Below are 144,179 nucleotides of genomic sequence, written 5' to 3' on the forward strand. Positions count from 1 at the left end.
GACCGTAGTCAAACGGTTTGAATTCAAAAACAGTCGATTTTTTCCTCGTTTCATCCAGTGAAAATGGCAACAAGAAACGCCATAACATGACTAAACGAGAAGGGAGGGGCTGTGTTCATCTTGTTATGACACCGTTATGCCCCTCCACGTATCGAGAAGCAAATGCCCCACACCGCATGCTTTAAATAAAAGTTAAAGTATTCAGTTTAGATTTAGTAACCATCTATTTTAACTTTCAACTACCTCAGTAGTTTTCCAAAAAGATACTCATATACAGATATAGATTTCCAAAAAGACTCATATACAAATAGGCAAAAATGGTTTTCTATGTGTAATTTGTGTCTTTTGAAGATAAATATTTAATATGATATTTATAAATTTATAATACAAAGCTTTCTAATATATAATGAGTAGTTGATATCAAGGGTCCTTTCTAACAACATTTTCATAAGTTTAATATAATCTTATATTACATCATCCGTTATACTCATCACTAACTATCATAGTAGTGGTTGTCACATCATCACCACACTCCCTACCACTAACCATAATATACCTACCACTAAATACACAATTTCACTTTATTTTTTTTTATTTAAATTTAATTCAAAAATACATTAAAACACATAAAAAATATTTTTTATTTAAATTTAACTCACAAACACAATAAAACATAATTTTTTAAAATTAGTTTTTAATTCAATGAAACAAAGATTACATTAATTTAAAACATACAACATAAAATAAAAAAGATAATAATAAAAAAAAACATAAAAATAAAACCACCAACAACTTAAACTAGTTTTTAACTCTTATTTTTTATGACTAAATTTTGGGGACTTTCTTAATTTTCGCCAAGCTTTGACGTGTTTAAACGGTGTGTGTTTCGTGTCTTCATATTGGTGCATGACCACAACAAACGGGTTGTCTTCGTGTACGTTGTTTATAACAAAATTATAAATCTCATTGAGTTCAAAACATTTAACCCTCATGTCGCGAAACTTCGAACATATTTCATCAAGATTACGACTTTGGCAACCCATTAAATCATGGAAAACATTTCCAACTTTTACCCAAAATTAGGAGGTATTTATGGGTCTTCTGAAATAGTTACTCATGCTAATGCTAAGTTCTCTTTTTCATTTTCTGACAAATTCATCATTTTAGAAGCCATTAGTTTTAAATCTACCAAGCAAAAGAAGTGTATGATTGTGAGAAGAAGAGAAAAGAATTGTGTAAGTAAAATGAATGAATATGTATTGTATTTATAAAAGAGGTTTAATGTTGCTTGAAAGGTAAAATTTAAAAAAAAAGATTTTAAACCCTAAATATGGCCGTTACTCAACAACCAATCAAATTGGTCGTTTCCATTCGTTGTCCCGAGCACGAATGCCCACGACTAGACACCACCACGAGCCACCGGGATGGTGTGCACGGTTGTGGTTCATGGCCACCTAGACCACAAATTTGTCCGTTGTGACCGTACCGGACGACCTTATAGTTTTTAAGACTTGCCGGTCAGTGGATTTTAAATTACATTATATATATATATATATATATATATATATATATATATATATATATATATATATATAGAGGTTCAGGTTCATTTGAGAACATACTAATTTTGTGAGACCGTGAGACGCAATCTAAAAAGAATCTTAAATATATATATATATATATATATATATATATATATATATATATATATATATATATATATATATATATATATAGGTTCAGGTTCATTTGAGAACATACTAATTTTGTGAGACCGTGAGACGCAATCTAAAAAGAATCTTAAAATACAAAATAAAATGAAAAATCTGAAAATTATTTTTTTAATTATTATTTTTGTCACTTTTCTTACCTAAAAAAGAATAAAAGTAATAAAAAAAATGAAAAAAAAATTACTGTTTTTTTAAAAAATACGTGAAATATTATAATAGAATATTATACTGTGAATATTTTAATGTGATTTTTAGAATGTTAGAATATTATACTAGATTTGAAATATGTAAAATATTCTAATATTCTACTAGAATATGTAAAAAAATGATATTTTTTTAATATTTTTTTTTGGTATTTTTTAATTTTTTTTTTGGAAAATATAAATGATGAAAATAATATTTGAAAAAAAATTCAAAAATTTTCAATTATTTTGCATTTTAAAAATATATTTTTTTATGTACAAAATAAGTGACTATGATTGCAACTCACGGTCTAACAAAATAAGGTCGTTTCACATGAACCTAACCTTATATATATATATATATATATATATATATATATATATATATATATATATATATATATATGGGTAAAGTGAATATACCTAACAACCTTATATAAGCTTATGTATCTAACCTCATCAAACTACGTCATTTTGCATTAAATTTTCATTGCAATCATCCAATGTTCTTAAACTTCATCCCTAAACTTGATTTACTTCAAAAAAATTTGGAAATTCATCATTATATTTCTCCTACATCCTTTCATTTGTAGCGATAGGATATGAAGTCCATCAAGTGGTATTCGATAAAAAGACGTGATGTAAAAGAAAGATATTGGTGAATGTCCAAAGATTTTGGAAGTAATCAAGTTATGGGGTTGAAATTTAAGAACCTTTGGCAATTACAATGTAAATATGATACAAACCGATGTAGTATTATGAAGTTAGGTACCTAAGCTTATATAAGGTTGTTAGGTATATTCACTTTACCCTATATATATATATATATATATATATATATATATATATATATATATATATATATATATATATATATATATATATATATATTAACCAACAAATTATTATCATTTTTTTTTTGTTGTGACTATGCATTTTCATTAAAATACATATTATAGTAATTAACTAAGTAATACAATTGTAGCAATCACGTGTTACAGCGAAATACATTCAATATTTAGATTTGACTTCTATCGGCTTACAAAACAAGATATCATGTTAAATTATGTTGAGTGTTATTGGTTCCATCAAATTGCATGTAACACAAACTCAAGTAAGTTGAGTAAATAGAATTACAAGATGTTTGATTGTGTAATGAATATTGTGACAAAATCTTTTTATTGTTTGTATAACATATCAAGATTCATCGCTATAAATTTCTACGTAGAATGGTACCATAAAATGATTTATATACTCTTGGTTACATCGTATATGTTACCTCTTTGAAAATTCATCAACTATAGTCTATATGTATAATAGATATGAAACTATCAATAGCGATTATCAACTTGAAGCAACAAATTTTAAATTTATACAATATGTATTAGATCTTGTTTTATTACAAATGATTATCAATTTAGTTTATAAAAAACAAAATAAGAAAGATGTTTTTAACATTATCTTTAAACTGATAACAAATAATATTGATAATTGCATGCATGTACATGGCCGTGTTAGACTCTAGTCAATTGATTTAATTTATAGATATTTTTTGCAAACTAACTTATAGTTGGAAGTTGTATATGTATTTTTGACAAATTGTTTTTTTTGGAAAAATAAATGTAAAGTTTTTAAATATATTGAATCACATAAAACATAGTTATTTTAGGATAGTACGGTTATTTTAGGTTTGATAAGGACGAAACAAAACGAAACCATAAAAACCGTATGAATTAAAAAAAAATGACAAAACATACGTACTACCCAAACCATATGACAATTTATGTAATTTATTCTATAAAATACTTTTTAAACCAATATTCGTATAATTATATAATATGCTTTATAGATGCAATTTGTTAATATAAAAAACAACTTAGTCGAGGTTTGATTGATGTTGACCGGGACCATCGTTTTCTCCGCTAACCTTATCTACGACTATATCTACATATCTAACAAAATGAAGAAGAAAACAAACCAAGAATAATATTTATGTTATCAATATTATTTAATTTTTGGATTATGAAAATCTGAAAATGTTAAATATATATGTGCATTGGAAGTAACGTGACCTTAAAAATTAAAATAATATCGATGGCAAATTATAATATACAAAGCATTCATTTGTCATCATTTATATTTTCAGTTAAATTTTCTTATAAAAAGAAAGCGGAGACATGAATCTACAAAATAAAACAACCTAAAATGTAACTGAATTATCCAAAAACAAGTCTCCAAATGGATATTTTGTAGAGTCAGTATTGTGAATATGAATCTGAACTCACACCAACATCCATAAACTTGAGTGAATGATCAAATATACCATTTTGAATTAACGATCACACAACAACTACATATAAAAACTAAACCAGTGAAATTAGAATATAGAATTAAAAATATAAAAACTAAACCAGTGAAATTAGAATATAGAATTAAAAATACATGATATTTTTTTGAATCTTTATTATATTTGTTTTTAAGGGACATTTTTTTCTTTTCGCCTCGGGCCCCATTTATGTTTGGACCGGCTAACATGTCAATATATGGCTGTCAAGAATATGGGTCATGCTATTATAAGGGTTGTAAAGAACATAAGTCCAAGGGATGTAAAGAACTTAATGTCAAAGAATCATGGTTCTTTGCTATTATTTTTATATCCATCACTAACCATTATAGTGATAGATGTCATATCATCATCACATTCCCTACCACTAACCATGTGATACCTACCACTAAACACACAACCCCATCTCATTTTTTTAATTAAATTTAAATACAAAATACATAAAAATCATATAATTTTTTTAATACTAGTTTTTCATTAATTTAAAATACCAAATTACATTAAATTAAAACTACATTAATTAAAATAAAAAAATAAAAATAACATTAAAAATAAAAATTACATTAATTAAAATAAAAAAAATAAAAGTAACATTAAGAATTAAAAATCTAAAAATACCAAGCTTTTTATTTGTGTTTTAAGCAAGGTTATTCCATTTTGGGGAATTCTTCAACTTTTGTCAAGCTTTGACATGTCCAAAACGTTTATGATTTATGTTTGCATATTGCTCCATGACCACATTAACCGGATCGATATCGGCTTCGTGTACGTTGTTTATAACAAAGTTGTAAATCCCATTGAACTCAGAACATTTGGCCCTCATATCGCGCCACTTCGAGCATATTTCATCAACATTTCGAATTCCACAACCCATTAAACCATGGAAAACACTTTCAACATTTCTCCAAAAAGAACCAGAAGTTTGACCAACGCCTTCTTTCGAAACTGTCACCCATGCTTGTGCTAATTTCTCTTCTTCCTCTTCTGACCATTTCTTACATTTAGGAGGCATGGTTTTTAAAGGATCAAACAACAAAAATATATGATGACTAAAGGGAGAAGACGTGTGTGAAAATTAAGAAGATGAGTGGTAATATTTATAGGGAAATATTGAAGGAAGAAAAATAAATTGAAAGTAGCCATTAGGAAGGAGGTTAAACGAGATTTAAAGCAAGAAACGAATTTATTGACCGTTTGAAATCATTGTCCGGAGCACGAAGGGCCATGACCACGACCCACCACGAACCAACGGGATGGTGTGTACAGTCGTGATTCGTCGCCACCAAGACCACGACCTCGTTCGTGGCCACCATACCGGATAGTCTAAAGAGCATTATAATAGCAAACATATATTCTTTCATAAACCATATTGACATATGTTTGTTTATGAAAGAAGACATTTATGTTATTATAAGGGTTGTCAAGAAACATGTCAAATTAAGAACTATATTTATTTGTACGGAAATAAATGGTGGAATTTATACATAATACATGAACAAATGAAATCGATGTATACCACAAATAGATGAGATCAATGTTATTATAAGGGATGTCAATTGTCATAAACCACTTCTAGTCTCTATTTATATATAAACCATAAACATATGAATAATATATACCATAAACATATGAAATCAATGTTATTATAAGATTGTCATAAACCACTTTTAGTCTTAATTTATATATAAACTAAACAAAGAAAATCAACTTATAAATCAACTATATTAAATAATTATGAAAAGTTTGGAAGGGTGTTTAACAAATGTGTTTTTCTTGGGGTATTATAGTTTAAAAAAAAGTATAAACTCTAGACTCTTGATAATTGTTCTATTTTTAAACCAGTGATTTCAAGTATTATGAGGAAATTTTCCTTTCAAAAATGGTTAATCGAAGAAGATAATGTTCCTGATTTTAACTGTCTAAATTCTTTGATGTCTCTGATGGTCTTGATGATGTTGTTACTCTAAATGATGAAATCCATGAATTAAATGTCTTGAGAGTCAACCAATGGAGTAGTGCGGGTGATCGAACCCTAGATGTTAACAATAACGGTGTTGAGTTTGTACCTGACAGTCATGGTTCATATGTCTATTTTCCTATTCGGGATCACTCTCTCGGTCAAACTTACTGTTTTAGTCAAAACACTTTGCTTGAGGAACAAATATATGATTTGCATATCATCAATGAGGGTCCTAGGAGATATGTTATAGAGTCAAAGTTTCCTAATCATTTTAGTGATTATACAGTCAAAGGAAACATAAAGATGGTGTTGAAAAAATTATTAACTATTTAAATTTATATAATGGCATTGTTTGTTTTAGTCCTAATTTTGATAAATCTATTAAGTCTAAATCTTATTACAAATTATGTTTTGATCAAAACTGGGTCAATGTTATAAATGAGAAAATGGAGGCATTGCTCAAAAATTATAGACATAGGTCATAATATATTTACCTAATAGGAAAAACATATTAGGTGTAAATGGGTATAAAGATACTAGTGAAATAGAAAAATACAAATCAAGCTTCGTTTCTAAGGGATCAATTCAAAGAGATGAAATATTATAATGAAACTTTTTCTCTATTTGTAAAATTGGTGATTGTGAGATGTGTTATTAGTCTTGTTAACTCGGTTTTGAAATTATATCAACTTGATGTTAATAATGCATTCGTGTATGATGAATACGATGAAGAGTTTTATTAAACCTTTCCTTTAAGGTATTTTTGTAAAGAATGAAAAACAAGTATGTAAGCTTCTCATTTGTTTGGGCTTAAACAAGCTTAACACAAATGGAAAAGGAAACTTTCTAAGGCCCCGTTTGATAGTTGCTGATCGAGAAAGTGCTGACTGAGAAAAGTCTGTCTCAGTAAGAAATTCTGACTGAGTAAGAAATCATGCTGTTTGATTAAAGATAATAATAATAATAATAATAATAATAATAATAATATGTTGATGTTTTATTGACCGGTACTTGTGTAAATGAGATTGGAAGTCTAAAATAGTTTCTTAAAACAATTTTTCTTATTAAAGATTTTGGGGTTTTGATTATTTTCTAGGTATTGAAATCTTGAAAACTAAAATTGGACTTTATTTATTATAGTTTAATATTATCTGAATTTATTGCATGAGTTTGGAATATTGAGTTGCAAACCTATAAAAACTCTTATGGAATTGAATTTAGTGGTTAGTAGTCAAGGAATTGAATCTAGTGATGATGTTTTGACAAATATCATCGAATATCAAAAACTCATTGGAAAGCTAAGATATCTTATAATTACCAAGCCCAATATCTCTTTTACGATAACGACTCTAAGTCAATTCATATGTTCACCTCGGGTATAACCTTTTCTTAAATATGACTTGAGCATTTGGAGCATTTACACGAAACATTTACGTTCAGTGGAACACTTAGAAGTCAATGGAGCACTTAGGGTTCATAGAGCATGTGATAAAGGAACATATATATGAGGAAGGAATGGATCAAGTGACAAATGAAATGATCTTCTAAAAAGGGGTATGGATCATCTGGGATTGGAATGGAACACCTTGGTGCATGGATATGCCATCCTTGTAACTTCCCAAAAATCATGATAAAATTTTTTCATTTTTGTAAAACATTTCCACAAACCAAAATATATCAACGACTGTTTCAAGACAATACCATAAAATCAGAGTATTAAGAATCTCTTAAAACATATATCCCGACCCACAACTCATGACTGGCTTGCTCCCACGCCCACACCATAAGACTGGATTGCCCTCCCGACCCTCGACTTATGACTAGATTTCTCCCCGGTTTGTTGACTTACAACACAAAGTAGTATTGTCTCAACCCAACCACACTATGTCGATATATGCAATAGATAAATTATTGGATTAATGTGTCTAAGCTCATAACTAAATTGGTATAAAATTGTAAATAGAAGCAAAGTCCTTTTTGGGTTTTCCTCATAACCAGAAATAGGTAGAAATGATATTAGAGAGAGAAATAGCGAGAGAGAGAGATAGATAGATAGATAGATAGATAGAGAGAGAGAGAGAGGGAAAGAGAGATAAATGATTTGTTAATATATTATGTGATTAATATATTAATTGGAATATATAATTTATCTGTTAATTTGTTATGTGATTAATAAAATAACATGAGATCAATAGTTAAATAATTTAATTGTTAATGTATATCGTTAACAAATTAATAAGAAATCAATTAGAATTAATTAATTATTAATCAAAATTAATCATGAATTAATCTAAGATTAATTGGAATTAACTAAAGGTGCAAGGGATGAATTGTTATTGTTCAATAGTTCAACAAAAGAAGGAAATTCTAGAACCATCAAAGGGTGGATGGTATTGGAGGCTCTTATAGGGTTTCTAAAATCCTCTTGGATGCAGATAAGGGAAGGATTTGAATTGAGATTAAATATATTATTTTATTAATTCAAATCTTGTTTTGCCTGCATGTTACCTAAACTATAAATAGGACCCCAAAACCAACTAATTTCGTTCATACCTTTATCATAAGGCTTAGGAACGAAAATTCCTTCTCCTCCCACTCTCTCCTCATCATTCTAGGGTTTCTAGGGTTTTGGGTAAAAATCATTAAAGGCACTAAACTTTTGGTGCTTGCTTGCCAAGGTTTTCAAGAAGGATATTGGTGTGATTATATATATATATATATATATATATATATATATATATATATATATATATATATATATATATATATATATATATATCAATTATAATAGGTTACCATTAGGGTTCTTGATGCTCACAGTTTATTGGTATCAGTAGAGAAAACTTAAATCCAAAGTAGGTTGCATGTGAACTTAAGAGTTAAGTTATTTCACCTCATGTATTGAATTATAACTTTCAAAACCCATCAGTGGTATCAGAGCCATAATTTTTTGTAACGCTTGGTTCTTGGTACGCATTTATTTATAAATTATTCATTTTGATAGAGCTACTTGACGAGTTGGAAGCCCCAGACTTGTCGAGTTGAAATGAGTCTTAGACGTTGGTTTTAAGTTATTTACTCGACGAGTCGATAGCCCCTGACTCGCGAGTAGGTCTGCTAGATTGAAACCCTAATTTCGGGATTTTGCACCCTATTTAAGCATCTTAATCCCCACCTTTTGGCCTCATTTCCAGCCTCCAAGTCCCAAACCCTAATCTACGAAACCCTAGAGCATGGTGTGAGTGTGTGAGCCATTTTTGAGTGTTCTTGTGTGTTTTGAAGCTTGTAAAAGAAGAAGAATCTTGAGGACTCCAAGAGAAGATTGTAGATCAAGAAGCAGCATCTCATTCCTTTTACTTTTTGGTAATCAAGTCTCTAACTTGATCATTTATTCATTAGATCTACTTATTTTACACTTTTTGAGGGTTTTGGTTCAAGAAGCTTGACCCTTAGGGTCTGGACGTCCCAAGCAAGGATCCTTTTAGATATGGGATCATTAACGGTTGTTAAGGCATAAATATGCAAACTTTATGCCATTGAAGCCCCCACGCAAACTCTAAGGTATTGTTATGGCCTTTTGTGCCCCAAAAGGCCATGTATGGAAGGAAAGTCTGAGGCTTTACGTGTTCTTCTGGTATCTAGGACCTAGATCTAGGTTTTCATGCATTGGTTTGGAGTAATAAGATTGTTGGACAAATATCTATGTCCTGAGGAACTAGGGTTTTAACTAAACCCATTAGGATGGGTTATTAGCGGGTAAAGTTGGAAACTTTACCCCTAAAAGGGGCATTTCCACTGTATAGACGAAGTTTGGACTTTGGATTTGAGAGTAGAGGCTTAATCTATTAAGATGGCCAAACAGACAGAGGAACTTGTCGAGTCCATAAAGGAACTCAACGAGTTGGGTCGTGTTATCCCATTTTAGCTTAAGATAGAACTCGATGAGTCTGTGAAGGGACTCGACAAGTTGATTCACTAAATCGCAACCATGAGAAGCTCGATAGAACTCAATGAGTCGAGGGGACGACTCGGCGAGTTGGGTCGTGATTTTAGGACTGTTGAGTTAAGGAACTCGACGAGTTGATAGGTCGACTCAGCGAGTTGGTCAACCCATAATGTTGAATTTGATCAGAACGTTGACTTTGACCAGGGGGTACAGTGGTCATTTTACCCTTAGAAGAATTATCAGTTTCGTAACTAAGTGCTTATTGTGATGGTGATAGTCGGGGAGTCGATTGGAGCAGCCATCAAAGATTCCTCACACGAGATTTCAACAGTTAGCTTGAGAGGTGAGTTTTCCTCCAGTAGGAATGGGTCTAAGGCACCAATGTCGGCCCGTTTATGTATGTTAATGTATGTCGGACTTAGGTCTGATGCTGGTGCTAGCCCAATGGAGATTATATGTTTCCGGACTTCGGTCCGATGTCAGGGCAAGCCCGAGGAAGGATTTGTATGCTTGATGTCTTCGTGATTCTTGGATGTGTTTGTTTATATGTTCCGGAGTTTGGTCCGATGTCGGGGCAAGCCTAAGGAAGGATTTAGCTTATATGTTTATGTTATGTGTTTATGATTATATGCTTGTTCGTATGTGATATGTATACCATACTTTGGTCCAATGTCGGCCGGGGCCCGATTTCGGACTTTGGTTCGATGCCAGATTTGGTCTGATGCCGGGCGGGGTCCGATGTAGTGGGAAAGGCCCAATGTATGGCATTATGTGATTATGTGTATGGTATGTGGTAGTTTGGGGAGACTCACTAAGCTTCGTGGTTACAATTTTCAATTTTGGTTTCAGGTATTTCCGGTAGCAAGGGGAAGAGCTCGGGATGATTGCAGTGCACACACCATTGATTTAGCCTGGGATGTTTAGACTCTGATATTTGGCACATGATTTTGATACAGTATTTTATTATGCTGATTTGAGATACATTACTTATGTTTTTATGAGATGAAAAATGGTGTTTATAGCTTTTATAAATAATCAAAATGAAATTTTTGGACTGTACTTTTGGGATGTTACATTTTCTAGTTGATTGTGCATAATAGTGAATAGATCAAAATTAGGGTTTATAGAACATAAACTGTAACTTCCCGTTTCCTGCCATTTTTGGGCCATGGTCCGGATGTTTATTGTGTAAGGCTTTAGGCCTTAAAGAGGCAAAGTTTAGTCCTTGTGGAAGGAGGTAATTATAGTTAAGAGATTTAACCCCTTAATTGTGTTTTGGGTCGAAGGATAAAAAGGGAAAAGTCATAGACAGAGTTCTTGAATGAAATATGGATTTTTGTCTGAGAAGTTTTTAGTCCATGATATTTAGATAATATTGTGGGGCTCCTCAACACCTTTCTGTGGATATAAAGATCATTGTAATCGGAGTTGAAACGAAAAAGTTATGATTGTTTTAAGTTAGGACGGTTTTGGGTTAAGCCGCGTACGCTGGGCGTACTAGGCCATCCCTGAGTACGCTGGGCGTACACGATTAGTTCCCAAACCTTATTTTCGTGGTTTGAATTGTATTTAAGCTGCTTAACTTCCCCAAACCCATTCCATTCTTAGCCTCCACCTCTCCAACACTCTCCCTTGAAAACCCTAACCCTAGTTTGAGTCTTTTAAGCAAAAGAAGGTGTATTTGAGTGCTTTGGAGTGTTCATGGTGCATCTTGGAAAAGAAGGAGGTTTTTGGAGAAATGTTGATTGCATTGGATCTTGTAGATCCAGACTTTGTTCACCTTGATATATCTTCTAGAGGTATAAAGTTTGAATCTCGGTGATGCATTTGATAGATCTAGCTAGTCTTGGGTGTTATGAGCTTTTGGTCACTTTAGTGCATAAACTTTAGATCTTGAAAGTTTGTGACCTTGTTATGGATAAATTTGGAAACTTTATCCATCTAAACATCATATTGATTCAAATATAAAGGCTTGAGACTTGCACTTAATGGATTAAGTTGGAAAAGATGCACTTTTGGTCCCTTTGAGACTTAAAGAATAGATCTTGGTTGGTTGGACCATTCTAATAGATAAAGTTGGAAACTTTATTCGTTATGAAGTTATTAGTAACCATAAAAATGTAATCGTGGACCTTATTTTCCTTCCATGCATGAGCTAGGATGTCTTAAAGAGTTAAGAAGTTAGATTTTTGGGTATTGAGCATTTAATGTCGATGCAAGACCATAAAGTTGGAAATTTTATGGTTAAGGACATCGGTGGAGGACTAGATTTGGAATTTGGATGAAAGATTTTAATGGATTAAGCTCTTAATAGAAGGAAATGATGGACGCGTGTACGTTGGGTGTACGTTATGGTACACAAAGCGTACAAGGTCAACACCCCATTTCTGGTCAAGGCTTGTGTACGCTAAATGTACAAGCTGAGTATTCTGGGTGTACTCAGCTGAGTTGACTCGGTTGAAATTTTTTTGAATTTTTGACATTGACATGTTTTTGAACAAGTTGACTTAAGGGTGTTTTAGGTATTTTGATTACAAGTTAAGTTTGGCCATGTTCCAATGAATAGGTGATCGGTAGAGCTGATATTCGGAGCAATATCCTGTTCAACGATCTATTCAGACTGAGAGGTGAGTTTTCCTCACTATAATGTGGTTTGAAGGCACCAATGCCGACCCAATTGGTTATGTATCCTAGTATATAAGATTTTGTTATGTTGTAGTGATCCGCTATATCTGTATACTGTTATATAGGATGTTGCTATGCGGTAATGATCTGTAGATCTACCTGTTTGTCTGCTGACTGGTTATATGTTTATCCGATGCATATGTTGACATAGTGTGGTTGGGTTAAGATTGTATTGCTTTGTGTTGCCAGTCAACAAACCCGGGGCAATCCAAATGGGAGGTTGTGGGCCAAAGTAATCCAACCGCGAGGTTGTGGACCCAATATGTGATATGTATGGCAATCCAACTAGGAGGTTGTGGGATAGGGTAATCCAACTGGGAGGTTGTGGACCCAATATACGATATGTAGGGCAATCCAACAAGGAGGTTGTGGGCCATGGCAATTGAACCCGAAGGTTGTGGTCCAAGGAAATACAACCGGGAGGTTGTGGACCCAACATGCCTTATTGTATATATTATCTGTTTGTGTAATGGTACTTTGGGGGAACTCACTAATCTTCATGTGCTTACAATTCCAGTTTTATGTTTCAGGTACTTTAGATGATGGACAAGGCGAACGCGTGATTTTGCACATGTTAGGGACACTCTGATATATGATTTCTACTTTTAAAAACAATGTTTTGTAAATGAATGGTTTTGATTGTTATGATATCTAAAAACAATGATTATAATTGATTTAAAATGAAATTTTTTGCGTTGATTCTTTGGATGTTACAAGTCGGTATCAGAGCCCTAGTTTGAGAGAATTAGATGAACATTTGTGTGAATCCAGACTCAAACTAAGGATTTGTGAAAGTTTTCAAATTATTTTTAAATTAAATTCAATTTATTTTCAAAAGTAACCAAGGAAGGATGAGATGTGTATGATCAAGCAGAGCAATAGAGTTTACCCCAAGATACCCACAATGTTATTTGCTTATTATGCTTATGATAGAACTGCATGCTAGTTGTAAGCTAGGAATCTTCAGGAATTGCATGATAGAATTGTCTGATGAATAATGCCTGATAGCCTACGAGAATCTCTTATATGCTAGATGAAATAGACATCATTACTGTAGTTGCTTAGTGTATGCATCATAGTTGTACATAACTAAGATTTTATAGCCTGAGAATGTTTGATTTAGCCTTATTTCATGTTCTTTTCTGATAAAGGGTTTTGGGTAGAATAAAGTATTCGAATTTCTATGGGATCCAACATTATGTATGATTAGCATGCACAAGTGGGTACAAGGTTGGTGGAAGTTTCATGAGTGAGTACAGTTCATAGCAGGCTGGCATAAGGAATGATCAATCACTCTTGAGAGAGTAGATGCAACATGAATTTGTATCCTAGATGCTTGGGCCTAGTGGTCGGGAATTTCGTATGAGTATCTGCCTGATTTTATTGTGTCTTAGTGACAGTCGACTCCACTGCTCGAATGTTGCTTGCTTTGTACTTTGTAGGACTCATATTGATGTGAGTTAACTATCAAATGGATATGTTAAATTACATGCTATGAAGGTTAAATAATCTTAGAGTGAAGGATTTGGTCCTATTGCACAGCTCTCGTCCGAGTCTAACCGTTGTAGGGTTAAGTCTTTTAGTCAAAAAATTATTTGAGTTTTGTTGCATGTAATTGTATTCATAACGTGGTTAGCTGACATTAACAAGGGTTCTTCAACAACTGGTGGCATGGGAGGTGGGAATCCAAGGAGAGCCTAGGAAGTGCTTTAGTGTGGTTGCTACGCTATTTAGCGGGTGTTGGAAGTACTATTATGAGTAGGTGACTTAGAGGACTCGGGATGATTCTTGAGGAAAGTATAAATAGGTGTGGAAGGTAGTATTGGGCCCGTACTACTGGAATCACAGGATCCTTACTCGAATCAAGGGAAATTTCAGGAACTCTAAGGAGTTGGTTGAGAGTGAACAACATGGTTGGATACCATCGTTCGTGGCAGTATTACTGTATCTATCGATGCTTTGGTTATGGTTGTTCAGGCTGAGGATGTGCATGGTGATTTCTTGGGCCTTAGTGGCAATGTTAGTTTGGTTTTGAATGATGAAGACCTAAATGGTTTAACTGATTTTAAGGTATTGAGGGCCTTGCTCGGGGTAGTGCCAGTTGAGTCGCGGGACTAAAAAAGGAAGCGATTGTGATGACCGGCTTGAGGATTGCAGCTGGAGGCTGAGGGATTGAAAATGGATTAGGAGGTCACTATCCATGTTGGGGATTATATTATCCTAAGATTTTCCATGTCCAGAGGAAGGAAAGGGAAGACATGTGATTTTCGGAGTTGTGATGTAAACCCAACATGGGGATGGATGGCTGCGGTCTTTGACGACAGAAGGGCAGTATGGGAATGCACAAGAGGATTTTGTGGTATGGATGTCTTGAGATGATACCAAGGGTTTGCTTCTTGGGATATAGGCAGGTCAGGTGATAGATGATGATTTCAAGCAAATCAGGAGTGACCACTTTTGTTGTCTTTGATGTATCTTGACTATGAGGATAATTCCTTTTGTATTTGCGAATGATTTTCACGATGATATGACGGTTGGGGGTTTGTAGACGAGGAGTGTGGTAGTCAGCTTGTTCTAGATAGGGAGTTGGTGTTATGAATGAACTGTCAGAAATATTATTGTGCATCTGCATGGGATTATTGATATTAGATGTAGTTGTGATTAGGGAAGTTCCCAAGGTCTCCATTTGAGATTCACAATTTCTTTGGGCTTACTTGGTCTTTATCTGGAAGATAATCTTGCGTTATCAGGGATGTTATGTGCCTAGTTGAGCCGATTTGATATATGGTTTGTTTGTAATGCCAGTTGGTGGTAGTTTGAACCCTAAGTGGGGGAGAACTAGATATTCTTCTTGGAGGAACATCGGTTTGTTTAATTTAAGGTACCAGAAGAAGGGTTCGTATGGATCTGCCGTTTGGGTATGCGAGGCTTTGTTTGAGGATTGGGTCAAGACGGGGGTGCAAAGCAAGTTGCCATCAGTGGTATGTGTTCAGTAATGCAAGAGGCGTCTTCGCGACAAGAAGCTGTTGGACAAGGAACTCAATGTAGCCAGTGGTTCCTTTCGGAAACATCGAGGAATAGGTCAAGAGGCGTTCCAGCCGCTCTGGTTGGGTATCAAGTGTTGAGGGATTTCGTCAGCTTGCTATATAGATTTATACCTATAGCCTAGGATGGGCACTTGCTGATCGGTCAATCAGTTTCAAAGTTGGTATGTTTAGTCCCTCATGGGCTTTGTGCAGTAGTGTATTGGATCAATAGAAAGGTTGTCAATGCACTCTCGATCGTTGGACTTTTCATTATTTGTCAATAGCAGTGGTTCTTTGAAAGTTGGGCCCCGACCTTCCCTAACCGGAGGGCGGAAGATCATGAAAGGGAGACAGAGTCCTAACTAAATCATAAAACAAGCTACCATTCCATCTATCATATCATTCGAGTTGATCCGATTCGTTCTTATCTATAGATAACGTACGAGAGGATGTTGGGAAAAAGTTGTTGGATTTTTAGCGACTTTAGATCTACGCATAATCTAATTTTGGCATGTCGCGTTGGTAGGGTTGGTAGCTGGACTGACTGACCAAGGTTTTTGACAACATTTTTGATGGCTATGGAGGTTTTATCAACCTATTTGTGTATTGACGGGATCTGTTCAGTTACAATCAAGGCGTGGAATCTTAGTCTTTGTCCATTCATGAGGATTTTTTGTTAACGGTTGAGGTTCATCATTTCGGTTAGATCTACTGGTACCATACCCAATGGGTAAGGGTTATGAGGGACAAAGAGTGCAGTAGAGCTACGGTTGGTCATGTGTTTCCCTTGTGGACATGTGTAGTTTAAATAAGGTAGCATGAGATAACTTGGTTCGAGTTATTGGCATGGTTTTTAATTTTTTTTTTGTAGTCCTTAAATTGGAACAAGAGTGAAATTGCCTATCTCTAATGTCTGGCTGTCTGCGACCATGTTTTCACCTAAATTTTTCTTTGGTTTCCGCTTGTACTGTGAAAGGAGGTGTGCGTGATAGAAGTGTATGACCAAGATTGGGCTTGGGTTATGGAATATCGAGTCATGAAGTTCACTATGAAGGTCTTGAGTGGTTTGTCAGGTGGAGTTACTGTTGGGTTATGAGCAATACATTAATCCTATGGTGTACATGCAAACCCTAATGCTTGGATCTAGGTTTTCTAGTTGTACATGCAATAATTATCCAATGCCTACAAACCCTAATCTAGCATATAAAAACCCTAAATCAATAACTAAAACAATTTTAGATGATTACCTTTCAATTGCAGCAAGAATCTTCAACCTTTGAAAGCTTTAGTATCACAAGTGTAATACCTCTAATCGATCACAAACATCAATGCAATTGGAGAATGATGGAGAGAGGGGAATGGATGCTCAAAATCAGCTAGAACTCTTCTAGGGTTTCAAGTGGCCGATTTCACTATCCCAAGGGGCCCTTATATAGCTGCATAATTAGGGTTTTAGTCAAATCCCTAACCTGGATGCTTAAGCCCTAAGCAACACATAAGAATCTTCCAGAATCAAGCCCTTGGACAAAATCCTTATGGGCTCCCATAAGATTGCGTCCATACCTTACTTAAGGGATCCACAACTCAAATTCCAATTATCTTATAATTACAATTCCAGTCCCCTTAGTTCAATTACTATCTTTTTGACCACAAAATTAATTCTTAATTAATTATTGATCAATATTAATTAAACAATATGATTTCTCTTTTAATATATTATTCATATAATATATTAATAAACCATAATAACCTCTTTCTCCATTATTCATCCAGTCAAGTTGCTTCGGTGAAGGCAGCCCAAAAGGACCATGCTACAACCGGGTCAAGTACATACCAAATTTAGTTATGGGCTTAGATACTAATCCAACAGTCTCCCACTTGGATAAGTCTAATAACTATAAATGCAAGTACGACTTCAAGATCTGATTAGAAATCGTAGCTCTCAAAAGCCATTGTCGAACTCTGACACGTCCTTTAGATAATGGATCGTATAGTCCTCCGTCCTCAAGATATCGTGTGGACTATTACATGGAACATAGTCATACTTATTGTCCAGCAGTTTGTTTCTCGATCTCTGATTCGTCTGACATAGAAATTAATTGAACACATGAATTCAGTCCTGACTGGGCCCAGCTCATAAGTCAAACCAAATCATCGAGGGGCCCAAGATATCGCTTTTATCCTCATAGGGTTAAAAGGAACAGATAAAATTTGATTTATATGCTTGTACTATTTACTCATCAAATCGTACACAACAATACGTTTTATAACATCAAGTTACTGATGCGTTTACGCATTATCAATGCTCAACCAACTCGTAAACAACAAACAACTCATATATCTAGGTTTAAAGACTATATGATATTATCATCTCACAATCACTCGTGATTAAATTCCATGAAGTGATTCATGTGAGTGCGAGTTTAATCCAATACTCAAATCATATTTCAGGAGCACTCATGAACGTTGCAGCAAACTTTTGCTATGTCTAAACACTTAGACAATCTACAAGTCAATTCATGACAGTCTTCTTTCATACCTACTTCCAACGTATGATTGACTGTGGATCGTTTAAATAATCTTATTATTTAGGAAGTCAAAACATGCAAAGTGAAATAATAGTAAATAATTGACACAAGACAATAACATTACTTATAAATAAAACACCTTTATTTAATCATCAAAATATCAATTACAATTTATCTATTACAAGTTTCTAATTAAGGATATCTAATTACTAAAACTAATATCGTCCTTCAGCCCAGTGCTCCTAGCGTGCTGCAAGTGCTTAACCCTACTCAGTCCCGTCGTAAGGGGATTTGTTGGGTTCTCTTCTTACGATACCCTCTTTACTATGAGGAGTCCCTCTTCTACCCGTTGTCTAATGAAATGATATTTCCTGTCGATATGCATGGATCTACCATGATCCATCGATTCCTTGGTTAAGGCAACCGTACCTTCGTTATCACAGAAAATCACCATAGGCTCCTTTATGGCCGGTACAACTCCAAGGTCTCCAATGAAGTTCTTTAGCCATATTGCCTCTTTTGACGCTTCGCTTGCTGCTATGTACTCTGATTCGCACGTTGAATCAACTATGATCTCCTGCTTGGAACTTTTCCATGTCACTACTCCTCTATTTAGGGTAAGGGCCCAGCCCGACTGCGAGCGGAAATTATCCCGGTCAGTCTGAAAACTAGCGTCACTATTCCCTCGCACTCTCAAGTCATCACTCCCACTGAGGATAAGAAGCCATTCCTTAGTCCTCAGAAGGTACTTAAGAATATTCTTCACTGTGGTCCAATGTGCTCTACCAGGGTTCCCTTGATATCTGCTGACCATGCTCAAAGCGAAGGCCACATCAGGGCGAGTACATGTCATAACATACATGATTGAGCCAACTGCGGAAGCATAAGGTACTCTGCTCATCTCTGCTATCTCGGCATCGGTACTCGGGCTTTGAGTCTTACTCAACTTGGTATTGCTTTGGATTGGTAACTCCCATTTCTTGGAATTTTCCATGCTGAAACGTTTCAACACTTTGTCCAAGTAAGTACTTTGACTAAGTCCTATTAGTCTTTTACTCCTATTTCTCAAAATCCTTATCCCAAGAATATAAGTAGCTTCTCCGAGGTCCTTCATAGCGAAGCACTTCCCAAGCCATGACTTAACCTCCTGCAAGGTTGGGACGTCGTTTGCTATGAGCAGTATGTTGTTCACATACAAAAAGAGAAAGCTAACTATACTCCCATTGGCTTTGACATATACACAGGAGTCATCCTCGCTTCTCGAAAGACCAAAATCTTTGACTTTCTCATCGAAACAAAGATTCCATCTACGAGACGCTTGTTTCAATCCATAAATGGATTTCTCAAGCTTACACACTCTATTAGGGTGCTCTGCATTGATAAAACCCTCTGGATGACTCATGTAAACATCTTCATCCAACTTCCCATCAAGGAAAGCGGTTTTAACATCCATCTGCAATATTTTATAATCATGAAATGCAACTATGGCTAACATAACCCTCATAGATTTAATCCTCGCAACTAGTGAGAAGGTCTCATCATAGTCAACTCCGGGAGTTTGAGTAAAGCCCTTCACAACCAATCACGCCTTATACGTGTGTAATTTACCATCCATGTCGGTATTCTTCTTGAAGATCCATCTACATCCCTACTTCTTCTTAGACCATGCAAATCAGAACAAATGTGAAAACCATATCCTGTATCGAGGACCCAAGACATAGCATGTGATGACTTATTAGATTGAATAGTATAAATACATACGAAGGTGGGCTTTATCTTCCCATCCTTGATGTCTTGCAGGTACTTCGGGCAGCTTCGTTTCCATTGCCCTTTGTCATGGCAGTGGCAGCACTCTGCATCCTTCGGGTTGGAAGAGGGAGCAGTAGGACCAGATTTGGTTCCACTAGAAGAGTTACCATCATGAGACTTTCCCTTGTGGCTCTTAGAAGGAGCCTTCCTCTTCTTTCCTTTTCCTTGCCCAATAGCCAAAACAGGGGCAACAATAGTGGGAGTAAATTCAAGAGAGTTGCCTTTTAGACTACTCTCAGTAGTCCTTAGCAGGCCTTGAAGCTTGCTTAGAGTGACCTCCTCCTTGTTCATGTGGTAGGTCATACGAAACTGGTCGTAGCAAGGAAGTAAGGAGTGTAGAATAATATCTATGGCCAACTCCTCATCGAAGTTAACATTTAACTTCAGCAAGCGGTCCACATATCTCTGCATTTTCTGCAGGTGGGTTGTGATGAACTCTCCATCCTTCATTTTAGTAGTGATCATCGCAACGATGATCTCATACCGTTCCTTCCTAGCACTTTGATGGTACATTTTCATCAAATCTTGGTGCATCTCGTAGGGATAGTAGTCCTCGTGATGCAATGAACCTTCGTAGCATCTCGCTCATGAGTTTCGTAAGCAATGATTTCTTCGGGAGTGACAGTGTTCACATTGACCCCTTTCAGCTCCTTGGCGAGAACATACTCTTTTTCCTCGTAATGGGTGACCATGCGAATGTTGCAGATCCAATCATTGAAGTTGGACCCATCGAATATCACCCTCCCACACAAGTTCATGAGTGAGAATGAGCCAGAAGGGGTTCGAGCCAAAAGCGTTGTTGTTGTTTGAATTAGACATATGAAATATAAAAGGAACAAAGTTTAGATTAGATAAGAATCCCTAATTAAACACCCAAGTGAGAAATTTGGGCTAGGACCCAACACAATTATTTACAATTCAGAAAAGGGATGCCGTAATCTTATTGCAAATAATTTGTAGGTAGGTAATTGACGATTTACCAATTTCCACCATGAAAAACAAAAAAGACAATTTGGTTTTAAATGTTTAAAATTCCTAGATCTTTTGAGATTCATTGAGCTTTTCAATTGCATGTTTAAATCTCGATATGCCCTTCAAGTTTGTGATTGGGATACCGAGGATTACAAACAAGGTGTGAATAAGCATGCAAATGTACTTGGTACTCTCGATGTCATTTACCACCTAATCAATGTGTCAGTTAACCACACACGCTTCATTAACCTATGATAAATATCAAGTTACCCTTCGCCACCCTTGCTAGTCCCAAATTAGTGTGCCGGTTATCCGCGCACGCTCCACTAACGACTTGGCAGGGTGCAAAGTGTAATTTTATGGAATAGCATCATTTCATATTTTTCCTAAAGTAACTAAGATTGAGAATTTTTTATAAAAACATTTAGTTACGTCATTAATCATTATACTTTTAATGAGGAATTAGTTGCCCTATCCTACTCGTTCGACTAACGAACCTCCACCAATCAAGGAAGCGGTGGGTGAGAGTGGACACCCATTAAACCACCATTTTATAGGCAACAACCTTATTGATGGGTTTTGGTCCTAAGAACATCCTATGTGCTCATACAAACCCTAATGCTTGGATCTAGGTTCTCTATTGTACATGCAAGTTATCCAAGACTATAAACCCTAATTCTAGCATATGGAAATCGATATTAACATATAATTAGGTTTAAGATATTACCTTGATTGTTATGTAGTAATAACAATCCCAATTCCTCCTTGAATTGACTTTGGAAGGCTTAGAGTCACAAGTGTCACTCCTCTAATGGCTCACAAACACCATAAGCAAGAGGATGAGGAGGAGAGAGGTTAGAGGCTGCCCAAAAACGTGTGAAACCCTAGCAAGAAGCTTAGCCACGTTTTTGGTCCTTAAGGTATCTATATATAGTGAGGCAATTAGGGTTATCTAACAAGGAAACCCTAATTTAGTTGCTTAAGCCCTAAGCAACCCATGGAGCCCTTTCCATAAGGCCTTGGACGATTTCCTTATGGGCTTCCCCCATAGAATTCGTCCACCTTATGATATAAGGCAAGCCATGACCCAAATTGCAATTATCTTATAATTACAATTCCAGTCCCTTAAGTTTAATTAATCTCTTTCAGTCACAAAAACTAATTACCAATTAATTATTGACTAATATTAATTAAACAATATGATTTCTCCTTTAATATATTATTCTCATAATATATTAATAAATCATATTTAATCCTTTCTCTCCATAATTCATCCTATCAAGTTGCTTTGGTGAAGGCAACCCAAAAGGACCATGCACCATCGGGTCAAGTACATACCAAAATAGTTATGGACTTAGACACTAATCCAACAGTCTCGCACTTGGATAAGTCTAATAACTATTCTGCGTATGACTTCAGATCCTGATCTGCAATCGTAGCTTTCCAAAGCCACTGTCAACTATGATCCTATCAGATACGCGTGTCCTTAGATAAGGGATCATATATTCCTCCATTCTAGATATCATATGAGATATGATTTCAAATCATTCTCTTTGTACTATATCTCGATTCCCGATTTATGACGACTGACTAATTGAACAAATCAAATTAGCCCTAGCCCGACCGAGCATTTACGTTTGTCATCACTAAACCATCGAGGGGCCCAAAGATATCGCTCTTATCCTACTTTGGATAAAAGGAACGGATAAACTTTGATACAATGTTTTCTTGCACTCACTCACCAAATTACACACAACAATATGTTTTATAACACCAAGTTACTAGTGCGTTTACATATTATCAATGTGCAACCGATTTGCAAGATACAACTCACACATCTCGGTTTCAAGAATATAAGATGTTATCGTCTCACCAATCACTCGTGATACAATTCATGGAGTGATCCAAGTGAGCGTGGGTTTAATCCAATGCTCAAATTCATATTCATAAGCACTCATCAACGTTGCAGCAAACATTTACTTATGTCTAATTCTCTTTTAGACAATCCACACACCAATTCACGACAGTCTTCATTCATATCTACTTTCAACATATGAACGACTGTGGCCCGTTCGAATAATTCGATTATTCTTAATAAATTCAATTATTCTGGAAGTCAAAACATGCAAATGTGAAACACAAGAATAATACTAATCCCATATGGCCTCAAACCTTTGAGTATAAAAAAACGCCTTTTATTTATCACCATATTGATTACTCTTTATTTGTCGTTTCGGGTAATCAACTTCTTACTTGAATTACAACACTAGTCCCATGCTCCTAGCATGCACACAATGTTTACCTATGGTTCTTACTTTGTGAAATAGATCATATTGAACACATTTCCAATCATTCTCATTTCACAATTCCTAATCCTTTTCCATAAATCAAATTATTGCCACTTATAGAGTATGCTAGATTCTAACATTTTATGCAACAATCCTTTCGTAATGTCACTGCACCAAAGTCACAAAGACTATTGCCAATGATATTACAAAGTCCTCTATCGGAGATTGTTACAAGACAATTCCTTAGATATGATGTCTCTCACTCAAAGTACATTCCTTTGAACATCCTTTTGCATAAAAGTTTCGAATCTAGTCATAGATTTTTTTTCAATATTCAATTCCCAATATGGACACACTTCCATATTTTCCATATGACAACTCATTCTTAATAGAATCTTATCTATTCGCAATGATGTCGATATGGTCCATCCAATATGGAAACATTTCCACATTTTCCATATGACCACTCATTCTTAATAGAATCTTTTCTATTCATAATAATGTCCATATGGTCCATTCAATACCATGCTTCCAACTACTCACAAGCAACCAATCCTCGTCGAACTTTGGATTGTCCTTTGATAGTTGTTTAATTATTTTAGTCAAAACCGATTCTAGTCCCTTTTCCCTCTAAATGCGCTTGACATTTGGAAAATTTTAGAATGGTCAAACATTAAAGCATTTTGCAATCGATCCTATACCCGAAGCGTATGGGACACGACACATAATGTTTTATTTGCTATGTTCTCAAAATTCGAATTGTGAAGAGGAATGGCGTAATCATAATCGAAATTTTAAGAACACACTATGTACCCTTGACTAAATTTATTAACATTTCTCAACCTAAGCCTTTATATTTGAAATGAAGCATAATATTCTCTCCCTTAATTATAGCAAAACAACTATTCCTTCCTTACAACTTTGCAAGGAATGACTCTTGTTTTCTATAATTAATATTGCCAACTTGCCTTAATAATCATACAATCATAACTTTTATGCTCCCACTATCATGATGATTACTATAAAACATAACACTTATGCTCCCACTAGCTTTGACATGTATTCAAAAACATCTTAACTTTCAGAAAAACAATACTTATTGAATTTCTTAAGTTCATGTTTCTAATACTTAGTGCTTTGATAATCTTTTATCAAGGCTTCTTATACACTTTTGCTTTAGATAGTTCATATGTGTGTATAAACAATTAAGACTAATTGCCAAACCTCACAATTCAAATTATGGAAAGAGATACCGTAACCATAATCGAATTCGAGAATGCAATTTTACAATCACTATCTTCTTAAAATCTTTCTTAGTGAAAGCATTTCCTCACAATCATTTTCATGAAGGAGGAAATCTTATGACACTTAGATTTAAACGGTGTATGTGTTCCTATCCATGTGAATTTGTTAAAACCAAAGTTTATGACAAATTCAAACTCATATGGACCGAACTTTCTTAATCTTGATTTCTTGCCTTGTGGTAGCACAGCTGCCCACCATGTCTTCCAAGTAGTTAAGCAGCTCACCCTTTCCTATCAATGTACCTTTCATTGATTAAGGTGCCTTGCCTTTTATGCTTTCAAAATGAGAACTCATAGAACTCACATGCATAATTAACTCAATTGGAACAACACAGAAATAATGTCAACACGATAGGTTGTAAACCTCAACTCGTGTGCTAGTGATGATCGATAAGGTTTATTTGATTTGTTCTTGAAACCTTTCAAGACCATTAAGACTCCCACTGACTCCTTGACATATAAGATTCTCTTTTCAATAATCATTTCTTGACAAACAATTATTCAAGAGTTAGTGTAGCTTTTATCAAAACACTTCATAAATTGGTCCTATTTGGTCTTTGTCTTATCCAAGACATCACAACTTTCCACATTTGATGAACCTTTCTAATTCTTGTCACTCAATGCCACAATCTTAACTCTAAGACTTGTTTTGGAACTAAGTATGATTGACTTCTTGATTTAACCATTTCTTCAATTCTTGATTCCTCTTCTTAAACATACAATTGTACTAAGACTTACTTAGAGGATCAATTGAGATATGGTTCTTAATCACTAAGACCTATCATAAAGCGTAAAAGCTACTCTCCCTTCTTCTTAGAATGGAGAAACTTTTATCTTTCTGCCTACTTGATTCTTCTTATTCGTTTTGCTATTGATTTAAACTTTTTCAATCAATTCAGAATTACACTTAATCTTGTAAGTATAATCATATTTACTAAACCTTTAGTAAATCATGAAAAATATCTTTGTTACTCTTATGGTGGACTTGATCAACACGCAACTTTGTGTATTCGATCTCCATGTCCTTCACTTGACACTTTGTCAATGAATTTGTCTAATTTCCAAATATGAAATTTCTCATTCATCATGCAACAAAGTTGCATGATTCCAAGTTTCTGTCCAATTAAAACTTGGGCGATGAGAAACTCTCCCTATTTGGTAAATTTTCGACTTTCCATAAATAACATAATAAGAACCAAATCCATTATTGCTAATAATAGAAACATTCAAACATCAATTTTTCATACACGCCATTGCAAGGATAAATGATATAAAATCAAAATTTATTTTATTGTGGAAAAATTTTTGTCCTTACAATGCAATTCATTGAAAAACTATGCTAATACATCTTTCTTAGCAAACTAATTCTAACTCTAAGTAGTAGCTTAAGAATCTAATCTTCGAGAAATGCGATCGAAATCCATTCATTCACGGTTAGATTTTGCTCACTTCTTCCCTTAAGCTTCCTTTCTTTTCTTCGATCTTACAAAACATCAATTGTAATCTTATCACATTATGTATTAAGAATCTAGAATAGAAGCTTAAAAGAGTTAGTTAATGGATTTTACCTATATTAGAGCCATACGTGTCGACTCTCCCATCTCTTAGATCTCTTAGGTAAATAGGGCAGCTTCGTCTCCAATGCCCTTTCTCTTGGCAATAAAAGCAAATTGACTCTTTTGGAGCATGACATGGAACTACTTTAGACATTGCCTTTCTCTTATGATCAAACTTTTCGATCATAGCATGTCTTTCGTTGCCATTGTCTATATCCATAGAGGTCTTGAAGGCAGATTCACCAATCAACTTTGCTTTTCCATTGCGCCAAACCATTGCTGATTCAGCAGCAATAAGCATATAGGTGAGATCTATAAGGGTCACGTCACAGTTCATCATATAGTACTCTCTTACGAACTCACTATATGATTTAGGAAGTGACTGAAGAACCCAATCAACAACCATCTCTTCACAGACAACGGATCCCAACATTCTTAACCTATCAATGTGTGACTTCATCCCTAGGACGTGTGTACACACCGACTTTCCTTCTTTATGTTTACTTGCTAAAAGGGCTTGAGTGATCTTGAACTTTTCAAGCTTTTGAACTTGCGGGTTTAGGGAGAATAATTGGAGGAGGTGGAGGAAGTGAAGCATGATTTCTAGTTCCTCGATCGAATCGTGGAATACCATCTTCATATGGAAAGCTTGTTCCACGAGATTTGGGAAGACCATAGTTGTCGAACTTTGACATCTACAAAACGGGAGAAAACAAATTCAAGTTAGTTGATAGATTGAGTCCTTAGTAAATCACCCAAATGAGATACTAAGGCTAGGACCCAACACAATATTCTACAACTCGGGAGAGGGATGCCGTAACCCAATTTGCGGAATATTTGAAGGTAAGTGAATGACGATTCACTAATTTCCACCACGAAAAACGAAAAGGAAATTTAAGTTTTAAATCTATGAAAACTCCTAGATCCTTTGAGATTCATTGAACTTTCAATGGCATGTTTAAATCTCGATATGCCCCTCTTGTTTGTGACTGGGATGCCGAGGATCACAAAGCGGGTGTGAATAACCATGCAAACTTACATGGTGCCCTCACATGTTACAGTCACCTATTCGATGTGTCGGTAAACCACACACGCTCCACCGAACTATGACAAACATTGAGTCACCCTTTGCTACCTTTGCTTAGAACCATTTAGTGTGCCGGTAAACCACACACGCTCCACTAATGTCTTCGCAAGGGCACAAAGTGTAATTTCATGGAATTGCATCAATTCACTTTTGCCTAAGTAACTAAGATTGGGAATTTTATGAAAACATTTAGTTACTTTTATACTTCATTATACTTATAATGGAAGGTTTCGTCCTATCCTACCCGTTCGGCTAACGACCCTCCACTAGTCAAGAGTGCAGTAGGTAAGAGTGGATACCCATTCAATCGCCATTTTATAGGCAATTTCCTTAAACACCCCTTATAGACTAGCTTCGTGAATGAGGCCTACTAACGGTAAGATTGGCTTTTACTCATACATATATATAATGTTAGACTTTTAATGTTATATATATAGTATAGGGTGTATTTTACACTTTCAAAATACTAGGTGGTCTAATTTAACAATTATACTTTTAATTCAATTAAATTGTAAACCTAAACTTTTATGGATTTATTAAACCTCTTTTAATTATACACCTTAATTAATTAATAAAACCATAGGGGTGTGATTTGAACTTTTTCAAAACAATACTAGAGTTTTAGAATTTAACATTCCTAATTAAACTTTTAATCAACTTTTAAATTCCAAAACTTGAGGGCAAGTTTTGAAACATTTCAACACATTAGGGTTTAGAATTTAAATATACATCAAAATTAAACCATTTAATCAAAATTTAAATTCCAAAACTTGAGGGCAAGTTTTGAAACCTTTTTCAAAACATTAGGGTTTCAACTATTTAAATTTCAAAACAACAAAACTTTTGGGTTCAAATTTAAACTATAAAACCTAAGGGAAAATATAAAACTTTTCATAACAACAAGGATCAAATAAAAAATAATCTAAATTAACATTTAATTACATAATTATCCATATTTGATTTATTTAATGATTTCTTGCAAAACAATTTACCAATTAAGTCAAAATAATTAATTAATTATCACATAAGGAAACAATTATCTTATTAATTGATAAATATCTTCAATTAGATCAAGAATATAGTCAAATATATCATAAAATCGGATTAATATTGATCTAATATGATAAGGTAACTATCCATAATCAAAAACAACAAGAAATCGCGGATATACCTCTGTCTGACGAGTTGACTCGTCGAGTCAAGCATGGACTCGTCGAGTCTGCATGGACTCGGCGAGTCCAGCCTCCAGAACATCAAAAATCGAATTTTTTGAACATGTAATGCATCAATACAATTGAAACCAACCAGGCTCTGATACCACTGATGGGTTTTGGTCCTAAGAACATCCTATGTGCTCATACAAACCCTAATGCTTGGATCTAGGTTTCTCTATTGTACATGCAAGTTATCCAAGACTATAAACCCTAATTCTAGCATATGGAAATCGATATTAACATATAATTAGGTTTAAGATATTACCTTGATTGTTATGTAGTAATAACAATCCGAATTCCTCCTTGAATTGACTTTGGAAGGCTTAGAGTCACAAGTGTCACTCCTCTAATGGCTCACAAACACCATAAGCAAGAGGATGAGGAGGAGAGAGGTTAAAGGCTGCCCAAAAACGTGTGAAACCCTAGCAAGAAGCTTAGCCACGTTTTTGGTCCTTAAGGGATCTATATATAGTGAGGCAATTAGGGTTATCTAAAAGGAAACCCTAATTTAGTTGCTTAAGCCCTAAGCAACCCATGGAGCCCTTTCCATAAGGCCTTGGACGATTTCCTTATGGGCTTCCCCGATAGAATTCGTCCACCTTATGATATAAGGCAATCCATGGCCCAAATTGCAATTATCTTATAATTACAATTCCAGTCCCTTAAGTTTAATTAATCTCTTTTAGTCACAAAAACTAATTACCAATTAATTATTGACTAATATTAATTAAACAATATGATTTCTCCTTTAATATATTATTCTCATAATATATTAATAAATCATATTTAATCCTTTCTCTCCATAATTCATCCTATCAAGTTGCTTTGGTGAAGGCAACCCAAAAGGACCATGCACCATCGGGTCAAGTACATACCAAAATAGTTATGGACTTAGACACTAATCCAACACTTATACCCCCCGTATAGATTGACTTCGTGAATGAGGCCTACTAACGGTAAGACTACCTTAATCTTATACATATAATTATTAATCTTATAATATTATAATAGTATAAGGGTTGAATTTTAAACTTGTAAAACTCTAGGGTTTGGAATTTAAATATTTCAAAATTAAAACTTTTAATTAAAAATTTAAATCCCAAAACTTGAGGGAAAATTTTTGAAACTTTTCAAAACATCTTTTAGATCAAATTTGAAAAATAATTAATTAATCATATTATTAATATTTATCACATAATTTGCCCTAATCTATTTACTTGACAAGATAATTCAAATCAAAATACAAATAATTAAGATTTATCATAAAAAACAAGTAATTATCTTATTTATGACAATTATCTTTGAATTGCATTAGGATAATCCATACCATATTGTAAAAATTGGATTTTAATAGCCAAAAATGTTTTTGGTAATTATCCTAATTCAGTTTCAGTCAAAATCCCGAAAAATCAGCCACCAACTGCCTGGCTCGTTGAGTTCATTAGGTGACTCAATGAGTTCATCAGGCAGAAGCTGGATTTTTTTTGATTTTCATCCTTTGAACAATTAAAAAATGCATCAAATACAAAAGCAAAACGATCTAGGCTCTGATACCACTGTTGGGTTATGAGCAATACATCAATCGTATGGTGTACATGCAAACCCTAATGCTTGGATCTAGATTTTCTAGTTGTACATTCAATAATTATCCAAGGCTTACAAACCCTAATCTAGCATACAAAAACCCTAAATCAATAACTAAAACAAGTTTAGATGATTACCTTTCAATTGCAGTAAGAATCTTCAGCCTTTGAGAGCTTTAGTATCATAAGTGTAATACCTCTAATCGATAACAAACACCAAGGCAATTGGAGAATGATGGAGAGAGGGGAATGGATGCTCAAAATTGGCTAGAACTCTTCTAAGGTTTCAAGTGGCCGATTTCACTATCCCAAGGGGTCCTTATATAGCTGCAAAATTAGGGTTTCAGTCAAATCCTTAACTTGGTTGCTTAAGCCCTAAGCAGCCCATAGGAATCTTCCAGAATCAAGCCCTTGGACAAAATCCTTATGGGCTCCCATAAGATTTCATCCATCCCTTGCTTAAGGGATCCACAACCCAAATTCCAATTATCTTATAATTACAATTCCAGTCCCCTTAGTTCAATTAATATCTTTTTGACCACAAAATTAATTCTTAATTAATTCTTGATCAATATTTATTAAAAAAAATGATTTCTCTTTTAATATATTATTCATATAATATCTTAATAAACCATAATAACCTCTTTCTCCATTATTCATCCAGTCATGTTGCTTCGGTGAAGGCAACCTAAAAGGACCATGTTACAACCGGGTCAAGTACATACCAAATATAGTTATGGGCTTAGACACTAATCCAACAGTTACTTCTAAGCTTATATGGGATTTGGATGCAACATGAAACTTTTGGATGGACCATCATTATGCTCGTGGGAGCAGTGAGCTGATTTATGTTTCAAAGTTCAGTTGTAATCTTGGATGATCAGTTGAATGGAATTGTCCAATTTATTTTTGTTCTAATTTATTTCAAATTATGAATGGAGTAATTATATTTGCTCTTAATTGCATGCGTGATGGAGTTTGTGGATGTTGTGTGGAATTAGAGCTTCATGGGTATCTGGTTATTAGTGGTTGGGATCAAGTAATAAAGTGCAAGTTGGTTTGAGTATTAAGGATTGTGTTGTTGTCGGTTAGTGGATCGGGGGTAAGCCCAAGTATTGTTGTTGGTTATTGTATTGGAGGTAAGCCTGAGTGTTATTAGTAGATAGCTAAGCAGGGCTGTCGGAGCCAAGAAGGAGCGTTCCCTAGTTTGGTATATGACCAATTGGTTTTCGTCACGATGGTGCACTTATGTGCAGGATTAGCATGACAAAGATTGGTTGAGGAGGTTTCGATCTGATCAAATCTACAAGTTTTCGGTTAGTTTGGTTGATGTGAGGGGTTGCATCACGAAGTGGAAGTGAGATCTGATTTCAAGTACGAAACCTAATTTAAGTGGGGTAGAGTTTTAACATCCTATTTCCTGTTATTTCTAGGCCGTAGGCCGGAAATCGATTGTGTAGGGCTTTGGGCCTTAAAGAGGCACATTTTAGTCCTTATGGAAGGAAGTAATGATAGTTAAGAGATTTAACCCTTAAATTGTGTTTTGTGCCGAAGGGTAAAATGGAAAAAGTCATAGGCCGGGTTCTTGCATGAAATATGGATTTTTTGAGAATTTTTTAGTCCAAGATATTTAGACAATATTTTGAGGCTCGTCAACACCTTTCCGTGGATATAAAGATTGTCGAAATTAGAGTTGAAACAAAGAAGTTATGACCGCTTGAAGTTAGGACGGTTTTGGGTTATGCTGCATGCGTTGGGCGTACGGGGAAGTACGATGGGCGTACTAGTGCATCCATGAGTACGTTGTGCGTACAAGGAGTACGTTGGGCGTACGCGATCAATACCCAAACCCTATTTTCATGGTTTGATCCCTATTTAAGCTCCTTAACTTCCCCAAACCCATTCCATTCTCAGCCTCTACCTCTCCAACACCCTCCCTTGAAAACCCTAATCCTAGTTTGATTCTTTTTAGCAAAAGAAGGTGTGCTTGAGTGCTTTGGTGTGTTCTTGGTGCATCTTGGAGAAGAAAGAATGAGCTCTTTGGAGAAGTTTTGGTTGGATTGGAGCTTGTAGATCCAAACTTTGTTCACCTTGATCTTTTCTTCTAGAGGTATAAAGTTTGAATCTTGATGATGCATTTGATAGATCTAGCTAGTCTTGGGTGTTATGAGCTTTTGGTCACTTTAGTGCATAAAGTTTAGATCCTGAAATTTTGTGACCTTGTTATGGATAAAGTTGGAAACTTTATCCATCTAAACATCATATTGATTTAGATCTAAAGGCTTGAGACTTGCAACTAATGAATTAAGTTGGAAAAGATGCACTTTTGGTCCCTTTGAGACTTAAAGACTAGATCTTGGTTGGCTGGACCATTTTAATGGATAAAGTTGGAAACTTTATCCGTTATTGGACCCTTCGGTCCTAACTCAATAAGGCACAAAATGGTATACAACATAAATTACAAAGACAAAATGCATGATATCACATAACTCAATGTAAGAAAATAAGACCCTTTGGTCAATAACTCAGGCAAGACTCTCCAGTCATACATTATTACCACTCAGGTAAGTATAGTGAGAATATTCACCTCGCAAGTAAGCAAGTAGGTCTCGTACTTAATGATCGATCTAGACTCCGCCTACATATCATAATCATCTCTAATTAACAATTTATAACAACAACTCCAAAGATGTTAAGCTGGCCCTTTTACTAACTCTTGGAAAGGGTGAAAGACCATTTTTCCCCTCTATGGTCTCCAAAGTCCACAATTTGACCAAACCCTAATAGTCAATGGAAGTTAACGCTTAAGTCAACAGTCCGTGTTGACCTAACTCATCGAGTGCATCTATGCGACTCGTCGAGTTCCTTCATTTCTCTGAAATATTGGGAAAATCCAACTCAACTCATCGAGTTGTCTCATCAACTCATCGAGTTTGTAACACGTCCATACTCTCGGGGGAAAACCCCAACCAACTCGTTGAGTTGGCTCACCAACTCGTCGAGTTCTGTCAATCCATTCTCTCATTTAGACATCTTTAAGCAAGACTCGGACCTAAGAATCTAGATCTATCCTCCTAAGGCTGAAATACCACGTAAAGCTGCAAGCTTTACGTCCATGCATGACATCTAGGGCTAAGTTTGCCAAACCAAAGCTCAACAAAGGTTTATGGTACAGAAGTTGGCCAAAACTGGATAAAGATCGAGTCTTTAGGCCTAAAGGGCCTAATAATGACTAGATTTGAAGTCTTAGCTTCAAGGTAGGCTCAAGTCCAACAAGGACCCAAGGGAAATGCTAAAAATGGCAATAACTCTCTAATGGAGAGATCTAACAAACTAGTAGTCAAGGTTCTGCCTTTTTACCTCCAAATGGCTGCTACTACTGAATAAATGTCAGATCTAAGGAATCTTTCTTGTTCCAAGAGTTTTGCTCCTCAATCTCCTTCAAAGAATGCACCAAAACACACACTCTTAGCCTCTCTCTCTCTCTCTCACACACACACACAAATGATAATAGCTCGATTAGGGTTTCTCTTAGGGTGTTAAGGTGATGAGGGAGGCATGATAAAGGACTTAAGGTCCTTTAAATAGGGTGCAAACACTGAAAATTAGGGTTTTCTCGCTCAACTCCTACTCATTGAGTTGGGTCCTCCAAGTCATCGAGTTGACTCTTAAACCCGCATGGCTATCTCAATTTCTACTCGATGAGTTGGGGCCTCCAACTCATCGGGTTGCCTTGTCAAAATGAATATAAATTAGTTCAATTTTATACTTGGGAGTCGGGATGTTACAATTCTCCCCCACTAGAATCCGACTTCGCCCTCGAAGTCATTCTCCGGAAACAGCTCTGGGTACTGCTCATGCATCTCGGACTCCGGCTCCCAAGTCCACTAGGATCCCTTTCGATGATGCCACTGAACCTGAACCAAGGGCACCTATTTATTCCTCAATACCTTCACCTTCTTATTTAAAATAGCCACCGGCTTCTCAATCTAGTTCAGACGATCATCAACCTGAATGTCCTCTAGAGGGACCACTGTCGTCTCGTCGGTTACATACTTCCTCAGTTGGGACACATGGAAGGTGTTATGCATCTGGATCAACTCTACATGCAGCTCTAACCGATAAGCCACCTTACCTACTCGAGCAGTCACTCTGAAAGGACCAATGTATCTAGGGACCAGCTTGCACGGTTTCCCAAATCGGATCACCCCTTTCCATGGGGATACCTTCAGGAGAACAAAATCGCTGACCTGGAAATCTAGCTCGGAACCTCTCCGGTCTGCGTAACTCTTTTGACGACTTTGGGCCGTCAGTAACCTCTTTCTGACCTGCTGGATTTGCTCTGTCGTCTTAAGCACTATCTCAGTGCTCCCCATCTCTCTCTCTGACCGACCTCTCCCCTACAGATGGGAGTCCGACACCTCCTTCTGTACAAAAGCTCAAAGGGAGGCATCCCAGTACTGGAGTGATGGCTGTTGTTGAATGAAAACTCATCCCAGGGCAGGTAGGTGTCCCAACTCCCATCGAAGTCCATAACACATTCATGTAGCATGTCCTTGAGCGTCTGAATCGTCCGCTCGCTCTGCCCGTCTGTCTGTGGGTGGTATGCGGTGCTGAAATGCAGCCGAGTGCCCAAATCCTCATGAAATTTCTTCCAGAACCTGGAAGTAAAACACACATCATGATCTGACACTATCGATGTTGGCACCCCATGTCGTGCCACCACCTCTCGAATGTAGATCTCGACCAATTTCTCCGCAGAAGAGCTCTCACTTATAGCCAGGAATTGAGCACTCTTCATCAACCGATCTACAATCACCCATATCGCATCGACACCTCGTGCAGTCCTCGGTAACTTGGTAATAAAATCCATGGAGATCTGTTACCACTTCCATAGGGGAATATCTAAAGGCTACAACTGACCATGAGGACGCTGGTGCTCTGCCTTGACCTGACGATAGGTCAAGCATCTCTCGACTACCCATGCCACATCTCTCTTCATATAGGTCCACCAATAATCCTTTTTTAAGTCCAAATACATCTTGGTGGCCCCAGGATGGATCGAGAATCTCGACCTATGGGCCTCTTCCATCAAAATCCGTCGAGCTCCACCCAAATATGGCACCCATATCCGCCGACGGAAGGTCATAAGCCCCCGACTATCAGTCTCAAACTCAAAAATCTGCCCAATCACCCTCTCTCTCTTATGGTTCTCTGGTCTCATGGCCACCGCTTGGACCTCTCGGATGGTATCTAAGAATGGAGTCATCACTGTCATCCTCATACACACATCTCAGATCAGAGAACTCGTTGCCCTATAACTCAGTGCATCGGCTACCACATTATCCTTGCCAGGGTGATACAAAATCTCACATTCATAGTCTTTCACTACATCCAGCCACCTCCTCTATCTCATATTCAGGTTGGGCTGATCCATAAGGTATTTCAGGCTCTTATGGTCCATGTATATGGTACATCGGACGGCGTAAATATAGTGGCGCCAAATCTTGAGGGCGAATACCACCGCCCCCAACTCCAAATCTGTTGGGTTTTGAGCATTCTAACACTCCTAAGTGTACATGCAACCCTAAATACCTTGGATCTATGTTTTCTCTATTATACATGCAAATATGAACTTTCCAAGGTATTCATACTAACTAGCATAATAACAATGATTCATGTGAATATCTCAAGTTAGAATTACATACCTCTTTGATGTAGAAAGTCTTCATGAAGCTTGAGTGCCTAGTGCCCCAAGTATGACACCTCAAATGGTTCACACAACACCAAATACACATGGAATGACTTGAGAGAAATTGGAACACTTCATAAAATCGGCTAGCCCTTTCTATCACACATAGTGGCCAATTTTTCCCAATAATATGATCTTTATATAGTGTCACAATTAGGGTAAACCCTAATTGTCATGGCTTTCCATTTCCTTGGATCCATGGGTTTAAATACACCATGGAGCATCCATGGAGCACCCTATAGGTTTTAGCCCAACTTGATAATCCATGGAGTCTTAGCCCACTATACAAGTATGGATAATTTACACAATCAACCCATATATTTAATTAGTCTTCTTTTGATCACTTAATTAATCCTAGATTAATTCTTGATCAATACTAATTAAATAATCTTATTAATATATTAGAACTTATAATATATTAACAAACCTTAAGTGTTATTTCTCTCATTATAGTCAATCGGTCAATCCAAATGCATGATGCCATGCAACCCAAATGAACCATGTCGGGTCGGGTCAAGTCTTACCAATTATAGTTATGGACTTAGACATTAATCCAAAAAAATCATGGGTGGGATACCTCGTCTCGTGAGGCTTCAGCTTCCTCGACGCATATGCTATCACGTGCCCCCTCTGCATCAACACGACACCCATCCCAGATATGGATGCATTACAGTAGATTACAAAGTCCTCTATTCCCTCCGGAAGAGCTAACATTGGAGCTTCGCACAATCTCTAGTGAAGGGTCTCGAATAATGCTTGCTGCTCATGCCCCCAAGTAAAGAAGGTTGATAAACCTCATAACATGTGGAGTAATAATGTTATATTACTCTAGCACATTTAAGAATTCGAGTTTTGATGTTTTTCATTGATCAAGAAACACAAGTTAATCTGAGAACAATTGTATGAAGTGTTTTCTTATTGGGAATCCACATGAACTTTTGAATATTTGTTTTAGCTCGTCAAAGCAATGTTTTTTTGAGAGAAAACTCATATGTCAAGAAGTCAGTGGGAGTTGTAATGATATTGAGAGTTTTAAGAGCCAACCGACAATAAACCTTTTAGTTATCACTAGCATGCGACCTGAGGTTGATAACTTATCGTATTTGGTTGAAAAATTCTTATTTCTGTGCACTTCTAGTTGAGTTGACAATGCTTATGAGTTCTATGTTTTTCATTGAACTACAAAGCAAAGCGCATTGGTCAGTGAAAGTGCATTGATCAATATGGGTGGCTTGCTAACAACATGGAAGCACTGGTAGTCCCTTGAGCTACCAGAGGGATAGAAATTTAGAATAACGAAGTTCAGTCTATGAAGGAAAGCTAAATATAAATTTGGTTTTGTCCTAAACCTTATCTTATGATTGTAGGTTAGAAATGATAAATTCACATGGATGAGAATGTGTGCACCTCAAAATCTAGGTAGCAATGGTTTTGCTCTAATTCATAAGATTGATTATGAGGAAATACTTTTGCTGACAGATTTGAAAAGATCTGATTAATATGGATATTGGTTGTGTTAATTGCATTCTCAAATTCGTAATATAATTACACCATCCCTCTTCATATTTCAAATTATGAGGAATGACAAGGAATTGTTTGAACTTTCGAGAGATATATCTATCCGTCTTAAAAGGTTTAAACACACGCACACACACACACACGTGCTATTAAATTAAGGTGTATAGGCTTAAGAAGTCTAGTTAGAGACTTATCGATGCATCGCGTAACAGAAATTTGTACTTCTATAAGAATGTCAAGAGTATAGATTTCTAGCAGTCCAATTGATTTTCGGGTACATGTCAAAGCTAGTGGGAGCATAATTGTTATGCTAGTATTACATGTTAACAATACTGTTCATAGGGAACAATGTTTCCAATTTGCAAATTGCAGTGTTTGGGAATTGTTTCACTATAGTAGACTTAAGGGAGAGAGCACTGATGCTTTGTTTCGAATCTAAAGGTTTAGATCGCATAGTTTAATAGAACTTAGTCATAAACGTATATGAATTCGTGTTGAAATGGTTCAACATAAGAAATTCCATATTTGGAAATATTATAGCAAGATATTGAATAAATATCATATCCTTATAAAATATATAATGACCCGAGTCCTATATGCTTCGGATATAAGATCAATTACATATGCCATAATATTCAATTATTCTAATTTTTCAAATGCTCAGAGCATTGTGAGAAAAATCACTAGAATTTTGTGTGACTAAATTTGTTAAACAACTATCAAGAACATTCTAAGGTTATACCAAAAGACTAGTTGCTTGTGGACAATTGGAAGCATGATATTAATTTGGATGGACCATAGTGACATGATTCTAGATTGAGATGATTCTTGATCAGAATTGATGGTCATATGGGAATATGGAAATGTTTCATAATGGGAGATGGTTGAAAATTCTATATGTGAGTTAGAAACTTTAATGCAAGAGAAGTATTCAAGGAGTGTACCTTGAATTACCACCTTCATTACCATGTAATTGTTTCTAGTAACAAAGTTCCAATGGAATATTGTGTAATATCAAAGACTCAGTCTTTGAGACTTTAGAATCTTGATATCATAGGAGATTAATGCATGTTGAGTTGGAATTCCATCACATCTTGGATAGTGATAAGAATTTGGAATTATGAAATGAGCATCATTGTAATAATGTCTAGTTGATCTGTTCACAAAGGAAGGTCCATAGAGAGGCATAATATGCATGTTCATAACATGGCATGACTGATGTTTAATTAAAGTGGTTAGTTAGTTACTCTAAACATTATACAATGAATAAAGTCGTAATTATTATGGTGATTAAATAATATAGATTATTCAATAATTTTGAGACCATAGTTAATTAGTTTATTATTGTGTTTCACTTTGCATGTTTTAGTTCCCGAATGATTTGATTATTCGAATTCCATAGTCGCTCATACTTTAGGAAGTAAGTAGTGAATTAAGACTGTCATGAATTGAATTTTTGATTGTCTATGGGGATTAAACATTGCAATAAGATTGCTACAATGTTCATGAATACTTAGAATAATGGGGATTTTGAGTATTCGATAAACCCACGCTCAGAGAATTACTTCATGGATTCTATCACGAGTAATTGTGAGACGATAATATCTTTTATTCTTAAAACAGAGATATATGAGTTGTAATTTACAAATTGGTTGTGCATTGGTATTGCGAAAACGCATCAGTAATGTGATGTCATAAAACGTAGTGTCATGCATGATTTAGTGAGTAAAAGATAAAAACATATATGTCGAAGTTTATTCACTCCTTTTTCCATAACAGGAAAAAGGATATATTTGGGCCCCTCGACGATTTGTTGTCGACATATGAAGTGCATGGCTGAGCCTAGACTGAATTGATGTGTTCAATTAGTAGTCTGAATTCAGTTGTCATAAATCAGGAAATCGAGAAACAGAATCTTGGACTATGAGATTGAGTCTGATCCATGTCTCATGTCGATATGATATCTTGTAGAACAGAGGAATATTTGATCACTTATCTTAAGGAAAATGTATGATTAAATAAGAGTTTGGCAGTGGCTTTACAAATCACTCTTTGCTGTGTGGTTATACTGGTAATTGTAATTATAGACTTATCAAAGTGGGAGACTGTTGGATTAAGACGTCTAAGCTCATAACTAAATTGGTATAAAATTGCAATCAGACACAAAGTCCTTTTGGGGTTGCCCTCATAACCAGAAATAACTGGAAATGATATTAAGAGAGAGAGAGAGAGAGAGAGAGAGAGAGAGAGAGAGAGAAATGATTTGTTATTATATTATGTGATTAATATATTAGTTGGAATTAGATAATTGGTATGTTAATTTGTTATGCGATTAATAAAGTAACATGCGATCAATAGTTAAATAATTGATTTGTTTTATATGGTTAATAATTTAATAAGAAATTAATTAATTAATAATCAGAATTAGTCAGGGTTCTTGACGTTCATAATTTATTGTTATCAATAGAGAAAACTTGGTGTTAAATTATTTCGTCTCATGCATTGAATTATAACCTTCAAAACCCATCATAAACAATATCTAACAGATACAGATAATCATACAGATATACCAATCTAATATATCACTACATCATATCAACGTTCTATACACAAGGGTACATAGTACAATCTAGTTGGTTGACATTGGTGTCTTTGACCTACGAGTACAGCGAGGAAAACTCACCTCGAAGCCTAGAAGATAGCTGAACTGATCACTGATCTAAATACCAACTCTACAGGTCACCTATATAATAGATAGGGACCAAGTCTTATTCTACATCTCAAAATATTCCAATTAACCTAAACTTGGTCAAAGTCAACGGTCAGGTTAACAACCCAGAAGTCCAAATCAGAGAGTCACCACATCATGGCCATCCTTTGGTCATGCCATAGCAGCGTAAGGAAAAAAGAATTAGATCCTTACCCAATCGCCACTCCATAGCAGCCTAAGGCCACACCATGGGGACTGGTCTGAACAACTTAACGTGATAAGTTGTTACCCAACCATTCCAAGAGCTCCAAAGCTCAAATCTAGTCCTTCCCACGGTCTTGATGGATAAAGTTTCCAACTTTATCCATTAATACATCACAATAAATCAAGATCTTAAACCCTAAGTCCTTAAAGGTAATTCAAGGCATGTAAACACCCATTAAACACTTAATCACTAAAGTTACTCTTCCAAAGTTTCTAGAAGGGTTTCATACACCTAATGGACCATAAAAATCATAGCTTTAAGGACATTCATGTCCAATGCAATTCTCTTCCATTTTAGGTAAAAAAACATGACAATTAAGGCTTGTTCAAGGGACCAAAACTCCAAGGATCCTTAAAGTTGGAACATATAACACTAAGATGACTAGAAGGATCCATAAAGTTGCCAACTTTATGGAATCCAACCTTCCAAACTCCCTCACCATAAAGATTAAGGGACAAAAGGGCTAGATCTAAAAGCAAGTAGCATAAAAATCGGATCTTGAGGACTTACAAAAGTCTAGAAACATGCATAAGGAGGATGGAGATAGTTGCTTGCTAAAACAAAGCTCAAGAGGCACATTCTTCTTCTTCTTCTTCTTCTTCTTCTTCAAAACACTACCAAACACCATAAAAGCTCAAGAGTTAGCAATAGAGGCTACGGTTTGCTTTAAGAGGCTGAGAGAGAGTGTGTTTGAGGCTGAGAGTAGGCAACCCTAGCCCTCACATCCCTTAAATAGGGGAATAAACCCCAAAATTAATTAGGTTTTGTCATTAAACATCGGTCATGCCGTGGTGAATAGATTGCCACACCATGGAACTTACTTAGCCTCCACGCATTTACCAGCCATGGCCACGTCATGAGACTTATTCACCACGCCGTAGCCACAATAAATTCAAAACTTGAAAAATTAATACTTTTTAAGAGAGACATACCCGAAACTAGGCGTTACAATCCATGAATAAGATGCACAATTGATAAGCATGGACGTGCCATCTAGGTCGAAGGTGTGCCATCTAGTGTCTAGATGTGCCACCTAGGAAACAAGTGTGACACTGATGAAGCTTGATGTGCCACTATGGTGAGAGTGTGCCACTTTGGAGTCTAGATGTATCATTTGCGAATGAGGTGTGCCAACTAGAAGGAAGATGTGCCAACTTGAAGGAATGTGTGCTATTTGTGAAGAAGGAGTTCTATCTTGGAGGAAGTTGTACGATCCTTAGAGAAGGTATGTCATTCCTTGTATAAGATGTGCCATCTTGGTGCAAGGTGTGACACTTGTGTTCCTTGATGTGTCATTGTATCCCTACTGTGCCACTTATGTTGTGATGTTCACTATGATTCTCAATATTATCCAAGGGTGCTCATAGTTGAAGATGCTCAAGGATTACTGCATGATGTGCCACCATGATGCCTGATGTGCCATGGTGATCTTGATGTGCCACTCTTGCATCATGATGTGCCACCGGGGATCATGATGTATAATTATGATATGCCACCAGGATGAATATTCCAGAAGCTATAACATGATAGATTGTGATTGGTTGACACCATTCATAGGCCTAAGGGATGATAGGATTGGCCCATTTGGGTTTTACGTCTGATCCCTTCGGTATAAATAAGGATGCATGCTAAGTCAATTGGAGTTTCTTTTGTATCCTTAATGAGTAGATTAACTCTATGTTGGTTGTACTTCTAATCTCTGTTTGATAACTCTGTGAATAAATTTTACTCCCCTCCTGCTCGTAGACGTAGATCGCCTTGACCGAACCACGTAAATACTGTTTTTTTGTATGCTTTTGGTTTTGCTTGTTATCCACATTACTTTCTAACAATGGTCATCAAACTTGGCAAGTGACATCAGATCTATTCTGAGCCTTGACATGCATTGTTTGGTTTTCCTAACATCTTTAAAATTGGATTTTATAACTTTAAGATATCTCAAACTTTGTCAAAGAAAAGGTGTTAGCATATGTAAATCGTATTCATTGGGTCTTACTACATATGTTGACCTTGAACAGGGAATGTATACAAATTCCAAAAGATTTGTGACTGGGATTTCCTTTATTCTAGGGAATTCCTTAATTTTTTGGAAAACCACAAACAGACAAAAGTTTCGATGTCATCAACAAATTCTTAATATAAAGGTCTTGCATCAAATACATGCAAAATTCTATAGGTCTTGAAAATTTTATTTACTATAGGAATTGATAGTTTGAGATATACTAATATTCAATAAGTCAACCATTTTTCTTGAAATGGTGTTAAAATTGTTAAAACTGATTCATCATCTTAAACAACATATATTTAATAAAATATTTAACTTCATTTTGTCATGAATTCTTTCAACAAAAACTAAATTTAGTTAATCCCTTCCATTGTTAATATTGAGGGAGGATGTTAAGAAAGGTAAATGTATCATATCGTCTTAACACCATTTGAGGACTTATTGTATTAAGATTGTTTGACTTGGTATTTTTGGTGTAGTTGACCAATGTTAAAGATAGCTTGTTTTAAGGAATAAAAGCTTAAGGGCTGATTGGATAAATTGAAGAAGTTGGAGGGTTGAGTTGTTGATTGAAGGAGTGCAAGTGTTCATGATGGACACGTGGAAAGAAGAAAATTATAAATACCATAATTTACAAACTCAAAATAAGTGAAAATTTCTATTAGGATACATACAAAACAATCAATACCATATAAAATATGAACCAATAATCAAATAAAATATCTTTTTATTTTTATCAAACTATTTCAACTTCAAAATTGAAAACCTCGTTTGATCATTTATCATTACCATAGTTTTGTTCCTTCCATGATACTAGCGATTTAAGGAAGTCTTTGACTTCCAAAGTGTCACGAAGTGACAAAAAAGCTTTGCTTTCTTTGGGTACCGAAGATACCAAAATCCCGTAACCACGTTTTCCTTCTCTTAAAACCTAACAAAAAAAACTTAATCAACAACTTAATAACACACTATTTAAAAAAATAATAAATAAATAAAATTGAGTTATACCTTAAACGCATCTTCATCTGTTCTATCGTCTCCAATATAAATTGCAAGCACTTCGTCACTATTGCTTAGCCCTATTAATTCCATAATAAAATACAAAAGAAATAATAATAACAAATAAATATCATCTTACTTCACATTTCTTAATTTATTTTATAAAAAGTAGCGTATTTTTATGGTTTGTTTTATAAAAAAAAATTGAAGGACTTACCAAGTGATTGAAGTAGAAACTCGACTGCTTTCCCTTTGTCCCAATCAATAATGGGACGGACCTCTAAAACCTACGTATAATTTATAAATAAAGTTTTTATTTTTTATAAAAGCATAGAGTAAAAATAATCACATGACCATTATTGAAATTTGAAAATGTGTTATATTTATATAAAAAAATTGGTTTTATTACTTACCTTCCGACCATGAGTTAATCTCAAACGAGGATAATCTTTCAAGACATCATGCACACGTTGTGCAATCATCGCCCAACTCTGCAACACCATAAAAGTATAATCTTTCAATTCTGTTGCTAAAAGGTGTCTATATAGAAAAATATAGAAAAATATAGAAAAATAGGTGTCTTTTTAGCCAATCCCAATTTTATAAAGTTCCATCACTAAATTCGAGAAAAAAAGCAAACGATTTCAGTTCTTTTGGTAATTGTTTTATAAAGAATTGGTGGTTGATTTTATAAAAAAATTTGGAGGGATTTCAATTCATACACTAGCTTTTAAAATATAGCAACGGATTTCAGTTCCTCTTGTAATTGTTTTATAAAAAAAATGTTGTTAATTTGAATAAATTTCAGATGGATTCCAATTCGGTTGCTAATTTTGAAAAATAGCGACGGATTTTAATTCCATTGCTAATTATTAAAAAAAATCCGCTGCTAAATCCACTCGTTTGTTAAAACTTAAAAGTAAAGTGTTAATTTCTTACCTTCTCATCTACATTACGGTAATGTACAGAAGTACAAAATTTGTGATTTTCCACAAATGCCCCTCGGATATCGTTTGTCACGTTAACAAGGATCCTAAAAACCTCATTGATCATTGGTATAAACTCTCTAGCAGGCTGGAATAAATTTACTTCCTTATCCTTCACAAGAAAACATAAGGATATTGATCTCCTCAAGAGCAATTAAAATAAAATATCCTAAGGGTATTTTTGTCAATACAATACCTGTTTGTCAGTAGATCGAATATAGTTTGTATGGTTGATAGACATTGGGAACATGATGTCCATACCATGACTACCAGCATAAAAGAGTTCTGTTAGTCCTACTAACTCATAAACCTGAACAAAACATGTTTAACATTAAAAAATTTAATTATTTTAATGACATTTTATTATGTTAAACTTTTTTTTTCAGTGAAATGAACAATTCCATTATACCGAACACTACTATAGACTTATGATACCTTATTTCGGCTTCTTCCGCTAATAATCGCTGTTGGAAAGTACTTTGCAATGCCCTTTAAAGCAGCACGCATCTAAAAAAAGAAAGTGTGTTAGACATTTGTACAAGGTATATAAAAGAAAAGAATTGGAGAATTTGAAGTTACTACTTACATCGATTGACATAAAAGCACGATTGGGATCATCTACAATTGGTGAGAGTGTCCCATCATAATCTAAGAAGATTACTATCTTTTTGTTATTTGCACGATTTATAATATGATCAAAAGATTTGAGAGCCGATGGATACTTGAGCTTCGAGTAACAAAAAGAACAACGATAACATATTAATAAAGGGGTACATATAGAAATAGCGTTACTACTTACTATTATCAAATATAATTTTTTCTTTACTACAAACAAACCATCATTCTTATTGAAATGCAAGATAAAAAATCAAGGATTTTGTATAAAATGAATCGTTACGTACATTCGTTGGGTTTTGGCATTTCGACAAGAATATAATAATTAATGACAAGTTTTCTAACCAAAAATTTCGTGTATACCTTCCAAGAATAATAGATAAGATCATTCTCATCAGAAGCAAGCTCATCTTCAACATCCTTCACCATCCTTTTACAAGGAGGTGAAGATGATCGCATGGCATCAAGCCAACCGTTGGATCGAACATCATCAACTTTCCCAGGCTTTTTCTTTGGAATTAAAAGCGGGAAAACACTGGAATGGAATCCTAATCTAGTCTGATTCATAGGGAGTAGAGGATCGGCAAGAACAGGAGAAGCATTTACTGAGCTTAAATCCATTTTATGATCTCACAAGACAATAATTTTTGAGATTTATGATAGAAAGTTCGAGGGTTTGATATGAAAAAACTGTGAATATATCACTCTTTTTACCCGACCCTTTTGTCAATAAAAAACCACCTTTTTAATGTTTTCTTGTCACTGGTGCTGAGTGAGTAGACCATTGTAAACACGCTAGTTTCTGAAATGATCTGAAATACAACATCCATGGAGTTAATGATGACTAAATCTTTCTGCTTAGTTTCTTGAAATATGATTACCAAAAATGACATACCTCATTCTCAAAGCTATGCATTTACAGAATGTGCTCAAACACCATATTCAAGATCTCAAGTTTTGACTGCATATTACTAAAAAAGGAAAAAAAATGTTGTTTAGATGATTACTCACCACTTTACGAAATAGATGCAAATCTTTTTTACCTCAAGAAAGTCTCAAGAACTAAACACAAAGTCAAGGATTCCAAAAAACATGCATCAGAAGAAACAAGATTTTAACTGTTTCTATAATAAACCACTCAATGGTTATCTGATACATTGACACTAGTCACATGGACATGCATGCCCCCCATAAAGTAAGTAAAGGTGTAGTTTCTTTCATGGATCTACTGTTTTACCATATAATAAAACAATGGTAGGGGTAGGGGTCACTTACAATTTTTTCTTTATATTACTTTGCATAATGTGAGTAGTATATAAGTTGAAAGTAATATATATACTTAATTAATTGGTCACAGAAGCTCTATAATTCATAAAGCAAACACTTTTAAGAAACACATTTAAAAAATATCCAATAATGACTCATCTACACTGTGTTCTTATGCTTCATGATGTGACTTCTCAACCAAAACAAACCCCACTATTGCTCAGGTGCACTGAGAGAGATATGAAACGTCAATAAAAGTGATACAATTTTGTCATTCTGATATCGCATTTGCAAAATTTCCTTATTTTGCAATGTTTCAATTCAAATATAAGTATTTTTTTAATTCATATCTTTTTTTTAATGGTTTGAGAGTGTACATGTTGCAAATATTTGAGTAAGAAAGACCACTTGAATTTGTTTTTAGGCAAATAGGAATACTTTATTTGCATAATCAGTTAAACGATTACATCGTGTAGAGCATAAAATAATAATAATGGAATAAAAGACAGCTGTACCTTAACTAACTCAAAATAAAATAAAATAAAATAAAAATTAAGAAAACACATGTGGGTCATATTCAATTTGCATAAACCATTTGAGTAACAACTAACAAACAACCAAAGTACGCGAATACAGATTTCTTGTCCCTAAATAAGACAAAATGCAACTGGTGGAAACAATGAACATATATGGAAATTTTATTCATGCATCAAGAAACTCATTCATATTCCTTCATTTTTATTTTCCAAATTGGGATAACGCAATAGAGTACGAACTCTGCATGTATGGAAAGGATTCTTTAGAACATTGATCTCTTCGATTTCAATGTGTTAGCAACACACAACAACACTGTACTTTTTACAATACAATAAGATGAGAGCATATAAATAAGATTATTCTGTCAAAAGCAAGTACAAACATACAGAAGGCTGTACGATCTATGAATCAGATCTTCATCGAATTTCTATACATGAACTAATATCAACAAAGACAAACACATAAATATGAAGAATCTTACAAATGCGCATCACATGCCATACATGTAACACCGTAAATTTCAAGACAAAATTTTCTTTTTAAATAATCATTTTATTCTTAGAACACTTGTTAAAAATCTCATTCATAATCAAATTACAAAACATGGCTCCATTTTCACTTGCATAGAAAACCAGGATCCTCCAAAATATGACTCTTGCTCTGGTGTGTACAATCAAGCCGGTGCCGTACCGTGATACTGAAAGAAACCTGAAAACAACATAACACAAAACACTGTAAGCACGAAGCTTAGTGAGTTCCCCAAAATACCACACGCATAACACATATAAGCCACTCGAGGCTGTAACTCTATGGGTCCGTGCACCCAAACTCTGTGAACCCTCAGGTTCTAACTCTGTGAACCTTCCGGTTCTAACTCTAGGAACCCTTCGGTTCCAACTCTGCAAACATGCACAGCATAAATCACATAGAAATAATGCAGTACAACACATAACATACATAGCATAGAAATACTCTGTCACATAACCCTGGTTACCTACTCAAGGTAAAGTATAGTGAGAAGACTCACCTGGCAAGCAAAAGCAGATATCTCCATACTCGGACCTCGAACTCGCCACCGCCTAACACGTAAGGCAAAACTCTCATGACTATAACTCTCGAGACTAGAATCAATCCTCTCAATGCACCCTCTTAAGGGTAAAAGACTATTTTACCCCTCTCTTGGCCCAAAGGCCACATCGCTGACCAAACCCTAAAAGTCAACGGTCAACCCTTGGCCAAAATCAAAGTCCTCAGTCAAAGTCAACCCCTGACTGACCCTACTCGCCGAGTCAACTCTATGACTCGCCGAGTTTCTATAATCAGAACTTCACTTAATCCGCGACCTAACTCGCCGAGTCACTCCGAGACTCGCCGAGTCCAACAACTCTGAGTCCACTCGCACACAACTCACCGAGTCATCCCTTGACTCACCGATTCTCGACTCAACCAGGGAATATCGGGACTCTTCGACAAGACTCGCCGAGTCCAAGAACAGACTCGCCGAGTCCAAGGCTATCATCATCCGACTCGCCGAGTTGTTCTTCCAACTCGTCGAGTCCCAGCTCATCTTCAAGCAACTCGTCGAGTCCACCCATGTGACTCGCCGAGTACCACCATTCTGAATCCATTCAGAAGCATTCCAGGCCATGCAAATGATCCAAAACATAGATCCAACCTCCTACAACTCAACCATCACGTAAAGTGGCAATCTTTACGTGAATCCAAAGAGATCTAGGCCTTAATCACTTATAACTAGGGTTTGGGACTTGCAAGCCTCACTAAACACTCCAACACAGGGACTTTCATGCTCTCTGATTCTCCTCCCTTCCAGATCTGAGGTAGCAACCTCAGATCTACCCTCTAGACATCCATTTACATCCTTAAACATGATCCCACAAACCCCAAAATGAAGAAACAACATACAATCAGGCCAAGAACGAGATATTACCTCCAATGGACGCCCCCAACTGAAATGAAGCTGATTCCAAGCAAAGCCCCTTGCCCCAAGCCTTCAATTCCCACAAATTCCTTCAAAGATTACTTCTCCAAGCTTCAATCCATTCAACAATGGATCTCCTCTGCGATTTAGGGTTTCTAGCACTCAAGGAGGGAGTAAAGAGGCTGGGGAAGGAACATAATGTTCCTTATATAGGGCTCAATCCCGAGAATTAGGGTTTTCTCCAATCAGCGCCTACTCGCCGAGTCCTCCTCACTGACTCGCCGAGTTGGCTACTTAGCATGCGACCCAGTCGCGACTCTACTCGCCGAGTCCATCCACGGACTCGCCGAGTCACTCTTTCACAACTTACTCTTTTAGCCCTTCAACTCTACTCTTGATATTTCGGGATGTTACAATTCTCCCCCACTTAAATTAGGCTTCGTCCTCGAAGCCTATGGCAACTCAACTCCAAATACTCCCACGACGCGCCACCTGGCCCTAACTGGACCAGGCTCCTCAAAGCATAACCATCAAACCCGAACTCACTTCCTCTTTCCTTGCGGTGTCCTGACCACCGTCTCAACCGGGCACCGGTTGTACCCTCTGATAATCACACTCAACAATCGAGAAGTACTCGAGATGTATCACTGCTCCAAATCTTTAACAGCCGCTCGACCCATAAGGGCTAGAAAGCCATGAACCATCGGATCCCCAATCCGAATCCCACTTAATCCATTCCGTGCTGACAGAAAGACCCACTCTTCAATCTCAGAACAACTCCCACGAGTTCTCCTCTTGCAATCACAAACGCATGCTGAACTTGCCCAGTACCCTCGGGTTGGGAAAAACCCGATACACTGATGATATCCCCCAACATCCCCCCAGGATGAACCACTAGTACATATCCAATACCCTGATCAGAATCAAGCTGGGAGTCCCCGACTCCCTCCCTGCATTCATCCTGAGACTCTTGGCCCTACTCTCACGGAACCCCTTCCGCGTCCTCAGCAGACATCCCAACATGATGTCATTCCATACCACTGTCACAGACACAATGTTCAACCACCATACTCCAAATCATCCACTCTTACTACTACTTTCACTTCCATGAACCAACACTTCCCCCCCCGGGGTTACATATCTTTCCCTTCCCTTACCCAGGGAAACCACTAGCCAACCTTGCCACTACTCCATGTATCACTCATGCTCTGGATCTGCTCGCAAGGGCCCTCGGGTCCATGCGCTACCTCTCCCCAAGAAATGAGGGTCCGACACCTCCTCCCATACAACAGCTCAAAGGGTGGCATACAAATGCACTAATGATGGCTGTTGATATAGGATAACTCAACTAAAGATAAATACGTGCCGCAACTCCCTCCGAGATCTAATACACATGCCCGAAGCATGTCTTCGAGCGTCTGAATCGCTCGTTCGCTCTGAAGTGTCCTCAGACATCATCATGATCCAAATAACCCACTAATTTCCTCCCCGTGACCACTATCCCGGCCCAGGGACGCGCAAGTCACAAAATTCTCTTTTCCTCATGCGAGAAAATACAATCCAACCGAGGATCGCCTAAACTCTAATCTCTGGTTTCTGCTGCGCATATCCCTTGCGCATCTCACCGCATCTCCCGACAGAGACGGTGGGCCCAGTCTCGCCCCCGGTTCAACACCCAGGCTCCAGAACTCAATACTAGGGACACTCAAGCCCAAAACCCTTCCACATCATACACTGATCGGAGATCATTCCATCATCACATTCTCTTGCCATCTAGTGAGTACTACGGCTCCCCGCAGTATCACAACACCCTCTAACTAGTGAGTACTACGGTTTCCCGCAGTATCACAACACTCTCTGACTAGTGAGTACTACGGCTCCCCGCAGTATCACAACACCCTCTGACTAGTGAGTACTACGGCTCCCCGCAGTATCACAACACTCTCTGACTAGTGAGTACTACGGCTCCCCGCAGTATCACAACACTCTCTGACTAGTGAGTACTACGGCTCCCCGCAGTATCACAACACCCTCTGACTAGTGAGTACTACGGCTCCCCGCAGTATCACAACACTCTCTGACTAGTGAGTACTACGGCTCCCCGCAGTATCACAACACCCTCTGACTCCACTAGTTCATGCTCCGCAGACTATCACAGGTAGCTACCCATACTCGGCTCGAATACACACTCCAGACTCTGGAAGCAATCGACATATCAAAATGCCCACCCTAGCGAAGTTCCATTCTCTTAATAATCTCCCTGGATGCCCATACTCGAAGGGCCCCCACTAGATCCGTAGATACGTGATACACCACAAATCGTTTCAACTCAAGATTTACGAGTAACTCCGAAATAAAGGTATCATACCCGGATACCTTAGAATATCCCAACAGAACATCACAAGATCCTGCCACAACCACTGATTTCCTTACTCCCAATACCTCACGACAATACATTTCCTTTGAATCCCATAATAATTTCTGATATCACACGATGCGCCACTCCAGTGCATCCAAACACTCAATTGGAATACAAGGAAGGCGCTAACCCTTCAGAACACACTGATGATCCTTCGAAACCCTTTCCACTACCACTCAAAATTCAAGCAAGAATACACATCCTAGCCCGGGAAATGGGCTACTCGATAATCGGCTACCCATATCTCAACCCAGAAGTTCTCAACTGCCCATACCATCATTACGAGCCTTCCACTTGAGACGACTCTGACCACCATCAGATTCCTGATCGTTGACCACCCGCCGAGGAGTCACCCATCCTTCTCTTAGACATATATCACATGCATTATCTCGCCCTGCACCTTCCTTAATCACCCATGACCCTGATCTCATGAATTCAAGCCGCGGGTTCTGCATCCAACCCCTAACCGCTCTTGCACCAATCTCTGGTTCTCTCAATAAACCACCCAGTTCTCCCCCACTTAGGGTTCGAACCATCACTATCTGACACATCAACAACCTCACGAACTATTTCCACCAGCAATAACGCACCTGCCCCTGAAAAGTGCTACGCAACACCCGATAATCCACTTTAAGGAAATTAATCGATCTCATAACTCTGATCCTCAGATGAACTCCTCAAGAACTTTTCGCCACGACTGCCTCTAGTCGTTCCAAATCTCGTACCAATCAAGTACCAAACAACTCAACTGCTCAATAACATCCCTGGCTCATAGACCGAACCACAAAATCATTGCTCCAACACCGGGATCATCCCAAGAACAGGGACCCACTCCCATATTCAGCACCCAACATAGATAGAAAACTCTCTGCACTGTTAAACTCGACTGAACTCCCCACCGATACCACTATAATACATCCTACTATACTCAATTAGGTGTAGTGTGGTCCTCGACTATCTCAGTCCCAACTGTCTATCTGCTCATGACAAATCACTGCCTCGCGGCACACATGCTACCTGATACTCTGGAAGAAATCATCATCAATAACGACCTGCAGGGTTTACCCCCAAACCCCAAAACTAAACACCAGGCCTTTCATGTTCCGCACACGAACATAAATAGCACCACTCACATAGAAGGTGACCCCTCCTTTATCGACTGATTGCTCAACTCAGACCGAAATTCTCCTCTCCCTCTAACTCCTTACCAAAATACTCTGATAGGCTCTCGCCTTCCCCCTCGAGGGACGCCTCTCCAAATTCAATCATGGCCTACAGGCCTAAAACCCATAGCGTCCAATCTCTACCTCATCAATCATGATCGGATAACCAGAGAATCACAAGCATCATTCACTACGAACCATGGTACTCATCCCATGACATCTCTTCTCAATATGCTCCGGTGTATGGTACCCGAACCATAGCATCACTCCTCCATCTACTCCGATGTATGATACTCGAACCATAACATCACTCCTCAATCTGCTCCGATGTATGGTACTCAACCATACATCACTCCTTAATGCGCTCATTAGAATCTTCAGAATACTCCCTGTATCAAGTATGGGTCCTCTGCTTTCAGTAGTACGGGCCCATACTACCTTCCACATCTACCCATACTTTTCCACACGGACTATCCCGGAGCTCCTAAGTAGCTGCTTGACCTTCTCGTTCACCCATTCCATCGCGCGCTCGCTCCCCAGCGAAATTCTCTACCCTGCCAGTGCACTCATCTGGCTAAGGTTACTCCCTAGGCTCTTCTCAGATTCCCACACTTCTCTGCCATCAGCTGCTGAAGAGCTCCTAATGATGCCAGCCATCTACCTCCTGAATATCGTCATATTCGCTTGGTAGCTGACTCCCATCATCGAGAGTTCCACAAAGCACGAAGCAAGCAGCATTCGAGCATCGAAGAATATATATAACTCTCTCTGGGTGATAACTCCGCTTGCTCTGCTCATCCTCGGAAGTACCACCGAACTCTGCAACTCTTCCCCTCGCGGGCTCTAACTATTCTTTCTCCAAGTACTACAGTACTCATCTAGGTATCTTCCCTAGATTACTCCACTACTCAAATCCCCTAAAGGATTCCAATCAAATATTCTCACTCATCACATACTCAAAAGCACAACGCATATCACAGCAATTCCTAGGCTAAGGCATCACAAATCAGGCCACTCTACTCCTAATATATGGAATACCTAGCCTGTCTCTCGCATGCAATAATATCTCATAAAGTGCATCATAAATATCTCATAACACAAAAGTAAGGGTATTTTGGGAAATCACCGTTCGGGCTCTGGCTGATTGTACACACTGTTCTTTCTCGTTTTCTCTTTGAACTCTTATTCGCTTTAGAAAATTATTTCTTTGAAAACTTTTCTTACTTCCTCAGTTTGAGTCCAGAATTACCCGAAGGCGCATCCGAATCCCTCAAACCAAGGCTCTGATACCAACTTGTAACACCGTAAATTTCAAGACAAAATTTTCTTTTTAAATAATCATTTTATTCTTAGAACACTTGTTAAAAATCTCATTCATAATCAAATTACAAAACATGGCTCCATTTTCACTTGCATAGAAAACCAGGATCCTCCAAAATATGACTCTTGCTCTGGTGTGTACAATCAAGCCGGTGCCGTACCGTGATACTGAAAGAAACCTGAAAACAACATAACACAAAACACTGTAAGCACGAAGCTTAGTGAGTTCCCCAAAATACCACACGCATAACACATATAAGCCACTCGAGGCTGTAACTCTATGGGTCCGTGCACCCAAACTCTGTGAACCCTCAGGTTCTAACTCTGTGAACCTTCCGGTTCTAACTCTAGGAACCCTTCGGTTCCAACTCTGCAAACATGCACAGCATAAATCACATAGAAATAATGCAGTACAACACATAACATACATAGCATAGAAATACTCTGTCACATAACCCTGGTTACCTACTCAAGGTAAAGTATAGTGAGAAGACTCACCTGGCAAGCAAAAGCAGATATCTCCATACTCGGACCTCGAACTCGCCACCGCCTAACACGTAAGGCAAAACTCTCATGACTATAACTCTCGAGACTAGAATCAATCCTCTCAATGCACCCTCTTAAGGGTAAAAGACTATTTTACCCCTCTCTTGGCCCAAAGGCCACATCGCTGACCAAACCCTAAAAGTCAACGGTCAACCCTTGGCCAAAATCAAAGTCCTCAGTCAAAGTCAACCCCTGACTGACCCTACTCGCCGAGTCAACTCTATGACTCGCCGAGTTTCTATAATCAGAACTTCACTTAATCCGCGACCTAACTCGCCGAGTCACTCCGAGACTCGCCGAGTCCAACAACTCTGAGTCCACTCGCACACAACTCACCGAGTCATCCCTTGACTCACCGATTCTCGACTCAACCAGGGAATATCGGGACTCTTCGACAAGACTCGCCGAGTCCAAGAACAGACTCGCCGAGTCCAAGGCTATCATCATCCGACTCGCCGAGTTGTTCTTCCAACTCGTCGAGTCCCAGCTCATCTTCAAGCAACTCGTCGAGTCCACCCATGTGACTCGCCGAGTACCACCATTCTGAATCCATTCAGAAGCATTCCAGGCCATGCAAATGATCCAAAACATAGATCCAACCTCCTACAACTCAACCATCACGTAAAGTGGCAATCTTTACGTGAATCCAAAGAGATCTAGGCCTTAATCACTTATAACTAGGGTTTGGGACTTGCAAGCCTCACTAAACACTCCAACACAGGGACTTTCATGCTCTCTGATTCTCCTCCCTTCCAGATCTGAGGTAGCAACCTCAGATCTACCCTCTAGACATCCATTTACATCCTTAAACATGATCCCACAAACCCCAAAATGAAGAAACAACATACAATCAGGCCAAGAACGAGATATTACCTCCAATGGACGCCCCCAACTGAAATGAAGCTGATTCCAAGCAAAGCCCCTTGCCCCAAGCCTTCAATTCCCACAAATTCCTTCAAAGATTACTTCTCCAAGCTTCAATCCATTCAACAATGGATCTCCTCTGCGATTTAGGGTTTCTAGCACTCAAGGAGGGAGTAAAGAGGCTGGGGAAGGAACATAATGTTCCTTATATAGGGCTCAATCCCGAGAATTAGGGTTTTCTCCAATCAGCGCCTACTCGCCGAGTCCTCCTCACTGACTCGCCGAGTTGGCTACTTAGCATGCGACCCAGTCGCGACTCTACTCGCCGAGTCCATCCACGGACTCGCCGAGTCACTCTTTCACAACTTACTCTTTTAGCCCTTCAACTCTACTCTTGATATTTCGGGATGTTACAATACAAAATAATGGGAATTGAGGGGCAGCTACCATACCTGATTGGGAGGGAGGTAGCCGGTTGAAGAGCGATGAATTAGAGTAGGAAATGAATTGAGAATGAACGAAATGAAGCCCTAGAAATAGTGAGAGAGAGGGAGAAGGGAAGAGAGATAGAGAGATTGGTGAAGAGTGGTGATGGTATTTATAGAGATTGATTGGTGCAAAATAGACGTGCCAATGAAGCAAAAGTAACACTCTATTGCTTCAAATTACCTAAATTATCCTTTATTTGGTTTGGGGTGAATTTCAATTTTCTAGATATTGTTTTTTATTTCATTGGGTGTGGACAATTAGGTGCTGTTTATTTTTTTGAAAAACCAAAATGTCTGCACTCTGCAGACCATATCTGCAAGCCTCTACAGCAGAAGAGGTGGACCAAATGTCTGCATTCTGCAATAAAAAGACTGTTTGTTTTTAATATCTGCAGCTATTGAAATAAACTGATTTTTCAAACTTAATTTAATGTCATAAACTTTAAAAATGCATTTACAACAAAAAAAGAAAGAAAAAAAAACTGGTGGCCTACGTTTTTTTTTTTTTTTTTAATATTATTATTTAGGTTAAAATGAGCTTTGAAGACATTTGAAGACAGTGGCCCATGTTTGCGCCAGAAAGACTTCGCGCAAACGTTTTTTTGATCTGCGCACTTCCAAAAAACAAACTCTGCGAGAGCATATGTCTGCGCGTTGTCTATGCGACGCAGACAAAAGTGGTTGCACAGATCTTCACAAAAAAACAAACAACCTTTTAGTCATAACACCGTTTTGGTGCCACGTCACCAATGATATTATAACACCAAGTGGGGAAATGATCACCATGTTATATCTTGTTATAACAAAAACTTTTTTCCACTTTATAATTTTTTTTTAATTTCTTTGCGATTTTTTTTTAAATTTAAACAAATATATTTTAAATATAACATAATAAATAAAACATAGTGTTTAAAAATTAAAATAACATAGAAATTAAATTAAACATAAAATCCAAATTCCAAAAAAAAAAAAAAATACAACGCTATTCGTTAAAAAAATAACATTTTCTTAAAAAACTAAACGCTATTCGTTATCGTTATCATGGGAGATATAATCCGCCAAGTTCTCTCAAAGTTGTCTGTGTTTATTTGCGTTATGAATGTCAACGATTCTATGCAAATACTCTGCTGTTGCTGGTTGAAAAATTGAACGTGTCTGGGCTCCGTTGGGATATAGTGTGCAATATTTCGTACTTTATCTTCTACTACCATGTTTTGCATTATGATACATGCATACATGATATATCGTAGAGCTTCTAAATCTAATGGTTGTGCTACATGCGCAACTATATGCCACTTCGCCTTCAACACTCCAAAAGTACGTTCCACATCCGCATGTGTTCCTTCTTGTCTTCACTTAAATAAATTGTCTCTTTCTTCAACCGGGTGTCGGAATGCCTTCACGAATGTGGATACTGAGGATATATTCCATCTATAATGTAATATTCATATTTGTATTTGTTTCCATTCACCATGAAAGGAGCATCCGGGGTCTTTCCATTCAAAAGATCGTCGAATATTGGCGTCTGATCAAGAACGTTGACGTCATTGTTGGAACCCGCAACCCCAAAAAATGCATGCCAAATCCATAAATCTTGAGAAACAACAACCTCTAAAACCAACAAAGGCGATTCGTGATAACTACTTGCGTATTGCCCTTTCCATGCTACCGGACAATTTTTCCATTTCCAATGTGTGCAATCAATGCTTCCGATCATTCCGGGAAACCCATGACGTTCTTCATGCACCGCATATAATTCTTGCAAATAATGTAACGAAGGTTTCCGCAAATACACGTCTCCAAATGTTGCAACGATACCCCTTGACAATGTATACAAACTCTCCCTTATGGTTCTTTCGGACATTCTCATATAGTCGTCCATGGTGTCGGGTGACTCCCCCATAACCATCAAACGAATGACTGTAACACATTTCTGCAACGTTGTAAACCCTCGTCTACCTCTAGCATCATATCTTAATTGAAAAAATTCATACCTAAACATAAATTAACCACATTTTAAAAATATAGTACATTTGTTATAAAATTAAAGAAACATGTAGTACATTTGTATTTATTTTGTCTAAAAGTATAGTAAAGAAGCGATATTGGCTTTCCAAGGTGTTGTCGATCCGTAGGAACACATTTCTACTCAAACAAAATATTCTTTTGAAGTTCTTCGACCGGTATACACAATTATCCGCAAAGTAATCGCGATATAGATGTTCTTGTCCTTCCTCGCGATTTATGATTAACATTGCACGTCTTGTTAGTAGCAGGGCTGAGTCTAGTTGTAGCAGGTGGTTAGTGTAATAATGATACATCATCCTGAAGAAAATATCGTCATCGGAATTATCGGACGAGTCGAAAGGGTCCTTTTTTTTTTTGAAGATAATTGAAATTATGTATAGAGAATGAGAGAAATTGTGTGAAATTTTTTATAAACGTTAGATATTTTATAGGATAAATGAAATTTTTTTAATAGTTATTTTAAAAAAAAATACCTATTGGCAATGGTTAGTTAATGGGAAAAGTTTGAAATTTGCTCATTTCTTCCGGCTGTGACGCCAACGAGATACGCTCTTAACGGGCAAAAATGAGGGGTGGGTGTGTTCCCCCCGTTACCATGCCGTTATGGCGTTCCACGTCACCATAACGAGCACGAGATGTGTCAACACCGTCTCGTCTTATTTTGTTTTGATTTTTGATCCTGAATCAAGTTGAAATATATTTTTTTTTCTAGTGTGGCTTCCTTTTACTTTATTTTTATTTTTTATTTATATTTTTATAAAAACTAGAGATTGTATAGCCCCCACTCCGTCGGGGGTAGAGGTGAGCAAAAACCGCACCGCAACCAAAATTAACCATAAAAACCGCATAAACTACAAACAATAAACCACAACTGCAATAAAAACCGATAGTGAGGTTTTCAGTTTTTTTGAAAACTGCAAATTTACGGTGCGGTGCGGTTATTAGTTTTCAAAAACTACAAAAAAAACCGCACCACGTCATATATATTATATACAATGTTTTTATTAAATATTAAAAATAAAACAAGTTTCATAGATGAAAAAACGATATAATTCTAGAGGACAAAAATATTGGTTTTTTGTTATGTTTAACTTTGGAAAATGGTGAAATTTCACAATTTTAAGATGTTTATTGTTAATTACTAGTGATTTCACGTTTTTAAGAGATTAGTTGTTTGTAATTTAAGTTAATTGTCTTATATATATATATATATATATATATATATATATATATATATATATTACAAGTAATATGTTTGGACTTTTAAACCGTTTGAACTCTAAACTACAGTTAAAAATCATACAAAATAACCGCATCAAATTCATTTGGTTAATAACCGAAACACAAAAAAAAAACAAACAAACAAACAAACAAACAAACCGCACCGCAAAAATAACCATCTAACCGCACCAAGCGGTTTTGAAAATAAATTAACCACATTTTCAGTTAGTGGTGAGATTTTGGAAAATAACCGCACTTTCACCCCTGGCCGGGAGTGCAAGCAACGATTGTTTGGTTTGTTTTTGTTATTCTTTTGAAGCTTCATGATTCTACAGACGGTGAAATGGGGATGAAGAAAAGAAAATGATAGAAGAGGTCCAATAAAGAAGGGAAAGTATGTATAGGGCTGCAGTTAAAAGAAAAAATGTAAAAAAAACAAGAGACGACATTATCAAAATAGGGGCTGCAAACGATAGTTACTAAAATGTGGTGAGAAAATCGTGAACTTCATAAATAATACTGTTGTTAAGAACCTTTCATTATATATATATATATATATATATATATATATATATATATATATATATATATATATATATATATATATATATATATATATATATATATATATATATATATATATATATATATATATATATATATATATATATATATATATATATATATATATATATATATATATATATATGGCTGTTAGGTACCTAGTGTTAGATATAGAACTATTAAAATTTCCAAATTAATTGTGATTTACTCTTAGTATTCTTCCTAAACTCACGCATCATTGCTCCACCCGATATGCTAAAACTTAATAATATCAAGAAAAATACAAAGTAGTAATACAAAGTAGTAAAAAAATACGATACATGCTAAAGTTTTAAGGAAACTATATCATTATTGAAAAGATTTAAACGTGTGAACGCTACAATTCATTTCAATGTCGATAAATTGTGGAGTTTAGTTGTTATCTCCATGATCTTTTTTTTAGATGTGAATATAATTGTTGAGATTCAAGAAGTATACGTAAAATTAAAATGTAAATTATGTTTAAACGGTGAGTGTATTACAATTAATGCAATTTGAGAGTAACAGTAAGAAATTAGTTTTTCTAAATGGGAAATTAGGAAACGATTTGGTCTAAACAAAAAGTAGGAAACTATATTTTTTTTAAGTTTAGAATTTATGTCAAAACTACGTAGTTTAGAAGCAAAATGAGGTAGTATTATATATATATATATATATATATATATATATATATATATATATATATAATATATATATATATATATATATATATATATATATATATATATATATATATATATATATATATATATGTTCAATTGAGAAAAAAAAAGGTTGAGAATGGGAGAATCATTCTCAGCCAATCATTTATTTTTGCCGCAAAATCCTCCAACGTACCAGCGGAAATGAGAAACGAATGCACATGTGTTTTCCAACATAACATATTTCCTTAAACTATGCTAATCATTACTTTAATATATACAAAAACATAGTTTTTTTTTCGTTTTTTTTTTTTTTTTAATTTTTGTAAGCTATTTTTATCAAAAAATGATTTTAAATATATCAAAATTCATGATTTTTTATTCTCTACAAATAGACATCAATATTAATATAGTTTTAAGATAAAATAAAAAATTTATTTATTTTTTTATATTTTCAGCTATCGTTATTCATAAGTGAATAAAAATGAATCAGGTTTTTACTACAGTACATTCGTTATTCAGTTATAAATAAAAACTATGATTAATTTTTTTTTTTTTACAATTTAATTATCATTCATATATGAATATAACATATAATAAACATAGTATATTCATATTTAAATATTAGACGATGCATTCACTTATGAATATTACATAATATATTCACTTGTGAATATTAGATGGTATATTAACTTATGAATATTAGATAATATTTTATATCTGAATATTACATAGTATTACATGGTATATCACATGTGAATATTACATAGTATATTCATTTGTGAATATTAGATGATATATTCACTTATGAATATTATACAGTATATTCACATATGAATATTACACAGTATATTCACATATGAATATTACAAGGTATTTTCACAAATATATATAATTTTTATATGTTATTCACATATGAATAACATACAGACTTGCATATTTGTTTTTTTGTTTTAATAATCATATACTGAGAAAACATATTCATATATGAATATAACGTGGTAATTTAGTTCATGCATTTCATCAAACAGTTGGAGTGCATACAATTTAACTTTTTATAAAAATGTTAAAAACATGATATTTTGACCATTTAAATCTTACAAAAGAGTAGATTGATAGATAATTATATGAAATTTTTCAAAAAAAAAAAAAAACGATTTGATATTTTTCTAACCTCAGTTTTCAAGTTTTATTTGATAATCGATGTTGAATGAATGATATGAAGTGGATTTTTGTTGATTATCGATGATGTTGATCTAATAACGCTGGAAGTATAATTAATCATAGATGTTGAAGATCTGATCGTATTCAAGCACAATTGAAGGTTGAATTAAAAGAACCAAAAACAAATTTTTGTTGTTAACTGTTGAATCGTGTTGATTATTGACGAAGATCGATGATTGATTAGCACTGGATGATGTTGATGATGGTTTAATTGAAGGAATTTGGATGATGAACGATGAATGAGTTTGAACTACAGATACGTATTTGAGAAGGTTGTTCTCATATTTACAAGTTTGTCACCGTGTCTTTTTATTCTTGAATAAAATGAGTGGCTGAGAATGATTCCCCCATTCTCAACCTTTTTTATTTTCTCAATTGAACCCACATCTCTCTCTCTCTCTCTCCCTCTCTCTCTCTCTCTATATATATATATATATATATATATATATATATATATATATATATATATATATATATATATATATATATATATATATATATATATATATATATATATATATATCATGGTTGCAGAAATTTGGATTAATTGACGATTAATCGTGGATTAATCGTTTGGCGCTCTCCAACCGTCGAGGATTAGGGCATTAATTGAAAATTTATGATTAATCGGGTTTGGCGGCATTAATCGGCCTTGACGGGATTAATCGGTCAACAAAAGTCAAAAAGTAAAACAAGTCGAAAAAAGTCAAAAAAAGGTCAAAATTTTTTTAATAAAATTCATAAAACCAACTTCTCTTTTTTTACTCCAAAATTTTCAAATATTATACCAAAATATTTATATATTCGTATTTCCAAATTTCCAAATTACAATTTTTCTTAATTTTTAATTTTGAAGTACTAGTTTTTCTTAAGATATATTAATATTTAATTAATTTTAATATTTTATTAATAATCTATGGTCCCGATTAATCCCCGCCAAGACCGATTAATCCCTTAACACGAGTCGACCATCGAGCTACCGTTAAACGATTTTTACAACCTTGATATATATATATATATATATATATATATATATATATATATATATATATATATATATATATATATATATATATATATATGGAAAAGTTCAATAGAGAACCATAATTATGAGTTCTTCAAGGAACAAAATATTTTTTTCAATTTCTAATACTTATTCTTTATCGAAAAAAAAATCTAAAAATATCTAAATTAATATATTAACATTGTGGATGTGAAAAATATTTTTCGGATTAACGTTGTGAGTTTTCGAAGACGTAAAATAAAAAAAATCGAATTTTATATCATTGGAAAAAAGATAAAAAGTTATGAATTTCTGTATTTTTAGTTTTTTTTTGATAAAAAATAAGTTCTCAAATTAGGAAATGATTTGGTTTAAACAAAAAGTAGGAAACTATATATATATATATATATATATATATATATATATATATATATATATATATATATATATATATATATATTTAAGTTTAGGATTTATATCAAAACTACGTAGTTTAGAAGCAAAATGAGGTAGTATTAGAGGCTTTATATCTAATATTACGTACATGACAGCCATATATTTACTTTTCCACACACACACACACACACACACACTCATATATATATATATATATATATATATATATATATATATATATATATATATATATATATATATATATATATATATATATATATATATAGAAAAGTTCAATAGAGAACCATAATTATGGGTTTTTCAAGGAACCAAATCTTTTTTTCAATTTCTAGAACTTATTCTTTATCGAAAAAAAATCTAAAAATATCTAAATTCATATATTAACATTGTGGATGTGAAAAATATTTTTCGGATTCACTTTGTGAATTTTCGAAGATTCACATTGTGAAGTTGACGTAAAATTAAAAAAAATCGAATTTTATGTCATTGGAAAAAAGATAAAAAGTTATGAATTTCTGTATTTTTAGTTTTTTTTTTTGGATAAAAAATAAGCTCTAAATGTTGAAAAAAAGATTGGTTTCTTGGTTAATTATGGTTCTCTATTGAACTTCACTATATATATATATATATATATATATATATATATATATATATATATATATATATATATATATATATATATATAGGCTTAGGTTATTTTGTTTTCACTATCTATTGTGTGCATATATGATTGATTCTGAACCAATCATTTTAGTTATTTTAATAAAATAATTAATCCATATTACATGTTGAAGATATAATGAATATTAATTACATCTTCAGCATTTAATTTGCATTAATTAGTTTCTTAAAATAACTAAAATGATTGGTACAGAATCAATCATACATACACACAATAGATAGTAAAAAACAGTTGAGCCTAACTATATATATATATATATATATATATATATATATATATATATATATATATATATATATATATATATATATATATATATATATATATATATATATATATATATATATATATATATATATATATATATGATAATAAGACGAGCGCATCATACCCCAACTACACTCTTATTCATACCCCTCATCTTTTTTTCTCCTACGTCCAATCCTATTACCTTACATTGCAAGCATAATAAAGACCATGTTGTTTTTGTCTCCTTGTGACCACCTCTTCTTTAGAGTAAAATTTGAATGGTCACCTTATAGGAATTATTCGTTGGTGCGTCAAAATAATTCTAGAAGTCTAGATATCCTAATGGTGTGTACATGCCTCATCCGAAGTGAGCATGTAACATGTAAGAGTATAATTCTTCTATATATATATATATATATATATATATATATATATATATATATATATATATATATATATATATATATATATATATATAAAGCTTTTAGGTTTTCATTATAGTTTGTCAAAGCACTACCAACTTATCTAATCTGATGTGTGACAGACACACCAACAGAGTAAGAACTTTGCTCTCTCAACTGAAGCTCTATCTCAAGCGCACGCCGCCTGGTGGCCTCCTGTAACTCCAACAAAGAATCACACCGCTGGGTATGAACAAATTGCCTGATATCCGTCTTGAGATTGCTTAGATAACGGGTCATCTGAGCCTGCTCTGAAGCAAACTCAGGGCAAAACATAGCCCTTTCAGTAAACATTCGGGTGATCTCCGTCACCGACTCTGATCCCTGCTTTAGGTCTAAAAACTTTTGAGCCAACCTCTCTCGCTCGACCTGTGAAACGTAGCGAATACGAAACATCTCCGTGAACTAATCTCAAGATATCGCAGCCCTCTGCTCAGTAGAATATGATCCCGTAAAAAGTCTCCACCAATCTTTCGCTCCGGACCTCAGAAGGTTTAGAGTGCACCCGACCTTCTGGTCAGCAGAGCATGGACAAGTGAAGAAACTGTTGGGTTTTGAGCATTCTAACACTCCTAAGTGTACATGCAACCCTAAATACCTTGGATCTATGTTTTCTCTATTATACATACAAATAAGAACTTCCAAGGTATTATCCTAATCTAGCATACAAAACAATAGATATAGCAAGATAGAATACATACCTCTTTGGAGAAGAAAATCTTCATGAAGCTAGAGTGCCTAGTGCCTCAAGTGTGACACCTCAAATGGAATCACAATCATCAAAACACTTGGAATGACTTGAGAGAAAAACCCACACTTCATGAAATCGGCTAGCCCTTCTAGTACACCCACTAGTGCCGATTTTGGTGAATAATATGATGCTTATATAGTGTTACAATTAGGGAAAACCCTAATTGTCATGACTTTCCATTTCCTTGGATCCATGGGTACAAATACACCATGGAGCATCCATGGACCATCCTATGGGTTTTAGCCCAACTTGATTATCCATGGAGCATTAGTCCACTATACAAGTATGGATGATTTACACAATCAACCCATATATTTAATTAGTCTTCTTTTGATCACTTAATTAATCCTAGATTAATTCTTGATCAATACTAATTAAATAATCTTATTATTCTTATTATTAATATACTAGAACTTATAATATATTAATAACCATAAGTGTCTTATTTCTCTCATTCAAGTGCATGATGGTATGCAACCCAAATGGACCATGCCGGGTCGGGTCAAGTCTTACCAATTATAGTTATGGACTTAGACATTAATCCAACAGTCTCCCACTTGGATAAGTCTAAAACTATTATTGCGTATGACTTTAGGAACCAACCGGCAATCGTAGCTCTCAAAAGCTTCTGTCGAACTCTGACCTTGTCGATGAACTCTGACCTTTGTCAATGACTTGTCCATTAGATAAGGGATCATATATTCCTCCATTCTAGATATCATATGGACTGAGACATGGATTATAATCATTCTCTCTGTCCATTTGTTGTTTCCCGATTTCCGATTTATGACAACTGACTAATTGAACAAATCAAATCAGTCCTGGCCCGGCCGAGCACTTCCATTTGTCATCATCAAATCATCGAGGGGCCCACAGATATCGCTTTTATCCCGAAGGTAAAAGGAATGGATAAACTTCGACTCATATGGCTTGTTCTACTACTTGTTGAATCATACACAAAAGCACGTTTTATAGCACATAGTTACCAAATGCGGTTTCGTGCAATCAATGTACTATCAACTCATAGTAACAACTCATATCTCTAGGTTTGAAGAATATAAGATATTATCGTCTCATGATCACTCGTGATAAAATCCATGAAGTGATTCCAATGAGCGCGGGTTGAATCCAATACTCAGAACTTATGAGCACTCATGACTGATGTAGCCTTGTCCAACACCTTAGACCTCTACAACCCATCATGACAGTCTTAATTCATATCTACTTCCAAAATATGACCGACTGTGGATGGTTTGAATAACTTAGTCATTCCGAAAGAATAACCTAGTTTATTCGGGAAGTCAAAACATGCAAAATGAAACACAATAATAATCGAATCCAATATGGTCTCAAAACTTATGAATATAAATAAAACACCTTTTATTTATCACCATATGATTACACATTATTCATTGTATACTGTTTCAGCTATCAACTTTAATCTTGAATTTAAAACAATAGTTGTCCCATGCTCCAAGCATGTACACTATGTTTTTTTACTCAAACACTAGTCATGCCATACACCAAGTATGCATACTATGTTTGTCTATGATCTTTACTTTGTGAACTAGATCAATTGAACATAACTTCAATGATTCTCTTTTCACACTCCCAAATCCTTACTGCAAATGCAAGAATTCCAAATTCATGCCATTTACTGGAATCTGTCAGATTCTAAACTTATATGCATTGATCCTCTTGTAATGATTATGCACAAAGTCATAAAGACTTGACAACAAACATTACAGATCATTCCAAAGGAGATCAACTCCTTGGAAATATCCTTCTTGCATTAAGTTTCCTTAATCTTACACAGATTGAAAATTCTAACTTTGAAACATTTCCAGATTCCATTTTGACTATCACTTCTGAACAAGAGTTGCCTCCTTACAGATTATGTCAATATGGTCCTTCCAGAATTATCACTATACTTCCAATTGTCCTTGAGTAACCAATCTTTGGTAAACCTTAGATTGTCCTCGACAATTGTTTAATCCTTTTAGTCATATCCAGTTCTAAACCTTTTTCCTTCTTAATGCCCCAGGCATTTGGAAAATTTTAGAACGGATGATTATAGCACATGTAATCGATCCTATATCCGAAGCATATGAGACACGATTCATGATGTCTTACATAAAGACTAAACCAGTCTTTTGCTATAATATTTCCATTTCAATTTGCCAAGTTCTCATAATTCAGATTATGAAAAGGGATGCCGTAATCATAATCGAATTTTAGAACGCAAATAATGGACCCATATACAGAATTTCCTTATGTTGAGCCATTCCAACATGAAATTCATATATATATCCTTGACTAAATGATTAAAACCTCACAATCTAAGCTTATAGATTTGAGATGAAGTATAATTTCCTCTCCCTTAATTATAGCAAAACAACTTTTTCCCAATTGAAATCTTTGTTTTCTATAATTAACATTGCTAGCTTGCAATACTTAACATAATTATCATTGCTCCCACTAACATGATGATTATTAGCATAACACTTATGCTCCCACTAGCTTTGACATGTACCCAGAAATCAGCTGGACTTCTAGAAATCAATACTTCATTGACTTTCTTACCGAAGTTCAGATTTCTGATACTAGATTGTTTTGATAAGACTTTATCAAAATCATACACCTTCCTTAGATAGCACACTTGTGTGTCTAAACAATTATGAAGAGGGATGCCGTAATCATAATGGTTAGACCTTTTTGCCACTTCTCACAAGTCCAAATTAGTGTGCCGGTTAACCACACGCGCTCCACTAACGACTTTGAGAATGCAAATATCACAATTGCTATCTAGATAAAATCTACTTAGTGAAAGTGTTTCCTCACCATCATTTTCATGAATCGGAGAGAAACCTTATGACACTTAGATTTATATGGTGTATGAGTTCCTACCCATATGAATTTGTCAAACCATAATCACAAGACAAAGATAATGACAAATCCAAAACCATATGGATTGAACTCAATCTTAACTTCTTGCCACCTGGCAGCTCAAGGGCCTGCCATTGCTTCCAAGTTGTTATGCAACAAACTGAGAACTCTAAGAACTCATATGCAAAGCCAACTTTAACTGGAATGGGCACAGATATGTCAACACGATAGGTTATAAACCTCAAGTCGTGTGCTAGCGAAGAACTTCAGGTTTTATTCGTGATTATTTCTTGAGACTTTCAAGACCTTTAAGACTCCCACTGTCCTCTTGACATATAAGACTCCCTTGTCAAACATCCAAGAGATAGTGCGGATTCTAATCAAGAAAAACACTTTACCCAATTGGCCTAAGTTGGTCTTTGTTTTATCCAAAACATCACAACTTACCAATTTCAAATGTACAAGAGTAGAAAACTTTTACTCTTACACTTGACAAGTGTTTTAAACCTTCTTTAAGACATGTCACTCAAGTTACAATCTTGGAGTATGACTCTAAGTCTTGTATTGGAACGAAGTATGACTCATCTTCTTGATTTAACCACTTCAACAATTCAAGTTCCTCTTCTTAGTCATAAGAATGCACTAAGATTTCCTTAGAGAACTAATTGTGCTATGGTTTCTTAATCATTAAGATGATCACAAAACTGATACTAAAGTACTCTCCCATCTTTTCAGATTTGAGAAACTTTTATCCTTCTGCCATTTTGATTCTTCTTATTCGCTCTGCCATACATTGGAACCTTTTTCCAATGTCTCAGAATTACACTTAAGCTTGTAAGTATAATCATATTTACTGTGCTTTAGTAAACTATGACAAATAGTTTTATCAATCTTTTGTGGTGGACTAAATCAGTGCACAAGACTATGTACTCGATCCCTTAGTCCATTACTTGACTCACACATCCATGTGAATAAGTAATTAGTCTTAATTTTCCAAAACTTGAAAGTTCTCATTCATCATGCTATACAACTTGCATGATTCCAAGTCCCGGTCCAAATGAAACTTGGGTGATGAGAATCTTTCCTTATTTGGTAAATATAGACATTACCACAAATGAAAGAATCAATTTCATATTTCCACTCTTGCTATTAATGGAATTATATAAGCAACAATTTTTCCTCAAATGCAGTTGTAAGGATATTTTAAAATAAATAAAATCAAAAATTTCCTTTTATTTTAAAACTTTGCGGAAAAACTTATCCTTACAATCCATATGAAAACTTGTTGTTATCTATTCCTTAAGCAATATCTCATAACTCCTAAGAAGTAGCTCAAGAATCTGTCAAACTACGCGATAGAAATCCATCTATGCGATCAGATTCAGCATATTCTTTCTTTAAGTTTCTTCACTTTTCTTTGATTCTTAAAACATCACCATGTGACCCAGTCACATCATGTATCAAGAATCTCAGAATAGAAACTTAACAGAGTTAGATAGTGGAATTTACCTGAAGTAGAGTCAAACTAATTGACTTTAACATCCTTAGGTAAATTTGGCAGCTTCGCAACCAATGCCCCTTTCTTTGGCAATACAAACATATGGACTCTTTGATAATGGTACACGAGACTATCACAGACTTAGCTTTTCTCTTTACCATTTGGTCAACCGAGTTGACTATGGCCGATCCCTTTCCATTGGGAAGAGAATGCTTTACTAGATATCCAATGTCATCATTGTCAATGTCCATAAAGTTTTAGGGAGTTGATCTTAACAAATAGATAAGATCATTAAGGGTCTTGTCATAGTCTGTTTCACAGGTGTCCTCAAAGGAACTCACTATGTGACTTAGAAAGTGATTGAACCACCAACTTTCTCAAGACTTTGACACCCAACTCTCCCGGCTTGTCAATATGTGACTACATCTCCAAGATGTGATCACACCTAGACCTTGCCTTGCCAATAGGGCTTGAGTGACCTTAACTTTTCAAGAACTTGTGGGTTAGGGAGAATAATTTGAAGAGGTGAAGAAGTATGATATCCATGGGACATCATCTTCATTAGGAAAGCTTGTTTCAAGAGATTTGGGAAGATCATAAGTGTCTAAACCAGACATCTTTTGGGAGATATTCAAGATAGTTGATCTTAAGTCCTTAATATAACACCCAATATGAAATATTAAGGCTAGGACCCAACAAACTATTTTACAACTTAGAAGAGGTATGCCGTAATCCAAGCTATAAAATATTTGAAGGTAGGTGAATGACGATTCACCAATTTCCACCAAGATAAACGAAATGTATTATTAGGTTTTAATTGGTTTTGAAACTCCTAGATCTTTGAGATTCATTGAACTTTTCAAAGGCATGTTTCAATCTCGAGTGTGCCCTTCAGGTTTTGTGACTGGGATGCCGAGGATCACAAAACAAGGTGTGAAGTAACCATGCAAATCACTTGGTACCCTTAATAAATTACCCCTCAATCGATGTGCCGGTTAACCACACACGCTCCATCGATACTATGATAAATATTAAGTCACCCTTTACCTACCTTGTTAAGTCCAAGTTAGTGTGCCGGTTAACCACACACGCTCCACTAACGACTTAAACAAAGTGTAAAGTGTAATTTCATGGATTAGCACCTTATTCACATTTTTCCTAAGTAACTAAGATTGGGTATTATTAAGAGTTTAGTTACTTAGTATTTTTCATTAATACTTTTAATGAAGGGAGAATTCTAGTCCTGTCAAACCCGTTCGGCTAACGACCCTCCACCAGTCAAGCAAGCGGTGGGTGAGAGTGGACACCCATTAAGTTGCCATTTTATAGGCAACAACCTTATACCCACCTTATAGACCGGCTTCGTGAATGAGGCGTACTAGCGGTAAGACTGACTTTACTCTTATACATATATATATTATTAACTTATAATATTATAAAGTATAAGTGTTGAATTTTAACTTTTAAAATTCTAAGGGCTAACTTGGAATTAAAGTATTCATACTTGAAAACTTTTCAAATTCCAAAACTTGAGGGCAAGTTTTGAAACTATTCAAAACTAATTAAACCCATAACTTATGTGTTTAAAGTAGTTTTAATCCAAAAACTCTTCAAGTTCCATAACTTGAGGACAAGTTATGGAAGACTTTAAACTAATAAAAGAACTAACTTTTTCTTTATTTTATAACTTATGGATTTAATTATGGTTACATATTTTTCTTTAATGAAGTGACTCTTGAACTTCCATAACTTGAGGACAAGTTATGGAGTCATAAAAAGTTATTCAATGACACAAGACTCTTCATTTTGTAACCATTGCCAACTATTATGAGTTTTATGAGTCTTTAATGTGACTCTTCATGTAACTTGAGGACAAGTTACACAAACACATTTTATACTCAACTCTTAGATTAAAATGGATTGAAAACAACTATTTCACTCAACATTTCTATTAATCTAAGCAACTCATAAGAACAAGATAATTCAAATCAAACTTTTTCATGTAATTAGTCTAGACCTTAAACTAATACAAAACATGAATCTATTGACAATTATCTTTGAAAATGGATTAGCATGAACATTACCACATCAAAAACAAGTTTATAAGTTCAAAAACAACTTAGGGTAATGTTCCTAGTCCATTTCTAGCCAAAAAACTCGAAAATATGCTGTCTGGGGGTCCAACTCGTCGAGTGCATGAACAAACTCGGCGAGTTGGATCGAATTCATCACTTTTTAGGCATGGACTCGTCGAGTCTCCTGATGGACTCGCCGAGTCTGATGGCCAGACAGCACCAGATTCGTTTTTTCAGCTTCTATTGCAGGTATAACAAGAAAACAAGCCTAGGCTCTGATACCACTGTTGGGTTTTGAGCATTCTAACACTCCTAAGTGTACATGCAACCCTAAATACCTTGGATCTATGTTTTCTCTATTATACATACAAATAAGAACTTCCAAGGTATTATCCTAATCTAGCATACAAAACAATAGATATAGCAAGATAGAATACATACCTCTTTGGAGAAGAAAATCTTCATGAAGCTAGAGTGCCTAGTGCCTCAAGTGTGACACCTCAAATGGAATCACAATCATCAAAACACTTGGAATGACTTGAGAGAAAAACCCACACTTCATGAAATCGGCTAGCCCTTCTAGTACACCCACTAGTGCCGATTTTGGTGAATAATATGATGCTTATATAGTGTTACAATTAGGGAAAACCCTAATTGTCATGACTTTCCATTTCCTTGGATCCATGGGTACAAATACACCATGGAGCATCCATGGACCATCCTATGGGTTTTAGCCCAACTTGATTATCCATGGAGCATTAGTCCACTATACAAGTATGGATGATTTACACAATCAACCCATATATTTAATTAGTCTTCTTTTGATCACTTAATTAATCCTAGATTAATTCTTGATCAATACTAATTAAATAATCTTATTATTCTTATTATTAATATACTAGAACTTATAATATATTAATAACCATAAGTGTCTTATTTCTCTCATTCAAGTGCATGATGGTATGCAACCCAAATGGACCATGCCGGGTCGGGTCAAGTCTTACCAATTATAGTTATGGACTTAGACATTAATCCAACAGAAACATCCCTCCACATTAGATAGCCACCTGATGGCCACGATCGGGTCATGAACTACATTGAAAGTCAGGGGCATTGTATTATCGAAGTCCCGATATTGAAAAACTCGTCCTATCCCAACACCTGCAGCCGCCACGACTGGGAGACTACAGTAGTAGCCGTCTCAACAATGGCTGCATAGCGATCATCAAAGAACTCCAGCATCGCGGTCTTGATAGACCCGAACATCTCCGGAATCTGACCCCGTACAATAGCAACCACCTCCTTGCGGATGATCTCCCTGACGCGGTCCTCTGACAATGCTGGCCCACCCTGACTGGCAACTTTTGATCCCGACCCGGATCCGACCTCAACTCGCCTCGTAGTCACCATACTGAAAATACACATGGAAGATATCAGATAATTCACATATCATAACGGGGAACCAACTCCTAATGAAGCCCTAGGGGTTGTGACTTCCTTGCTACGCGTCCGTGTCCTGTGCTTTCAGTAGTACAGGCCCATACTACATTCCACACCTACTCGTATTTGTCTCAAGGATCATCACAACGCCCTAACAATACTCATAATCATAGTCGAAAACCCAGTCCTCACTCCCTAGAGGAAAGGCTAAACATCTCACGACCGGCCGACTGACCCCACATGACTCATCCATGAAAATTTCACCAAGCCTGCAACACTCGTGTATGCTAGCCATACATAACACTAGAACTTATAGACATTCGAATATCTGATCCTTCCCTAATCCCTTAATCAAACAAGAATAGGAAATAAGGCCAAACCAAACATTCTCAGACTATAAGATCTTAGTTATATATAACCATGATGCATGCACTAAGAAAGTACAGTAATGATGTCAATTCCATAAAAGGAGGCCTAGGCTATCAGGCATCATATAATTTGGAAATTCTGCCATGCAATTCCTAAAGATCCCTAACCTATCACTAGCATGTTGTTCTAACTTATCATAATATCTGTAACATCCATAAAAATCAAGCAATTTTAAAACTTTTTAAATATCCAAAATACCATTAATTATTACAAATTGTTTTCAAAATAGTTTAAGCATTAGAGTTCTTAGAAATCATAATCATAAATCGGGGAAGTGTATGGCCACGCCTTCGCCTTCTTGCGGTCATCCGCAGTACCTGAAACAATAATCGATAAACGTAAGCTCTAAGGCTTAGTGAGTTACCCCCAAAATACCCATACACACCAATACCCCTCAACCAGCGGGTTGGAATGCCAACATACTATGGGTCCAATCAACCATCCGGTTGGAATACCCTAGGCCCTCAACCATCGGGTTGGAATGCCAACATACTATGGGTCCAATCAACCATCAGGTTGGAATACCCCGGGCCCTCAACCATCGGGTTGGAATGTCCACATATTACGAGTCCAATCATCCTCGGGATGGAATACTCTCGGCCCACAACCATCGGGTTGGAATGCCCCCATAACCAATCAAACATGTGCACCCATATCAGATAATCATATAACGGTCTATAAAGACAACATACTAGGGTCCTATCATCCTCAGGATGGAATACCCTCAACTACCAATCAATCATGTGCACATATAACAGGTAATCTCCTACCAACATACAGATAGTCAGACCAAACTATAGGTCACCAAGCATAACCACATCCGATCTACCAGGATACCGATCTAACAGATCATACTAGCATATAGCCATCCTATCTACCAGGATACCGAGCTAACATATCACAATAGTAACAATCCCAAATAACAAATCAAAGGGCCGGCCTTGGTGCCTTAAAACCTTGAGTACAGTGAGGATAACTTACATCGTAAGTAGTGCCGAAGTACCGAAAACCTATGATCGCTGTCTCACCGGAAATCACGAACTTTAGGAGCTTTTAGGGCACAAACCAACTTCAGATCTACAAACTTTTTCTTCTTCTCCAACTCCTTGATGCAACAACTTCTTCTTAAAACACTCAAGAAACACTCAAAAATCTCAAACACTCAAGGAAATGGCTAGGGTTTGGGGAAAACGACTCTAAACAGTGGAGGATGGGGTAAAGGAGGGTTTTGTGCTCATAATGTTGCTTATATAGCCCCCAAACCCTAAATATTATAGTTTCCTTCTGTCATGAGTACGATTAGCGTACACAAGTGTATGCCCAACGTACTAGGGCGTGCCTAGTATGTTCAACGTACCCTTATGTACGCGCAACGTACTCCTCCTGATCCTAAAATTATAATTTAGCCCTTAGGCTTTTCATAGTTTTACCCTTCCATCCCCAGGGACTATAAATGACAAATTTTGGGATGTTACAACTCTCATCCACTTAAACTAGGTTTCGTTCTCGAAGCCTTCTACGACAAACAATTCAGGATAATGCTCACGTATCTTGGTGTAACACTAGTCAAAATAGGTCAATAACAATCACATGTGATTATACCAATCATGTAATGTGATTTTGTTAAACTAGTAATGTGATAAATGTACTACGTAGTTCATGTTAGATTCTAATAAAAATATGAACTTTCTTTATGATACAACTCAGAGTATACGTCCATACTATTCCAAAAATATAGAAAACGTCTAAATCCGACTTCGAATGAAGAAGTTATGATAAACCGAACACTATAAATCTCTATAATAAGAGGAATTAAAAATAGACTTAGAATTATCTATCAGAGTCTAAAAGAGAGTTGTAGTACTCATTAATACATACACGTGGATATAAAGAACATCAAAAACGAAGTTCGTATGTGAAAGTTACGACCTTCCGAAGATTCAGCTGTCAGATACCCTAATCTGACTGAGCTCACGATGTGAGCATAGAAACTCACGACGTGAGGAGTCATATTGCCACATTTTGAACCTAGAAGGTGCGTGACGAGGCTACGAAGGGATAAGTTCTAAGGTCATGACGTGAGCAAGGATATCTCACAACGTGAGGAGTCATATGGCTACCTTCCGAAGCTAGGGATGCAAATGACAAGTCTACGAGATGACCAACCATGGCTCATGACATGAGAAAGGATGGCTCACGACGTGAGAGGCCAGAAATCTTCCTATAATTAGCAGGTCCAACCTTGCCACTTCCTTACACCATTTTCCTTCCTTCTCTCTCGTTTGTTGTGGCCATTTCGCTTCCCGAGCCCGGTGATAACGAACCGCTGACTGTTTTCAGTTAGATTCTATCAAAGCACGATATTAAGGTGAGTTTCAAGGCACCACTTTCTAATATTTTTGGGGGAAAACGCATTATAAATATTGTATATACGTTACTGTTATGTCTATATGATAGTATATTAGTATCAACGTAGATAGTTATATTAACAGGGATATAGTTATTCTAAATATAATATTTTGAATATATACAACTATTATCAACTTGTTAGCATGTTATTATACTAATGTAGATCTTGAGTTATACATAGGATTCTATATATATATATATATATATATATATATATATATATATATATATATATATATATATATATATATTTATATATTGTGTGCGATATAGTTCCGAAGTTATATTCGGAAGTTCTATATATTAATTTATAAAGTATGTTGCTATTATTGGTTTTATGTCAAGATAAAACTTGGCATGCTATATGTTGTTATTGTTGGTTTTATGATAAAACCTGGTTTTACCTCAAGTTATAGCTGTTATACTGCCTAAATACTATGAAATTAGGAGTAATGTTTAAAAGCATTGTCTAGTAGCATAGGGTTTTAGACACGAATATGCTTTGTTGTTAGAGTTATAGGAAGCTGACAAAGTCTACATGAGCTACCTCATTCATCAACTAAGATTGAGAATCTTAGTGGAAATACTCTAACCTATAACCGTTAATCCCGTGTGAGCGAGGAAGTTGTGTATGGATCTATGTGGGTTAACGCCCCATCCATGGTTGTTAGCTATAACCCAATCGGTTTTAGGGTGGACTATGGATCTATGCGGGTTGACGACCCCACCCGTGGTTGCTAGCTACAACCCAGCGGTCTGCGGGTGATGAACTGTCCTATTTATTGTTATGGACCCGACGTCGATGAAGCATACGGGGGAAGTATTTACCTTGGTGGAATCCTTTATGGCACCAATGGTGGTTTTATTGTGGCACCAATGGAGGAACCATTGATGGGATATCTTTTAATCAGAGGTTTGTATGTCTAGCATCGGTTACAGACTCATGGTAGCACAACTTTAGAAGCATTATACTTTGTCGATATATAAGTATGAATGTTAAGTATAAGTTTCCCATAGACTTATACTCTAAGTACAAGGAAGTTGTAGGTATACTACTTGCTCATTAAGTAGACAATTATACCTAGCACACTTACTCGTATATAATTGAAATAGATTTTTACGTAGCGGTTTTACTCGTATAGAATTGAAATAGATTTATACATAGCGGTTTTACTCGTATAGAATTGGAATAGATTTATACATAGCGATTTTACTCGTATAGAACTGAAATAGATTTATATGTAACGGTTTACTTGTATAGAATTGAAATAAGATTTATATGTAGCAACCTTAGTTTGTATGGGATTACATTCATTTATTCATAATATGTGAAACTTATAGGTATATCACTTATTTAATAAGTAAACCATTATACCTAACATATATACTATATGTTGGAGAGTCAAAATGATACTTTCAAAACTAAACTTTTGAAGTTAGAAAAAGTATTATTTTCATATGGAGTCAAAACCCGTGAACTCACCAACTTTATGTTGACGTATTTTAAAATGCATGTGTTTTCAGGAAGTTGATAACTATGATACAAGAAATGATGTTACACTGCCCGGTGTTTCCGCTGACGGTCGGGGTGTGACAGTTTGGTATCTGGCTCCCAAGTCTACTTGGATCCTTTCCGATGTTGTCACTGGTCTCCCTACACAGTTTAAGTGCTCTCTGACCTGAACAGCACCCAATGATACAACCGCCTACTCATCCAATATGCGCCTTTGCAGCTGCCAGACGTGAAAAGCGATGTGAATCCAACCGAACCTTTTCAAAAGGTCTAACCTACATGTCACTTTGCCAACCTAACAAAAATCTTGATGATCCAATATATCGGAAACCCAACTTTCCTTCTTCCTGAAGCGAACCCTTTGTGCTGACAGGATAATGCGTCCTTCAGCTCCCAAAATATCATACATAATCAATCCACTAAATAAACACAAACACTAATGCCTGGCCCAATCTGCCTCGGGCTGGAATGCTAGGCATGGCTACGACGGGTCCAATCATCCCTAAGATGGAATTCCCTCGTATCCCACACATGTTTGGCCCAATCAACCCTCGAGTTGGCATGGCAAACATATCAGGTCCAATCAATCATAGCGTCTGGTCATCATCAGGATGGAATAACCTAGATTAGAATATCTCTATGAACATAACTCGGGTTTACTTATAACTTGAGATCCTAGGATCTATACTTGCATCTCATCCACAATCCTCTAATTCGTCACAACCGAGTACAACTCCCCCGAATCTCAACAAAACATCCATTCCGAACACGCTATTACAAGGGACATAACTAACACAATCTCTATGCCCACAACCTATGACTGGAATACCCTTACATGGTCCTCAGCATAGGTCTGGATTGCTTCTGAGCCTACAACATGAGTCTAGTATGCCCTCTCCAGCCCTCAACTCATGACTGGAATGCTCCCGATAACCTATCGACAATGTTTTCATCACTTCAGATGTCCAACACTCCATCCTGGAGGTACTCACCTCCAGTTTTGGCCTAAACAATGTCCTTCACAACACCAACAAGTGTCACAGTGCTGAAACCTCACCCTACACTATCCACTTGTAGAACAAGTTGCTACCCCATAACACATATATACTCAGAACCTAATCATATAACTAACAAAACCCATACAAAGTCTTCAGCATACTCCATTAGCATGTTCAATACTTAGGGATAGACCTACTGATTGCTATAGCATAACAACATACTCAATACCCGTGCATAGATCTACAAACACATATAGAGTCTTCAGCATGAATGGACCGCCTCACCAGGCCTTCAGTCTATCTGGACCACTCTCATAACCTTCAACATGTCTGGACCGACTCTCTGGGCCTTCAGCATGTCTGGACCGTGATGGGTTTTAGCCATAAGAACTTTCCTATGTGTGCATGCAAAACCCTAATGCTTGGATCTAGGCTTTCTAATTAAACATGCTTTGAATCCAAGACTTCTAATGACTAATTAGGAATAAGAACAATACTAAATCAGATCTAGAATCATACCTTTGAATCTCTTGTTTGATCTTGTTGTCTTGGAGCTCTAGAGTCACAATTGTCACTCCTCTAATGGCTTACAAACACCAAATAGCAAGGAGGATGATTTGAGAGAGAGGAGAGGGGAGGGAATTCGGCCAGGGTTTCTCTACTTTAGATCAAGTTCCGATTTCCCTTTGCCATAGGGTCTATTTATATTTGTAGACTCCTTAAGGGTTACAGCTTAAAACCTAATTGGATAATCTTCTCTTAAAGCAATCCAAATCCATTCCTTAGATAACCTTGGACGATTTGAAGCTATCCATAGCTTCTAGAATCCGTCCACTATCTATCCAATATGGATTTACAGTCTAAAGTTTAACTATCAAACAATTGACAGTTTATACCCTCTTATTTAATTAATCTCTTTAAGTCACCAAATTAATTCTAATTAATTCTATGACTTATATTAATCAAATAACAATATTATTATTCTTTATATTATACCCATAATATATTAATAATATTTATTCTCTCTTAAAAAATCATCCTATCAAGTTGCTATGGTGAAGGCAACCCAAAAGGACCATGCACAACCGGGTCAAATACTTGCCTAATATAGTTGCAGCCTTAGACACTATTCCAACAGTCTCCCACTTGGATAAGTCTAGTAACTATATGCACAAGTGCAATTCGATTTGCAATCATAGCTCTCAAAGACGCTGTCAAACTCTGATCTAATCAATTTTGTCCTTTAGATAAGGGATTGTACAGTCCTCTGTTAGATATCATGCTGACAATTCTATGGAATGATTAGTCAAGCATTTAGGTTTCTCGATCTCTGATTTATTTGACATATAACTTAATCGGACACATCAATTCAGTTCTGACCGGGCCCGGCACATAAGTCAAATTCAAATCATTGAGCGGCCGAGATATCGCTATCACCCTCTTGGGATAAAAGTTATAGATAAACTTCGACTTATATGCATTTACTTTCGCATTATCAATGTAAAATCAATTAACAAATAACAAACCATATATCTAGGTTTTAAGACTATATGATATTATCGTCTTGCGATCACCCTTTTATATCATATTCCATAAGGTGATTCTAGCAAGCGCGGGTTTGTTCCAATGCTCAAAACTAGTTCATAAGCACTCATGAACGTCGCATCAATCTTTTGCTATGTTTAATACCATTTAGACAATCTACGCACCGATTCATGACAATCTTCATTCATATCTACTTCCAACATATGAACGATTGTGGACAATTTGAACAATTCGATTATTCCTAATAAACTCAATTATTCTGGAAGTCAAAACATGCAAAGTGAAACAATAGTTAAATAATTAACATAAGACAGTAACATTACTCATAAATAAAACTCCTTTATTTAATCATCAAATGTTAATTACATTTATCTATTACACATTTCTTATACTATCTAATCTATGCTAATATCATCCTTCAGCCCAATACTCCTAGCATGCTGCAAGTGCTTAACCCTACTCAGTCCCTTCGTAAGCGGATCTGCTGGGTTATCTTCTGATGATATCCTCTTCACTACGAGTTGTCCTTCTTCTACACGATGTCTAATAAAGTGATATTTTCTGTCAATATGTCTAGATCTACCATGATCCCTCGGTTCCTTGGTCAAGGCAACCACTCCTTCGTTATCACAGAAAATCTCCATGGGCTCCTTTATGGCAGGTACAACTCCAAGATCACCGATGAAGTTCTTCAGCCATATTGCCTCTTTCGACGCTTCGCTCGCTGCAATGTACTCTGATTCTCACGTTGAATCAGCTACAGTTTCTTGCTTGGAACTTTTCCAAGTCACTGCTCCTCCATTCAGGGTAAAGACCCAGCCCGACTGCGAACGGTAGTTGTCCCTGTCGGTCTGAAAGCTGGCGTCACTATATCCTCGCACCTTCAAGTCATCACTCCCTCCGAGGACTAAGAACCATTCCTTCGTCCTCCGAAGGTACTTAAGGATATTCTTCACCACAATCCAATGGGCTCTGCCAGGATTCCCTTGATATCTGCCAACCATGCTCAAAGCAAAGGCTACATCAGGGCGAGTACAAATCATAGCGTACATGATTGAGCCAACTGTGGAAGCGTATGGTACTCGGCTCATTTCTGCTATTTCAGCTTCGGTACTCGGACTTTGAGTCTTACTCAACTTGGCATTACTTTGTATCGGTAATTCTCCCTTCTTTGAGTTTTCCATACTAAAACGTTTTAGTACTTTCTCTAAGTAAGTGTTCTGACTAAGTCCAATTAGTCTCTTACTTCTTTCTCTTACTATCCTTGTTCCCAAAATGTAAGAAGCCTCTCCGAGGTCCTTCATAGCGAAGCACTTCCCGAGCCAGGACTTAACTTCCTGCAGAGTCGGGATGTCATTTCCTATGAGTAATATGTCATCGACATATAGAACGAGGAAGCTAACTATACTCCCACTGGCTTTGACATATACACATGATTAATCTTCGCTTTGTACAAATCCAAACTCTTTGACTTTCTCATCGAAGCAAAGATTCCATCTACGAGACGCTTGCTTAAGTCCATAAATGGACTTCTCAAGCTTACACACTCTATTCATTTGCTTCGGATCCACAAACCCCTATGGCTGAGCCAGCCAACTTTCCGTTAAGAAAAGCGGTCTTTACATCCATTTGCCAAATCTCATAATCATGAAATGCGGCATTTGCTAGCATCACTCTAATATATTTTATCTTCGCAACTGGTGAGAAGGTATCATCATAGTCAACTCTGGGAGTTTGAGTAAAGCCATTCGCAACCAATCGCGCTTTATATGTGTGCACTTTTCCATCCACGTCGGTCTTCTTCTTAAAGATCCATTTGCACCCAACGGTCTTACGTCCGGGCACATTATCAACCAAATTCCAAACTTGGTTATCATACATGGATTGGATCTCGCTATCCATTGCCTCTTTCCATTTTGCAGACTCCGGGCCTGACATGGCTTCCTTATAGCTATTAGGTTCATCAAGATTTATTAGTGTACCATCACTAATATACGTGTCCCCTTCGATAGTTATATGAAAACCATACAACTGGGGTTGAACTCTAACTCTATCGGAACGTCTAAGAGGTAAGGATTCGTCAATCGGTTCAACCGGAGTTTCCTCCTCGGGTTGAGTGCCAGCGGTAGAGGTTCCTTCATCTATCGACTTTTGAATCTCTTCAAGCTCGATTTGCCTCCCACTGTCTCCTTGGCCTATGAGTTCTTGCTCTCGGAAAACTCCTCTCCTCGCAACAAAGACAACATTGTCCTTTGGTCTATAGAAGAGATATCCAAAGGATTTCTGCGGGTAGCCGATGAAAATACATCGCTCACTTCGAGGTTCGAGCTTGTCGTGAGTATCTCATCTTACGAAAGCCTCGCAACCCCAAATCTTGATATGTGCTAAAGAAGGAGCTTTCCCTGTCCAAATCTCATGAGGTGTTTTGGCAACATTCTTAGTAGGGACTCGGTTAAGGATATGGGCGGCAGTCTCTAAGGCATACCCCCAAAAAGAGATTGGTAGTGAAGCACGACTCATCATAGAGCGAACCATATCCAATAAGGTTCGATTACGCCTTTCTGCCACACCATTCAACTGCGGTGTCCTAGGAGGCGTCAATTGTGAAACTATTCCACACTCCTTGAGATAATCGTGGAATTCAAGACTTAGGTACTCTCCTCCTCGATCAGATCGAAGCATCTTGATTTTCCTGCCCAATTGATTCTCCACTTCATTCTTGAACTCTTTGAACTTTTCAAAGGTTTCTGACTTTTGCTTGATTAAATAGATATAACCATATCTACTATAATCATCGGTAAAAGTCACGTAGAAGCGGTTTCCATCCTTCGTGGTTGATCTAAACGGTCCACATACATCGGTATGTTTTAGGTCCAATAGACCCTCACCCCTTTCACACGTACTCGTGAAGGGTGATTTAGTCATCTTTCCAAGCAAACAAGACTCGCACATGTCATCTTCCCTAAGGTTGAATGACTCCAACACTCCATCCTTTTGGAGTTGGGCTATGCGTTTCTTGTTGACATGTCCAAGACGACAATGCCATAAGGATGCTTTATCCATACTAGTGGAAGAATCTATGTTTAAAACATCATTTCCTAAGTTATCAACAATCATAAGAGTTTCATAAATTCCATTACATGGTATAGCTTAAAAGTAAAAGACACCATTTAGATAAGCCAAAATAGAACCATTCTCATTATTAAAAGAAATTCTAAAACCTTGTCTAAACAAAGCATGAAATGAAATGATGTTTCTAGCCATTTCTGGCGAATAGCAACAATTGCTCAAATCTAAACACAAATTATTCCTAAGCACTAAAGAATACACTCCAATCTTGGTCACAGGTGACGATCTTCTGTTCCCCATGATTAGATTGATCCTTCCTTGCTCCACATCCCTACTTCTTCTTAGTCCCTGCACATTAGAACAAATGTGATAACCACAACCGGTATCAAGAACCCAAGAAATAGCATGATTAGAATCGTTAGATTTAATTGTGTATATACCTGCGAAAGATGGCTTGATCTTTCCTTCCTTGATGGCTTGCAGGTACTCCGGGCAGCTTCTCTTCCAATGTCCTATCTTGTGGCAGTGGTGGCATTCTGCCTCCTTAGGGTTAGGGCAGGGCTTAGCGGGATCAACTTTGGTCCCACTAGAAGAGGCACCATCTCGGGCTTTAACCTTGCGATAGTTCTTAGACGAAGCCTTCCTCTTCTTTCCCTTTCCTTGATCAATAGCCAAGATAGGAGCAGCAGGTGGATTGGGAGTTGATGCAACAGACTTGTCTTTGAAGTTGCTCTCAGCGACCCTCAAGAGACCTTGGAGTTTGCTTAGGGTGACCTCCTCTTTGTTTATGCGGTAGGTCATCCTAAATTGATTGTACATCGGAGGCAAAGAGTGAAGCACCATGTCGATTGCCAAGTCTTCCCCAAAGTCAACATTTAACTTGCGAAGGCTGTCGACATACCTTTGCATCTTTTGCAGGTGCATGGTAAGAGATTCTCCATGACCCATCTTAGCGGAAATCATGTTAGTGAAAATCTCATAACGCTCTTGTCTCGCGTTCTGGTGGTATCTCTCCAATAAGTCTTGATGCATCTTGTACGGGTACATGTCCTCGTAGGACTTTTGGAATTCGGAGTTCATGGTGGCTATCATGATGCAATGTACCTTTGTTGCATCTCACTCATGAGTTTCAAAAGCGGTAATTTCAGCCGGAGTAGCGATTTCAGGGTTGATTTTCTCGAGCTTCTCATCGAGGACATACTCCTTATCCTCATAGCGAGCAATGGTGCGAATGTATCTTATCCATTCGCTAAAGTTCGTTCCATTGAAGGTGACCTTTTGGCAAAGGCTCATCAACGTGAAAGAACTAGCAGCAGCATTGTTTGCGTTTGACATCTATAAATAGAAAAGGACAAAGATAGATTAGAATATGAATCCCTAATTATCACCCAATAAGAAAAATTAGGGCTAGGATCCAACAACAATATTTACATATTAGAAAAGGGATGCCGTAATCTAACATGCAAATAATATGAAGGTAAGTGAATGACGATTCACTAATTCTCCACCATATAAACATAACTTTAAGTCCTAAATGTATTGAGAATTCCTAGGTTCGGATGAGATTCATTGAAACTATTCAATGGCATGTTTAAATCTCGATATGACCTTCTTGTTTGTGACTGGGATACCGAGGATCACAAAGCGGGTGTGAATTACCATGCAAATTCACATGGTGCCTTCATTGTAACGATCACCTATTCGACGTGACGGTAAATCACACACGCTCCATCGAACTATGATAAACAATGAATCACCCTTTGCCACCTTTGCTTAGAACCAATTAGTGTGCCGGTTAACCAGACACGCTCCACTAACTTCTTATCAAGGGTGCAAAGTGTAATTTCATGGGATTGCATCAATTCACTTTTCCTAAAGTAACTAAGATTGGGAAATTTAAAATATGTGTAGTTACTTTTTATTTCCTATTATACTTTTAATGAGAGGATGAGGTTGCTCTATCCTACCCGTTCGGCTAACGACCCTCCACCGATCAAGCAAGCGGTGGGTGTGAGTGTACACCCATTAAGCGCCATTTTATAGGCCGCAACCTTATACCCACCTTATAGATCGGCTTCGTGAATGAAGCCTACTAACAGTAAGACTAGCATTTTAGTTATATATATATATATATATATATATTATTCTTGTAATATTATATTAGTATAGGGTTGTATTTTAAACCTTTTAAAATCTAGGGTTTGAAATTTAAATTGTCTAAATTAAAACTTTTAATCACAAAATATAAATTTCAAAACTTGAGGACAAGTTTTAAACATTTAAAACATGGAGGATCAAATAAAAAATAATTTTAATTAATAATTAATTTCCTAATTATCTATATTTGATTTATTCAAGATTTCTTGCAAGATAATTACCAAATTAATCAAAATAATTAATTAATTATCATATAAGGAAATTAAATATTTTATTAGTTGATAAATATCTTTAATTAGATCAAGATAATAGTCATATATATCAAAAAAATCGGATTAGGGTTGATCTAATATAATTAAGGTAAGTTTCCTTAAGATAATCATGAAGAAATCCCGAATCTGGCCATTCCTGTCGCTTGGACTCGCCGAGTGCACCAAGTGACTCGCCGAGTCCACTATGGAACTCGCCGAGTCCATGACCCAGAAACACAAAAAAAAAACAAATTTTGCAGTTAAGTTTGAAACAAATAAGCAACAATTTAATGAAAACCAAGCTAGGCTCTAATACCACTGATGGGTTTTAGCCATAAGAACTTTCCTATGTGTGCATGCAAAACCCTAATGCTTGGATCTAGGCTTTCTAATTAAACATGCTTTGAATCCAAGACTTCTAATGACTAATTAGGAATAAGAACAATACTAAATCAGATCTAGAATCATACCTTTGAATCTCTTGTTTGATCTTGTTGTCTTGGAGCTCTAGAGTCACAATTGTCACTCCTCTAATGGCTTACAAACACCAAATAGCAAGGAGGATGATTTGAGAGAGAGGAGAGGGGAGGGAATTCGGCCAGGGTTTCTCTACTTTAGATCAAGTTCCGATTTCCCTTTGCCATAGGGTCTATTTATATTTGTAGACTCCTTAAGGGTTACAGCTTAAAACCTAATTGGATAATCTTCTCTTAAAGCAATCCAAATCCATTCCTTAGATAACCTTGGACGATTTGAAGCTATCCATAGCTTCTAGAATCCGTCCACTATCTATCCAATATGGATTTACAGTCTAAAGTTTAACTATCAAACAATTGACAGTTTATACCCTCTTATTTAATTAATCTCTTTAAGTCACCAAATTAATTCTAATTAATTCTATGACTTATATTAATCAAATAACAATATTATTATTCTTTATATTATACCCATAATATATTAATAATATTTATTCTCTCTTAAAAAATCATCCTATCAAGTTGCTATGGTGAAGGCAACCCAAAAGGACCGTGCACAACCGGGTCAAATACTTGCCTAATATAGTTGTAGCCTTAGACACTTCGCATCCTGTTTTAATTATTTTGAATGGTATTTTGGGGTCTACAAATTGGCTCCGGCTGATTTTACACTTCGCATCCTCTTTTAATTATTTTGAAAACCATTCAAAAATCATTTTGAAAATCTTTCCTTGATTTGAGACTGGATTCATACGAGTATTCCTCCAATTCATTAAAACCAAGGCTCTGATACCAACTTGTAACATCCATAAAAATCAAGCCAATTTAAAACTTTTTAAATATCCAAAATAGCATAAATTATTACAAAGTGTTTTCAAAATAGTTTAAGCATAAGAGCTCCCAGAGATCATAATCATAAATCGAGGAAGTGTACGGTCACGTCTTAGCCTTCCCGCGGTCATCCGCTGTATCTGAAACAATAATCGATAAACGTAAGCTCGAAGGCTTAGTGAGTTACCCCCAAAATACCCATACACACAACAATATGTTGGAATAGTGTCTAAGGCTGTAACTATATCCGGTTGTGCATGGTCCTTTTGGGTTGCCTTCACCATTGCAACTTGATAGGATGATTTATTAAGAGAGAATAAATATTATTAATATATTATGGGAATAATATAATGAATAATATATTTGTTATTTGATTAATATAAGTCATAGAATTAATCAGAATTAATTTGGTGACTTAAAGAGATTAATTAAATAAAGGGGTATAAACTGTCAATTGTTTGATAGTTAAGCTTTAAACTGTAAATCCATTTGGATATACTATGGACGAATTCTAAGAGGATTAGGATAGCTAAAATCGTCCATTAGAGTTATCTAGGAATGGATTTGGATAGCCTTAAGAGAAGATTATCTGATAGGGACTTATCTGTAATCCTTAAGGAGTCTACAAGTATAAATAGACCCCATGGCTGATGGAATTCGACACATCTCCTAAAGTAAGGAACCTCTGGTCGAAATTCCTTCCCTCTCCTCTCTCCCAAATCATCCTCCTTGCTTTGGTGTTTGTAAGCCATTAGAGGAGTGACATTTGTGACTCTAGAAGCTCCAAGACCTCAAGATCAACAAGGAACTCAAAGGTATGATTCTAGATCTGTTTCAATGTTCTTGTTTAACCTAATTAGTAATTAGAAGTCTTGGATTCAAAGCATGTTTATTAGAAAGCCTAGATCCAAGCATTAGGGTTTTGCATGCGCACATAGGAAAGTTCTTATGGCTAAAACCCATCAGTGGTATCAGAGACTAGCTTGGTTTTCTGTAAATTGTTGCTTGATTAACTGAAACAAACCTGCAAAATTCGATTTTTGGTTTCTGAGTCATGGACTCGGCGAGTCTCAAAGTGGACTCGGCGAGTAGGCCTGACTCGGCGAGTCCATTTGTGCACTCGGCGAGTCCAGGCGTCAGGAATGGCCAGATTCGGGATTTCTTTGTGTTTATCTTATCTTAACTTACCATAAACTAATTAGATCAATATTAATTCGTTTTTCTGATAAATATAACTATTATCTTGATCTAGTTAAAGGTAATTATCAACTAATTAAATATTTAATTTCCTTATATGATAATTAATTAATTATTTTGATTATTTTGGTAATTATCTTAAAAGGAAATCTTGAATAAATCAAATATAGATAATTAGGATATTAATTGTTAATTGGAATTATTTGTTATTTGATCCTCCATGTTTTAAATGTTTAAAACCTACCCTCATGTTTTGAAATTTACTTTTGTGATTAAAAGTTTTAATTTAGACAACTTAAATTTCAAACCCTAGATTTTAAAAGTTTTAAAATACAACCCTATACTAATAAGATATTACTAGAATGATATATATATGTATAACTAAATGCTAGTCTTACCGTTAGTAGACCTCATTCACGAAGCCGATCTATAAGGTGGGTATAAGGTTGCGGCCTATAAAATGGCGCTTAATGGGTGTACACTCACACCCACCGCTTGCTTGATTGGTGGAGGGTCGTTAGCCGAACGGGTAGGATAGGGCAACCTCATCCTCTCATTAAAAGTATAATAAGAAATACAAAGTAACTACACATATTTTAAAATTCCCAATCCTAGTTACTTTAGGAAAAGTGAATTGATGCAATCCCATGAAATTACACTTTGCACCTTGCTAAGATGTTAGTGGAGCGTGTGTGGTTTACCGGCACACTAATTGGTTCTAAGCGAAGGTGGCAAAGGGTGATTCATTGTTTATCATAGTTCGATGGAGCGTGTGTGGTTTACCGGCACATCGAATAGGTGATCGTTACAATGAAGGCACCATGTGAATTTGCATGGTAATTCACACCCGCTTTGTGATCCTCGGCATCCCAGTCACAAACAAGAGGGGCATATCGAGATTTAAACATGCCATTGAATAGTTTCAATGAATCTCATCCGAACCTAGGAATTCTCAAAAACACTTAGGACTAATAGTTTAAGTTTCGTGATGGAGAATTAGTGAATCGTCATTCACTTACCTTCAATTTATTTGCATGTTAGATTACGGCATCCCTTTTCTAGTATGTAAATGTTATTGTTGGATCCTAGCCCTAATTATCTTATTGGGTGATAATTAGGGATTCTTATTCTAATCTATCTTTGTCCTTTTCTAATTGTAGATGTCGAACGCAAACATCGCTGCTGCTAGTTCTTTCACATTGATGAGCCTTTGCCAAAAGGTCACCTTCGATGGAACGAACTTTAGCGAATGGATAAGATACATTCGCACCATTGCTCGCTATGAGGACAAAGAGTATGTCCTTGATGAGAAGCTCGAGAAAATCAACACCGAAATCGCTACTCCAGCCGAAATCACCGCCTTTGAAACTCATGAGCGAGATGCAACGAAGGTACATTGCATCATGATCGCCACCATGAACTCCGAATTCCAAAAGTCCTACGAGGACATGTACCCGTACGAGATGCACCAAGACTTATTGGAAAGGTATCACCAAAACGCGAGACAAGAGAGGTACGAGATTTTCACTAACATGATTTCCGCAAAGATGGGTCATGGAGAATCTCTTACCGTGCACTTGCAAAAGATGCAGAGGTATGTCGACCGCCTTCGCAAGTTAAATGTTGACTTCGGTGAGGACTTGGCAATCGACATGGTGCTTCACTCTTTACCTCCGATGTACAACCAATTTAGGATGACCTATCACATGAACAAAGAAGAGGTCACCCTAAGCAAGCTCCAAGGTCTCTTGAGGGTTGCTGAGAGCAACTTTAAAGACAAGTCTGTTGCACCTACTCCCAATCCGCCCGCTGCTCCTGTCTTGGCTATTGGACAAGGGAAGGGAAAGAAGAGGAAAGCTTCATCGAAGAACTATCGCAAGGTGAAAGCCCGAGATGGTGCCTCTTCTAGTGGGACCAAAGTTGATCCCGCCAAGCCCTGCTCTAACCCGAAGGAGGCAGAGTGTCACCACTGCCACAAGATAGGACATTGGAAGAGAAGCTGCCCGGATTACCTGCAAGCAATCAAAGAAGGAAAGATCAAGCCATCTTTCGCAGGTATATATACAATCAAATCTAACGATTCTAATCATGCTATTTCTTGGGTTCTTGATACCGGTTGTGGTTATCACATTTGTTCTAATGTGCAGGGACTAAGAAGAAGTAGGGATGTGGAGCAAGGAAGGATCAATCTAATCATGGGGAACAGAAGATCGTCGCCTGTAACCAAGATTGGAGTGTATTCCTTAGTGCTTAGGAATAGTTTAGTTTTAGATTTGAACAATTGTTGCTATTCGCCAGAAATGGCAAGAAACATCATTTCATTTCATGGTTTATTTAGACAAGGATTTAGATTTTCTTTTAATAATGAGAATGGTTCTATTTTGGCTTATCTAAATGGTGTCTTTTACTTTGAAGCTATACCATGTAATGGAATATATGAAACTGTTATGATTGTTGATGACTTTGGAAATGATGTTTTGAATATTGATTCTTCCACTAGTATGGATAAAGCATCCTTGTGGCATTGTCGTCTTGGACATGTCAACAAGAAACGCATAGCCCAACTCCAAAAGGATGGAGTGTTGGAGTCATTCGACCTTAGGGAAGATGACACATGTGAGTCTTGTTTGCTTGGAAAGATGACTAAGTCGCCCTTCACGAGTACTTGTGAAAGGGGCGAGGGTCTATTGGACCTAATACATACCGATGTATGTGGACCGTTTAGATCAACCACGAAGGATGGGAACCACTTCTATGTGACTTTTACCGATGACTATAGTAAATATGGGTATATCTACTTAATCAAGCAAAAGTCAGACACCTTTGAAAAGTTCAAAGAGTTCAAGAATGAAGTGGAGAATCAATTGGGCAGGAAAATCAAGATGCTTCGATCCGATCGAGGAGGAGAGTACCTAAGTCTTGAATTCCACGATTATCTCAAGGAGTGTGGAATAGTTTCGCAATTGACGCCTCCTAGGACACCGCAGTTGAATGGTGTGGCAGAAAGGCGTAATCGAACCTTATTGGATATGGTTCGCTCTATGATGAGTCGTGCTTCACTACCAATCTCTTTTTGGGGGTATGCCTTAGAGACTGCCGCCCATATCCTTAACCGAGTCCCTACTAAGAAGGTTGCCAAAACACCTCACGAGATGTGGACAGGGAAAGCTCCCTCGTTGGCACATATCAAGGTTTGGGGTTGCGAGGCTTTCGTAAGACGAGATACTCACGACAAGCTTGAACCTCGAAGTGAGCGATGTATTTTCATCGGCTACCCGCAGACATCCTTTGGATATCTCTTCTATAGACCGAAGGACAATGTTGTCTTCGTTGCGAGGAGAGGAGTTTTCCGAGAGCGAGAACTCATAAGCCAAGGAGACAGTGGGAGGCAAATCGAACTTGAAGAGATTCAAGAGTCGATGGATGAAGGAACCTCTACCGTTGGCACTCAACCCGAGGAGGAAACTCCGGTTGAACCAATTGACGAATCCTTACCTCTTAGACGTTCCGATAGAGTTAGAGTTCATCCCCAGTTCTATGGCTTTCATATTACTACCGAAGGGGACACGTATATTAGTGATGGTACACTAGTAAATCTTGATGAACCTAATAGCTACAAGGAAGCCATGGCAGGCCCGGAGTCTGTAAAGTGGAAAGAGGCAATGGATAGCGAGATCCAATCCATGTATGATAACCAAGTTTGGAATTTGGTTGATTACGTGCCCGGACGTAAGACCGTTGGGTGCAAATGGATCTTCAAGAAGAAGACCGACGTGGATGGGAACGTACACACATATAAAGCGCGATTGGTCGCGAAGGGCTTTACTCAAACTCCCGGAGTTGACTATGATGAGACCTTCTCACCAGTTGCGAAGATTAAATCTATTAGAGTGATGTTAGCAATTGCCGCATTTCATGATTATGAGATTTGGCAAATGGATGTCAAGACCGCTTTCCTTAACGGAAAGTTGGCTGAGGATGTTTACATGGCTCAGCCAGAGGGGTTTGTGGATCCGAAGCATCCGGATAGAGTGTGTAAGCTTGAGAAGTCCATTTATGGACTTAAGCAAGCATCTCGCAGATGGAATCTTTGTTTCGATGAGAAAGTCAAAGAGTTTGGATTTGTACGAAGCGAAGACGAATCTTGTGTATATGTCAAAGCCAGTGGGAGTATAGTAAGCTTTCTCGTTCTATATGTCGATGACATATTACTCATAGGAAACGACATCCCGACTCTGCAGGAGGTAAAGTCTTGGCTCGGGAAGTGTTTCGCTATGAAGGACCTCGGAGAGGCCTCTTACATTTTGGGAATAAGGATAATAAGAGAAAGAAGTAAGAGACTAATTGGACTTAGTCAGAATACTTACTTAGAGAAGGTACTAAAACATTTTAGTATGGAAAACTCAAAGAAGGGAGAACTACCGATACAAAGTAATGCCAAATTGAGTAAGACTCAAAGTCCGAGTACCGAAGCTGAGATAGCAGAAATGAGCCAAGTACCATACGCTTCCGCAGTTGGCTCAATCATGTACGCTATGACTTGTACTCGCCCTGATGTAGCCTTCGCTTTGAGCATGGTTAGCAGATATCAAGGGAATCCTGGCAAAGCCCATTGGATAGCGGTGAAGAATATCCTTAAGTACCTTCGGAGGACGAAGGAATGGTTCTTAGTCCTCGGAGGAAGTGATGACTTGAAGGTGCGAGGGTATAGTGACGCCAGTTTTCAAACCGACAGGGACAACTACCGTTCGCAGTCGGGCTGGGTCTTTACCCTAAATGGAGGAGCAGTGACATGGAAAAGTTCCAAGCAGGAAACCGTAGCTGATTCAACGTGCGAATCAGAGTACATTGCAGCGAGCGAAGCGTCGAAGGAGGCAATATGGCTAAAGAACTTCATCGGTGATCTTGGAGTCGTACCTGCCATAAAGGAGCCAATGGTGATTTTCTGTGATAACGAAGGTGCGGTTGCCTTAACCAAGGAACCGAGGGATCATGGTAGATCAAGACATATCGACAGAAAGTATCACTTCATTAGACATCGTGTAGAAGAAGGACAACTCGTAGTTAAGAGGATATCATCAGAAGATAACCCAGCAGATCCGCTTACGAAGGGACTGAGTAGGGTTAAGCACTTGCAGCATGCTAGGAGTATTGGGCTGAAGGATGATATTAGCATAGATTAGATAGTATTAGAAACGTGTAATAGATAAATGTAATTGACATTTGATGATTAAATAAAGGAGTTTTATTTATGAGTAATGTTACTATCTTATGTTAATTGTTTAGCTATTGTTTCACTTTGCATGTTTTGACTTCCAGAATAATTGAGGTTATTAGGAATAATCGAATTATTCAAATGGTCCACAATCGTTCATATGTTGGAAGTAGATATGAAAGAAGATTGTCGTGAATTGGTGTGTAGAATGTCTAAATGATGTTAGACATAGCAAAGGATTGCTGCAACGTTCATGAGTGCTTATGAACTAGTTTTGAGCATTGGAATAAACCCGCGCTCGCTGGAATCACCTTATGGAATAAGATATAAAAGGTGATCGCAAGACGATAATATCATATAGTCTTAAAACCTAGATATATGGTTTATTATTTGTTGATTGATTGTACATTGATAATACGAAAACGCATCAGTAACTTGGTGTTATAAAACGTATTGTTGTGTATAGTTGGTAAATGAATAAGTAAATGCATATAAGTCGAAGTTTATCTGTAACTTTTATCTAAGAAGGTAAAAGCGATATCTCGGCCGCTCGATGATTTGATTTGACTTATGTGCCGGGCCCGGTCAGAACTGAATTGATGTGTTCGATTAAGTTCTATGTCAAATAAATCAGAGATCGAGAAACCTAAATGCTTGACTAACCATTCCATAGGATTGTCAGCATGATATCTAACAGAGGACTGTACGTTCCCTTATCTAAAGGACAAGATTGATTAGATCAGAGTTGACAGCGTCTTTGAGAGCTACGATTGCAAACCAAATTGTACTTGTATAGTTACTAGACTTATCCAAGTGGGAGACTGTTGGAATAGTGTCTAAGGCTGTAACTATATCCGGTTGTGCATGGTCCTTTTGGGTTGCCTTCACCATTGCAACTTGATAGGATGATTTATTAAGAGAGAATAAATATTATTAATATATTATGGGAATAATATAATGAATAATATATTTGTTATTTGATTAATATAAGTCATAGAATTAATCAGAATTAATTTGGTGACTTAAAGAGATTAATTAAATAAAGGGGTATAAACTGTCAATTGTTTGATAGTTAAGCTTTAAACTGTAAATCCATTTGGATATACTATGGACGAATTCTAAGAGGATTAGGATAGCTAAAATCGTCCATTAGAGTTATCTAGGAATGGATTTGGATAGCCTTAAGAGAAGATTATCTGATAGGGACTTATCTGTAATCCTTAAGGAGTCTACAAGTATAAATAGACCCCATGGCTGATGGAATTCGACACATCTCCTAAAGTAAGGAACCTCTGGTCGAAATTCCTTCCCTCTCCTCTCTCCCAAATCATCCTCCTTGCTTTGGTGTTTGTAAGCCATTAGAGGAGTGACATTTGTGACTCTAGAAGCTCCAAGACCTCAAGATCAACAAGGAACTCAAAGGTATGATTCTAGATCTGTTTCAATGTTCTTGTTTAACCTAATTAGTAATTAGAAGTCTTGGATTCAAAGCATGTTTATTAGAAAGCCTAGATCCAAGCATTAGGGTTTTGCATGCGCACATAGGAAAGTTCTTATGGCTAAAACCCATCACAATACACATACAATAACAAACAAAATAATATGGGTCCAATCATCCATCGAGATGGAATACCCCAGGCCCTCAACCATTGGGTTGGAATGCCCACATACTACGAGTCCAGTCATCCTCGGGATGGAATACTTTTGGCCTACAACCATCGGGTTGGAATGCCTACATACCATACATATATAACAGATACTATGGGTCCAATCATCCATCGGAGTGGAATACCCCAGGCCTCTTAACCATCTGGTTGGAATGCCAACATACTATGGGTCCAATCAACCATCGGGTTGGAATACCCCAGGCCCTCAACCATCGGGTTGGAATACCCCAAGCTCTCAACCATCGAGTTGGAATGCCCACATACTATGAGTCCAATCATCATCGGGATGAAATACTCTCGGCCCACAACCATCGGGTTGGAATGCCCCCATAACCAATCAAACATGTGCACCCATATCAGATAATCATATAACAGTCTATAAAGACAACATACTAGGGTCCTATCATCCTCGAGATGGAATATGCTAAATTACCAATCAATCATGTGAGCATATAACAGGTAATCTCCTACCAGCATACAGACAGTCAGACCAAACTATAGGCCACTATGCATAACCACATCCAATCTACCAGGATATCGATCTAACATATCATACTAGCATATGACCATCCTATCTACCCGGATACCGAGCTAACATATCACAACAATAAAAATCCCAAATAACAAATCAAAGGGACGCCCTTGGTGCCTTAGACCCTTGAGTACAGTGAGGATACCTCACCTCGAAAGTAGTGCCGAAGTACTGGAAACCTCTGATCGTTGTCTCACCGAAAATCCCGAACTTCTAGAGCTTCTAGGGCACAAACCAACTTCAGATCTACAAGCTTGATCTTCTTCTCCAACTCCTTGATGCAACACCTTCTTCTTAAAACACTCAACAAACACTCAAAAAGCTCAAACACTCAAGGAAATGACTAGGGTTTGGCGAAAACGAGTCTAAGTAGTGGAGGCTTGGGTAAGGGAGTGTTTTGTGCTCATAATGTTGCTTATATAGTCCCCAAACCCTAAATATTAGGGTTTCCTTCTGTCATGAGTACGCCCAACATACACAAGTGTACGCCCAGCGTACTAGGGCATGCATAGTACGCTCATCATACCCTTATGTACGCGCAACGTACTCCTCCTAATCCCAAAATTGAAATTTAGCCCTTAGGCTTTACATATATTTACCCTTCCATCCCAAGGGGCTATAAATGACAAATCTTGGGATGTTACAATATCAAATAATAGTATGGTATTTTGGGGTCTACTTACTGGCTTCGATTGATTGTACACATCACATCCTCCTTAAGTATTTTTAAAACCATTTCTAAATCATTTTGAAAATCTTTTCCTTAGTTTGAGACTGGATTCACACGAGTGTTCCTCCAATTCACTCAAACCAAGGCTCTGATACCAACTTGTACCATTCATAAAATTCTTAAAATTTTTAAACTCTTTAAACAAGTCCAAAACCATCATTGTTTACAAATTGTTTTCAAAAGGAGTTTCACATCAGAGAAATCCAAAAATCGTAAAAAAAAACATGAGGAGGTGCACGATCACGCCTTCGCCTTCCCGCGATCCTCTGAGGTACCTGGAAGATAATCCTAACTGTAAGCCTAATGAATAGTGAGTTCCCCCAAAATACCACCACAATATATAATCATAAATATCAAAGCAACAACATGCATACAGAACCTTCAACGTGTCTGGACCGACGCACCAGGCCTTCAGCCTATCAGGGCTATTCTCCAGGCCTTTGGCCTTACTGGTCCGCCTCATAGGCCTTCATTCTATACGGGCCGTCGTGGGTCTGTTGGCCTTCAGCACATAGTAGGACCGCGTCAACCCAACCACACACATGTCGACATATACATAACTCATAAACATATAATCAATCAATAGTCAATCACAGATCATACAGATCAATAAGCATAGCATCATCCTATCTACCAGGATTCAGATCTAACATATCACTACAGTACTCACTCATACGATAATCATGATAATAATCCAAAGGGACTACATTGGTTCCTTCAACCCATAAATACAGTGAGGAAAACCCACCTCTCAAATGTCAAGTTGCACTGAAATCCCTGACTGCCGAATCACGGAAAATCCCAAACTATTACATAAACAAACACCCAATTAACAAGTGGTATACCATTCTTGACTAAGAGCCCAAACATAGGGTAATTTTCCATTTTACCCTTTCCCTAGTTGGGCCAAGGCTCGAGTCCAAATCTTTGATCCAAAAGGCCCAACTTACTTCAATTCCCATGATTGGCCCAATTTTCCAGATTGGGCCTAAACCCCTTATTGGGCCTCATCCAAAGGTATGATCCTCTAATTAGCCCAAAAGACACTTATCCAGATGGTCCATTAGGGACCAAGTATCAAATCCCAACAGATGGCCCTATACCCGAAGCCTAAAGTCTGAAATCCACACAAGCGTACGTGGGGCATACCCCTTCGGTACGCTGGGCGTACTTCGCCTTGCATTGACCACCATCGGGGTCGTTTACTAAGTACACGGGGCGTACGTTGCCTTATGTGGGGTGTACCCTCACCGGACTTAATACCTTCATAAGTGCTTAATGGATTAATTATTTAAGCTCAAAGTCCAGATCTATGACTCAAAAGCACTCTAGAACCATAAAGTCTCAAATTTTAAGACTTTAGTCGTCCAAAAAGGGCTTAATGCATGGTCTTAATCAATTAATACCTCCTACAAAGATCAAGGGACCAAACTAGCTCAAAGGACCTCATTTTTATGCCTTAGGACCCATGCTAGGGTCTGAAAGGATAGCCTAACACGACCAAAACAAATCATGCACAAAATTGGGACTCTTGGGACAAAAAGGATACCAAAAAGCAACCAAAGCAAGATCTAAAGAATCTAAGCATAAAGGTAGAAGATTTATACCTTTCGAAGTTTGCTAAGAAGATGATAATCCCAGATCTACAAGCTTGCTTCCTTCCTTGACTCCTTTGATGCACTAACTTTTCCTTTTGGCACACAAAAATACACTATAAGCTCAAGATGCTCACTATGGGGATTACGGTTCCCTCAAAACGGCTAAGGGACTTGGAGGCTAAAAAAAGTGAGTCAAAATGACCTATAATGGTGCTTAAATACACCACAAACCCTAAAAATTAGGGTTTCATCCGGACACGCGTACGCCCTGCGTACATATGTGAACCCCCATCATACTAGGGCGTGCCCTAGTACGCTTAGGGTACCCACATGTACGCTCATCATACATCTCAAGCTCCCAAGAATTACCAATTCTCCACTAGGGCTTCTTAGGGCTAATTCCAACCAACATCAAGGACCAAAAATCACATATTAAAATACCAAGGGAAGGATTCAAAAATAGTTGAAAACCCAGGATGTTACACAAACATGTTGAGACATCTTGGCTTCTTGAAAAGTATCCGGACTACATTTAGTATTGTAATAATAAGAGCATAGAAGACCAATTTCATCTCTTGAACTTCCCCCTAAATATTGTTGGAAATCGGCACCAGAATTCTTGGTAATATGACCTCCTTTGCTTTTTTGGGACTTTTTGTTTCTGGTAAAACAATACCATTAGAACTTTCTAGATTTTGAACTTCAGTAGTGTTAACATTCAGATCATTAGGCTTTTATGTCGATGAAAAACTCATTTCATCAAAAATCACATTGCGTGACTCGATTACGATATTTACGGACATCAAATCATTAGGCTTTATAACATAGAACCTATACGCCTTGGAATTTTCTTCATTTCTAATGAAAATGCAATTAGTTGCTCTTTCACCTAAAATATTCCTTTTGGGCTCCTGTAATTTTACAATTGTCCAACAACCCCAAATTCGAAATTAACCCAAATTTGGAGCCTTTTTAAACCAATGTTCATATGGGACTATTTTGTTCTTTTCATTTTGTAATATCCCATAAAGTTTATAAAATTTAAACTTTTCAAAGAACCCCTTTTCGATAGAAGTATTTACGAAAACCGTTGTTCCCAAAACGTTATTTAAAAGTCAGAATCTCTTTCAACATAGTTCTCACAACATTCATATTATCAGAGTTTCCCAGAAATCATAAGTCCAAAACGCGAGGATGTGTATGGTCACGCATTCACCATGCCACGATCCACTAAAGTACCTGAAACCATAAACTAAAGTGTAAGCACGAAGCTTAGCGAGTTCCCCGAAAATATAATACCCAAACAGATAACATATACAAATAACAGCTTGTATTGGGTCCACAGCTAAAAGACTGGATAACCCATTGAGCCCACAGTATGAGTCTAGCTTGCCTATCAGGCCCAAATTTTATATCTGGCTTACTCCTGAGCCCACAACATAAGTCTGGTTTGCCATTGAGCCCACAACTTATGTATGTCTTGCTCCCTCAATCCTTGGACTAAAATACCAATGATTAACCCTCAGTACGAGTCTAGCGTGCCCTCCCTGGCCCTCAACTTATATCTGGAATACTAATCAGTCCTCAGTATGAGTCTGGCATACCCTCAACATCTCATGGTATCTGGCCTTCTTCATCTCTTCACCCGCCACATACTGCAGAACAAGTAGGGCTCTCTCTCTAAACTTGGTGGCGATCTCCGCCACAGTCTCCGTCGTCTACTGGAGGTCCTGAAACTCCCTAGCAAGCTACTACAACTCAATGATAGGTGCGAACTCGGCCCTAAACCTGGTCGTGAAATCTCCCCAGCTCATCGCATCTAGAACTGTGTCATCTCCAATGGCTCTCCCAACCTCCTCCCACCAGTCACATGCCCTGTCATTCAGAAGACAGGACACAAGCCTAACCTTGTCCCCCTCGGGACATCTGCTGGTGTGGAATGCATTCGCGATATCCGCCAACCATCTGGTACTAGCAATAGGGTCCCGAGCCCCATGGTAATTGGGAGCTCCACATGCTCTGAACTCCCTAAAGGTGAGCGTGCGCGACCCCATCATGGCTGCCACCTCAGTGCGGAACGTACTCAATCTCTCATCCATAAGCTTCAGAATACCCTCTTGGATCGAACTGAAGACCACAGGGGTCTGCTCAAGTATAATGCAAGTGATCTCTAAGGAGAGAAACTCCCTGTTCTGCTCATCGAGATGCTCGACTCCAGAGCCTGAACCTGATCCCTCTCTTGCACCTGAACTACCAACTGCTAGTCTAAGGCGTAAAAACAACCATTCTCAAAACACATCATAACAAACGTCAGAATGCTAATATAAATCGAGGGATCACATACACTAGAAGTTCCTTGGTCTTATCTCAACCTTCCTTGATTCGATTATGGATCCTCTGCTTTCAGTAGTACGTGTCCATACTACCTTCCACATCTATCCGTACTTTCCTCAAGGACTGCCTTGACTCCACCAACTCCCTTCTACTGCTACTGCTCTCTGCTACTCTCATCCTAGGCTTGCCCTAGGGTAACCACCATTCCACTTTCCGCCATCAACTGCATAAGAAATCCCTTCTATCTTCCCCTAATTAGCTCGCAAATACTATTACATATCACTCAGACTAGATAATTCTTTGAATGAGGGGGTCTACCCTGCAACGGTCAGACTCAAATGAGAGCTGCGAAGTAAGGCTAAACCTAACCTTCTGAAATTATTTAGTCCTTGCAATATGTAACTTAACATATTCATTTACTATTTAGTAAAAGATAGCTAGAACTCCTAAAAGCACAAAACAAGCAGCATTCGGGCATTGAGTACACATAATCAAGCACATACTACTCTGGCTATCATACTATCTAATCTGTACTAGCATGTAATTCATAGAGATGATACAAATACAATAGGCACATAAGGCATCCTTCCTAGATCGTTAGTCCTAATCTAGCATGTTGTTCTAATAAAGCTGATAATCATAACATAGCATAAACTTCTATGGGTAATTTGGGAGTACTTAATTGAGCTCGACTGATTGCATGCACCACACCATTTTGCCATTCTAAAAACTCTTTTTGAAAATATTTATACCATTTCCTTAGTTTGAGTTCAGTCACACCCAAAGGTATGTCCGAATCCCTCAAACCAAGACTCTGATAGCAACTTGCAACATCCCAAAAATACGACCCAAAAATTTCATTTGAAAAATATTATAAAAACTATAACCATCCATAATTGATAAGAAAACCAATTGTAATATGTCTGAAAATATCATAAAATACTATATAAGAAACAAATGATTAAATATCATAGTCTAAAACAATCTCAGGCTGAATACTGTGGTGTGTGCCATGTGATCACCCCGAGCTCTTCCCCTTGCTACCGGAAGTACCTGAAACCAAAACTGAAACTGTAAGCACAAAGCTTAGTGAGTTCCCCCAAGTTACCACATACCATACACATACATATAACAAATCACATAACTCTGGGACTACTCCCAACTGCATCGGGACAAATCCCGACATCGAACTCCTGTCCGACATCGGGATGACCCCGACATTCGACCGAATCGGGCTTGCCCCAGCATCGGGATTACCCCGACACATACACAACATAACATAAGCATATAAAATAATCACACCAACTGCAACGGGCTTTCCTGACATCAGGCTGCGGCCCGACACATATAACATACAACATATAAACTGGCATACATTGGGCTTGCCCCGACATCGGACTGAAGCCCGGAACACATAACACATGACAAGTAACATGCATGAATCACAAAGACATCAAGCATACATAACTACTTCTCGGGACTGCCCGGACATCGGAGCAAAGTCCGGAAACATATAAACTGCATCGGGCTCACCCCTGCATACTATAACTACTTAAACGGACTGACATTGGTGCCTTAGACACGTTCCTATTGAAGGAAAACACACCTCTCAAACTGACTGCTGAAAAACTCGTGCTAAGGTAACACCGTCTACTGCTCCAACTGCTCCCCGACTATATTGGCCAAATAAACATTTAGTCAAAAACTGATGACTCTCCCAATGGGTAAAGTGACTATTTTACCCCTCTGATCTATTTTGGGCCATGACCTTGGCCCAATCCTTTCTAGTCCTCACTAAGGCCCATTAAGTCCCCAAATGGCCCAATTTCTAAATTGGGCCCAACTCTTCAAATGGGCTTTTCTTCCAAGCCCACTAATCCTTGGGCCCTTAACTGACTTCTAAAGGCCCATCACAACCCATTACTACTATGTCCAATACTTGGCCCAAACAAGGCCCAGTAACAAAAGTCTACTGACTGAGCGTATGCTGGGCGTACCTCTATATATGTTGCGCGTACTGTTGAAGGGCTTGTACGTTGTGCGTACCGGCGTTTACGCCTAACGTACTCTCCTAGTAAGCAGTTTTCTTCGAAACGAATTAATCGCTTAGGACCCTACGTCCAAACTACAGATCTGAGTCCCATGCTTCGTCCTAACCCTTAAAGTTGATCACTTGGTGGCTTGCAACCCACCAAATGAGCCCAAAACTAAGAATAACAATGAAATTCCATAAAAATGGTTAGATCTCTTGCATGGCTTCATAAAAGTCTCAAAGCTTGCAACTTTATGGCTAAAGGAACTCATTGAGCTTCAAGGGTGGCAACCATAAGCTCAAAACCGAATTTGCAAGGTCAAAATCCAATCTTTGGACCTAAGAAGGTCCAAATCTTCAAAACCCTAGATCTAGACTTTGAGGAGGAAAGATAGGAGCTTTATACCTCCTCTTTTTGCCAAATGGTGAGCTTGTTGCAGATCCTTGAGCTCAAGGTACTCAAGGGCTTCTTCTCTAACATTTCCTTTGTTCTTCCAAGCCCTTCTTTACCAAAATAAGCTCAAAAATGTCAAACACACACACACAAGAAAGAGTATGAACGAGTTAGGGTTTCTCTGAGGATGATGAACAGGTGAAGAGGCCAAAAGGGAAGGCTATCATGGGGTATTTATAGGTCCTTAATCCTAAAATTAGGGTTTAGCATCTTCCTGCGTACGTTGGGCGTACCTCTTGGTACGTCGGGCATAGGTACCCGCATCCCTCGAATCCAATGGCCATTATGCCCCGTGTACGACAGGTTATGCCCGACGTATGGCTTATGGGTGGCTCATCTTCTCGGCCCACTTTCTAAGTCCACTCCAAAGGAATCCATTGTCTAAGATAGCCCAAAATAATTTTTAACTCAATAAATTAAATAATACCTCGAGGAACGGGTGATACAAATCACCTCCACTTGAATTAGACTTCGTCCTCGATGTCTGATGCTGCTGCATCCGGGAACAACTCTCGGTAGTGCTCCCTAATCTCCTCCTCGAACTCCCATGTCCACTCAAAACCCTTCCTGTGCTGCCACTACACCTTCACTAGCTCGACCCTTTAGTTTCTCAACTCCTGTGTCTTGCGATCCAGAATCGCCATTGGTCTCTCTATGTAATTCAGATTGTCATTAACCTGAATATCCTCTATCGGTACCACTGCTGAATCATCCACCAAGCACTTCCTTAGCTAAGAAATGTGGAATGTGATGTGGATCTGGCTGAGCTATGCTGGAAGATCTAACTGGTATGCCACCTTGCCCACCCGGGCTACAACCCGGAAGGGGTCGATGAATCTGCGGCCCAGCTTGCCCTACTTCCGAAACCGAATAACACCCTTCCAGGGTGACACTTTTAGGAGGACCATGTCGCTCACTTGAAACTCCAACTCCGAACGCCGTAAATCGGCGTAACTCTTCTGCCGACTCTGAGCAGTCTGGAGCCTGCTCCGGACCTGCTGGATCCGCTCCGTGGTCTTGAGTACTACCTCCGTACTCCCCATGACCCTCTGAAAGACCTCACCCCAATAGATCAAGGTCCTATACTTCCTCCCGTAATTGTAAAGCATCTCAAAGGGAGGCCGGTCTATACTGGAGTGGTAGCTGTTGTTATATGAAAATTCTGCTAACGGAAGATACGTATCCCAACTACCACCAAAATCTAGCACGAATGCTCGAAGCATATCCTCGAGAGTCTGAATCGTCCTCTCGCTCTGACCGTCCGTCTGAGGGTGGAAAGCGGTGCTGAAACGGAGACGAGTACCCACCTCGTCGTTAAACCGCTTCCAAAACCTGGAAGTAAACTGGACAACTCGGTTTCACACCACCAAGACAGGCACTCCGTGATGTGCCACTACCTCTTGCACATAAATCTCGGCTACTTCTCGGCCGAGATGCTCTCCTGGATCGGTATGAAGTGCGCGCTCTTGGTCAACTGATCCACGATGATCCAAATCGTATCGACCCCACGTGCGGTCCTGGGAAGCTTAGTGATAAAATCCATAGTAATGTCCTCCCATTTCCACATGGGGATGTCCAATGGCTGCATCTTGCCATGTAGCCTCTGGTGCTCCGCCTTCACCTTCCTGTAGGTCAGGCATCTCTCCATGTACCAGGTGACGTCCTGCTTCATGAGGGCCACAAGTAATCGGGTCGAAGATCTCTATACATCTTTGTTGCCCCTGGATTGATGGAGAACCGAGACTTGTGGGCCTCATCCATCAATATCTGCTGTACTCCGCCCCAGTACGGTAGCTAGACCCTCTCACGCAGGGTGAACAATCCGCGACTGTCATAGTCATAAGAGGCCACCTGGCCTGTGATCCTCTTGCACTTCCGGCGCTCCTCCTTCAGGCCCTCGACCTGCACCTCTTGGATCTGCTCCAACAGTGGAGAAATGACTATCATCCTTAGACATATATCTTGGATCGGGGCCACTGCCGCCTTCGGATCAGGGCGTCGGCCACTACGTTGGCCTTGCCCGGGTGGTAAAGGATCTCACAATCGTAGTCCGTCACCACGTCTAACCACCGACGCTGCCTCATATTCAGATTCGGCTGATCCATGAGGTACCTCAAACTCTTGTGGTCCGTGTAAATGGTACATCAGACCCACTAGAGGTAATACCGCCAAATTTTGAGGGCGAGCACCACAATCCCCAGCTCTAAATCATGTGTCAGATAGTTAGCGTTGTGAGGCTTCAGTTGTCTTGAGGTATAAGCTATCACATGACGTCGCTGCATCAACACTGCTCGCAAGCCTATGATCGAAGTATCACAAAAGACTACAAAGTCACCTACTCCCTCTAGCAGGGTGAGAATCGGCGCCTCGCACAATCGCTATCTGAGCATCTCAAAGGCTGACTGCTGCTCAGGACCCCAACGAAACACCATTGACTTCTTGGTCAGTCGGGCAACGGAACTACTATCTTGGAGAGTTCCTGTATAAATCTCCTGTAATACCCTGCCAGACCTAGGAAGCTCAAAATCTCAGTTGGAGACCTCAGAGTCTCCCACTGCATAATGGCCTCTATCTTGGCCGGATCTACCAAAATACTCTTCTGGTTGATAAGGTGCCCAAGGAACTACACCTTGTGCAACCAGAAGTCACACTTTTAGAACTTCACATAAAGTATCTCCCTCCTCAGTGTCTCTAGCACCTCTCTCAGGTGCTCCTCATGTTGCTCCTGATTCTTAGAGTAAACCAAGATATCGTCAATGAATACTATCACAGACCGGTCTAGCATCGGTCTGCACATGCGATTAATGAGGTCCATGAACGTGGCTGGAGCATTGGTGAGTCCAAACGGCATCACCACAAACTCGTAATGACCATAGCGGGTCCTAAAAGCGGTCTTCTGCACATCATTATCTCTGAACCGCATCTGGTGGTATCCGGACCGTAGATCAATCTTGGAGAACCAAGATGCTCCCTGAAGCTGGTCAAACAAGTCATCTATCCTCGGGAGTGGGTAACAGTTCTTCACCGTTACCTTATTCAGCTCCCGGTAGTCTATGCACATGCGATGCGACCCATCCTTCTTCTTTACAAATAGGATCGGGGCTCCCCATGGCGAATTGCTTGGCCTGATAAAACCCTTGTCTAGCAGCTCTTGTAGCTGCGTAGACAACTACTGCATCTATGGAGGAGCCAACCGATATGGTGCCTTGTTTATCGGAGCCGCACCAGGGACCAAGTCAATCCTGAACTCAACCTGTCTCACCGGAGGTATCCCAGGTAAATCCTCCGGGAATACATCTGGGTACTCTCGCACCACCGATACATCACCAACCGTCGCCTTACCCTTATCACGGGTATCCATGACATAGGCGACGTATCCTGCACAACCCTGTTGAAAGTAGCGCCTCGCTCTCACCGCTGAACAAAGAATTGGTCCGTGTTGTGGCCTCTCACCCTGAATCACTAACTCTCCCCCACTAGGAGTGCAAACCCTCACTAGCTGCAGCTCACAATCAATCACTTCCCCGTTAGGGCTCAACCAATTTGTACCCACGATAACCTTATTCCCTCGCAGGGGAAAAGGAACCAAATCCACTAAGAACTGATCATCAAATAACTGTAGCGTACATCCTCTACGAACTCTCGCAAACTTGACAGTCCTGTCGACGACTATCTTAACGTCGAGTGGGCAATCCAGCTCCCCCGGAGCTCTACTAAGTCGCTTGCTAAGTGCAAGCGACGCTAATGATCGGGTAGCACCCGAATCAAATAGTAATAAGGCTGATATACCATTCACTAGGAACGATCCTATAAAAAAACAAGCAAACATGAGTAATAAACAATATCAAATAAAGAGATAAGAGAAAGATACATAGCCTTCACCACGTTAGGAGCTGCTCGTGCCTCCTTTACAGTAAGCTGAAAAGCCCTGCACCGCACCGTAGGCGACTCAGCCCAGCCCTGACGGCCATCTGTAATCCTCAATGTGGTAGGAGAAGGCGCTACCACCTTCCCTGCTGTTGCTAAGCTCGGGTACTGGGACTGCTTGTGTTCCCTTTGATTGTACTGGAAGCAAATCAGATCTGCTGTTTTCGTGGTGGTGGTAGTGGCTGTGCGATCTCGGCTCATATGACCAGTTCGGCCGCACTTGTAATAGCCCGAACTCCCCGCCTTACACGTCCCCTCGTGCATCTTGTCGTATTTGCCACAACGACAGTGGCTCTGCTGGCTCCGAGATCTACGATCTGATACCTTGGGATTCTTGCCCGAACATCCTTACTTTACCCCCTTTGGTTTCCTGTTCCTCTCCATCTCTACATCCAACTCCCTCTCCCGAGCCTTATTAATCACGTCCTTTAGCGTCTTGCAGCTGGAGCGGGTCACAAACTGTCTAATGTCACTCCTCAGCATCTCATGGTTTTTGGCCTTCTTCATCTCTTCGTCTGCCAAATATTGCGGAACAAGTAGGGCTCTCTCTATAAACTTGGCGGTGATCTCCGCCACCATCTCCCTCGTCTGCTCGAGGTCCTAAAACTCCCTTGCAAGATGCTGCACCTCAATGATAGGTGCGAACTCGGCCCTGAACCTGGTCGTGAAATTACCCCAAGTCTTCGCATCTAGAACTGTGTTATCTCCAATGGCTCTCCGAACCTCCTCCCACCAGTCAGATGCCCTGTCCTTCAGAAGACAGGACGCAAGCCTAACCTTGTCCCCCTCGGGACATCTGCTGGTGCGGAATGTGTTGGGGACATCCGTTATCTATATGGTACTAGCAATGGGGTCCCAAGCTCAATGGTAATCAGGAGCTCCACATGCTCTGAACTCCCTGAAGGTGAGCGTGCACGACCCCATCATGGCTGCCACCGCAGTACGGAACGCACTCAATCTCTCATCCATAAGCTCCAGAATATCCTCCTGGATCGAACTGAAGATCACCGGGGTCTGCTCAAGTATAATGCAAGTGATCTCTGAGGAGAGAAACTCCATGGTCTGCTCATCGAGATGCTCGGCTCCAGAGCCTGAACCCGATCCCTCTTTGGCTCCTAAACTGCCAACTGCTGGTCTAGGGCATAAAACCACCATTCTTAAAGCACATCATAACAAACGTCAGAATCCTAATATAACTCAAGCGATCACATACACTACAAGTTCCCTGGTCTTATCTCATTCTTCCTTGATTCGAGTATGGATCCTCTGCTTTCAGTAGTATATGTCCATACTAACATCCACATCTATCTATACTTTCCTCAAGAACTTCCTTGACTCCACCTAGTTCCTTCTACTACTACTACTCTCTGCTACTCTCATCCTAAGCTTGCCTTAGGGTAACCACCATTCCACTTTCCGCCATCAGCTGCATAAGTGTAACAACGTGAACGTTTAAAACCAATTTTTTCATTTTTCAAATGCATACTTTTCATAACACTTGCAAAAAAATCTCATTTGTTCAATTTTCAAAACATAACTCCATATTTGAATAATTAATATTCCAGGATCCTCAAAACATAACTCTTCCTCTGGTGTGTACAATCAAGCCAGTGCCGTCCCACTAACCTGAAAACCTGAAACACGTAACACATAACACTATAAGCACGAAGCTTAGTGAGTTCCCCAAAATACCACATATAACACATATTAGCCACTCGAGGCTATAACTCTGTGCACCCTCCAGTCCTAACTCTGTGGACCCTCTGGTCGTAGCTCTGTGAACTTTCTGGTTCTAACTCTGTGAACTCTGGAACATACACGACATGAATCACATAGAAATAATGCAGTGTATCACAATCACATAAATAGCATACAAGATACTCTGTCATATAACTCTAATTACCACTCTAGGTAAAGTATAGTGAGAAGACTCACCTCGGATGAAGAACAGCTCCTATAAACACTGCTGCTACGCACCGGCCTCTAACTTTGTGCCAAACCCACAATAATCTCAATTAAGAGCTAAGTCCAACCTATCACTTATTGGGTCTAAAGATAGACCAGCTACTAACCCATTAATTCCCTAAGCCCATTGGGCCCACCAAGGCCCAATAATAAATGGGCCCTCACACGGCCTAATTCCCAAACAAAAAGGCAAGCCTAAACCAAGGGCCCAAATCACATACATACACTTCTCTAGTCCAAGACTCTATTACATGAAGTCCAAACTCCGGGCCCAACACAATGCTTAGCCCAAAAACCCCTAGAAGGAGTTACACGGGGGGGGGGGGGGTTACCCCCCTAGTACGCTCAGCGTACCCAAACACTCAAGAAACTGATCGGGGACCTCAACCCAGTACGCGGGGCGTACAGGAATTACGCGGCGCGTACCTTCAGTCTTGCTTAATCCATTTTCTGGGTCTTAACCCATTAAGACCTTAATCCAACTCTTGGATCTGGACTTCCTAAGATCTCTTACTCCATAAAGTTAACAACTTTAAGCCTTTGCATGGCTGATAAGGTCACAACACATAAAAACTCTTACGTTCTTAACCCAAAATGCTCATAACTCATGCATGGGTAGATTCACATGATCAAGTCCTTATTTTTCTGGTTCTTCACCACTAGAAACACTTAAAAGGACAGGTTATTAAGCTCTGGAGTGCATCAACTCATAAAGCCTCAAGCTTGGGACCAAAAAACCAAAAATGGACCCTAATATGAACAAAACAAAAAGAGTGGGAAAGCTTGGAGCTTTATACCTTCAAATGGTGCTCTAGCCCGAAGAAAGCTCAGATCCGCAGCCTGTTCTTCAACTTCACTCCCTTCCATGCTCCTTCTTAACTCCCAAAAGCCCACAAGAACACAAACAAGCTCATCATGGCCACACACAAGCTAAATAACGGATATTAGGGTTTGAGAGGGTTTATTAACTAAGGAAGGTGGCCAGAAATGAGACCATCTCTTTCTTTATATAGGGACACTTCACTTAATTAGGGTTTCCTTCTGTACCTAGTACGCCCAGCGTACCCCCCTGGTATGCCCGACGTACTTAGTGGCTCTTGCTTAAAGAACATGCACATCAGTACGCTCTGAGTACGCATACGTATGCCCAGCGTACTTCGCTGCCAAAATTCTCAACTTTAGGGACTTATCTTGCCAACTCTCCAAACTTCCATAGCATCTTCGAAATGACTCGAATTCTAAAAATCCTCATACCTACGGAAAGCTAATGAGATGCCCTACGTTTCTAGCAACTCGCCTCAACCCGAGACCTCCTAGCCCCCTGCTCGTGGCCCATGAACCTTAATCATGGATAATCCGAAACCAGATGTTACAATAAGAAATCCCTTCTATCTTCCCCTAATTAGCTTGTGAATACTATTACATATCACTCAGACTAGATAATTCTTCGAATGAGAGGGTCTACCCTACAACGGTTAGACTCAAATAAGAGCTGCGAAGATAGTAAAAGATAGCTAGAACTCCTAAAAGATAGCTAGAACTCCTAAAAGCCCAAAACAAGCAGCATTCGGCATTGAGTACACATAATCAAGCACATACTACTTTAGCTATCATACTATCTAATATGTACTATCATGCAATTCATAGAGATGATACACATACAACAAGCACATAAGGCATCCTTCTTAAATCCTTAGTCCTAATCTAGCATTTTGTTCTAATAAAGCTGATAATCATAACATAACATAAACTTGTATGGGTAATTTGGGAGTGCTTACTTGAGCTCGATTGATTGTATGCACCACACCCTTTTCTCTTTTAAGAACACTTTTTTTTAAAAAAAATTATTTACCATTCCAAAAACTCTTATTGAAAATCTTTATAGCATTTCCTTAGTTTGAGTTCAGTCACACCCAAAGGTATGTCCGAATCCCTCAAACCAAGCTCGGCTAACAACTTGCAACATCCCAAAAATACGGCCCAAAAATTTCGTTTGAAAAATATTATAAAAACTATAATCATCCATATTTGATAAGAAAACCAATTCTCATATGTCTCAAAATATCATAAAATACTATATCAAAAACAAATGATGAAATATCAGAGTCTAAACAATCCTAGGTTGAATACTGTGGTGTGTGCCATGAGATCACCCCGAGCTCTTCCCCTTGCAACCGGAAGTACCTGAAACAAAAACTGAAACTATAAGCACGAAGCATAGTTAGCTCCCCCTAAGTTACCACATACCATACACATACATATAACAAATCACATAACTCTAGGACTACTCCCAACAGCATTGGGACGAATCCTGACATCGGCTTACCTGACATCGGACTCCTATCTGGCATCAGGCTCACCTCGGCATACGACCGCATCGGGCATAGGGCTCACCCCAGCATGGGGGTTGCACCGACATAGAGATTACCCCTACATATTCACAACATAACATAAGCATATAATATAATCACATAAACTGCATCGGGCTTGCCCAACATCGGGCCGAGGCCCATTACATATAACATACAACATATAAACTGGCATACATCGGCTTGCCCCGACATCAGATGAAGCCCGAAACACATTACACATAACAAGTAACATGCATGAATCACAAAGACATCAAGCATACATAACTACTTCTCGGGACCACCCCGACATCTGACCAAAGTCCGGAAACATATAAACTGTATCGGGCTAACCCCGACATCATGCTCGCCCATACATACCATAACTACTTAAATGGGCCAGCATTGGTGCCTTAGACTCGTTCCTACTGAAGGAAAACTCGCCTCTCAAATTGACTGTTGAAAAACTCGCGCAAAGGTGAGACCGTCTGCTGCTCCAACTACTCCCCGACTATAATGACCAAATAAACATTTAGTAAAAAACTGATGACTCTCCCATGGGTAAAATGACTATTTTACCACTCTGATCTATTTTTGGGCCTTGACCTAGGCCCAATCCTTTCTATTCCTCACTAGGGCCCATTAAGTCCCCAAATGGCCCAATTTCTAAAATGGACCCAACTCTTAAAAGGGGCTTTCATTCCAAGCCCACTAATCCTTGGTCCCTTAACTGACTTTTAAAGGCCCATCACAACCCATTACTACTATGTCCAAGACTTGGCCCAAACCAAGGCCCAATAAGAAAAGTCCACTGACTGAGTGTATGCTAGGCGTACCTCTATGTACGCTGTGCGTACTGCTGAAGGGCTTGTACGCTGCGCGTACCGACGTATTGTTAGACTGTCAAACCAACAAATAATGGGATAAAATAATATTAATAAAGCTCAAGTCACTGCTATTTCTTATACTAAAGATAGTATAGAGTAAGAAGAGTCGGTCCACAGGAATACAAGACTTCTTATCTTGCCATATTTTCACACATAATACAAATAATATTAAAATGGGGGATTGTGTTTGAACTAGATTTAAACTTCATAAATAAACAAGATTGTTAATAGAATTTAGTAAAAGAAATACTGTTGAGAGAAAACCTTTGAGACACACTTGAACAAACGTTAGAACAAGTATATAGCGGAATAGTTAATCTCGAAGGATCAAAAGCTCAATAATAATATTAAGAGTTAGAAGTTAGAGAGTTAGTTGCGGGAAAGTAAAGAAATGTAAATGACAACAATTGTTATATCGAGTATACATATAAGCAGATTCATAACGAGGAATGCATTCAAACCAAGTTAATAAGTGAGATCAAACTTAGTGATTAAGTCAAAAGAGACTTGCTCCGAAGAGATATGACGACTGATTATGAGAGTAAGAATATTGGATAAGTAAGATAGAATGAGAACTTTGAGATGTGTATTAGAAATGGATGCGATGTTCACTGTGTTCTTAATACATGAGAGTGAGCTCTATTTATAGAGACTTAAAAGATAACAGATTTACAACTCTAAGAGTAGCCATGCAAGGCATAATGGACAATAGAGTGTTTTACAATAAAGACAAAATAATCTAGGTAAAGATAGAGACTATGGTGCTGAAGACTTCGGATGATTATTGACAAAGGGACTGCTTGACTACGGTGGCTTGGAGGCTGCGGTAGCTGAAGTTCAAGAGGGTAACTTTTTTGATTCAACAAATACATTTCCGATTCTGATTCTTATACATGTATTATGTTGAAAGATGCAAAATGAATATGATTATGTTCTATCTAGGTTGGTGATTTAGATACTAATAAAATCTAATATCCAATTTGACAAAAAAAATGTTTTATTCAAAACATGTTCTTCAAATAAAACTTCATTTAATTGATTTAATTCAAATAAGCTCTTTCATCAAATCATTAAATGACTTTAAGTTCTTGCAACAATTACCAACAATATTCAATATTTCTCATAAGCTTGGGATTATGAACATTTAATCTTTGATTACACTCATTTTGATTTAATTACAATCAATAAAGTGCATGTTACTAACAACAAATCATAAAACATATACGAATTTTACAATTTGATTAACTAGACTGATAAAAACCCTAATTCATTGATCAAGTGAAAAAGAGAATAAACTAAACACATGATTAAGATTAAATCAAAGATTACTAGATGTTAAACACAAATCAAGTTCAAGTTACAACCTAACAACACATACGTAAGAATTCAGACTTGGAAATGATAATGAAATCAACCACACATATTTAGGTTAAACTACTAATCAAACAAGTTTAAACTTCAAATTGACATACAAAAAGGAAATTAAAGTGTTTCCAAGTGTCAATCTACTTCCAAAAGCTCTGAAAATCGCCTTCTCTCTGCCCAAAAGCCGACTTAACTTCAAAAAAAAAACGATTGTCTGAATTATATAAGAGTAAAACTACTTTAAAAACTGTCGAGACGTTTACACGGCCCGTGTAAATTAAAGGGTGCCATTTACACGATCGTGTAAACAAGAAAAGTAGAATGCTCAATCCTTCCAGGTCTTCGAAGTAGAATGCTCTTGTATATACATTTACATGGCCCGTGTAAATTATAAGCTATCATTTACACGGCCGTGTAAATACATGTGAAGCCAAATTCTTTATTTCTTCATTCACTCTATTCAATGCTCCAAAACTTCTAAAACTTTGTCTCCAACTCCTGAAAAATATGCAAAATGCATGAGTTTAAACTTAAATGCAATGCACTTTTATGAACTAAAACTACAAAATGAATGTATGAAATGAACCTAATAAATCTCCCCAAGCTTTAACCTTTGTTTTCCTCAAGAAAGAACAAGAAGATTTAAACTGGAGAAAATAAAATAGAATAAAAGAAAAGAACATTAAAGTTAAAACTATTTGAAACTTAATGCATGAAATCAAAACAAACATGAAAAGATCCAACCCAATTACCCTGTTTTGTACCATAGTTGAGAATGTACCTGTCATGCCTTGAGCCAACTTCGCTTTAGTCTCAAAATATTATATGATAATAGAAATAAGACTTTGGCCACTCCCTAATACAACTCAACAGAATCAAAGATCACAACACTTATTCCCTTTCAATATCATCAAGTCAATTCTTGGAACAAATTATGGTCTTACTCTTGTGAAATTATACGTGACAAAACATGCTCAACCATCTTTGTTTCATAAAATATCACAATGTCCGATTCCAACTATTTGTTGGTCAACAACAATCTTTTTCTGAAAAATCTTTTCTAAAAATTCCCTAATATTTATCCAGATTGGTTACAAACTTCAAACCCCTTACACCAGTCAAACTAATTAACATTCAGTCCAACGTCATAAGTTCAAATCCAAGTCCAAGGGAATCTTTTGACAGCCAAGTATTTTTCCTAAACACAATATTCAATTAAACTATAAACACAATTATATACAAACTTCTTAATTATATTGTTTTTTCAAAATAAAGCTCATGGATTTCTTTGAAATCCGTGTAACGGGCTTCCAACCAACACATCCAAACCAAATGACCTTAGTATGCTAGATTTAAAGAGATCCATCGGGTTTACTTGCCTGAACCTCAAAGGCCACATATTAGCTTTATTTGGTATTATTAAGTTCATGACTTTCTATGGAACCCATGTAACGGATTTTCAACTCAATCAGTCCCAAACAATTTAGCTTTAGGCGATTAGGTGTACAACACCCCTCAGAGTTTACTTGTTCAAATCCCAAAGGTCACAGATTAACTTAATAATAGTTTATTTATTTTTTTTTTTATTTTTTTTTTAAGTAACACATATACAAATAACTAAGTTAACATATAACACTCTTATAAATTTATTTGGCCAATTTCTTTATCTTTCGTCTTTGACTTTTCTATCGTGGGACATCTCATGGTCTATTACCATGAGGACTTGTAAGACATTTTTTAGGGGACTAAAGGTTAACATGCAAAGACCCGTAAGTATAGTTGAAAGCTATGTCCCCAAGCAGGGTATATAAAAGGGAATGAGTAGAAAGGACTTTTAAGAGCGCTGGAAGGCTCGAGACATTGAAATTTTGCATTCTTTTTATGAACATTTGAATTTGGAATTTTAAGTTCAATTGAGCACTTACTACTCATAAGACCAGTCATATGTCCCAAAGAATCGACTCATACCTGTTGTTATGCTCCAGTGTTCACAATCTTCTCATTTTATGTTTTGCACAAGTAGCTTCAGGAGATGTGCTCGTGTGTGATTAACTTGGTTTCAAATTTTCAATAAAAAGAGCAGGTTAAATCTCAAGGCACACAACTCACTTACCATCTCAACTGTTTTGAGAAGATTTGGTTGCTTGAGATTGGATCATTTTTTTAAAGTAATGCAAGAATTAAGATGCAAAATACAAAAGTATAATAAAAATAGAGTAGAAAGATTTTTTTTTTTTTTGGATTTTGAAATTTTTTCTAAAAATGACAAAGAAAAATAAAAAATGAAAAGAAAAATAATGCAATGCGATATGTAGAAAATTACATGCAACCTACATGCAACGGGATAATGCACTGATGGATGCCCCTCCCCAAGCTTAAAATAACCATCATCCTCGATGCTTGGAGAGAGGCATAGCCATCCTATTGAGGACCGGGCATTTAATATGGAGGGAACTGTGAAGGATAATCTACAGGATAGTATGGAGGTCATTAGGGTTGGGATGATGATGGTTGTTGCTGCTATGTGGGGAGCACAAGAACTCTATGGATATCGCTCAGCAGGTGATGAATGTTGTGGTTATGCTGCTCTTGAGCAACCCATCTTTGATCCTGTTCAGCCCACCGTAACTCTTGTTGGGCCCAACGCTCTTCTTGCAAGTTACGGTAGTCCTAAAATTCAGAAGTGATTTCAGCGACACCCGTATAAATTTCTCCGACTTCCTGCTGTATGCTGGTGTAATGGTGGTTCAAGCGTGAAAACTCCCCCATGTAAAGATTGTGTTCAGGAAAAGGAATGGGGCGAGATGAGCTAGAGGCAACAGCAGTAGGATCAGGAGGAGGAAAGGGTGGAGGACTATGGTCTACTACAACACCTAAGTTGGATTGGAGTGTCCAAGTGGTTGATGGAATGTCATTGGCTAAATTGAGTATCTTATTGTTTATGCTGTCAATGCGTAGATACTCTTTCCCATCTACTGTCCAATGAACATCCCCAGTGGGAAGGCGGTGCAAAAGATGCATTATTTCCATAACATCAATTGATAGACGAGTACGACCTTTGACTATATTTGTTGGGTTATTGGGTAGATGGAGGCCAAGATGCTCAACAACAATAGAAACCATGCCTCCATAATGTAGCTGCCCACCATTGCTCGTAGCACTTCTGAGCATTTTCTAAATTACCCAACACCCAAAATGAGGGACTTCTGCAGGCTTGTTAATCATACACCACAAAACTTCTAACTCCTTCTTATTAGCCTTGCTAATCTCTTCTTGAGGAAATAAGAGAGAAGCAATGATCCGGTGGGTGACTTTCAAGACCGGATAAATAATGCTAGGAGCTTTGGTTGTGCCTGACTGATACTCATACTCACAAGAGATGCTTCTCCAAAAACTTGCACAGTTTTGCTCAAAAACGGCATTTTTTCTGCCCTTTGCTGTATATACATCCCTTCTTGCTTTAGGAGCACCAATGATATCACATAGGATGTCAGCATGAAATTGATGGGTTTGATTGAGCAAATGGAAAGTAAGGATATGGGTTTGATAGTCAAAGGTGATTGAGGACAAAAGTTCCAACATTGGTGTTTGATAACTAACTGCATGTAGATTCAAAAGACCTTCCCATCCTATGTTTTTGAAGAGCTTGTGGACACCATTATGGATATGTATATCCTTGAGGGCTTGGATGTCCACAAACTTTTGAGCTCCCATTGTTCTGCTAACAAGATTTGCATACAAGATCTCTTGTCGATTGGTCTAAAAAATAAGACCAAATTCATAAGGGTTTTCTATGGGATGTGGGTCTTGTTCATTATGTGAAGTTCCAATTCTAGGTCTTTTACCCCGGGAAGCCATTACCCAGATGAATCAACAAAGTATTGCACAAATTTAGGACAATTGAAGCACAAGAACTAGCAAGTTTCACTAAAAATCACCCAAAAAGAAATATGGTTCTATCTAAATGCACAAGGTAAGAGTTTGGAACAATTCTACCAATTTGTGCTTGAAAATGGTGGTAGGGTGATATCCAATGCTTCCCAAGCTTTCCCCAAGCTTTCCTACAAGAAATGATAAACATTAGGTCGAGATTTTGAAGTTCAAAAACTCTAGGGTTTGCTCAAAAACCCTAAAATCAGCCATGAAAAGGGTGGAATAGAGGTGGAAGATAAAGAAGATGAAGAAAAGAGAAGAATTTCATACATTGGAGCTTGATTTTTGATGCAAAATTGAGGAAGATTGAGTATTTTGAAGGGTTATTTCAAAGGGGGCAGTAGGGAGGAGAAGAATCGCAGGTTATGTGAAAAGAATGAGTTAAAAAAATCGAGATTTAGCCTTAAAATCATCCAACTCTGTTTTTACGTTTACACAGCCCGTGTAAACTAAAGGGTAGCATTTACAAGGCCGTGTAAACGTTGTGTCTGATCTACTCTGGTCTGGTCGTTTACACGGCCCCTGGAAACTATAGGCATAAGTTTACACGACCGTGTAAACCTTGGAGAAGGCCCAAAAAATTGATTTTTTTACTTTTTGAATTTGCAACCCACTAAACCTCTACTGCCCGGAAAATGATTTTCAACCCTCTTTTAGCATGAAAAACAACTTGGAAGTTTGAAAACAAAGAAAATACAATGAAAATATAAGAAAATGACAAAAATACCCCCGGGTTGCCTCCCGGTTAGCCGCCCCTTTTTAATGTCGTTGGCTCGACTTCGACCCCAACTATTTGTCAATCTTGATGCTTTGGATCCATTACTTCCTTCACCACTTCATTCTTGACTTGAAATCCTTCATAATAAGGCTTCAAACGGTGACCATTTACCTTAAAAATATTCCCGGTTTTCTCACTTGTGATTTCTATTGCACCATGCTCAAAAACATTTGTGACAACAAATGGTCCCACCCAACGGGACCTTAATTTACCAGGAATCAATTTAAAATGCGAATGTTAAAGTAGTACCTTTTGACCTTTGTGAAATACCTTGCATGTAATCATCTTTTCATGGAATGCTTTGGTCTTTTCCTTATAAAGAACCTCATTCTCATATGCTTCATTGCAGATTTCCTCAAGTTCTTGTATGTCCAGCTTCCTCTTCTTTCCCGATTCACTTAAATCCATGTTGAACTGCTTGATCGCCCAATAGGCCCTATGTTCCAACTCAACGGGTAATCGACACGACTTTACAAAAACAATACGGTATAGAGACATTCCAATTGGAGTTTTGTATGTAGTGTGGTATGCCCACAAAGCATCATCAAGACGTGTACTCCAATCTTTCCTTGTTGTATTCACGGTTTTCTCCAAAATGCCATTGATTTGTCGATTGCTCACCTCGGCTTGTCCATTTGTTTGTGGGTGGTATGCTGTGGAAACTTTATGAGTGTCACCATATTTCTTCAAAGCACTCCCGAGCATACGATTGCAAAAATGTGTACCACGATCACTAATCAAGGCCTTTGGAACACCAAATCTGGAAAAAATGTTAGCCTTCTTGAAATCTATCCCAACTTTTGAATCGTTATTACGAGTAGCCTTTGCTTCCACCCACTTGGAAACATAGTCCACAGCCAAAAGAATATAAATAAAACCCGAAGATGATAGAAAAGGTCCCATAAAATCAATGCCCCAAACATCGAAAATTTCACAAACTAAAATGGGATTTAGGGGCATTTGATTCTTTGAGCTTAAAGAGCCCATTTTTTGACATTTATCACAACTTGCACAAAAAACATAAGCGTCATGTAAAATACTTGGCCAGTAAAATCCACTCTCTAATACTTTTCTTGCAGTCCTTTGAGGACCAAAATGTCCTCCACAAGCATAAGGGTGACAAAATGTTAAGATAGAAGGTACCTCATATTGATCCACACATCGTCTAATCATTTGGTCAGCACAATATTTCCACAAATATGGCTCATCCCAAACATACCTCTTGGCTTCTTTCTTGATCTTGTCTTTTTGCCATCGAGTCAAATCTGGTGGAAATTGATTTGTGACAATGTAGTTCACAATATCGGCATACCACGAGGCAACTTTTGCTGAAAATAGGTTCTCATCGGGAAATGCATCATGAATGGGAGTTGAGTAATCGGGAGAAACAATCCTGCTAAGATGATCAGCTACAAGATTTGACTTTCCGCTCTTGTATTTGATTTCAATGTCAAACTCTTGCAAGAGTAATACCCATCGAATGAGTCTAGGATTCGAATCCTTCTTTGCAAGTAGATACCTAATAGTTGCATGATTAGAATAAACAATGACTTTAGAACCTAACAGGTATTGACGAAATTTATCTAAAGCAAAGACAATAGAAAACAATTCTTTCTCATTTGTTGAGTAGTTGACTTGTGCACTATCAAGTGTTTTTGAGGCATAGTAAATGACGTTAGGAACACAATCTTTTCTTTGCCCTAACACTGCACCAACTGCATGATTGTTGGCATCACACATGATTTCAAAAGGCAAACTCCAATCCGGTGATTGAAGTATAGGTGCTGTTATCAACAACTCTTTCAAATGATCAAAAGCTTTCTTGCACTCTTTGGAAAACTCAAATTCTGCATCTTTTTGTAGGAGCTCACACATGGGACGAGATATATCTAGGAAAAATCTTTGATAAACCTTCTATAAAATCCTACATGACCAAGAAATGAGCGTACCTCACGAACACAAGTGGGATAAGGTAAAAATTTTATGACATCTATTTTTGCTTTGTCCACTTCTAGACCCTTAGAAGACACAATATGACCTAGTATGAGACCTTTGTCAACCATAAAGTGACATTTTTCATAATTCAAAACAAGATTGGTCTCAATACATCTTTGCAAAATCTTTTTCAAATTACCCAAACACTCATGAAAAGAATTACCATAGACTGTGAAGTCGTCCATAAAAACTTCAATGATTTCCTCAACATATTCCAAAAAAATACTTACCATGCACCTTAGAAAAGTGGTTGGAGCATTGCAAAGTCCAAAAGGCATTCACCTATATGCAAATGTTCCAAAGGGACATGTGAAAGTAGTTTTTTCTTGGTCCTCGGGTGCAACAGGTATTTGATGGAAACCGGAATACCCATCCAAGCAACAATAATGTGTTTTTCCCGCTAACCTTTCCAATATTTGATCAATGAAGGGAAGTGGGAAATGGTCTTTCCGGGTTGAGGAATTAAGTCTTCTATAATCAATACAAAATTTCCACCCGTTTTGCACACGGGTGGGGACTAACTCACCTTGGTTATTCTTTGTAACGGTAATACCTATCTTCTTGGGCACAACTTGGACCGGACTTACCGACTTGCTATCTAATATAGGGTAGATCATCCCCGCATTCAACAGCTTCAAAATTTCTTTCTTCACTACCTCCATCATTGGAGGATTCCAACGCCTTTGAGCTTCTCGGGAAGGCTTGTATTCTTCTTCCATAAGGATTTTGTGCATGCAAAGTGAAGGACTTAGCCCTTTGATGTCGGCTATAGTCCACCCAATAGCTTCCTTATACTCTTTCATAGTGGTGACAAGCTCTTCCTCTTCTTTTGTTGACAACTTGGTGGAGATGATCACTGGCAAAGTTTCTTTGTCTCCAAGATATGCGTACTTGAGATGCTCGGGTAAAGTTTTGAGCTCTAATTCTGGTGCCTGCACAATAGAAGGAACAAGTTTCTCATTAGACATTGGTATTTTCAGCTTTGGAACATCAAACCTCATTTTCTTCTTCTCATCCATGCAAAACACAACCTCCATAATCTCTTTATCAATTGTAATTGATTGGCAAGTTTTTCCACTCTTTCCTTTTGAAGATTCCTGTCTAAAATGAGAGCTAACACATCAAGATTAGACAAATCAAAAAACTCCTCTGTTAGTGGTTCAATGACATCCACAAAATTCAAAGATGAAATATCACTTGGATATCTCATAGCATCATAGATATTGAAATTTATCACCTCCCCATCAAATTCCATGGACAATGTACCATCATAAACATCAATTTTTGTCCTGACTGTTTTCAAAAAGGGTCTTACTAGGAGAATTGAACTCAAATTTGGTGAGTTGTCATCATCCATGTCAAGGACATAAAAATCTGTTGGAAACATTAATTCATTCACTTGGACTAACACATCTTCTAGAACACCTTTGGGATGTACTAAAGATCTATCAACCAATTGAATGATTACCCCAGTCTTCTTCAATATGCCAATATTTAAAGTTTTAAAAATGGAATATGGCAAAACATTGATAGAAGCTTCAAGGTCTAGCATAGCTCGTGGAACATGAAGATTATCTAATTTGCAAGGAACCGTGAAAACACCTGGATCCTTATATTTTTGAGGTAGTCTTTTCTGTAACACTACAAACATTTTCTCCGACTTTAACAGTTTCATTCCCTTTCAACTTTTTCTTGGATGTACATAATTCCTTAAGGAATTTAGCATACCTAGGGACTTGTTTGATGGCATCAATAAGAGGAATATTTACCTCAACCTTCCTGAACATCTCCATGATTTCATTGTCTTCCTTCTCTCGCTTTGACTTGCTTAACCTTGAAGGAAATGGGGGAGGAGTGACTTTTGCTTCAATAGGAACTTGCTTTGAAGGTGTTTTTGACTTCTCTTCTTTTTTCTCTAGCTCCATCTCTTCTTCTTCTTCAATCATTTTAGGACCTTCATATTCTTTGCCATTCCTCAAAGTGATGGCACACACACTATGTTTTGGATTCTTCTCAGTTTGCCCGGGTAGTTTGCCTTGTGACTCCAATTTACTCACAGAAGTTGCGAGTTGAGTCATTTTTGCTCCAAAGTCTTGATGCTCGCCTTGGTCTCATTTTGAAATTTTTAAGTACTTGTGGCTAAACTCTTAAATAAACTAGATTTAAACTTCATAAATAAACAAGATTGTTAATAGAATTTAGTAAAAGAAATAGATTTCCGATTCTAATTCTTATACATGTATTATGTTGAAAGATGCAAAATGAATATGATTATGCTCTATCTAGGTTGGTAATTTAGATACTAATAAACTCTAATATACAAGTTAACAAATTTTTTTTTATTCAAAACATGTTCTTCAAATAAAACTTCATTTAATTGATTTAATTCAAATAAGGTCTTTCATCTAATCATTAAATGACTTTAAGTTCTTGCAACAATTACCAACAATATTCAATATTCCTCATAAGCTTGGGATTATGAACATTTAATCTTTGATTACACTCATTTTGATTTAATTACAATCAATAAAGTGCATGTTACTAACATCAAATCATAAAACATATACAAATTTTACAATTTGATTAACTAGATTGATAAAACCCTAATTCATTGATCAAGTGAAAAAGAGAATAAACCAAACACATGATTAAGATCAAATCAAATATTACTAGATGTTAAACACAAATCAAGTTCAAGTTACAACCTAACAACACATACTTAAGAATTCAGACTCGGAAATGATAATGAAATCAAGCACACATGTCTAGGCTAAACTACTAATCAAACAAGTTTCAACTTCAAATTGACTTACAAAAAGGAAATTAAAGTGTTTCCAAGTGTTAATCTACTTCCAAAAGCTCTGAAAATCGCCTTCTCTCTGCCCAAAATCTGACTTAACATCCAAAAAAAACGATTGTCTGAATTATATGAGAGTAAAACTACTTTAAAAACTGTCGAGATATTTACACGGCTTGTGTAAATTAAAGGGTGCCATTTACACGACCGTGTAAACAAGAAAAGTAGAATGCTCAATCCTTCCAGGCCTTCGAAGTAGAATTCTCTTGTATATGCGTTTACACGGCCCGTGTAAACTATAAGCTATCATTTATACGGCCGTGTAAAGACCTGTGAAGCCAAATTCTTTATTTCTTCATTCACTCTCTTCAATGCTCCAAAACTTCTGAAACTTTGTCTCCAACTCCTTTTAACTTCCTCCATCAAGATCCAACCTTCAAAAGTCCCTGAAATATCATAAAAGTGTGTGAATGGAATTGCATCATGAAAAATCCCGAAAAAATGCAAAATGCATGAGTTTAAACTTAAATGCAATGCACTTTTATGAACTAAAACTACAAAATGAATGCATGAAATGCACCTAACACGTATACGCCCAACGTACTCTCCTGTTAAGCAATTTTCTCCAAAACAACTTAATCCCTTAAGACCCTACATCCAAACTACATATCTGAGTCCCATGCTTCGTCCTAACCCTTAAAGTTGATCACTTAGTGGCTAGCAACCCACCAAATGAGCGAACACTAAGAATACCAATGAACTTCCATAAAAATGGCTAGATCTCTTTCATGGCTTCATAAAAGTCTCAAAGCTTGTAACTTTATGGCTAAAGGAACTCATTGAGCTTCAAGGGTGGCAACGCTAAGCTCAAAGTCGAAGTTTCAAGGTCAAGAACCAATATTTCGACCTAAAAAGGTCCAAATCTTCAAAACCCTAGATTTAGACTTTGAGGAGGAAAGATAGGAGCTTTATACCTCTTCTTGCTGCCAAATGGTGAGCTTGTTCCAGATCCTTGAGCTCAAGGTACTCAAGGGCTTCTTCTCCAACCTTTCCTTTCTTCTTCCAAGTCCTTCTTTGCCAAAATAAGCTCAAGAATGTCAAACACACACACAAGAAAGAGTATGAACGAGTTACGGTTTGTTTGAGGGTGATGGATAGGGGAGGAGGCCAAAAGGGGAGTCTGTAATGGGGGTATTTATAGGTCCTTCATCCTAAAATTAGGGTTTAGCATCTGCCCGCGTATGCTGGTTGTACCTCTTGGTACGTCGGGCGTACGTACCCGCATCCCTTGAATCAATGGCCATTATGCCCCGCATACGCCAAGTTACGCCCGACGTACATCTTATGGGCGGCCCATCTTCTCGGCCCACTTTCTAAGTCAATTCCAAATGAATCCATTGTCAAAGATAGCCCAAAACACTTATCAACTCAATAAATTAAATAATACCTCGAGGAACAAGTGTTACATCAATGGTCCAAGTTGACCCACTTCGTCGAGTTGTCGTTCAACTCGTCGAGTTTCTCCGTCAGTTTGCACAGATCGGGAAAAGGCAAGCCAACTTGCCGAGTTCCTCTATCAATCTAAGAAGTTCTTTGATAGGAAGGCCACGGACGATCTCGTTTTTGGCAAGACGATTGAGGTTCTTGGCGTTAGCATGGCCGAGACGATGATGCCAAAGCATGGCATTGTGTTCGGAGACTTTAGAAAAGAGATGCGTGATTTTCCCCAGGATATCATGATTCATGTATATGATGTAAGCATTTCCATCCCTCCTTGACTTCATCAAGATCCAATCTTTAGGGATTATAATACCAGGCTTCAATATCCGACTCTCTTTTTCTGTGAAGTGTGTTGAATAGCCTTTGTCGCAGATTTGGGAGACACTTAGTAAGCTATGCTTTAACTCAGGAGTGTAGTTGACATTCTCAAAACTCAGCACTCCATTTGTAATAGTTCCTCTTTGCGTGATCTTCCCGCCTTCTCCTCCCGCGAAGGGAACATAACCCCCATTGAAGTTCTGAATGTCATGCGGTGGGGATATGTCTCCTGTCATGTGCATGGAAGAACCACTGTCGACATACCAAGGTCTGACGACATTCCTTCGTAGCTGTTCTTGTACGATGCATGAGATTAGTTAGATTTTGGAACCCAGGTCATAGAAACACTGGGTTTTCCCTTTTTAACAACAAAAACTTCTTTTTCAATTTTTGATTTTGATTTATCTCCAGATGCACAAGCAGAAGAATGATATTTCTAGATATTTAAGTTCTTGGGCACCCATTGATATTTAGGTTTTGACACATTGACATGTGATTTGGAAACAGTTTTCTTTTGTTTTGACCGTTTGGGTTTCCGTCTAATATTAGCCGAAGACTGGCACGAGGACTTTGACGAACCCAACCTTGGCTTAGCCATGTTTGACTTCGTAAAAGTACATGTTGTATTTTCATGAAAAACCTATTTATCCTTTTTAAGCTCAGCCCATTTTCTGTCATTAGTTACATTGTAATCATCATTACGAGAACGAGGTCTCGAGAAATTTCTCACGAGAGATCTTCCTCGCGACTCGCTCTCTCTTCCATGTGCATGAAAAGGAACACATGTCCGATTTGGACAATTGCATGCGATGTGTCCGACAGTTCCACAGTTAAAACATGTTTGCTTTGTAGCATAAGAACTGGTACCGCTCTTCTCTGTTCTATTATTCTTATTTACTCCCTTACTCTTTCCACACGTGCAAGTGCAAGACACAAGTGGTGTGACAGTTGTGGGTGGAGTGGATGTGCTTGTGACAGAAACATCAAATTTAGAAAATACATCACCACATTTAACAAAAACAAATGGATCAACAGAATTTGACATAGAGTCATCACAAATCAAAACATCAGTTTTAGAAACAAAAGTAGCATTGTTTGAAATAGAAACATCAGGTACACTATTATTATCAGACACACTCTCCTCTGCTGCATGCTTGCCATGACTTAATAATGGATCTGCATAGGCAGTAGAAACGTTGGTATCCTTTTCCCTAACACTACTCTTCATCACATGTACAACATGTTTTCCATAGACAAGAAATTCCTCTCTGTCCATCTCTTCCTGGGTCATAGGGATAGCAGTGTAATTGTGATTAAATGGAGGAGGGACACGCTCATACCCTATACCTACTTGTTTTTTTTGTTGCCATTTCAGTTTTTTCTCTATCATGGTTACAACTTTCTCACTTGACACATCATATTTTTTAAAATTAAAATCATCATTTTCAAATCAAACTTTCAATGTGTCAAGTTCCTCGGTCACAGTGGCAAGTAGTTTCTTAATAAAATTGTAGTTCTCACACTTGTTACTGTACTCTTCCTGTAATTTCCTAAAGTCCTTAGTATTAGCCTCTAAATGTTCTTTTAATGGTTTTTGGCCTTTCCTAAGGTTATACCCCTCATATTTCAGGTCCTCGTTCTCTCTACACAGTAATTCTATCTGTTCACGCAAAAATTTAATAGTATCAATACAAGTTTGATAACAGAAATTTTGACTGACCTCTTTCTTTTCAGCTTCAGAGGTAGTAGAAACCATGAAAGCAAACTGTAATTCCATCATCTCTACTTCTGGATCCTCTTCAACTTTCTCTTCAGGGATGTCACTAATCTGGGCCAAGGGAGCATTTTCAGGACCATAAATGTTTAGAGCTTGAATTTGATCCTCCCAGTTAAATGACTGAGCTACCATAACTAGATTCACATTTTCATTGTTGGTAGCAACTCCCTTGTTGTTTGCCACCGGCACCATCGTCCTTTCATTATCCACTCTTCGATCAGGTTTAGGACAAGCACGAGCAAAGTGATCAGGCTCATGACATTTAAAGCATCACAACTTTCCTTTGTTGAACCCTACTTTCTTCTCAGCATTCATTCCTTAGTTATTCTTCCCTGTTTTCTTTGCAAATTGTTTGGCCCTAAAAACAGCAATCGCGATCTGCCAAGTGATGTCCATATCCTCCACATCTTCTGGGTGAATTTGTTATAAATCAGCGAAAGAAATATATGGTGGCAATTCACCTGCCACAAAGGCATTGTAACAATTTACCAACCTAGAAGCTAGAGCCAAGTTCTCTTCTGCTTCCTTGGGAGCAAAGGTAGTAGCATGGGCTTTTGAGGAGGAGGTTGCATATGGATAAGTCACTGATGGAGGAACAACTTGGGATGGTGTTTGTGGAACAACAAAGGCTTGATTTTGTGGAGCAGGTGCGGTAAAAGATGAAAAAGCATTGTTAGAGGAGATACCAAGGTTTGCAGTAGAATAAGAATTTACATGGTTGATTTCTCTTTGTTTGTCATCAAGATCACATGTTTTGATAATTGCCATCGTTTCCACAAGACTGAGTCTGTTGAGATCTTTTGTCTTCTTAATGACTGAGACATTCATGTCCCTTGATTTTGGGAGAGGGTTAAGCAGTTTCTTGTTGATTTCTGATCTGGGGACTGAGATACCGGTTGAACTCATCTCAGTAGTGAGTGTGATAAAACGCTGTAGTTGAGATTCCAAAGTTTCTCCAAGAATGTGATTGAACATATTGTACTTCGGTTGCAACATGTCCTGATGGCTTTGCTTCATATCCTCATTTCCTTCATACACTTCGACTAAAGCTTCCCACAAAGCTTTTGCTGAGTCATATTCATGGAAACCTTGAGCAATCCTCGGAGATAATTCCATTATAAGTGTAGCCAGAGCCTTCTCTTGTTCCTAGCTTTTCTCGAAGTCTTCATCAATGTAGTTTGCCAAGTCTTTGTCAACAATGGTTCCATTCTCCAGAGTAGTAGTGATTCTAACATGACCTTTCAGAATACTGCGCCAAATCTTGAAGTCCTTCATCTTGATGTACTTTTCCATTCGGTATTTCCATTCTGGGAATCCTTCTGCCGACAAAAGACGTGGGATCCTAGTGGTAGTTCCCATAATCGAGTCCAATTCCCGATGAACTATTAAACTATGTGATTCCATATTTTTATTTTTATTTTAACATTTTTTATTTTTTTTGTGATTTTCTTAATTGACTGAAAATAAAAGTTTGTAAGGAAAAGGCAACCGAAAACGATGAGGTTTTATAACCAAGAGAGGTTCACGACCGTATAGGGTTCACGACTGTACACAAGAAATGATTCACACTTAATGAACGGTTCACGGTCAACAAATGGTTCACGGTCAACTAACGGTTCACGGTCCAATGAGAGGTTAACGGTCAATGAAGATGAGTGGTTCACGGCCGTACACAGAGTTCACGGCCATAAACAATTCAACAAGTGAACCGTAAACACCCAGATTACGATGAAAACATATGATTTTGAGCTGATTTCGATTCCTTTAGCCTTGAACTTCACGATCTAATGTAGAAAACCCAACAACACTTTAACAAACACGAAAAAGAAGAAGATCTCCAACCGTAAACACCACTTGAACGAGTTTGACACCAGATTGGCTCTGATACCCATTGTAAGTCCACAAATCCGGATCCAACTAGTGATCAAACACACACTCAAGCAATAATCGATTAAGAATAAGAAGGAATAGAAGCAAAGAATGATCCAACAATGCACACGTCTATTAATGGCAGTAAACGTTAGGTACACTTGGATACACACACGACTATTGTTCATCTGACATGTCTGACAACTATTTAAAGGAACAACCAACTGCAAACACGTTCATGGCCGCACATGTTCATGGCCATACACACGTTCACGACCATGAACACCCATACGGCCACAAATACACAACCGTACACCCATTACATGACCAAACCCTATCAAGACCTATACAGAGTGATGCCTAGCTCAAACCAACAAAATGTGACCTAACAGAGCGGTGTAGGTTAGTGAGTTTTTTAATTGTTTTAAACTATTTTTTGATTTATGTGAATATTATTTTATAGCTTTGATTTAATTACAAAAGTGTCACCTTGTAAATTAAAGAAGAATTTTTGTTCTCAAATATTGACGCAATAAGAAATGTTTTCAATTGAACGATCTCATATATATATATATATATATATATATATATATATATATATATATATATATATATATATATATATATATATATATGTGTGTGTGTGTGTGTGTGTGTGTGTGTGTGAAAAGTTAAATTGTCTCCTATCTCTTATGCCTATAAATATCATATTCACTAACATTATGATACATTTTATTATTCTACAATTGAGTTTAATTTTATTTGATATATTCCTAATATACTCTTAATGAGATAGTTAAGTAATATAGAATGATGACATATGTCATAATTTTAATGAGTAAAAATATTTATAGAGATAAAAAGTAGAAGACACTATATATATATATATATATATATATATATATATATATATATATATATATATATATATATATATATATATATATATATATATATATATATAATGCCATTGCAAGTGTTTAGTGAAATTTTAAAACGTAAGAAGTTTGCAAATAATTTAAAGGGCTTTGAAAGCTATCTATCCATATATGAAGAATTCAATACCAGAACAAACTTTAATGCAATCTCGATGTTGTATTTTGGTTTTTTTCAAGATAATTGGTAGTTATCAAAGGCCTTTTAGCCAAGTGGTATTCGGTATTATTTTTATTTCTTAATATTGAGGGTTCAAGTCTTACATGAATATATATAAAATAATTTAAGTGTAGTTTAATATATTTTTTATTTAAAAAAAGATTAACTGATAGTTGATAAATTAACTTATGAATTGATAATATTTGATAAAAAAATGTCTAATAAACTATATTGCAAAATGTAAAATAATATAAAATGTTTAAATATATAATAAAAAGCTTGTATTACATATAATTAAATAGATATTTTGAATATTTTTGAAAAAGCTTCGTAAACTTTTTAACACTATTTCTAAATAGTTTATCAAAAAGACAATAACCAAATAATAGTTAATATATACGCTAACTTATTTTTATTAAAAAAAAACCATAATATACCTTCTATAATATTATCATGCCTAATAAAATTCTATAATTCAGATTTTACACATAATATAAAACCTATAAATTAAAAGATCAAATTAAAATAAAAACATGCATTTCTGACATATATTGGTAGTTGTTAAAGCACCTGAAAGTCTGAAACGCTGGAACGCATCCTCTCATGGTTGACATTAAAAATAGAAAGACCAATGAATATAAGATAAAACTAAGACAATAAAGATTCCAAAACTGGATCTATCTTTTCGATAATCGGAAACCAACTTCAACGATGAAGTACAATGTAACCTTCTCTACGTCGTTATTTGGATTAGATTATAATATAATACATCAAAGTAACATTAAACATTAGTTATTAGTGTTTTCATCTCGCGTAAATGTAATATCTAATTTTAATTATTATTATTATTATTATTATTATTATTATTATTATTATTATTATTATTATTATTCCGTTCTACAAAAGTGATTGAATTTCAATTATTTGTATGAGATATCCACAAAAATTATCATATAATGAACGAGGTATATAACAAGATCATTTTTTATTTTTTTTAAAATGTGATGTTAATTTTAACGGAATTTAAGTAATCTAATCACAATTTAATGTTTATTTGAAAAAAATAACCTAAAAATTTTGTTTTCAACGAGTTCCATTGAATCCTTGTGAGGGTTGTTTGATCGGGAAGCAAGTGAGAAATCCACAACCAACTCAGAAAAATTTCAGAGCAACAAAGAGACTCAAGTTGGTCCATGGTGACTTGTGTGGACCAATAAAGCCTGATACACCATCAGGTAAACAGTATTTTCTACTTCTTGTGGACGATTACACTTGAGTTATGTGGATTTATCTTTTGAACACTAAAGATGAAACATATACGACTTTCAAAAGATTTTAGACTCTTGTAGAAAATGAAACAGGAGATAAAATGAAGATTTTCAGAACTGACAGAGGAGGTGAATTTATGTCAAAGGAATTCAAAAATTATTGCGATGAAACCGGCCTCAAGCGTCATAACACAGCACCCTACACCCTGCAACAAAACGGGGTTGTAGAAAGGAGAAATAGAACGTTAGTGGATATGATCAGGACGATTTTGAAGTTCAAAGATGTCCCAGAAAAGTTGTGGGGAGAAGCAGCAGGACACGCGGTATACGTACTCAACCGAGTGTCTACGAAAGCCTTAAACGACATCACACCATACGAGTGCTGGTCTGGAAGAAAACCTAATATCGAACACTTGAGGGTGTTCGGTTGTATAGCTCACACGAAGATTGTGAAAGGTCATCTTAGAAAGTTGGAAGATATAAGCAAAGCTTATGATTATCTCGGAACAGAATTGGGAACTAAAGCTTATAGGCTATTCGATCCCAACACTGGTAAAATAATTGTGAGTAAGGATGTATGTTTTGAAGAAGATAAAGGGTGGATATGGCAGAGTTCAGAAAAATTTAAAAATAATCTGGGTAGTCGGCTAATAATTGAAGGATATGGTGATGGTCAATATGAGGAGGCACATGGAGACGTACCCTATGAGCCAATAGGCTTCAGCTATGGGGATACACCATCAGGAAACTTGAGCCCAAGTGAGCAGGCCCAAATCGGAATTCAATCTAGCCCAAATAAACAAACCAAGTTCGTTGATGACGATAGTCCAAGTGAACAATACCATGTTACTCCAGGAAACAGTCCACATACAACCTCATCGAACCCTAATATACCTCAAAGCTCAGTTGAATCCAACACCACTACTTCAGAGTCAACGGGTGGTGGTGCGCCAAAAAGATATCGTCGATTGTCATACATCTACATAGAATAAGAAGAGTTGTTACTCACATTCGATCAAAAAGAACCAACCACTTTTGGAGAAGCAAAGAAAGATGCTGACTGGGTGAAAGCCATGAAATTAGAGTTGAGTTCCATCGAAAAGAATAGAACATGGGAGTTGGTGAATCTACCAAAGGGAAGGAAAGCAATTGGCCTCAAATGGGTCTTCAAGTTAAAGCGAGACCCGGATGGTAACATCGTAAAGCACAAGACTACCTCCGTACTACCCATCACCCTGTGTCCAACTTCACCCCAACAGACCGGGGTGCGACATCTCCGCCCGTACAATAGCTCGAATGGCGGGGAGCCAAGGCTAGAATGATAGCTGTTGTTGTAGGCGAACTCCGCAAGCGGTAGGTGAGAGTCCCAGCTCCCACCGAAATCAATGACACATGCCCTCAACATGTCCTTGAGGGTCTGAATAGTCCGCTCGCTTTGGCCGTCTGTCTACGGATGGAATGTTGTGCTGAAGTGCAACCGCATGCGCAGCTCCTCGTGAAACTTTTGCCAGAAGCGGGAGGTAAACCTGACATCCCGATCAGAGACAATGGAGACAGGAACCCCATGGCGAGACACGATCTCCCGAATGTACAATTCAGCCAATTTATCGGCCAATGAGCCCTCTCGTATAGCCAAGAAATGGGCGCTCTTGGTCAATCAATCCACGATGACCCATATAGCATCAAACCCCTTTGCCGTCTTCGGCAATTTGGTAATAAAAGCCATCGTGATCTGTTCCCATTTCCACATGGGAATCTCTAGGGGCTGCAGCTTTCCATGCGGCCTCTGATGCTCGGCCTTGACCATCCTACAGGTCAAGCACCTCTCAACGTACCAAGCGATTTCCCGCTTCATGCACGACCACCAATAGCTCAAAGTCAAATCTCGATACATCTTGGTGGCCCTCGGGTGAATAGACAAATGAGACTTATGAGCCTCCTCCATAACCGTCTGCCTAACCCCACCCGTCATCGGAACCCAAACCCGACCGCATCGGGTTAATATTCCCCGAATATCCTGCACAAACTAGGTGTTCTCGCCCTTGATCCTCTCCAGCTTCCAATTTTCCGGGCGAATGCCCTCAACCTGGACATCTCTGACCAAACTCACCAGCGGAGAATCCACTGCTATCCTCATACATACCGCTGGGGTGGAAGACCCTGCTGACTTGCGGCTCAAAGCGTCCGCCACTATATTCACTTTACCAGGATGGTAAAGGATCTCGCAATCGTAGTCCTTGACTACGTCTAGCCACCTGCGCTGCCTCATGTTCAGGTTCGGCTGATCCATGATATGTCTCAAGCTCTTGTGATCCGTGTAAATGGTACAACGGACCCCATAGAGGTAGTGTTCAAAGTCTAAAAGTGTATTATGTATAAGTAAAACCACAACTTAACCTTGTTTCAATAAATCATTTATAGCCAGAAGGCATCATTTGTGTAAGAAAATATATTCTTTGAAAAACCATGTTCGTATTGAACCTTTCAAAGTAAACAAATTAAACACAAGTCAACATAAGACAAACAAGACATTTTAAGTCAACAAAATTCAAAAGATTAAAGTCCAAAACCCATGGGATTTTGGTTCGCAGTAGGACCGAACTCATGTGTGATTTTGGTTAAGCCATGACCGAAATCACCAAGGTGATCTCGGTTTGAGCTAAGACCGAAATCACGTGTGATTTCGGTTGGTGCTTGGCCGAAATCACTTTTGTTTGTGTTTGATACTTTGCCGAAATCTCCTAATATCTAGATATTTTAGCCACTTGATTGGTGGATTATTTTCCCAAGAAGATAATTACACAAACCAAGGCAAACATCACTTCACCTTACCCTCTTATTCACCTATATAGCCACGATTTAGGACATCTTCAAAACACTTCTCCGTTAAATATCTTTCACCACACTTCTCTCAAAGAAGCATCTTCAACATTCATATATTAATCCCCAGTAACACTATCAACCATTTCCAGGGAAGCTTACTTCAGTTTATTCTAAGGAATCTAGGTAAGTATTCCTTATGTTTAATCTAGTGTTTAAAACACTTTCATGTTATTTCAATTAATTTACACACATTACTGTGTGTTTATGACTCATAGGATTCGAACACCTTCACGTATTCTAACTCGTAGATCATCGTTTTTACCTCGTTATCTAACCAAGAAAACACTCGAGGTGAGTTCATACCCCTACATTTTTCAAGACTTTTTACATGTTTTATAGGGAATACAATTAAACACAAGAAAACTTATGTTAAAACACAAGTGTTTAAATACATTTTCTTACCTTTTGCGAAAATGTACTAAATACATGAAATGGCTTTACAACCAATCTCATGAACTTTTACCACCTTTGTAATCCGTTGAGCAAAGAGTATAATTATATATATATATATATATATATATATATATATATATATATATATATATATATATATATATATATAATTATTTTACGCCATTTTATTTTCCTTGAAATAAGGATAATTACATATACAAACGTTTTCATTACCAAAACACGTAAATTCGTTGAATAAATTTGTGAGACATTGTCGTCATCATACCTACCGAGGTATACACAAAAGTCTTGTTTTATGACCAGAGTCTCATGTTAGGAGAGAGCTATACTTGTGTATATATCTATACGGCACTGATGATCTCACACCCTAACTGTTAGCTACAGTTAGACCTGCAGGTTATGGGTGAGAAATGTCATAAACATTTAGATGCCTGAAGGACGTTGCGGCAGACAACTTCATCTTTAGCACGGTTATGAAAACTCACATGGGGAAACGACTATACGTTTATTTTACATGAAAACACATTTTTTCAAACGATTTTACATATGAATAAAACTACATATTACTATTTTAAGTATGGAATACACTAGTACATTTCGGTCTTGGAACATTTAAGACTACAACTCATTTTTATCGAAAATATTGGATTTTCGGGAAACAAACACGATTACTTTACACCGAAAGGTTTACATTTATTCATACAAACTCTTATGAACTCACCAACTTAATTGTTGACACTTTTTGAAAAAACTTGTATTCTCAGGGAATCATTAAAATAGGTAACCACCAACTTTTGAGGATGAGATGCTAAGGCGTGACACAATCTTTTTATCATTATAATGTAATTGATTTTTGAAACATGTATAATTATTTTACGCTATATAAAAATACATATATAATTATTTTATGCCATTTTATTTTCCTTGAAATAAGGATAATTACATATACAAACGTTTTCATTACAAAAACACGTAAACTCGTTGAATAAATTTGTGAGACATTGTCTTCATCATACCTACCGAGGTATATACAAAAGTCGTGTTTTATAACTAGAGTCTCATGTTAGGAGAGAGAGTTATACTTGTGTATATATCTATACGTGATTGATGATCCCACACCCTAACTTTTAGCTATAGTTAGACCCGCAGGTTATGGGTGACAAATGTCATAAACATTTAGACACCTGAAGGATGTCGCGGCAGGCAACTTCATCTTTAGCACGACTATGAAAAATCACATGGGGAAACGACTATACGTTTATTTTACACGAAAACACATTTCTTCAAATGGTTTTACACATGAATAAAACTACATATTACTATTTTAAGTATGGAAAACACTGATACATTTTTGTCTTGGAACATTTAAGACTACAACTCATTTTTATCGAAAATATCGGATTTTTTTGGAAACAAACACGATTACTTTACACCGAAAGGCTTACATTTATTTATGAAAACTCTTATGAACTCACCAACTTAATTGTTGACACTTTTTCAAACAACTTGTATTCTCAGGGAATCATTAAAACAGGTAACTACCAACTTTTGAGGATGGGATGCTAAGGCGTTACACACTCTTTTTATCATTATAATGTAATTGATTTTTGAAACATGTAACACTTACGAATGATGTAACTTTATAAATTATATTTATGATGGCTGTGTTTTCTTTGATCAGTTATATTCAATTGTTATGATACTGTACATGAAAGTCATCCATCGCCGGATGTTTCCACCATGCTGGTTTGGGGGCGTGACAGATTGGTATCAGAGCATTGTTTATAGTGAACTAAGTATATCAAACCACATAAGATACACAAAATATAAATACAATGGGACTAAAACTCTCCGACGTAACATTTTCGTAGAAGTATACTTTAAAATGTTAAAATACTTTTATAAAAGTATATGTACATTCATACTTACTAGTTAAGTGTCATAACAGTAACAAACCAAAAAGTATTAAGATAAGTTGAACACTACCTATATTTATCTAGGATGTTACTAGTGTATGGCAAGGAATGGTCGTGGTGAACGACGAGTCTAAAGCTTACAAACAAACCACACAAAGAATATCAAAATTTAAAGTACTATAGGAGTATCTTATGATACTATAAAACCACAAACTTAGATTCTTTATGTACCTCTTATCTCTATTCTCGAATAGACTCTATGGCAGGATTCCACCTACCCGGAGATCCCTACTTCCCTATCCAGGGAAACGGCGGCTGGATAGAGGTAGATCCAGAGGAGGATCCTGAAGAGAATTCAGAAGAAGAGGACGGAGAAGAAGTCGAGGAAGACACCAACTCAGAAACTGAAATTTACAATCCACCACATGTCGCCCAAAATCCCAGATGGAACTTCCAGGGCCTGGCACCCCGATGGGCAGTAGATTTGAAGAGATGGAGCAAAGAGTAGGGCCAACTCCCACCCTATGGTATGGGACGAGGTTTCTACAACCTCAATAGAGGGGGTTAAGTAGACATGACTCTCCCTGTCATGGTCCGTCGCATCGCCCGCCATGGCGAACAAGAAAGGGCATCTGCCAACCAGATCATGGAGGTTGGTGCTACCATCGAAGTTACTCCAGTTCGTCTTTGTCATCTGGACGAAGATCATGATCGAACACGAGATCCCATCGAGGCCCTTTAGAAGGAAGTTACTGCGACTCGAGCTGAGATGAGAAAATATCGGGATTGTCAGACCATAATGGAGATGCGTGTGATTGAGGCTGAGTACTAAGTGAAAGAGATGCCGACCTTCATGACTTCATTCCAGGGATCGCAAGATACCATGCACCATGAGTAGTTCCTATACTACTCATTTTTTTATATACTAGGTGTTTTCGAGTAAGCGTCAATGCTACTCTTTCCTATATGTAGGTTTGACTCTACGAATAAGTGATTACAGTATTCAAGGTGGTCGATATGCTGTCAAAATGTATCCCTTACATTGATGTATTGTAGGTATGCTTAAATGGTCAAATTTTCCCAATACTATGTACTAAAATATATCAATGAAACTGGAATGCAGTTAATTTTATTGGAGTGTCACTATTAAATTCATAAATTGACTGTAATCGTTTAATTAACTATGGTAGATTTCCATCATGAATCGCTTACAAAATACACTAAAATCGGAACATAAAACGCATAGAACTAAAATAATCTAATCCGATAACACCCGACTTGTAACCACTATTGAAAACTCATCATTGTTTCATCTTTAAACTTTATGGCAGAAAAATGCCACCACGCAAATCTAACATGTGTTACAACAGCACACCAGCGACACCACCACCACCACCGGCACCACCCCCATCGATGGATAATGTAGTCTTTCAAGATATGGTAACAATCACTATAACTGCTGCCATAGCACAAATTAGCTCAAACGGTACCAATAGGGCTGGATTTGGTACTAATAGTTCTAACCAAGGCGACAACCATGGTCGATCAAGAGGACGCTCGTATAAGGACTTCTTGAACTTCAAACCCAAAACATTATATGGCGACGGAGGCGTCATCTCCTTGACAAGGTGGTTTAAGAAAAATGAGTTAGTGTTTAAAATAAGTGCTTGTCTGAAAGAGAGTAAGGTCAAATTCGCAGCATGCACATTCACCGACAGGGCCCTCTCCTGGTGGAACGGCCAGGTCAAATCATTAACACTCCCTGTGGCCAACGCTTTGAGCTGGGAGGACCTAAATTACATTGATAGTAGTAGAGTATTGCCCAAGGGGCGAAGTCCAAAAGCTGGAGCAAGAACTCTGGAACCTCACAATGGAGGGTTCCGATATAACAACATATACGACCAGATTTAGTGACTTGGCGGTACTTTATCCCGGGATGGTCACCCCGGAAAGCAAAAAGGTGGAGCGTTACATCTGGGGACTATCTCCCCAGATTCAAGGAAACGTGGTATCTTCAAACCCCTCCACCTTTGATAGTGTCAAACGCTTGGCACGAACGCTTGTGGATCATGGAGTCCGCTAGGGCTTTATGACGGCCATTCCCGAACAAGCAAAAGGGAGTGACAACAAAAGAAGACCCTGGAACTAGAGGAAGGTAAAATCAACACAAGAGCCTGCCAAGAGACAACAAATAGTGGCAGCCCACACTGTCACTGTCGTGGCCGCCCCAGAACTAACAAAACAATATGCTGGAACTTTACCCAAATGTAACAAGTGCAACTTCCACCATGTTAGAGCTTGTCAGGAAATGCATTGCACAAATTACAACAAGAAAGGTAACACTATCCATTTTTGTAAGGAGCCAACCCAACAGGCCGTCCCAACGACAAATACCGGAGCAAGCCGAACATGCTATGGGTAAGGGGACACTGGGAATTTCAGGAGGTAATGCCTAAAATCCAATAGCAGGAATGCTGGGGGTATAGGAAGGATTCTGACATTAAGGCACAAGGAAACCTTGAAGGACCCCACAGTGGTTGCCGTTACGTTCCTTCTTAATAACTCATATGCATGCATACTCTTTGATAGTGGTGTGGAGAGATGTTTCGTGAGCCACGAATTTAAACACACACTCAACCCAAAACCACAATCACTCAACGGATTATTTACAGTAGAAATGGAAAATGGTAAAACTGAAAGCACTAAAGACGTGTATATAGGGTGCACTCTAACTCTAAACAATCATTCCTTTCAAATGAATTTAATGTCGATTACAATGTGGAGTTTTGACGTTATCATCGGTATGCATTGGTTAACTCCTCATCACATTGATATCTTATGTTATGAAAAAGTCGTCCGAATCAACTTACCAAATAAAAAAACCCTCGTCATCTTCGGTGACAACCCTAGCACAAGTCTAAAAATCATCTCTTGCATCAAGGATCAGACCTACCTGTGCAAGAACTACCACACATTCCTAGCACACGCTGTTGAAAAGAAGAACGAGGTAAAGTATATCAAGGATATTCAAGAAGTCTGTAAATTTCCCGATGTATTCCCAGAACACCTTTCGGGATTACCTCTGGTACGACAAGTTGAGTTCATAATTGACTTAATTCGTGGTGCCACCCCCATAGCCAAGTACCCATATCGAATTGCCCCTGCTGAAATGCAAGAATTGTCATGTCAACTAAACGAACTGCCGAGCAAAGGATTCATCAAACCAAGCTTCTCACCATGGGGAGCACAAGTCCTGTTCGTTAAGAAGAAAGACGGATATTTTCGCATGTGCATTGACTATCGAGAGTTGAAAAAACTCACCATAAAAAATTGATATCTCCTACCCTGAATCGATGACCTATTCGACCAACTTCAGGGAGCATTCTACTTCTCAAAAATCGATTTGAGGTCGGGTTACCACCAACTGCGAGTCCAGGAGGAAGATGTTTCCAAAAAAACGTTACGGTCATTACGAGTTCGTGGTGATGCCTTTCGGATTGACAAATGCAGTGTTCAGTAACCTGATGAATTGTGTATTTATGCCTTACTTAGATAAATTTGTGATAGTCTTCATCGGCAGCATGTTGGTCTATTCACGAAGTAAGGTAAAGGATAATCAACACCTACGACAAATCATGGAGATGTTGAGGACGGAAAATCTATATGCAAAATTTTCCAAATGCGAATTTTGGATCCGAGAAGTGGACTTCTTAGGTCATGTGATCGGCAAAGAGGGGATACAATGTGGACCGCTCCAAAATCAAGGCAATTGAGAACTAGAAAGCACCACGAACACCGACGAAGATCTGTCAATTTTTAGGTCTTGCTGGATAATACAAGAGGTTCATTTATAATTTCTTCAAAATCGCTAAGCTACTCACTACCTTGACTCAGAAAGGAGTAACCTTCAACTCGGAAGGTAAGTAAGAGGCTGCCTTCCATGCACTAAAGCAAGCCCTATGCAACGCCTGGATCTTCTCTCTCCCAGAAGGGACGAAAGACTTTGTGGTCTACTATGACGCGTAAAAGCAGGGTCTTGGGTGTGTGCTCATGCAATGAGGAAATGTCATTGCCTATGCCTCAAGAAAACTTAATACTCACGAAGTGAACTACACCATGCATGACCTTTAATAAGGAGTAGTGGTGTTTGCTTTGAAAATCTGTAGACACTATCTTTATGGTACAAAGTGCACAATTTTCACAGACCATAAGAGTCTACATCACATTTTCAACCAAAAGGATCTAAACATGAGGAAAAGACGACGAGTAGTGCTACTAAATGACTACGAATGCGAGATTCATTATCATCCAGGCAAGGCCAACATAGTAGTAGACGCCCTCATTCGAAAATAATACTCGGGCCGCCAAGTAAAATCATTAACCATGACCATCCATTCACACCTATCCACGCAGATCAAAGAGACTCATCTAGAAGCCATGAAACCTAAAAATGTGACTGGTGAATCCTTGAGAGGAATGGATAAAAATATGGAAGTCAAGGGTAACAGAGCTCGTTATCTCAGAAATCGGATCTGGACACCGAAGTTCGGTGGGTATAGAGACGTTGTTATGAATGAGGCTCACAAGACCAAATAATCTGTTCATCCCGGTTCAGACAAGATGTACCTAGACCTTAAGAAATTTTATTGGTGGCCAAACATGAAGGTAGAAATTGCTACCTATGTGTACAAGTGCCTGACTTGCACCAAGGTCAAGGTAGAATACCAAAAGCCCTCGAGTTTGCTACAACAACCAAAAATACCCGAGTAGAAGTGGGAGCGGATAACCATCACTACTAGAAAAATACCCTTTAATGACGCGTAAACCATGACACGTAATGTTTTATGATATGCAAAACTGTGTGCCCTAAAAATAATTCCAGTTCTTCCAAAATATGAAGGATTTAGGACGCGCATTTTTGCATGCCGTAAAATTAGTGTAAAAAAAAGCCGGAGGGCACCTATCTTAAAAAGTGTATCGTGAAATCATGTTGCTTATTTTTTTTTTAATGAAACGCACATCTTCTTCTAACATCCTCATCTTTAGTAGCAGTGGTAAAAGGAATTACCAAAAAAATAGAAAAGTTGAAAACCCCGCCATTGTTGGGACCATTATCTAGGGCTTTTTCAAGGAGTGCTCTCTATAATATTCACTCCCTCACCTCCTGTCGGTGTCCTCAGGTCATCTCTTTACACTGGCGACCTCGACTCATCTCTTTCCACCAGTGACCTTGGGATCTGGTTACCTCACCGAAGACTGCAATGACTGCTCAACTTTACAAGCCCAAAGTACGATTAAGGTATGTTTTGGTTTACAAGCCCTACCTTATCTTTATCTCGACACCTCTCAACAACAATCATCGACTTACTCCACCGACCGCTATTCGTCAAAGGTATGTTTTGGGACCTATAGACGTGTGCTATGCATTGTGGCCCGGTTGCCCACCGCCCGGTATTATACTACCTGAAAAGATCTTCATCTTCTCCAAATAACATTGTTGTTAAGAATTAAGCAGTTGATTTGAGTTATTCTTGTTTTTGTGTGATTTGTTGTTTACTTTGTTAGTATTTATGTTTACATTTTGGTACTCGCAGATAACGGAGGAAGTTATAAACTTAGTAAATAGGGTTTGAAGGAGGGTTTACACTTTACACTACAGAGAAGATATCTAATTGAGTATGGTTTAGGAGAACAAACAGAGTTAAGAGTTAAGAGGGACTAGAGAGAAAGAGAAAAATGGCGGTAGATGATGATAAGGTAAAGAGAACTCGGGATCTGCTATCGAGCTTCTCAGACTTCTGTTCCCACCAGGACCACATCAAGATTCACCACTCTTGACACTATCAACACCACCTCATTCGATGCTGATCAGTCCATGAACCTTCTTGTACGCCCTCTCATCTCATCTTGAAATTGTATCCCTTAGATATTTTCTCTCTTCTTTTATCTCTTAATGTTGTATCAAAATTTGGGTTATATTTATAATCTAATTGAACCCATTTCATGTCAGAGGTAAAAAATTTCTCTCTACAGGTATCAAGTGTATATACATATCACTATGCTATTCAAGACTTACAATGAAGGCTCCATATTACCTGTATTCCAGATTTAGAAATCTAGATTTCTCCACTTAGTCTTGATTAATCGGACATGTTTTTGCCAACACCTTGATGTTGTTATCCTTAGCCACTTAGAGGAGTAAAATTGTTCAATTAGAGAGTCAAGGTTGAACCTGTGCGTTAGCTGTATCTTTCTCCTGACTCTATCTTGAGTTACTAGAATCTTGAGTCTTTAAAGGTTAAGTTAAATGCCCTATTTACCCTTTGTTGATAATTATTTTAAATCTACCCCACATCCATCAAGTCATTCCATTATAATTATAAATAACCTAAGCGAACTAAAAGGAAACTGTAATTGTTCTATAGCCCCACCCTTTCTTTATACTACTTTAAGCCTTTAGAATTCTCTCCTTGTAAGCATTCTAAAGGTAATTTCAAGTTCCTTCCCCATTTACCTATTTCTTCTTACTTCGCTTGCTTCACTTAGTTATTAATCATTTATTTTAGCAATCATGTTTACTTCTTTCTCCAACCATTTTCCTCATAATTTCTAAATTTTCCCATTCTGCCCTTGTTGTGTTCTGAAACATATTTTGTTTGTGTGGTAACATAACAATTAACAGGTACACTGCATTTTCTGAGCTATTACCACTTCTGGCTGTGGGCACAACTCCATTGTTGAAGGTTGACAAGAATTGTCAACAAATCTCTGCCACCACCCTTTCCATTGATAATTCCATCACATTCTCCACCCCTTTTGCTACTTTCACCTCCAATGCATCTGCAAACACTGAAGTCAGAAGTCCCTCAAGAATCCATGTACCTTTTTATTTTTATTTTTTTTTACAATACAAATGTGCAGACTTCCATTCGTTTGTTTATTATAGGTTAGCACCCTACTTTGACTTCTAATTCTTCCTATTTCAACATTCTACTTTGAAAATCTACTAATTTATAGCAATATCATGAAAATGACCTATTTACCCTTTGTTGAAAATTAAGTTAAATCTATAATAAATATTTCATGATCTTTTCAGGTATAATTTAAGGAAGGGAGTTTTCAGCCTCCAAAAAGAAAGTCAAATGTAAGACTTCTGAAAAGTGTTGAGATTTTTGGATAAAATATAAATTTGTCAGCTGTATTGCAGTCTCTGAACCCTTTACAAGAGGTTGTGGCAAGTTTAGCAGGTGCCATTTCAGGTCAAGCTCCTCTTAAGATTAAAATCCTAGGTGAAAGAACAAAATCCTGGCTTTTAACCACATACTTTGACAAGGATTTAAGGATTTCCAGAGATGATGTTGGCCTCTTTGTTCTTTTATCAACTTTTCTTTCTTTTGGGTTTTGTCAGATCAGATACTTATGAACCCATGCAATTCACTTATCTTTTTGCTTTGTATGTTGAACTTTCACCAAGCATATGGGGACTCCTCATTCCAGGAATGTAAGAAAGCATCTGAAGAAGTAATGTCAGTTATTGTTAAAAAACTTCAGGTACATTCATAGTTAATTTGTTTCTCAAAATTATTCAAATCCTTATATAGCCGTTTGGAATATATGTATTATCAAGAATATTGAGAAAAAAAATATTGCACATATGGTCTTTCAGGATAACTAGTTTTTCTTTTTTGATCTTTTATATTTATATTTATTTTCATTTTCATGATTTGTACATGTTACTCTTCAGGAAATTAGGTCCTCATTGTCATTGTCAGGTGGTGTATGCTTTTGATCCTACTGAAGTGCATCACACCTTTAGAGCAGCTAGGGAAAGGTTCTTGCAACTGAAAACAATTATATATTTTGAAATCCATGAATGTAGGATTTTCATTTGTTCATGTCACATCATGCTACTTATGAAAAAAAAAGTATCTTTGTGACATTATATCATACTTTAACTTTTTTTTTGTAGCTAAACTTTATAGTGTGATTAACAAAAGCTATTTTTGTTTCAGCTAATGCCCAAGTCATTACTTGTCATCCATTCCCGGTGGACAGCAACCCAGTACACCAGGTGGCAAACCAATGACATGGATGATTTTTAAGTTACATAGTTAGTGAAAACCTATTAATAACAATGTACAATTAGATCCCCTTAATGCCAATGTATTACAATTTTTGAATGTGATGTTATTTGATGAAATTGATTGCTTTGGTATATATTTGTTTATATATTTTTGTATTATGCGTAAATCAATATCGTAAAGGCAAGTCGCATATGCATATCGTAAATGGTTGTTGAAATTTATGACACGCAAATGTGTGTCATCTTCCTTTATGAAAGGGGCTTTAATGATACGCAATGCGCGTCGTAAGATTACAACACGCAAATTCATGTCGTCTTTCTTTAGGACAGGGCCTTCCTTGATACGCATTGCGTGTCGTAACTGCGCGTCATAAATGCGTGTCGTAAATGCACGTCGTAAATGTGCATCGTAAATAGACGATGCACAAAAGTGTGTCGTCTCTCGTTATGACATGGCCTTACTTGACATGGATTTGCGCGTCGTCTGAGCATTTTACGAGAAACATTGCGCGTCGTAAAAGGTTGTTTTTCTAGTAGTGCATGGACTTCATAACCAAGTTACCCAAGACAACAGGTGGACTCGACACCATCTAGGTGATCGTTGACAAGTTGACCAAATCCGCGCACTTCCTGCCAATTAAATAGACAGACAAGACGGTGTCGCAATATCCATCATCTCTGATAGAGATAGCAGATTCACCTGGCGGTTCTTGCAGTCGCTACAAAAGTCATTGGGAACCTAACTTGACATGAGTACAACGTACCATCCCCAGACTGATGCGGAAGAACCATTCAGACGCTGGAAGACATGTTGAGAGATTGTGTGCTATACTTTGGTA

At 37.5% G+C, this 144,179-nt stretch overlaps 2 protein-coding genes and 1 pseudogene across 4 annotated transcripts; 1 reads left to right on the top strand and 2 right to left on the bottom strand.

The window, feature by feature from the left end:
- Positions 1-43,054: 43,054 nt before the first annotated feature.
- On the bottom strand, positions 43,055-55,675 carry LOC111903874 (probable trehalose-phosphate phosphatase G). Of its 3 annotated transcripts, none has more exons than XM_023899647.3 (11): positions 55,571-55,675; positions 45,960-46,025; positions 45,428-45,876; positions 45,036-45,176; positions 44,885-44,956; positions 44,646-44,759; positions 44,403-44,561; positions 43,877-43,954; positions 43,681-43,750; positions 43,473-43,543; positions 43,055-43,395 (listed from the first exon to the last, which is right to left on the bottom strand). In XM_023899647.3, exons 3-11 carry the CDS (start codon positions 45,683-45,685, stop codon positions 43,240-43,242), a joined length of 1,119 nt encoding a protein of 372 aa, XP_023755415.1. In that variant the 5' UTR covers positions 45,686-45,876; positions 45,960-46,025; positions 55,571-55,675; the 3' UTR covers positions 43,055-43,239. The 3 variants fall into 3 exon arrangements, with proteins under 3 accessions (XP_023755415.1, XP_052620725.1, XP_023755409.1); XM_052764765.1 differs by having other exon boundaries at positions 45,960-46,035; positions 55,571-55,593; XM_023899641.3 differs by lacking the exon at positions 55,571-55,675 and adding an exon at positions 46,108-46,359 and having other exon boundaries at positions 45,960-46,035.
- A 1,330-nt stretch (positions 55,676-57,005) lies between these two features.
- LOC111904405 (uncharacterized) lies at positions 57,006-106,413 on the bottom strand. The gene is made up of 3 exons (XM_023900182.2): positions 106,094-106,413; positions 106,012-106,029; positions 57,006-57,600 (listed from the first exon to the last, which is right to left on the bottom strand). The coding sequence occupies exons 1-3, from the start codon at positions 106,411-106,413 to the stop codon at positions 57,006-57,008; spliced, it is 933 nt and encodes a 310-aa protein (XP_023755950.2).
- A 30,179-nt stretch (positions 106,414-136,592) lies between these two features.
- Positions 136,593-142,680, top strand: LOC128126913 (plastid lipid-associated protein 3, chloroplastic-like; annotated as a pseudogene).
- The last annotated feature ends 1,499 nt before the right edge of the window (positions 142,681-144,179 follow it).

The sequence above is a fragment of the Lactuca sativa genome, chromosome 6, assembly GCF_002870075.4.
Source record: "Lactuca sativa cultivar Salinas chromosome 6, Lsat_Salinas_v11, whole genome shotgun sequence".
NCBI lineage: Eukaryota > Viridiplantae > Streptophyta > Magnoliopsida > Asterales > Asteraceae > Lactuca > Lactuca sativa.

Bases quoted from the DNA above. Each gene is read 5' to 3' on its own strand.
- LOC111904405 (XM_023900182.2), bottom strand. From the start codon at position 106,413: ATGCACGAGGGGACGTGTAAGGCGGGGAGTTCGGGCTATTACAAGTGC.
- LOC111903874 (XM_023899647.3), bottom strand. From the start codon at position 45,685: ATGGATTTAAGCTCAGTAAATGCTTCTCCTGTTCTTGCCGATCCTCTA. The intron at 44,760-44,884 runs GTATCATAAGTC...TGTTTTGTTCAG, and splicing joins GCGGAAGAAGCCGAAATAAG to GTTTATGAGTTAGTAGGACT. The intron at 43,544-43,680 runs GTAAGTCCTTCA...TGGAATTAATAG, and splicing joins GTTTCTACTTCAATCACTTG to GGCTAAGCAATAGTGACGAA.